The sequence below is a fragment of the Phocoena sinus genome, chromosome 21 (assembly GCF_008692025.1).
Source record: "Phocoena sinus isolate mPhoSin1 chromosome 21, mPhoSin1.pri, whole genome shotgun sequence".
Classification (NCBI taxonomy): domain Eukaryota; kingdom Metazoa; phylum Chordata; class Mammalia; order Artiodactyla; family Phocoenidae; genus Phocoena; species Phocoena sinus.
The window spans coordinates 29,890,011-30,012,354 of NC_045783.1; the positions used below are offsets into that span (position 1 = coordinate 29,890,011).

Below are 122,344 nucleotides of genomic sequence, written 5' to 3' on the forward strand. Positions count from 1 at the left end.
TGAGTATGACACGGAGCATCCCCTCCACTCATGGGAAGGATATGAGGACAGGCGGGGTGCGAGAGGGGAAGAGAAAATAGGATCCCCTGGTGACCTCATGTGTTTGGGTCTCTGTCAGACACAGATAAGCTCTGTGGTTAAAGAGGAAGTGAGAGGTTGGGGGAGGACAGGGCAGCCTCGCCACCTCAGAGAAGTCCCGGTCCATATCCTTCTCTCTAGACACTGGACACGGGCAGGGGTTAACTCAGAGGAGTGGGGCTCACCAGAGGCGGGAATGAGAAACTTGCCGGTGGAGAGATGCCAGGAGGTCCAGCACGGGGCGTGCTTGGGAGCTGGCTGATCGCCCTCCACACACCTCAGGGTGGCTTTTCCCCCTCCCCAGCTGGAGCACACTGTCCCTGAAGGCCTACCTACTGACCGCCCAGAGTCCAAGAGGCTGTCTTCTTCCAGCTTTGTAGACAGACCCTCAGGCCACGTGGGGCAGGGGGTGGACGGGTGGAGCAGGCCCAATGACGAGGGCAAGGCTGGCACTGGGCCCTCTGACCCCTGGCCGGCTCCCTGAATTCCGGGAGTGTTTGTAAACACCTCCCATGGCCAGGGTGCGGAGGGATGACTGCTCTCCCCTCTTAACCCGCCCCGCCTGGGGCTCTGACTGGCAGAGGAAGGAGTTTCAGCAGACAAGGCACCTGACAGGTTCGACTGGAAGGGTCAGCCACCTGTCCTCCTCCCAAAGCAGCAGGGCGGAGAGCACCTGGGCCCGGGCCTCTCGCCAGGCAGCACTGGGCCGCCTCGCCGTGGGGTCTCTAGCACAGATATGCTCTTAGGCTCATCCGGGAAGGTTTCCCCTCTAAGACATGGTGCAGAACCAGACTAGACGGGAGACAGGGCCTGTGGAGGGGGAGGCGTCACTGCCCCGCCAGCGGCCGACCTCCCTACGGCCCCTCGACATCCCCCAGCTGCAGGCACACGACCTCAGAGGTCATCCTGGCGACTCTGGAGGGGCCCACATGTTCCCCCGAGGGAGGAAGAGAAAGGGCCTGGTAGGGCTGCCTGTCAGCCTGTTCTCCTTCGCCCCAGTCTCTGGGGGGTAGCGACAGCCTTCCTCACACATGACTCATTCACTGGGGCTCTGCCTGAACAGCCCTCTGGCTGCTCCGGTCCAGCTGCCTCTGCCTCCTCCGGCCCACTCGGTTGACCAAGATTCCCTCCAAGGAGCAAGGACTTCCTGCTTCTTCACGGAGTCAGTGAGCACCAGGCTCTTTCCTGTGCCCCAGGGGCTGTGGCAGTGAAGAGGTTGAAAGCATGGCCCAGCGGACAGAGGAGGGTCTCAACAAGAGGATGGCTCAGCCATCTCCCTACAATCTTGGTGACAGTACTACTTTGTTTAATGAAGCTTGCCTCACGGATTACGCAAAGGTATTGCCTTTCCAACTTGTCAGGTCCCTTCAGAGAAGGCTCCTGAATCCCACAGCTGAAAAGCTCTAGGGAATGTGCAGCCCTCACCTTCCCACTTTCTGCCCAAAGCTTTCCCTCCCGCCGCTCCCATTCAGAACTGTTGCCTTTTCCTAGCTTTTTTTTTGGGGGGGGGGGGGGGCGGACACGGAGCGGGGTGGCCAGGTCACATGCAGGATCTTAGTTCCTCCACCAGGGATCGAACCCGTGCCCCCTGTAGTGGAAGCGCAAAGTCTTAAGCACTGGACCGCCAGGGAAGTCCCCCTAGCTTATTTCTTGTACTCGGAGTCAGCACTGGTTTTACTCACTTGCCAGCAGCTCGAAGGCAGGAAAAATGTGGTCCTCACCTTTGCCTTAACCATCTCCCGATTCCTTGCCAATGGAAGGCAGCTCAAGTTAGGTAGAAGAGACATAAAGGACTCTTGAACCTTCAACATTAGTCCATTTAATCCCTGCTACCGCCACCTCCAGCAGTGCCCTGTATTACTGTCTTTTTAAAATATAAGGTTTAGGACTTCCCTGGTGGTGCATTGGTTAAGAATCTGCCTGCCAATTCAGGAGATGTGGGTTCGAGCCCTAGTCCGGGAAGATCCCACATGCCGCAGAGCAACTAAGCCCGTCTGCCACAACTACTGAGCCTGCTGCACTCTAGAGCCCGCGACCCACAACTACTGAGCCCGTGTGTCACAACTCTGAAGCCCGGGTCCCTAGAGCCCGTGCTCCTCAACAAGAGAAGCCACCGCAATGAGAAGCCCACACATCACAACGAAGAGTAGCCCCCGCTCACCGCAACTAGAGAGAAAAGCCCACGCGCAGCAACAAAGACCCAACGCAGCCAAAAATAAATAAACTCATTAATTAAATAAATTATAAGGTTTATACTTTCTGAGTATAAAAAAATACATGTTCATCATAAGAGCCATTTTCCACCTTTCCAGAATCAACTTCATGGCACATAGGGGCAAAGTAGAAGTTTTGAGTGTTTACTCCTCCTTGAATTCTTGCATTGGAAGCTGCCCCTCAAGATGTTGTCTCTTCCTGGCATCTCTCAGAAAAGCCATGAGCCTCCACTTTCTCAACCGCCGCCCCCCCCTGGACCACTGGGGACCCCACCACAGCAGAGCCAGCCAAGAGGAGGATGTAAACAACCCCATCAACCTTTTACTCTGCTTCCCTTTTGAAGCCACGACACATGGCACAGGGCTGATGGCTATGTGGACTTTTGACACCCTAAGGAATCGTGATGTAGACCCGGAAGCTTCAAGCCAAGCCCAGCGCTTGATGCTTGGCAAGGTCGAAGGGAGAGCACCAGAATAAAGCCCTTCCACTGCAGGGAGAATGGGTTTGATCCCTGGTTGGGGAACTAAGATCCCACATGCTGAGCGTCACAGCCAAAACAAAAAAAAGGAAGAAAAGTGTTTATATAACATAGGAACAGATTTCTTTTTTTTTTTTTTTTTTTGGCTGTGTTGGGTCTTTGCCGCTGCTTGCGGGCTTTCTCTAGTTGCGGTGAGCAGGGGCTACTCTTCGTTGTGGTGCGCAGGCTTCTCATTGCAGTGGCTTCTCTTGTTGCAGAGCATGAGCTCTACGCATGCGGCCTTCAGTAGTTGTGGCTCACGAGCTCTAGAGTGCAGGCTCAGTAGTTGTGGCGCACGGGCTTAGTTGCTCTGCAGCATGTGGGATCTTCCCGGACCAGGGCTCGAACCCGTGTCCCCTGCATTGGCAGGCGGATTCTTAACCATTGCACCACCAGGGAAGCCCAGGAACAGATTTTTTAAAAGAATCTTTATTATAGCATTACAGCATGGCCATAATCAAGGAAAGGAAATTGTACTGTAAACATTATATGCAGAAAAGTGCACAAAAGTTTCCAGCCTGGTGAACTTTCACCACCCAGATCAAGAAATAGAACAGGACCAGCACCTGCAGAAATTTCCCCTTGGTTCACCGCCAGTCACTAGGCTCCCCTCCTTTCGAAAGGTAACCACTACCTTGACTTTTATCCCCAAAGATTAGTCTTGCTATTTTTGAACATTATGTAAATGAATCATATATTAAGTATTTGTTTGGGGTCTGGCATCTTTACTTTTTTTTTTTGGCCTCTCCCATTGTGGAGCACAGGCTGCGGACACACAGGCTTAGCGGCCATGGCTCACGGACCCAGCCACTCCACGGCATGTGGGATCTTCCCGGACCGGGGCACGAACCCGTGTCCCCTGCATCGGCAGGCAGGCTCTCAACCACTGCGCCACCAGGGAAGCCCTACTTTTTTTTTTTTTTTTTCTCAGCTGTGCTGAGCAGCACGCAGGATCTTAGTTCCCTGATCAGGGATCAAACCTGTGTCCCCTGCAAAGGAAGTGCAGAGTCCGAATCACTGGACCGCCAGGAAATTCCCCAGGGTCTGGCTTCTTTCACTCAGTATTATGTTTAGGAAATTCACCAGTGGTGTTCGCGCAGCAGTAATGTATTCATCTTTATTGTTTTGTAGTATTCCACAGTGTGACTCTACCACAACCTATTTTTCATTCTACAATTGAACTCCTGGCCTCCAGAACTGACAACGAGAGAATAAATTCCTGTTGCTTTAAACCACCAAGTACGGCAGCCACTGGAAACAGGCCTATTAGGAATAAATCTGCTGTACATTCTCATATGTCTTTGGGTACATATGCATAAACGTACACACACACCTAAGAATGGAATTGCTGGGTCACAGGGTGATTATATGTTTAGCACTGAGAGAGAGCACCAGATCATTTTCCGAAGTAGTGATACCAATTTATACTTCCATCCACAATGTCTGAGAGATCCTGTTTCTCCACATCTTTGTCAACCGTGGTATTGTCAGTCTTTCCTATTTTGTTCTTCTGGTGGCTGTGAAGTGGTTTTCATTTGTATTTCCCTGATAACTAAGGGGCTTGTGTGCTTGTTCATTGACCATTTGGATATGGTCTTTTGTGATATGCCTATTCATTTCTTTTCTCCGTTTTTATTTTCTGTTGTCTGTCTTATTGATTCATAGCACACATATAATATATTGCGTATATTATACCTTTGTCCAAAAAAATCTCAGGCAAATATCCTCTCCCACTCTGTGGCTTGCCTCTTCACTCTCTTAGTGGTGTTTTGGGGTGAAAAGAAATTCTTACATTTAATGAAATCTGAGTTATCAATTTTTTATGGTTAGTGCTTTTGTGTCCTGTTTAAGAAAACATTCCTGCCTCAAAGTCATAAATATAGTCTCCTTTATAATCCTCTAGCAGCTGTACTGCTTTACTTTCACATTTAGGCTAGCAATCCATCTGGGATTAACTTTATTGTGAAAAGATAATTCTCCAAAATATGATAAAACCATGACTCATATAGATATAAAAATGAACACATGTTAAATTTTTATTTAACTTATTAAGAAGGAAAGGTGGCAAGGTGTTTCAGCCTGTTCCAAGGTGAATCCGAAGAATAGACACATGTATAGATCAGGAATATTGAAATAGGGACTTCCCTGGTGGTGCAGTGGAGAAGACTACCTGCTCCTAATGCTGGGAGCCCAGGTTCCAGCCCTGGTCAGGGAACTAGATCTCATGTGCATGCCACAACTAAGAGTTCGGATGCCACAACTAAGAGTTCGGGTGCCACAACTAAGGAGTCTGCCTGCTGCAACTAAGACCCGGTGCAACTAAATAAATAAATTTTTTAAAAAAAGGAATATTGAAATAAATGTGCAAACTGAGGCAAAACTGGTTTTTCCACGGTTGGGGGTGTGTTCCTCCACCAGACAGAATTTATTTTTATGAGCTTGGCACTGCTATCAGTTATCTACAAGTTACAGAGGTTTTTTGGTTTTTTTGGGGGGGAGGGGGTTCTTTGGCTCCGCAGCATGGCATGCGGGATTGAACCTGGGCCACAGCAGTGAAAATACTGAGTCCTAAAAACTGGGCCTCCAAGGAACTCCCTACAAGTTGCAGAGTTATAAAATAGCTGCCATAAACTCAAAATCAGAGGAGATGCTACAGAAAATGCAGTTTTCCCCGAAGCAGAAAAATTTCCCTACCATATAGTAGCAGATAGAGGTCAAGATTCTTTTATTTTTCCATAAGTATATCCCATAGATCCAGTGCCATTTATTAAAAAACTCAGCTTTCCCCCACCGGCTCTACAGTGCCCCTGTGATGTGTGGATTTGCTTCTGAACTCTGTTCTGTTCCATTGGTTTATTAGTCTATTCTTTTTTTAAAAATATTTTTATTTATTTATTTTACTTTTTTATTGAATGAAAGATTCTTTAAATTCTACAGTGCTTTACAATTTTCAAAAGTTTCACACACGTGATTTCATACAATCTCATAATAACCCTTTTTTAAATCCCCTACCCTTACGTTGCCCCTCCCTGATTCCCTCTCCCCACTGGTAACTACTTTGCTCTATATCTGTAAGTCTGCTTATTTTTGTTTTATTCACTAGTTTGTTGTATTTTTTAGTTTCCACATATAAGTGATATCATACAGTATTTGTCTCTGTCTGACTTATTTCACTTAGCATAATGCTATTTGCAGCAACATGGATGGACTTAGAGGGCGTTATTAGTCTATTCTTGAATTAATGCCACACCATCTTAATTATCATAGCTTTATAATACATCTAGGTATCTAGTAATGTAAAGCCTTCAGCTTTGTCATCCCTTTGGTTAGATTTCTTGGTTATTCTTGAGCCTTTGCATTTTCACAACATTTTAGAATCCATGGTTCATTTCTTTATTTTTTTTTTTTTTTTTTTTTTTTTTGCCGTACGCAGGCCTCTCACTGCTGTGGCCCCTACCATTGCGGAGCACAGGCTCCGGACACGCAGGCTCGGCGGCCATGGCTCAGGGGCCCAGCCACTCCGCGGCATACGGGATCCTCCCGGACCGGGGCACGAACCCATGTGCCCTGCATCGGCAGGTGGACTCCCAACCACTGCGCCACCAGGGGAGCCCCCATGGTTCATTTCTTAAAAAAACAAACAACCTCAAATTTTGATTGAGATTGCATTGAGTTTGTAGATTAATTTTGGGGAAATTTGACATCTTTACAATATTGAATCTTCCAAACAATGAGCAGGCTGAACTGCACTTAAACCATCCTATAGAGCATTTATAAAGTAAGGAGGACCTCGAGGTCTATCATCATGAGATATTTTTATTAAGCATAATTAAACATTCATATTGTACTGGGAATGATCTTTATAACGGTTAATCCAAAAACAGTAAGATCTTCTTCTGAGAATTTACATCCAAGAGAAAATAAATGAATGCAGGTAAACATATTTGATGATACTTTCCAAAAATTCATAAAGAAAGAGAGAAATGGTTATATGTGTCAATGGTCCTTGGCTAGATCTTTCTTCTCATATAGGAAGACAAACAAAAACTTCTTACAAGTTGTGAAAAACTTTGTGTAGAAAATAATTTACAAACAAATGTAAAAATGAAACCACCATCAGTGCTGTGGAGATACCTCTTGTCAGCATTTTTCAAGTGGTTTTGACTATCACTTCTCCATCAAATACAGTCAGTCTCCTCAGGACCTACAGGACCTAATACTCTAAATTTCTCTGAGAGTAACATCTGGAGGATGAGTAGAAGTTAAGTGGGTGAAGAATGGTCCGAGCAGAGAAAGCAATACGTGCAAAGGCCCTGTGGCAGGAGAGAGCAAGTGATGGGAGGCATTGTAAAAAAGGCTAACTTGACTGGCTCTAAAGAGCAAGGCCAATCATGGTGTGAGAGGAGGCCAGAAGAGTGCTAGGATACACACCATACACAACCTCAGAGGCCATGGCAAGAACACTTTTCTTAGGGTCAGATTTGTGTTTTGAAAAGATCACTGGCTAGAGTGGAAGACAGATAAAGGTAGGGCTGAGCACGGGTCAAGGGAGGCTAGTTAGAAGGCTATTTCATTAGTGCCAGTGAGAAGTTATGGCAGGTGGACTGAGTAGTAATGGTGGAGAAGGAGGAAAGTGAATGCAGTCTAGAGACTGCAGACGGTAATTAAATACCTACTCTGTGCCGTGCACTGTTCTAGGGCTCGAAGATACAGCAGAAAACAAGACAGGCCAGGTGCCCTCCCTCAAGGAGACTATAACCTGGCTCTAGGTTCCTGGCTTGCATAACTGTGTGAACAATGATGCCATTAACTGAGCTAGGGAACACTGGAAGAAGGACTGGGTTCCATTTTGGACATGTTGAGCTCTCGGTACATTTGAGACACCCAAGAGGATGGTAAACAGACTGGTGGATATATGGGTCTGGAGCTCAGAGGAGAGGTCTGGACTGGAAATGTATTTCCTTCATCAGATGTAGAATCAAGCCAAGGGTTCCCTATGAGGCTATTGTGGAAAAAAATGACTTTAAAGTTCTTAAAAGCCCTGCTCTTTCACAGAAAGGATGAAAGTTGGCTTCATCTTTACCCTGAGGCTGCATTTTCATGACAGCACCATATATTTAATTCCCCCTCCCCAGGCCCTTTATAAATCTGAGAACACTTAGCTACCTGTAAACACTGTCATGAACGCTCTATACTTCCTTGAAATTCTACCCAAAATATATACCAATTGATATAATGAATACAATGTGATTATTTTTACTCTGTTAATATGATGGATTATCTTCATGGATTTTCAAATATTGAACAAGCCTTACACCACTGGAATAAACTCCATTTATTTGTAGTGTATACGTTAAAATATATATATTGCTGGAAAAAAAGCTGGAAGTAGTACAAGAATTCATCCCAAATAACATCATCCCTGTCTACTGGATACTTGGAATACAGTGGAAAAAATGGCATGTATGTGAATGGGCAGCTGCTTCATATCTATACACATGTATATACATACCCACTATATACCTGTATACAGGTAATTTGCTTGTATTTACTGATAACTTTCCTTATTTGTGTTACTATTATTTTTTCACACATAGTGATCCTGAACTCCTTTTTAAATTGTAACAATGTTGATCAAAGTCTGCTTTATATTAGAATTATTTAGCCATGTCTATCCTTCATGAACTTCTAAAGGGTAGGACCAGGAATTCCATAGCATCCGGTTAGGATTCGGTGCTTTCACTGCCGTGGCCTGGGTTCAATCCCTGGTTGGGGAAGTAAGAATCCACAAGCTGCACGGTGCAGCCAGAAAAAGAAATAGATAAATAAAGGGTAGGACCACATCTAAATTTCACTGTTTCCCCTAATTCTGCATTCAATGGATGGATGGACTTACATTTCTTCTCCCTTAAGACACATTCATTCATTCCATCTACTAGCGGTCAGATTTGCTTCCATACATACCTTAAGACACCCATGACGAACAGCTAAAATTGTATACATAACACAAAGAATCATTCTTCTATTACTTTAATTCCTAATTCTATTATCTTGTATGTGTATATATGTATTATGTGTCGGTACGTATATCTATATCATCTACTTCTGTAAAGAAAATTCCAGGTACAGTTACAGTTCTGTTAGACGTGAAAGAGGTCAATATGGGTGGTGAGGTGAGAAAAGGAGTGGTCTGGGAATCAACAGGCATCAATCTTAGTGTAGACACTTTAGCTCTGGGACCTTCAGCAAGTCATCTAATCACTTCCAGCCTCAGTACTCTGCAAGGATGGTGTTAAATGATCTCTATGATCTTACATCTCTAAAATTCTTTGAAATCCAGTTGGATGGTAAAAATGACTTCAACACTGAGAGGCCCCTGACCACAGGGCTTTGGGCGAAACACCTCAGAGAAAGCAGGGAACTACATCTAAGTATTTGGTATGGATACATTCATCTTTTAAGACTGGAAGGAAAAGTGTGGGTTAAAACTGAAAGCCAGGGTTGGTGCTGGAGGTTACAAAACATCAGTCGGTTTGAAAGTGATCCTAGGAAGGTAAGGACCACCTGTTGAGGAAGGAGATGGAAGGCCCGTAGGCCCTGCAGTTTGGGAATTGCTTAGGTTTGTCACTAGTATAAGAAAACAACTGCTGTCCTGATCGCCCTTGTATGAAAGTTGAGGCCATCGTGCGGTGCCTCGCTTTGACAGGAACAGCCCCGAAAGGGGGTCATTCCAAGTGTCAAGGGAAGCAGATGCTCAGATAGAAAATAGAACCAGGAGAGCGTTGGGGACAAGGAAATTCCCTCTTTCTGTCTAGACCTTGCTCTCTTAGCTTTAGACTCAGAAGAGGTGTGTGCATATATCCTAAGATGGTAGCACTGTCCTGAGGCAGACTAGAGAGTAGGGAAGAGGGACCCCACTAATGGAAAATGAAATAAAAATTCGTAGCCGTCACTAGTTTCCTGTAATTTTCTGCTTCCGTTTTGCTTATCCCATAGTCTTTTCAGAGGTCATTTCAAATGTTCCGACCTTCTGGGTTTAGAGCTTTAGAAGCTCTGCAGGGAGCTCTAAGGGAAAGGTCATGAGTCCACAGCAGCAAAATGGTTACAGGACGCAGCATCCCCAGGCTCCACCCTACCCTAACGCTTGACGGTAACTGCAGCAGCCCTAGAAAGATGCCAGGGAGAGGCCTCAGGAACGCCAGGGGTCATAGTCAAGGCTGTGCATTTCTATTGCCTTTTTTCATAAGGAGATCCTCTCTCTGCTGTCAGTCGTAGAAGATTCTGGATGTTATGGTGATTAAGGGACAGAGTCATTTTCTATTTTTTTTTTTAAGAATCTTTTTTTAAATTTATTTATGTTTTTTTTTTTGGCTGCCTTGGGTCTTCGTTGCTGCACGCAGGCTTTCTCTAGTTGCGGCGAGCAGGGGCTACTCTTCGTTGTGATGTGTGGGCTTCTCACTGCGGTGGCTTCTCTTGCTGTGGAACACGGGCTCTAGGTGCACAGGCTTCAGTAGTTGTGGCTCGCGGGCTCTAGAGCGCAGTCTCAGTAGTTGTGGCGTACGGGCTTAGTCGCTCCACAGCATGTGGGATCTTCCCGGACCAGGGCTTGAACCCGTGTCCCTTGCATTGGCAGGCGGATTCTTAACCACTGCGCCACCAGGGAAGCCCTGGAGTCATTTTCTTATATTAGCTCAAGGTTCAGCCAATATCAGAACATCTAACCTTTTAGAGCCGTGTTTTTCTATTTATTTGTACCCTGCCCTGTTTCCAAAAGGATTTAAGCCTGCTTACAAAACCACATAATGGAGTTAAAGAGCATAAATTAGAATAGCAGGGGAAAGGCGAGGCAGAGGAAAAACAAGGGTGAGGGCATGAAAGTGTGCTAAAAGTGAGCGGCAGCCCATGGAGCCCCAAAGGCACACTGGGCTCTGTCCTGTTGGGCTTTTTAAAACTTGCTGAAGCCCTCAAACCAGTGTTGTTTTCATTCCCCAGAATCCTGTCATTGTTGGGGACAAAGCCCAGTGAAACAATCAAATCCGGATTCCCAGGACAGAAGGAGACCTCTTACCTAATCCGATGCCCTAACCCACGTGGAAAGCACTGCAGTTCACCGACCAGTCCCTGTGCATGCGTTCTGGAACCTGCACTCGCTGGACCAAAGCCCGACATTTAAAAATACATTTAAGGAGGTGGCTTTCAAGTGTTTGCTCTGTTTTACTTCAGCGTTGCAGAATCCTCAGAGCAGTTTGAACTTCCTACGAAAAGGGGGGCTCCTAGGACCAGGGGGAGCAGGCAGGACCATCGAGGTCACCCCTAAGCTGGGTAGAGGGTGAGTCAGCCTGGCTGGTGGAGGGGTGTGTGAGAACACCTCTAAATTTCCTTGCCCCTCCCAGACAAGCTGCAGATGGCCACCACCCAGGACTTCACCTGAACCGCATTCCAAAGACATCTGCGATGCCTACACACGTGGGAAGTACACCTGAGAGCAGATCTCGGGCCTCTTTCTCCCTGGGGCCGGGTGAGGAGTTCTTTAGAGGTCGAAGAGGAAGAAGATTCCCATCTCCCCCACCCTCCTCTGTACTGGCAGATGGAAGGAGAGAGTTACCAGGCCAGAGCTGCCCAACTTCTCAAGTTTAAAATTCAGGGTTCTTCTTCCCTGCTCCCAAGTTTGCTAAACAGCACCACCTACTGTCTCAGACGTAAGGAAACGGGAAAGAGCGGTAGTGGGTGAGCCTTGCAACGTGCCGTTGATAGAGTAGAATGAGTTTCCCTCCCAGTGCGCCCCTGAGACCCTCGGGAAAAAGCAGAGGCAGAGAAGGACATCCCACAGGCCAGCTTTACACCCTCTCCTCCCTGCCTACCCCACTCCAACCTCCCCTCCACCCAAACCCACCAATTTCCCATAGCTTTATGCTAATTCCATCCCCAGCACCACATCGACAATCCCTCGGACACCAACATACCATTGATAAGACAGGTCCTAAACCCAAATTCCGTCATTGAGCTTCTGCACTTCCTGGTAGGAAGGGGAGGTTAGCGGCTCAGGGTCTGATAGGGTAGACCCCCTAAAAGTTCTCATGGATGTTGTGTTGTTGCCCAGTAACTTCTTTTTCGGTAGTGGTAAAACTCACATAGTATAAAATTTACATGTTTTAAAAAAATTTTTTATTGTAGTTGATTTACAATGTTGTGTTAGCTTCTGCTGTACAGGAAAGTGAATCAGTTATACATATACATTTATCCACTTGTTTTTATTTTCCCCTATAGGTCATTACAGAGTATTGAGAAGAGTTCCCTGTGCTATACCGTATAAAGTTTACATGGTTTGGGCTTCCCTGGTGGCGCAGTGGTTGAGAGTCCGCTTGCCGATGCAGGGGACACGGGTTCGTGCCCTGGTCCGGGAAGATCCCACGTGCCGCGGAGCGGCTGGGCCCGTGAGCCATGGCCGCTGAGCCTGCGCGTCCGGAGCCTGTGCTCCGCAACAGGAGAGGCCACAAGAGTGAGAGTCCCGCGTACCGGAAAAATAAATAAATAAATAAATGAAGTTTACATGGTTTAAGTTGTACCGTCCAGGAGCGCTAAGGACATTAGCTTCTCGTGCAACCAAACTCCAGAGCGCTTTTCATCTTGACCCCAGTACCATTTTCAACACCGTTCTCCCCCCAGTTCTAACCTTCTCTTCTCTGTCTCATAGCTCAAGTTCTTCTTGATTGCCATTCGCATTTTTTTCATTGACACCATAAAACCCTGTGTGAGGGCCCGGGAATCCTGCCCAGCAGAGGTACCTGTCTTTGGCTCTAAGGGAGGATTCAGGGAACAAAGATCACACTTAGATGCCAACCCTCTACCTTGACAGATTGGGGCTGCTGCAAGTAGCACAGATCTCTGCAGAACTGCCCTGTCCGGGAGGCGTATTCTGGTTCTAATGTTCTATGGAGCAAGGAGGCGATTAGTTCATAAAAATGCTATCACAGGGACTTCCCTGGTGGCGCAGTAGTTAAGAATCTGCCTGCCAATGCAGGGGACACGGGTTCGATCCCTGTTCGGGGAAGATCCCACATGCCACGGAGCAACTAAGCCCGTGCACCACAACTACGGAGCCCACGTGCCACAACTACTAAAGCCCGTGCGCCTAGAGCCCGTGCTTGGTGACAAGAGAAGCCACTGCAATGTGAAGCCCACGCACGGGCACAAAGAGTAGCCCCCGCCCACCTCAACTAGAGAAAGCCCACAACAACAAAGACCCAATGCAGCCAAAAATAAATAAATAAATTTATTTTTTTAAAAATGCTACCACAAATATTTGTGATATTTTTATGCGCCCACTTGACAAGACAAATATGTTCCTTGTGCTATTTTACATTAAACTGGCAAAGTCAGAGAATAAAGCAAAATAAATACAAAGTGCGGCAAGAAGCATAAAGGAAACAAGAAGGAAAGGAAATAAAATATATTTGTGGGGGAAGGGAGACCTTACTTTGTAGGATGGTTACATACAAGTCTTTGGCGGGGGCGGGGGCGACATTTAAGCTGAGATCTGCGACCCACACCATGAGAAAGAACTGACCTTGCAAAAAGCAGAGAGGGCGTTACTGGGCAGGAGAGACTGTGCAAAGGCCCTGAGACTGGAAGACCTGTTTATATTGGAGGAACTGGAAGAAGACCGGTGTGGCTGGAGTGTGGTGAGCAAGCGAGAGAAGGGCGCTTAACTCCCAAATCACGGTGCGGAGTGAGGGTCCCTGTTACAAGTCCACGGGAGAGGCGTAGGCGAGCACAAGAATTTAGCTTCCCGGGGAAGACCCTAGAGCCCGGGCAGGAGTGGAATCGCGAGCGAAGGCTAAGGCCTGCTGGGGGCGCTCAGGAGCAGTTCCGAGTCCATCCTCCACCACGGCCCCTACCCCGCATCCCACAGCGGGTCAGCCCTCGAGGCCTTGTCCAGGGACCAGAACCCCAGCCTTAGACCAGGGACTCAGGCCGACTCCTAGGTAAAGAATGCCTTTCTCCCACCTCTGGGTTCCCCTCTACCCGCTGGCCGGTGCTTGGCCAGGTGACCTCGCCGCCCGCCGTCGGATGCTCGGCCCCGGGTACCGCCCGGCTCTGCTAGGTCCGCTCCGTCCGGGAGGCTGCGCGCTTGCCCCACCGTGAAACCCCATTCTCGACTTTCCTCAGCTCGAGTTGGGCGTCCTCCCAACCCTGGGCCCCCCAACACGCGCGCGCGCGCGCGCGCGCACACACACACACACACACACACACACACACACACACACACACACACACGGGATTTGGAGCTGAGCCTGGGGCCATCTCTGCCTGCGGACAACGGGGTTTCCTGGAAGATGCGCCCAGGGCCCAGGCTTTTCCTTGTGCGTCTGCAGCCACTTGTCGACCAGGGAAAATCGGAAAAAACTCGCAAATTTTCTTTTACTACGAGGTCTTGCTGGAACTCACAGCCGATGGAAAAGGGGAGAAGGCAGCCCCAGAAAGCTCAGTGCGCGCACTACAAACTGCTGGGCTCGGCGCCCGCATCTGTGAGCAAAAACACGGGGACGCCTGTCCCCGGGATCCTCTGGAACCCTCTGGAATCCCAGCTTGCCCAGGCTTGGCTAACCTTGGAGTCGCGGGCCACCGACAGAGGCGGATTCACTTGAAGACCAAGATCCCCGACAGCAGGTCGGGGGGCGGAGCTGACTGCACTTCGGAAATACTGCCTCCCCGGCGCCTTCCTCCCCAACACGCACACATCAGATACTTGAAGAAGCCTGGACCAGCCAGGTCCCCAGCGGCGTCAGCGATGCCCGGGAGGAACCTGCCCGGCACCAGGAAAGGCGAGGCCGCAGTGTCGGTGCAGAATCTCCGGACCCGGGGCCTGGGACCTGGCCTCCCCGCAGCCTCGCCGGCCGCGACTGCTCTTGCGCGGCTGTCCTCGTGCAGGGCTTTCCGGTCCTAAGAAAGCCTGCGAACCAGTCCCTCCCTCCTACCCGTTCCTTCATCTCCATGTCCTCACCAGCCCCACGGTGAGCAAGCTTTCCCCTTTGCGCAGAGGACTGTCTGCTCGGAGGCGACGCAGTTCTGCAGCTCTTGATTCTCCGCAAGGCGCAGGCGGTACAGTTGGCTCCGGCCGCGCGAACCCTGGAGGCTCCTCTGGGCCCCAGCAGCCTCCCTCTGGGCCCCGCTCTGGGTGCTTATTACCTCCTCGGGGTTGGGAGCCAGAGCCCTTGGGGGACGAGAATGAAGGGGTGATTGGGAGCAGCCGGCATGGGGGAAGGCAGCGCCTGTAGCAGGAGTCAAGGCACCGACGGAGCACATGGACCCCTGCAGCCCTTTTCGGCTGTGTGCCCTGGGCTGGGCAGTTTACTGATGCTCACTGAGACTGTAAACGAAGGTGATGATGGTAATAAAAATAATATAAAACAAAATAAAATAGCTACCTTTTTGAATTGTTATGAAGATTAAATGACAAGGTAGACATAAGTGCTTCGCATAGTACAGTTCCAGGTAGCGTTCCACAACCATTAGCTATGATAGTAATGGTCATTGTTACAGTCTGGACTCCTTGGAAGAGCCAGATGCGTTTACTGACAACGTACTCAACCGAAGCCCCCGTGTCTCCAGGGTCCTAGGCAAAGGAAGACAGGCTCCTAGGAACAAAAAATGAAAAAGTATTCCTTCCCGTGTTATTGCCATCCCAGTGTGAAGAAATCCAAACGGAAAAATTGCCCACCTCCTACCATTCCTAAAAAATCACTATTTTCAGTCTTTCATGTTATCCCTGGCTTACATACATAGAATTTTGTGTTCTTTTATCACTTATTATATAAGTGTTTCCCTGGTTGCATACGTATACTACTTGGTATTGATAACAACCATTTTAATGGATCATAACATTCCACTAAATTGATATGATTCCCTTACTGTTGGACTCTTAAGTTGTTCACAAATTTTCATTAGATAATGCTGCTATGTAATCTTCGTTAATAAAACTTTTAAAATAAAAGTTAACCATGATTTATTTTAATATTTTTCTTTTAAAGTTTATTTCTCCAAAAGCTATACAGATCTGATCACTGAGAACCACCTAATACATATTCTTTAAATAAAAGTAGTTTTTTATATGAAAGTAATAAAAAGTTAAAATATACAAATAAAAAATGAATGTTATTTGTAATCCCATCACTCAGAGATGTCTTAGAAGCATATCCTTCCAGGCTTTTCTGAATATAAATATATATTAATTTTTAATGTAATTTGCTTAGAAAAATGGAGTCCTATGGTACGTACTGTTTTGTAACCTAATTTTCACTTAAGGCATCGTAAGTATTATAATAATAGCTAACTCTTAATATGGTGCTTACTATGTACCAAGCCCTATTCTAAAGTGTTTTACCTATGTTAACTCATTTAATCCTCATAATAGCTCAATGAGGTAACACTTGATTGATAGCCCATTTTACAGATGAGGAAGCTCAATCCCAGGAACGTTAAGCGACTTGCCAAAGGCCAGACATGTAAGAGGTGGCAGGGGCCACATACTTAACCCCACCTTATGCTTCTGCCTCACTTTACAGGTCATTAAACTGACGTTTATCTTCTCATTCTTAATGAGTGCATAGTATTCAGAAGAATAGATATAATTTATTGAACCAATCCTCTTGTTTAACACTTAGATATCAATCTTTGATCATAAGAAACTTTGATAATAAACATATTTGTACACACATTCTTGGGCACTTCTTTATTCCCTTAGAATAAACTCTGAGAAATGGAATTGCTGGATCACAGAGTAAATCTATTTAGGCAGGGTGGCAAGGAAAACCTCCCTTTTCCGGAACATAAAGCAAGACTTCTGCTTAAGAAGTGAGCGAATAGTCCTCCTGTACAGCAATATTCTCATTTCACCTGGCCACCCACTCACATGGTCACACCCACGTCATTGCATTACCAGAAAATGTACTGTGACCGAGACACTGACTTCACACTTCCTGCCCGCAGACCACCACCTTCTATACTTCTCTGATTTCAAGACCTCTAACTCACTAGCCCCCACGACTTTTTCATTCTCTGTCACTCCTTTCATATCTTTTTTAAAAACTGAGGTATAATTGACATAACAATGAACTGCACATATTTAAAATGTGCAACTTGAGAAGCTTTGACATCTGTATCCACCTGTGAAATCATCGCCACCATCAAGATGGTGAACATATCTACCACCTGCAAAAGTTTCCTTGTGACCCTTGGTAATCCCTCCCTCTCAGGCAACCACTGATCTTTTTGTCACTAAAGATTAGTTTGCATTTTCTAGCATATTATACAAATGGAATCATAGAGTATGTACTGTTTTGTCTAGCTTCTTTTACTCAGCGTAATTATTTTGAGATTCATTCATGTTGTGTATATTGGTAGTTCTTTTTTTTTTTTTTTAATTTTTTGGCCTCACTGAGCTGCATTTGGGATTTTAGTTCCCCCACCAGGGATGAAACTCGCGTACCCTGCAGTGGAAGTGCAGAGTCTTAACCACTGGACTGCCAGGGAAGTCCCTGTATATCACTAGTTCTTTCATTTTTATTGTTGAGTAGTGCTCCACGGTATAAATATATCACAATTTGTTAACCCATTCAAATCCATTCACCTGTTTATGAACATCTGGCTATTACAAATAAAACTACTATGAACATTCATGTATAAGATTCTGTAGGGACATATATTTCCTTTACTCTTGGGTAAATACCTAGTAATGGAATAGCTGGATGACATGATAATTATATGTTCCCAGCAGCAGTGTATGAGAGTTTCAGTTCCTCTACTTTCTCACCAACATTTTAGTATGGTCAGTCTTCTAATTTGTACTTCCTTTTTTTATATATTTTTTTATTTTTATTTTTGCAGTACGCGGGCCTCTCACTGTTGTGGCCTCTCCCGTTGCGGAGCACAGGCTCCGGACGCGCAGGCTCAGCGGCCATGGCTCACAGGCCCAGCCACTCCGCAGCATGTGGGATATTCCCGGACCAGGGCACGAACCCGTTTCCCCTGCATCGGCAGGAGGACTCTCAACCACTGCGCCACCAGGGAAGCCCTGTACTTCCTTTTTGACTACTGATGGTGAACATATTTTCATATGCTTTATTTGACATTCATATAGCTTTGGGGGTGTGTGTGAAGTACCTGTTCAAATCTTTTGAACATTTAAAAAATTGTTTGTTTTCTTGTTACTTTTTTAGAGCTATTTATATATTCTAGTTACCAGTCCTCTACCAGCTCTATGATTTGCAAATATTTTTCCCAGTTTGTGGCTTGATTTTCAGTTCTCTTAAAAATGACTTTAAATAGCAGAAATGTTTAATTTTAATTCGAATTCATCTGTTCTTTCCTTTATGGATCATGCTGTGATGTTGTATCTAAGAAAATTTTGCCTAACCCAAGGTCACAGAGATATTCTCCTTTGCTTCCTTCTAGAAGTTTTATGGTTTTAGGTTATACATGTAGGCCTATGATCCATTTTGAGTTAAATCTTTCACTCAATATATTTTAGTTTACTGAAAACACCTGGAAATAATGACTAATCAATATCAACGAGAACCTTAAGAGCGCAGATTGTGGTGTATAAATACTTTTATCTGCTAAAAATGATTAGGACTCCTTTGAGAAAAGACTGATTCCGGGTCTGCAGCAGAAAATGTTCAAATTTTCCTGGAATGTCTTGTCATGCCAGAAGCTCTCAAAAATCTTAAAGAAGATTTAAGATTAAGTCTTAAAGGAGCTCTCAAAAACTGCTAGGCTTCTATCAAAGATCTTGGAAACTAATTTGAATTGGCTCTGACAGGTCAAAGATGGGACATTTTTAACATCAATAAGGATGATGGTCACAGTAGACTACAACACAAATCATTTTAAATCCATAAATTCATAAAGATTAAAAACACACCTTATCAACCACCTTTGGGGATTGCTAGTACACCAATTCATTAATTTAATAACTAGTAAAGGAAGGGAAAGCATCAAAACTAATTCTGCCTTTCCTATAGGAAGTATACCTCACATTAAATCACAGTGAGGGGAAATTTCTATTCATAAAAGTATTCCAGCTAATGAATAAATGATGTTAGAATTAGAACACCTGTATCACCATTCTTCAACACTAATGAGTTAATGGAGCTCGGCAATGATCCTCTGTGACTGCTAACATCACAGTAAAACAACTAGCATCTCCTGCTTCCTGTTAAAACACAACATACCATCTGTGATGTGGCCTTGCCAAGACAAAAAAAAAAAATGCTGAATCTGATCAAGCCTCTAAATTTAAATTCTTATTTTCAAAAATACAGGGAGGGGGCTTCCCTGGTGGTGCGGTGGTTGAGAGTCCGCCTGCCGATGCGGGGGGCGCGGGTTTGTGCCCTGGTCCGGGAAGATCCCACATGCCGCGGAGCGGCTGGGCCCGTGAGCCATGGCCGCTGGGCCTGCGCCTCTGGAGCCTGTGCTCCACAACGGGAGAGGCCACAGCAGTGAGAGGCCTGCGTACCGCAAAAAAAAAAAGATAAATTCATCTCTAAGCATCAGGAAACCAAAGGAGATGGCCTCATTTGCTCCATGAGCTTGCTTGCAATCCTCCTCAATTATGAGACCTGTAGACAGAACCTTGGCTTCCTCTCATAAGAACTACAATCTATGGAAAAGGTATTATTTATTTTCCAGGAAGGAGCCACCAGCCTTGATAGACAGGTTTGGGTATCTTAAGCCCAAACCCATGAGGCTGCTCACTTGTCTGCACTCCCTGTAAGAACAATCTTCAGGGAACGCAAGGAAGCTGAGAATGGACTTGCCTAAATCCTTGTGCTATATGCAGCTCTGGGACTTCCCTGGTGGTCCAGTGGTTGAGAATCCGTCTTGCAATGCAGGGGACACTGGTTCGATCCCTGATGGCAGAACAAAGATCCCACATGCGGCAGGACAAGCAACTAGAGAGCCCGCATGCCACAACTAAGACCCAATGCAGCCGGAAAAAAAAAAAAAAAAATGCAGGTCTGCACCTAATTTAATGTGTGTTTCAGGAGTCCCCAAGGTTCAATGATTCATTAGAAGGACTCCCAGGACCCAGTACACCATGTTACATTCATGGTTACAGTTTATTACAGTGAAAGGACAGGACTGAAATCAGCAAAGGAAAAAGGCAGATAGGGTGGAGTGCAATAGACACCAAGCACGAGCTTCCAGTTTCCTGTCCAGTTGTCCTGTTGCAGTTGCACAGACAGTGCTCAATTTTCTCAGCACCAGTGTGTGACAACATGTGTGAGGTGTTGCCAACGAGGCACACCAAGACTTTGATATCCAAAGTTTTTATTGGGGGTTAATCACATAGGCATGCAGTGCCTGCATAACTCACCTTAACTACCCAGTCTCCAGCCCCTAGACATCAAACTGACACAGCATGACCCAAGGGTTCCATCATACAAACCACTCTTGTCAGGCAGGAAACTCCAAGGGCTCAGACTTCATTTCCCAGTAACTGGTCAAGGGCCAGTCCTGAAGCCCCTTGGAATGTATAGAGTTTGGGCAACTAAGTTCTGCTGTGTTAACCTTTTCCTGAAACTTACTTAGCACTTATTACGTGCCACCTTTTATGATTAACTTCTTTTTTACCAAGTGAGTTGTATTTCCCCAGCTGGGGTGGAGGACATCATAAGAGCAGCAACAGTGTCTTATACCTTTTAGTATCCTGGGGGCTTGCAGAGTTCCATGTATTAACAGACACCCAACAGTCACTTCTGTTTCATGTGATTAAGGCTCATCTTCTAACTAGGCTATAAACTTCCAGAGAAAAAGAACTGGACCGTGCCTGTTTTTTGCATACCTTTTGATGCCCAGATGTCATGGTCTGAATGTTTGTGTCCCCTCAACATGCATATGTTGGAACCTAATCACCAATGTGATGGTATTGGGATGTCATTAGGTCATGAACGTGGAGCCCTCATGGATGGGATTAGTGCCCTTATGAAAGATGACTCAGAGATCCCTCACTCCTTCTACCATGTGAGGTTACAGGCAGAGGTGCTGTTTATGAACCAGGAGGTGGGCTTTCACTAGGCACTGAACCTGTTGGTGACTTAATCTTGGACTTCCCAGCCTCCAGAACTCTAAGAATCTTAACGAATTTCTGTCGTTTATAAGACACCCAGTCTATGATATTTTGTTATAGCAGACCAAGTGCACTAAGACACCAGATCAGGCCCTTAACATGATAGATGCTCAACAAATATGAGATGGTCAATGAACGTAAACATTCCCTTTTTCTCTGGGTCTCTTTGCTGAGGCCAGACCAATGCTTCATCAATGGATGGAGAGAGAGACAGAGAGTGTTTTGCAGAGAAATGAATTGCAGCAATAAATAATCAGCACAGGACATTTTTAGAGACCAAAGGTTTTATTCCAATCAGGAGTCATTTACTTTTGGAAGCTATTTCTCTGAGTCCTTTGTGAAGAGGACAGCCTCAGTGATGCTCTCAGTGATGTAGTCTATGTTGTAGGAATTGATACAGGTGAAGTTGATCCGCCCATTCTTGGGGATATAGATATGCTTTTTCTTGACCAAGTAGTCCACCTGTTGGGCTGGTGATGACCATAGGGTCTCAGATCCTGAGGTGGCCACCTCTAGCTCCCCTCTAGCCTAGGGTGAATTATGGAGGAGAGGGAGTGTCAGCCTTTCTGGGGATTCAGAAGAATCTTGAAAGCAGCTCTACCTTCCTCAGGAAAGGATCAAAATCTGGGGTGAAGCTAGGGACTGGTCACCTAGCCCATGAAGTTTATGCTCAAATACAAGCCCAAATACAAGGTCAGAAAGTGGGGAGCTGTCCCTTCCTAGACACTTACGGTTGAGTCCAAGATAGCTATGGGACCCCTTCTGCTCAGTGATGTGATCCCAGGAGCCTGGGGTTCCCAGGAGCCGGAGCTTCTCCTTCACCTTTTCCTTGGTCATCATGACATTCTCTACAACCCCTTTCAGACTCTGTTTCCTGCCAAGGGAAAGACATCAGGAAATTAAGAGTATAAGGTCTCCCCGTGCTCGCAGCCTCCTCATTGCCTTTCCCCTCTTCTCCCTTCAAAAGTGGTGGAGCCAGGCATCCACCCGGGATGGTTATAAATGGGAGGGGGTTTCAGTCCATATTAATGTAAGCAAGGGAAGCAGACTCTCAGGCAGACTGCCAGAGTAGCAGGCCCTTGGTGCTTCCTCATCTCCTCCTGCAATCTGGGAATGTTCAAATAATTCAATAATAATTTGACCTGGGTCCAAAAAGAGCATCCTATTACCCACTGCCGCAGGCTGGGCAACCCTCAGCATAGCCGCTGCCATTGGTACACAGGGGCTCCTCAGTAAAGAGTAAAGAGGCAATGTGGGCAGGAAGAGAAGCAGCCACTGCATCCTGTGAGTCAGCAAGTCTGTGGGTATCCAGAAGCTCTGCCCACCCGTCCTGCCCCACCCCTCCCCCTTACCATTCTCCCTGCATAGCCGGGTTACAGAGGACAGAGGTGATAATGCGAGCACCCGTGGTAGGAGGGTTTAGCCACAGGGCCCGCACGAAGTCCATCAGCTGCGAGAGGACGCACAGCAGGAGCTCGTTACTGAGTGCCACCACCACGAGGATCCCCACTCCTTCGTCTGCAGCATTGGGACAGACAGCCTGTCTCAGCGCCCCCTCTGCCATTCCCGAGCCGTGCGCGCAGTCTCTGCCCCTTGCCTTGCTGAAGAGAGGGCTGGACCGCGGGGCTCGCCACCCAGCCCCACCAAGTTGGCATCCATGCCCCGGGAAGCTGCCACAGGCTCCTCTTGCAGGAAAAAGTAGCCACAGGTAAGAGCCTTAAAGGTGGAAGGGACTTGAAAGATCACTAACTTCCACCCCTCGTCTTATAGTGGAGGAAACAGAAGCCTGAGAGGCGTGAGATGGGTCAGCTAGAGTCAGTTTTAGCAGCTGAGCTAAGACCATACCACAGAACCTGACTGGTAGCTCAGTGCCCTTCCCTTCTGCCGCCGGTGCCCTCTCTGGAGGCCTGGGTTCTCTCCAGAGGGTAGGACATGTCAAACGTGTCGCTCGTGCCCAGGGTGGGGCACCACCAGGCCTTCCCTTCTCCTCCTGCCCACGTCATACCATAAATACCAAAGTTCTTGGACAGATACTGGCTGCAGAAGAACTCAAAGCCTCGAGACACAAAGTATTGTAAGAATCTAGCATCTTCTTCCAGGTCACCAGTCGCTAAACCTTGATAGGGAATGTCAAAAAATGGAAAGATCTGCTTGCTCTGTAGGAGAAAGGAGAATGAGAAAAGGAAGGGACTGATGGAGGCGCGGCAGGTGGTGAGAGGGAGGGGAGCCAGGCGGGAGGGTGGGCTCACCTTCATGAGGACCATCAACTGTGTCCACTGACCCTCTGTCAGCTTGCAGTTGCCGATGTTCCCAATCACGAAGATACAGCCATGCGGGGCCTGCTGCAGGTAGAGACTGTCTCGTCAGGCGCTTCCTTGACCACGTAGGTCGTGGCAACGGGACATTGGGAGGAGACGTGGTCCTCCATGTTGGCTCCTACTAAAGGGCTACGAATCCAAGCCTAGAAAAGGCCTTGATGATCGAAGGGGGCGGGAAAGGAAAGGGAAACTGTGAATCAAGTCTCGGGGGGTGCTTCTGAGCGAGCACATCTACCTCCACCACATCGAGGAGCATGCTGGGGTCCAAGCACAGCCGTGCAGAGTCCCAGAAGATGTGTTCATAAACTGTAAAGCCCATGTCCTGGAAGACGAGTCCATGCGGTTCTGTGGGGAGACATCCCCCACCAGCTGGTACCCGGCAGGTGGAAAGATGGAAGCAGCCACACCAGAGAGTGAGCCTGAGGCGGCAGGTCAGTGGCCGAAGGCAGGACGGTAACAGGAGAGGGACAAGCGTACCTCGGCTCGGCCACCATGTTTCTCATGACAGAGAGTGCAGAGGACAACAGTGGAGATTGCAAATGGGGTAGGAATCAGGAACACAGGATGGGGGTCTGCTGTCGCCCTCACTTGCCTAACACTCACCTTTTTGAGAAGAAATGATGTAAACTATTTGAGAATCCCGACGCCAAGTTTTGAGGAACTGGGCCCCCAGCTGGAAAGCACCGCTGTCACCTACAGTGTGCACGCCCCCTGCCTGCCAGCAAACAAGAAGCAGGAGTAGCACCTGCAAGCACTGATGTTTCCCAGAAAAAGTTGGGGAAGGAGGGTCACTTCCTCATGGAGGTCAAAGCAACATGCTCCAACACATACGCCTCCGTTGACTCATTCAACCAGATTTACTGAGCACCTACTATGTGCCAGACACTGTAGTAGGCACTTGGGATGCATAAGGGAACAAAAAGAACACCCTCCACCCCCGTGGTGCTCACGTCCATACCAGGCACGGGCAGCCTTTGTCTACAAAGGGCCAAGTAGTCAATGTTTTAGGCTTTCAGGCTGTATAACTACTCAAGTCTGCCTTTATAGCAGAAAACAGCTCTCGACAAAGCAAGCAAATGATCGTGACCATGCTCCAATAACATTTTCTGGACACTGGAATTTGAATTTCATATAATTTTCATGTGTCCCAAAATATTACCCCTCTTTGATTTTCAACCATTAAAAAAAAAATAAAAAAGAGTGATGGTGATACCAGCCCCACTTCAGATTCAGGTCATCCCCTTCTTAAAAGAGCTTGCACATGATCACGTGGGCTGGTGCGAGGGCCATGGTTTGGGGTCCTGATCCTGGCTCTGCCCTCCAGTGACCAAGCTGGGGACTCTTTGAGCTTCAAGGGGCCCCGCCAAAGTCTCTTTCAGGTTTATGATTGTACATCCCCGATCCCCGATCTCCACTCCTCGTGTCTCAGTGAGTATGGAAAGGGCCCTGCTTCTCACCCTGTTCTCCATAATGACTTGGCTGTCCTTCCCAAAGAGGAGGTTCAAGGAGGCCTGGATGAATGATTTCATGCCCATCACTGGCGTGTACTCATAGGTCAGTGAGGGATCCTGGGCGATCTGCATTCGGGTCTTGTGCACGACAGAGGACACCCAGGGCTGGCCTTGGCTGGTCATGCAGGCTGTGAGGGTAAGGGAAGAGGGGGCTCTTTTTTTTGCGGTACGCGGGCCTCTCACTGTTGTGGCCTCTCCCGCTGCGGAGCACAGGCTCTGGACGCGCAGGCTCAGCGGCCACGGCTCACGGGCCCAGCCGCTCCGCGGCATGTGGGATCTTCCCGGACCGGGGCACGAGCCCGTGTCCCCTGCATCGGCAGGCGGACTCTCAACCGCTGCGCCACCAGGGAAGCCCGAAGAGGGGGCTCTTAATGCCCACCTCAGCATCTGCGAGTTTGGGCTCTTCAGAAAGCCCACAGATCTGTCCTGCCTCTCTTGGGGCTTTGGGAAGTCATGTAGGAAAAGACAACTTTCCTTTTCTTTTTCCCCTTTTATCAAAACAATGTGTTGTTAGTGAATGTATCTAATTTTCATCATTTTAAAAAAGGCAACAGAAACCTATGCCACTTAAAGGGCAAAAATGATAGACAACATGAGAGTTGCAGGTACATGAGACTGAACAAAGGTGACACTGACTTTCACCATAACAAGGGCTGGCTGCATCCCTGAACAGTCCATTTTAGGAGCCATTCTCTGTACAGGAGCGGAGGAGGGAGGGGGTAGAATGAAGAGGCTGAGGAAAGTACAGTGTCCACGCAGGCCCCAAGCGTAGAGCTGGGGGAGAGGACACAGCTCTTATCAAATCCCGGGAAACCCGCAGAGAAGGGCAGAGGGCACAGAAGGACCCAGGAGGTTTTCTGCTCTTTTATTTACCCACTGGGCAATTCTGTTAACAGGAGCAGAGCTGTCCGTCTGGGGAGGCTTGGGTTCTCTCCCGATACGGCCCTCCTAGAGGCAATGATGGTAGACTAGGTCTCACACTCCAAAACTACGAGGCACCTACCTTTATAGGCCAGGAACGTCTTGTTAGGGTGGTCATCTTGTTTGTAGGTCTTCAGCAAGCTGCCTTCTAGCTTCTGGGCTAGGGGCACATCCGTGAACACAGACATCGTTGAGGGAAAGTAGAGCCAAGACTGCTTCCGCTCCCGAAGGCTGCTGCTCTGCAGCATTCCTCCAAGTCTGGACCCGACGGACCAGCCTCTTCCCAGAACCTTGGCAACTCCAACGCAGAGGCTCCGGACAACTGGTCACCAGAGCAACAGAACCCCACCACTCACTGTCTCCGCGGTGGCCATCCTCCAGGGCTACGGGAATACTGCAAGACAACTGGGGAGAACCCTCTGAGAGAGGGGGCCAGGGGAGGGCGTAGGGAGGACCTGGAATTCCCAGGCACCTCTCCCTAACTCACTGGCTCCTCTCGTCACCTAATCCAAAATAACAAGTCAGCCCCTTAGAAGATGGGGCCACGCAGGCAGCCATGAGCCCGGTGAGGACTCCTCCTGCAGATGGGAAAATCTCTGACCCAGCAGTAACGTGAGTCAAGGGATACATTTTAAAAGCTTCTACTTTCATTTTGCTCAGAGCTCCAGATTTTTTTTTTTAATAGAAAGAAATCACTGTTTTCTTCTACAGTTATTTTCATAAAGAGTCCTACGTTTAGAGCAGTATGACTTGCAACTCTCTCGGCCAATCCTATTTCTCTGTTATTTACAGACAAGACTTCTACATTTGCAAACTGTTTCAGTGGTGGCTGAGCAGCAAGTGTAGAAGGCAGAGATCAAAGGCAGAAAGTGTTGGCCTCTGCAGGATCAGTCTTGCATTTTGCTTTCTTTTTTTTTTCCAAATGACTTTGTGATCCTTGCAGACACTGTTGGTGTCTCACTCAAATACATTTTCCAGCACTGTTGATGGATAAGGCTTATCTTTCAGATCTACCTTCCAGATTGTCCTTGGCAACAGGAAACCACCTGGCAGGTTACACCCCCATTAGCATCACACTTACACCCCCAGGACTGCCTGATCCTGGCATACAAAAAGCCAGCCCTCTTGCCTTGGGGGATGCACGTGGCTCAATTTGCACCTTAGGGCCCATCCCCCAATCAGGCCAAGGCCCCATCCTTGCATGGCCCCCTCCCCTTCACAATCGTGCTTCCCTCACTTCCTTACAGGTTCCTCCTACAGGGCATTCCCTCTGAAAATCACGTGCCCCAAATCTCTGTCTCAGCCTGTGCTTCCAGGGAACCTGCCTTGAGACAATGACAGTGGAAGTTATCCTTATTATTGTAGAAAACTATAAAACTTCAAAAAACAATAACAAAGAGCACCGATGTCCTACTATCAATCCACAACCACAGTTAACATTTTGGTGTACACCCCTCTGGTTTCTTCTCTAAGATGTTTATATTTTAAGATGATGGTTATTGGGACTTCCCTGATGGCGCAGTGGTTAAGAATCCGCCTGCCAATGCAGGAAACACTGGTTCGATTCCTGGTCTGGGAAGATCCCACATGCTGTGGAGTAACTAAGCCCGTGCGCCACAACTACTGAGCCTTTGTGCCACAACTACTGAAACCTGCACACCTAGAGCCTGTGCTCCGCAACAAGAGCCTGTGCTCTGCACACCTAGAGCCTGTGCTCCGCACACCACGAGGAAGAGTAGCCCCTGCTCGATGCAACTACAGAAAGCCCGCGTGCAGCAACAAAGACCCAACACAGCCAGAAAAAAAAAAAGATTATGGAGATCAAAATTGCCGTGTCATTTTTCATCATTCTTGTTTTCACTACACATTTCAGTTGTGACAATTTTAACATCTGTGCCAATGAGAACTTTTCATGCAGCAGGTGATAAAAAACCCAACCTAAACTAGCTTGAGAAAGAGAAGGAATTTCTTGGCTCTATAACGGGGCAGCCCAGGGTACATCTGACCTCACTCATCGTTCAGGCCAGAGCGTAATGAGTCGTCAGGGTTCCAGCTCCCTTTTCTGTGGTTCCCTTGGCTCTGCTCTTCCGGATGTTTCTGCTCTGTTCTCGGGCTGACTCTGGGCACGGGAGCAAATGCCAATGTAGCACATGTGCAGAGGAAACGCATCTGAGGAATTTACATTGCAGCTCTATTTGCAAATAAACTAAATGCCAATTCCTGAAGGAATGTTTACATTAATAATGGGATATCCATATAATGGAATTCCAGGCAGGTGTTAAAGGCAGCCCTATGTGTACAAATGTATAAAAATATTCAAGATACATCATTAAGAACAAAGGAGGTACAAATAGATAGCAAAGTGGGGAATATTTGGGGGGATATATCAATAAAAGATGCATTTGCATGTATATGCCTAGAAAATCTCTGGAAGGGTGCATGAGAAGCAGGTAACTGTGATCACCTCTGCAAACTGGAACAGGCTGGCTGGTGGACAAGGACAGAGAATAACCCTGACTTGCTCTCCACTGGACACCACGTTGTGCCTTGGAAATGTTAGACCACCTGCATATGATTTCTCATTTAAAAAGTGTTTATGGGCTTCCCTGGTGGCGCAGTGGTTGAGAGTCCGCCTGCCGATGCAGGGAACACGGGTTCATGCCCCGGTCCGGGAAGATTCCACATGCCACGGAGCGGCTGGGCCTGTGAGCCATGGCCACTGGGCCTGTGCGTCCGGAACCTATGCTCCGCAACGGGAGAGGCCACAGCAGTGAGAGGCCCACGTACCGCAAAAAAAAAAGTGTTTATGTTTTCAAACAATGGCTGCAGCCTTTCCAGAAGTTACATCCTCACTATCCAGAAGAAGAGAAAGCGTCTCTCCTCTTGGCTCCTTGCAAGAACGAGGAAGCTTCCCTCCTCGAAGCCCCCGGCCTCCTTTCTCTGGCTGCAGTGGGTCACTGGCCCATCCCTGACCAAGGATGGGATACTCTGGTGAGTGCAAACCAATCACCTAGAGCTGAGGGAGGGTGTTCATCCCTCCCAAACTGCACAGCTAAGAATGGACAGAAGCATTCCCTAAAAGAGTTGCCAGGTGTTCTCAGAAATGGGAGAGCGGAGAAGGGTTGCTGGAAAGGCAGTCAGAGAGTGTTCACTGAATCATCCATTCCCAAGGCTTAAGAACCACCATGTTTTTTTTTTTTTTAATTTTGGCCGCATAGGCTCTTCTAGTTGCAACGCGGGCTTAGTTGCCCCACAGCATGTGGGATCTTAGTTCCCCGACCAGGGATCTAACTCACGTCCCCTGTGCTGGAAGGTGGATTCTTAACCACTGGACCACCAGGGAAGTCCCCAGGAACCACCATCTTTAATGGCTATTTTTACGTGTGTTGGCTTTGTGCTTCCCAAGGTGTTAAACATCCATGGTCCCCATTGCTGTCTCAGCAGCAGAGGGAAGGTTCCTTTCTGGTCTACCCCAGGCTACGGAGAGTGACAGCATGTGGGAAGTAACGGAGGGGGCGGTTGGCTTGTGCCTGCGGCTCTGCCTGGAAGCTGATCAGCCAATAACTGGGGATGGAGTGTTTGTGGCCCCAAGTTCTGATCATTCCTGGGGTGTTCCCTAGAACACCAGCCCACGCTCTAGGGGCCCGGGCTTCAGAGTTGTGACACACAGGCTCAGTAGTTGTGGCTCACGGGCTCTAGAGCGCAGGCTCAGTAGTTGTGGTGCATGGGCTTAGTTGCTCCGCGGCATGTGGGATCTTCCCAGACCAGGGCTTGAACCCATGTTCCCTGCATTGGCAGGCAGATTCTTAGCCGCTGCACCACCAGGGAAGTCCCACATACTTTGCTTCTAATAACCACTTCTTTTATCTTTTTCACAATCTTGGTCTCTTTGCTGAATTCTTTCTTCAAAGAAGACAAGGACTGAGGCCCTTCTTCCAGCTTTTCACTGCTGGAATCAATCTGTCAGACTTATTGTTGAGCTGCACCCACAGGTCTGCAAGCCATGTACTTGTCCAGGCTCAAGAGCTCAGAGTCAGCAACAGAGACGTCAATGGTGTAATGGATGAGAGGGACCTTACATGTCTGAAGCAAGGTCTTGGAGCGACACCCCACTGTGTGTGGCAGACGGCAGGCAGGACAAGGCAGTAGTCTTCACTCCTGGGGTAATAGAGAGATTACCAGTTATAGGGGACTTGACGTCAGAATGGCTCATCAGTTAACAGGGAAACCAGCAAAGGGGTGCATCCGTCATGGCATCATAGAACAATCACTAGCTAGGGCCAGGGTAAGTACATAGGCATTTACTGTAGGCTCTATGATTAAGAGGGAAGGTCAGTCAGGTGAGTAGGGTGTAGGTGAAGCAGGGACTGGCCCAGCAGGGGATGTACAGAGAGCAAGAGAACAGCCATCTTGGGTGGCCTGACCATACACTTATATATCTAACTCCAGCTTCTTTCCTAACTTCCGACTTGGGAATCCAAACGCCTACATAGTATTCCAATAAATCATTCATAGATGTTTCAAATTTCCTGTATCTAAAAACTAACTCATAGTTTCATATCCTCCCATCATTTCTCCCCATTTTAGTAAGTGGCAAGTCCCTTCTGCCAGATTCTCAGCCCAAAACTCTTGGTCTCATCCCGGACTTCTCTCTTTCTCATACACCCTACCTCCAAGCCATCAGCAAACCCTGTCAGTTTTACTTTGTAACATATTTAGAATCTGTTCACTTTAAAATTATTACTTATTGCTGGAAGGGATGGGTGAGTGGATGAGTGGAGGGTACAATCTGTGTTTGGATGGGCGACAGAGGGTACAGTCTGTGTGAAGGTACAAAGAAAAATTAGCTCTTTAGTGAATTTAAATGTCGTTGGGGGAATTCCCTGGTGGTCCAGTGGTAGGACTCTGCACGTTCAATGCCGAGGGCCCGGGTTCAATCCCTGGTTGGGGAACGAAGATCCCATAGGCTGTGCAGTGTGGCCAAAAGCTAAAAATGAAGTGTGGTTGGAAAAAAAGTGTATGGGGGAGACGAGTGGTGTGAAATCAGGTTAGGAGGGTAGACACTTGTCCATCTAATGCCAGGCCCTTGTGTTAAGGGGTCTGAATCCTACCCCAAACGCTTCAGAAAATCACTGAATGATTTTGAGAAAAGGAAGGACACAGATTTATACTTTAGAAAAATCCATCTGTGGGCTTGTGGGAGATGAACTGGAGGGAAGCCAGAGCTAGGCGAGAAGGCCCAGTGAAGACTATCTGAGTTAATTCGGTTAAGTGTTGAAGGCCTGAGATATGCTGTGGGTACCGGGTAAACTCACCAGATGTCCTCCATAAAAATACCAGGCACCACACCAAGCCTGGAGGGAGATGTCAGTTCTGCAAAATATCTGCTTAATTTAAACAATATCTTATGTATCATTAATAATATTCATTTACTTTTGTCCAACTTTTCTACCTTTTGTTTAAGAAACATCTTTTTCCTTACAACAACTTGCAAGAGATGTTAAAGGAAAGCAAGGCAAAGTTTTCAAAACTGTTTCATTCTACGGGGTCAGAAATGCAATACCAGAACGGGTCAAACCAGGTAGCCAGCGAGCCTACCAAGGGGACGGGCATGAGAGTTCGGGTTAGGGAGAAAGGACTAGTTTGCTCTTAAAATGTGCTCTCCCCTCTGCGTCTTCATGTAGCGGTGATGTTTGCCACCAGCCTCATATGTTTCTCCTTCCCCCCAAATGGTAAGCATTTCTTCATTGGGAAATGCCGCTGCCTGTGGCCCTGGGAGAGGGTTCCGACGTCAGTTAGATTCAGACTTGGGCCCAAGGGGAGCCCGCAGAGGAAGGGCTCAGTCACATGATCCAGTGATGGGGAGAGAAAACAGAGAAGCCGTGGGTGGCGCTGAGCTGCTGCAAAGCTCTCCTGTGACCAGCACTCTCTTCTCTGGGAAGAACTGACCCATCCACTCTTCCTTCTGGGAATACCAACAGCAGAAGCAATAAGACTTCATCTTGTTTCTTGCCGAAGAGGCTTTGGGAACTGTGTTTACTGTGTGTTATAAAGTGTGGTTCCTCACTAGCAACTCAGAAATGAAACCTGTAGTGAAATGGGTTCTTTAGCTCCTAATTTTCTTAAAAGGCTGGGGAGAAGGAGTCATAGAATGACTGGTCATTCCCTCAGGAGTGAAGGACGGAGGCTGAGAGATGCTCTTCCTGGACCAGTCAAGCAAGAGTTTCCCAGAGTCCTTTGGAGAAAAGCAGGCCATGGCAGATCATGGGACCTTCCTGAGCTTGGGGTCCCATTGTATTTTGGTTTCTGATAGGAAATCTTTAAAAACGGGACCAGAGAAGGACTGTTAGAAAGAGCAGCCTGGGACAGAATTGGGAAGTAAGTTTATATTTGTTTTTCTATTATTGGGCCAGAGATTACCACAAAGCAGCTCAGAACAACACACATTTATTATTTCACTTTCCATGGGTCAGGAGCCTGGGTCTTCTGCTCAGGGTCTCACCAGGCTGCAATGACCGTGTTGGCCAGGGCTGCAGCCTCACCTGGGGCTCAGGGTCCTCTTTCAGGTTCACACGGAACCCATTTCCTTGCAGCTATACAGAGCTCACCGTGGCTGGCTTCCTCAAGGCTAGTAGGTGCATCTCTCTTCTCTGCCCTCTGACCTTCTTTGAAAGGGCTCACCTGATTAAGTCAGGCCCACGTGAGGATAATCTCCCTTTCTGTTAACCTAAGTCAATGGATTAGGGACCTTAATTACATCTTCAAAATCCCTTCCCCTCTGCCACATAACAGGACATAATCACAAGAGTAGCATCCCATCACTTTCGGCATTTTCTATTTGTTAGAAGCAAATTACAGGCCCCACTCACGTTCAAGGGGAGGGGATTATATAAGGACATGGGTCCTTGGAGGTCATCTCAGAATTCTGCCTGCCACAGAGTCCAAGAGCTTCTGGAGAAAACAGCCCTTCCGTGAGGGGTGACTGGAGTGGATGACAATTTCATGAGGTCAGAACGATTCGTTAAAGAGTTCACATGGATCTCTCGCTGTAATGGGTTGCACAGTGCCACCTACCAAAAGGTATGTCAACCAGAACCTCAGAACGTGACCCGATTTGGAAGAAGGGTCTTCGCTGATATAATTAAGGCAAAGATCTTGAGACGAGATCATCCTGGATTAGAATAGGCCCCAAATCCAAATCCGATCTGTCTCTTACAAAGATCCATCTGTGCCTTTATAAGAGACAGGAAAGGAGAGGACACACAGGGACACCGGGGGAAAGTGAAGACAGAGGTAGACATCAAAGCTATGTGTCTTTAAGTCAATGAAAGCCAAGAATTGCCACAGCCATCAGAGGCTGGGAACGGGACCTGGAATGGACTCTCCTTCAGGGCCTCCAGAAGGAACCAGCCCTGTCAACACCTTGATTTCAGACTCCTGGCCTCCAGAACTGTGAGAGAATGAATTTCTGTTGTTTTAAGGCTCCAAGGCTGTGGTCACTTGTTGCGGCGGTCTTGGGAAACGAGCATACTCACTGTCCCCATGTGAATTAATGTCCAGGAGATGGGCTTGGTGGCCACAGGTACGACACGAACTCAGACTCTACAGAAATGCCAGTTCCCAGAGATGCCCTAGGGGAACCAAAGCAAGCTAGCCTTGTAAGCCAAGCCACATTCATTACAGAATGTAGGAGATGTCCATTCATTGTTATCCTTTTGTTGCCTCCCTTCACTGATGAATGTGTTTGATTCAGCAGCTATTAAAAAAAAAAAAAAGCGAAAACAACTGTAGCTTAACAGGATAGACATTTATTTCTCTTTCATTTAAGAGTTTTAAACATAAGCAGTTCAGGGCTAAAGAGATGACTTCACACCGTTGGACACCCAGGCTCCCCATGTCTGGTTCTTCTGCCATTGGCAACACATGGTTGCCATCTCATGACCAAATGTGGCTGCTTCAGTTCTTACCATCACATCTGCATTCCAGCCGGCTGGAAGTGGACAAGCGGACATGGGGGATACACCCTTTCCCTTTCAGACGTGGAAGCTGCACACTTCAGTCAGCTAGGACTTAAGTCACTTAGTCACACCTAGCTGCAGGTGAGGCCGCAATGTGTTTTTAGGGAGGCCACGTGCCCCAATAAAACTTAAGGGTTCTGTTACTCAAGGAAGAAGGGAAGAATGGAGAATGGACAGCAAATTCTGCCCACAGGAGACAACAAACACAAAGTCTGACTTGACGAATCGCCTCTCAAATCTGGGGCCCAGGGAGATGGGAGAAAAGGCTCGTAAATGGAAATCCAGGAGTGCATAGCACGCCCACTACCCTTCTGACTGATTATAGGATGAAACAGAGCCTGGGAAATGTGGCTTTGAGACAGCAGTAATAAGATGAGCATGGAGAGTTAAGAGTGTTCCTGCTTCCCCATCACACCCTCAGCTGTGGGTAGAATTGTGTCCTCCTAAAAGAGATGTTGAATCTTAAACTCTGGTACCCCAGAATGTGACCTTATTTGGAAATAGGGTCTTTGCATGTATAATCAAGTTAAAATGAAGTCTTACGGAATTATGCTGGGCCCTGATCCAATGGCTGGTGTCCTTATAAGAGGAGGGAAATTTAGACACAGACACATGGGGGAGAAAGCCAGACAAAGATGGAGGCAGAAGTTGCAGTGAGGCAGCTATGAGTCAGGCGACACCCAGGCTTGCTGGCAGCCACCAGAAGCTACAAGAGGCAAAAGGGGATTCTTCCCCCAGAGCCTTCAGAGGGAGCATGATCCTGCCAACACCTTGATTTTGGACTTCTAGCCTCTAGAACTGAATAATTTTCTGTTTGTGGTGAGTTGTTATGGAAGGTTTAGCAAACTAATATACCATCTCCCTCTTCCGGTTCCTTAGGGTACATTCTCACAAATGTACCATAAAGCACAGACATCTAAAAGTGCCCTCTCTCTTAAACCTTCTGTCCATCCTTAAAATTACCTCATTATAAATGCTGCACCGCAATGGTAGGGTGAGCCAAACCATGACCAAAAGGTCAGGCACAGGCCAGATCAGGGTCTGAACGTGAAAAGAGAGCTGGAGGGGGGGGTGTACAGTGACATGGAGGTGACACCAGTGGAATCAGCCTGAGGTAGGGATGAACCTGTGGAAGAAAGACCAGGCAGGACATGCCCACAGTGACCAAAGGCAAGTGGGTCCAAGATCCAGGCTGTCAACAGAAGCAGGACCAAACAAAGACCAAAGCCAGGAGACCTGGGACTAGTCCGAGCTCCATACTCCATGACACCCCTTACACTGGAGGAGCCCTTTCAGTTTCCAAGTCTTTTCACACACAGCCTCTCATCTGAGCTTCAAAACCAGTGTGCAGGAACCGAGTAGAGCAGTAATATAATCTGCGTTTGATTCACAGGCAAACAGAGATGTTAAATCACTTGCTCTGTGTGACCGATGGTGAGCAGTGAGTGCAGGGAAAAGAAAGTGAACTTGGGAGCCTGGTAGACTGGGTTAGAATCAGCACAGCAAGCTCTTTGATTTCTATGCAGCTGTATTTTTTCTTTGTTGTCACTACAACATAACATTTGGAGAGCACCTCTTAGAGTGTTGGCATATTTATCGATGGGTCATTCCCTTCCTTCCTTTTTTATTTGCTTTTTCCAGCTGCAAATTCCGTGCAGTGTTGCCTTTCATTGACTACACTAATCTTGGCTACTCACAATTCACCTCTCTAGAAGTCAGTTTCTTCATCCATTTTGTCAAAGGATTGGGCTAAACCATTCCTAGGGTCTCTTCAAGTTTTTGCAAGTCAGGGCAACTTGCAAACTCTGTCCACACCTGTTGTACCTTAAACCGCCGTCAGGGGGCGCCTCACACCGCTTACGCCTTGGATGGAGCACAAAAGCTCTGCATAAACGCTGAAGCTGCAAAGCTCTGCCTAGGGCTCCCCAGAGGTCGAAGAAAGCCAGCCGTCCCAGTCACCCTCATTCCCCTTCTAAAGGCAAGAGAGGAGAGAAAGGGTTATGCTCCGTTTATTTGATAGATGAGGAAACTGAGGAATGCATTCTGATTTTCCTTAATCGCGTAATAGGATGAGCTATGAAACAGTCGATGGCCTTATGGAGCTTCTGCTCATTAGACAGTTGAGCATCATACTTCAACTGCTCACTCATTGGCCTAAGGCAGACTGTCCGCAGGGCGTTTGGCAGGGGGCTGGGGCGGGCATTAGCAGATCTGTACCCCCATTGCCGGCTCCCATTTTTTCCCCGGGACAGACACACAAACGAAGACATACTCCCTCCGCCAAGGGGGTCTGAGAGGGAGCCTGGATCTCTGGCTTTTAGGATGGAACCATGAAGGACACTGTTTCCGTGGCCCCAGGACGACAGGGAGAAGCTGCTCAACTCTGTAAGGGTTGAAGAATGAAGCTGGTGTGGAATGATAGCCCCGTGACCCCCCACAAGGACCACAGCCTGCACTTACCATCACTCCCCAGAAGAATCTACCACGGGGAGAGTCCTAGGAAAGTCTGTTATCAAGCTCCCCCTCTCCCTAATTCTGCCTGCCCCTCAGCAGTCCCACCTGATGCAGAAGGAAGGTTCCCTCTGAAAAACCCAGTCACCCCTCATCCCCTGTCCTCCAGCTCAGCACTCTCCCCTCCCACCCCCTCACTTCTGCCCACGCCCAGGCAGGGCCAGCCCTTCCGCGGGCCCTTTTGTTCTCACTGGTCTGTAAGTCTTCACACCCCCAGGCTCAGAGGATGGTTGCTTGTCTTCCACAGTTCAAGTGCTCAGACCCCGTGCTAGCGCTAGCGAGAGCAGCCCGCTTGGCATCCAAGGATGTAAATCCCCCTCAGCCTGACACCTGGCCACAGGTTGCTGGAGAAATGACCAGAGCAGCTGGCTGCCTCTCCATCAGATGCACCGGTGACAATTCGCAGATGGAGTCCACAGCCCCGGTGCAAGTCTAAACACTCCAGAGGAGACTGACAGCTGGCACACGGGTGCCCGTCGAGCAAGACTCAAGCCTTATGAGCTCCTGGATAGCGTTCAAGGACAATTCTACACACCAGAGCGCCCTTCCTCCCCCAAGTCATTCTTCTCCCCTGCCTAGCACTGACTGGGCAACTTCCCTCGGCCATGCTGGGAAAATATCCACAGGTGGGGAGAGAGCAGAGGCCCTCTTATGTGTCCCCAGGCTAAAGCGAGATTTCCTTCTCCCCTAAGGGTTCCACAGTTGAGTCCTTGCCAAGAAACTTTCCATACCTCAGACACCAGAGATCTCACACTGCTCTGGGTTGAAAAGGAGAAAGTCATCTTTGGTATGCAAACATCCTAAGAAATAAAACCTGGACTCCTGGACAAAAGAAAGCAGCTGAGGCCAGGTCCAATTCACAGGGAACACCCATATGTGGAAACCCACCGAGCTTATCCTCAGGGCAGATCAGAGTTTCATATCCCTGGAGCCCCTGAATTTAGCCAATGCATTGTATGCTCTGTCATCCAGCACGTTAAACTTTTGACGATTTACTGGCTATCCTGTAAATCAACCCGGACAATGGTCTCTGCTCATGGAGTTTAAATAAGAACCCACAAAATGACCCAGGGATTTCCATTGCAATTTTCTTTCCATAGGAAACTGCCTGATAAAGTTCATAAAAATTGAAATAAGGGAAAAAAAACTATCAACGACCTCAAACTTGGAACTCCAGTTTTACTTCAAGAGGATAATATAGATTCCTGCCTCCCAGGAAAGGGAGTGGGAAGGTAGAGGTTATGGAAAGGAAGGGAAATGTCAGAATGTATTTATAACCCAAGACATCTGCCCAACACAAACAACGGTCTGCATGTCCAGACACACACACATACAGCACCAAACAAAACTGGTTCCTGAATCCACCACCGGCTTATAGCACAAGAGCTCCATATGCCCTGATCCCAGGCACAGCAGCCCCATCCTCCTGTGGACACACTGCTCAATCCCCTGGGTAGAATGTCTTCCAGGAATTTTGGAAAGGGTGGGGAGACAGGAGTGTCAAAGGCTCAAACTCCATCTCCTTCACCCAAACAGACTTCATTTTTCATTTCATGAGGATTAAGAAGAAAGGGGCAACGATTAGTCCAAATTTATTGCCTCGGTCAAAAGCCAGCTCTAAGAAGGGAGAAAGTGGATTATGCAAAGAAAACAAATGGAGAGAAAAGAGGACAATGGATACTTTGCATTCAGTAGTATTTATTAATTTGATTTTAAAAGGAAAAGAAGGAATCCATTCTAATGGTTCACCTTCCCATGAACCCAGGAGCCCCCCAAAACTCTAAAGAAGTCCTTCTGACCCTGCTGTGAGGTAGATCAGAGCCGTCCTGTGTCTAAAGTGAGGGAGGCTGGAGCTTAGAGGGCTGTAATGAGGGAGCCAGGAACCAAACCCCAAACCTTGACCTTTTCTAGCTGCTGCTTCTCAACCTGGGTCGCCAGGGCCTCCAGTACACTGATTGGTTCATCAGGGTCTGGGTGGCAGAAGGAATGGAACGAGGGTGCTCTCTTTGCCCTAAGCACACAGCACTCAAGTGAGCAAGGGGATGGGTGCCCAGCCAAAGCCAGCCCGGCTGCTGCAAGGACAGCCAGACACTCAAGCTGCTGAGGTAGTGGTGAAGTTCAGGGGTGGGGTTTAGAAAACATCTTTTGGAAGGAGAGAGAGAGAGAGAGAGAGAGAGAATGGTGAAAACCCACTTGGTAAGGGTTGCCCCTCCCAAGCCAGACCCCCTCCCCCTCTCACGGCCTAGTGGTCAGGTTCCCGAGGGCAGAATTTTCCAGCTGGGAAACTCCACAGGGCTCATTCCGAACAGGCCAGAGGCTCTCCAAAGGTTCTGGATCAATGGAGTTGTTTCTTCAAGGCCTAAGAAAGTCCCCAGGAAGCCCTGAAAAAAAATGGAGGTGAGGTATCTTGGGGTGAGGGGGCAGAGGGTGGGAACAGGAGAGGGAAATGGGTGAAGGTCAGGGACCTTGAGGGGCACGTGAGGTTACACAAAAGCCTTGGGGACCCACCCTGCCACAAAGCTCAACCCAGCTTCAACCCGGCCCGGTTCCTACCCGGGAAGAATTCGCACTCACACGTTCCAGAGCCTGTCTAGCCTTCATCCCAGAAGTGGATTCTCACCTTCATAGCTATCAAATCTTTCAAAGAAACCAAAGCTGAGCCCAAGGGCTTTGGGGGACCTCTAGTCTAGTCAAAGCCAGCCCAAGAGGTGGCAAGAAATCTGGGCAAAGAAACTGAGCTACAACACCAAAACTAGAGCTGACCAGGTGAGGGGGGCCCTCGGGCACAGCGGGACCCACCCCATCCCGGGCCCCCCCTTGCTCCTGGGGTGGAGAACAACCGGCCCGCCCTCCTTTGCTTCAACCCCAGGGCAGGGTGGGTTGGGAAGCGGGAAAAGAAAGGGCCCTGGGTTCCATTTCGGTTCCCTACTCCATGCCCCACTTCCCTCGATGCAGAGACCCCAGCCCCATCTTCTCCTACCTAACCCCAAGCTCAAAAAACTGAAGGGGCTGCCCTGGTGGCGCAGTGGTTGAGAGTCCGCCTGCCGAGGCAGAGGACACGGGTTCGTGTCCCGGTCCGGGAAGATCCCACATGCCGCGGAGCGGCTGGGCCCATGAGCCATGGCCGCTGAGCCTGCGCGTCCAGAGCCTGTGCTCCGCAACGGGAGAGGCCACAACAGTGAGAGGCCCGCATACCGCAAAAAAAAAAAAAAAAAAATCTGAGGTCTGGAGAGGAAACTGAGGTTGGACCATAATCTCACAGTGAAGGTTCCTTCCCAGCAGGAGTACAGGCATCTGAGGAGCCGGGTCCTCTTCCCAAGCGCCTCCTCCACACTCCCTGGCAGTCTGTGGCCGGTGCCACCTGCCAGCCTGTCCTCTGGAGGGGAGGCAGGGCTTGGAAAGGACCACTGCCCAGCCCCCAGAGCTGAAAAGAAGCCCCCAACCTAACACTTTCCTTGTCTTCTACAACATGCCATGGCTACTCTCCACACATCTGCTGTTTCCCAAGGCAAGGAGCTTGAAGGAGAGGCAGGGAAGGAGCCTCCATCTTCAGAAACCAAAAGGTCCTCTTGTGCCTAAGAGCTGGGCGGGGACAAGAGCCTTATTCAGGCAGAGACAGGGGTGGACGCTTAGGATTTTCTTGCAGTGCCTATTCTCTTGTTCCTGGTCATCCACGAAAGAGGGGATCAGAAATGTTTCTTTCCCTCCTGCAGTAGGGAGAGAAATCCATGTTCTAATCTCTTTGAATAGTGATTAAAATCCTTGACTATTAGAGAGGCTGCTCCCCAGGGACAGGGCAAGGTCACACAGCCCACCTGCAGCCCGGATAAGAGTTTCTTGGGGTTCAGGAAGGCACCCTCTCCCAGGGAGGTCGGGGAGCGATCAGGAGGGTGGGAGAGGGAGAGGGCAGGAGAGGGTGCTCACCAACCCTCAGATCATGCCTTCCGAGTCACCCCTGGATACTGCTTCCACTGATTTCTGTGCAGCCTGGAAGAGGGCAGATCCACCATGCTGCTTGCATCTGTGGTCTCTTCCCTCCCTCTCCCTGGGAAGGAAAGCTCCAACAAGGCTAGAGCCTGTCTGGCACTCAAGCTGCACAGTCTCTGGCCTTTCTCTCACATCAGCCCACAGTTTTCGCTGGGAACAAGTACTGAACAAGGAGTATCCGGTGCTTGGAAGAAAAGGGAGCAAAACAAGGGGACGGTTTCTCCTCCGATGGGGAGACCCACGCCTTGCATATGAGACCCTCCAGTTAAGATGGAGTGAGGAGCTTTCCCATCTGGAAAAAGGAAGGAAGCTGAGTCCCACAAACCCTTTTTTTTTAATAAATTTATTTATTTATATTTATTTTTGGTTGTGTTGGGTCTTCATTGCTGCACGCGGGCTTTCTCTAGTTGCAGCGAGAACTAGAGAAAACTAGTTTTCTGGTTGGGGGCTACGCTTTGTTGCAGTGCATGGCCTTCTCATTGCGGTGGCTTCTCTTGTTGCGGAGCATGGGCTCTAGGCACGTGGGCTTTAGCAGCTGCAGCACGCAGGCTCAGTAGTTGTGGCTCACGGGCTCTAGAGTGCAGGCTCAGTAGTTGTGGTGCACTGGCTTAGTTGCTCCACGGCATGTGGGATCCTCCCGGACCAGGGCTCGAACCCGTGTCCCCTGCATTGGCAGGCAGACCCTTAACCACTGCGCCACTAGGGAAGCCCAGGGCTCACTTCTTTTCTTTTTTTTTTTTTTTTTTTGCGGTACACGGGCCTCTCGCTGTCGTGGCCTCTCCCATCGCGGAGCACAGGCTCCAGACGCATGCAGGCTCAGCGGCCATGGCTCACGGGCCCAGCCGCTCTGCGACATGTGGGATCTTCCCGGACCGGGGCACGAACCCGTGTCCCCTGCATCGGCAGGAGGACTCTCAACCACTGCACCACCAGGGAAGCCCCCAGGGCTCACTTCTTACTTGAGTTTCTTTGCTTGGTTTGGCTTACTTTCCACTCACATGCCTAGACTCACATCTCCCCCCAGATTAGGAAGTGATTCCAATGTCATGATACTATTTAAGACCAAAGGCAGCAGCCCCAGGAGCCAGGAAGGCATTCCAGGATGGTGTGATGGGAATAAGGGATTCCTGGGCTTACAGGGAACAGAAAAAGCACTCAGACACCATCCGTGATCGCCAGGGAAACACCATGGGGCCCATGGAGGGATTATCTTTTTAACCACTTCTAGCATCTGGAATCCTCTCTATAGGCTACAGAAAGGAAGTCCCTGCAAAGTAGTCTTGCCATGACCTCCTCCACCTCCTCAATATAAAAATGAAATGCTGCCCCTTCCAAATGCTTCCAGCCTAGAAACCAAAGGGTCCACACTCCTGCCTTTCATTCCACTGTTCCCACTTCTCCTGGCCCCCAACCAAGCCCTCCACTCCTAATGAGCCATTGAGTACCAGAAGAGGAAATGTCAGCACGATGGGGGGCCTGGTGGCCTCAGGGGCTCCAGAGCAGAACTTGGCAGAGGGGGAAGGAGGGCTATCCTGATGTCATCACTTTTCAGGAGACCTCGGGCTTTTCCTGCCCAGCTGTGGGTAATGGGCTCAGCAGCTGGTGCTGGGAGGTGATGAAGCCTCTGAGGTCTTGAGCTGGGATCTTGGTTCCTGATATACAGTGGAGACAAGATGCTTGGTGGGGACCAGGAAGCCCTGAGAAGAGCAGGATGAGAATATTCATCTTAGTCTGTTCTTTCTGCAAAATAACTGAATACCCCAGGAACACCTTCCTGGGCCTGGTGAGAAATGCAAAAAGGTAGAAGCCACAATATTGCTCTCACCAAGCCCCATGTATTGTAGATTATTGAATACACAGCTGAAAAATAGGAATACTCACCAACTCTCATGTTAATGAAGGCAAAATAATTTAATACAATCCAAGTAGGGTATATGCAGGGGCTAGTTAAGTAAGTATAGGAGCTAATCCGGAAGACTTTCTGGAGGAGGTTCCATCTCTACTTTCAGGAAAGGGCTGGCCAGGATTTGATCCTCCTTTTATTTCATCCTGGTCTCCTACAGTATCTTATGTCCAATTTATTTATTTTTAAGATTGGTTTAGGCGTGTTAGGGCCTGTGCTTTCTCTTCTAAGTTTTAGAATAAGCTTATCTATGTCTACAGAATATCTTGCTGGGATTTTTTTTTTTTTTTTTTTTTTTTCTTGCTGGGATTTTGATAGGAATTACATTAAACCTATACATGAATTTGGGAAGAATTGGCATGTTTACTATGTTGAGTCATCCAGTCCATGGCCACAATGTATGTCTCCATTTATTTAGGTCTTCTTTGATTGACTTTATCAGCATTTAGTAATTTTCGGCCTACAGATCCTACACATATTTTGTTAAATTTGTAACTAGGTGTCTCATTTTCTTTGTAACAATTATACATGGTATAGCATTTACAGTTTCTGCCTGTTTGTTCTTAGTATGTAGAAATGTGATTGGTTTCATGCATCGATCTTGTATCCTGTGACATTGCAGAACTCACATAGCAGTTATAGGAGCTTTTTTGTAGAGTCTTTGGGATTTTCTGCATACACAATTATAACATCTGCAAATAAGGACAGTTTTCTTTCTTTCTTTCCACTCTGTATGCCTTTTTCTTTCTTTTTCTTTTTCTTTTTTTTTTTTTTTTTGCAGTGGCTAGAACTTCCAGTACTGTATTGAATAAGAGTAGTGAGAGGAAGCATCCTTGCCTTGTTCCCAGTCTTAGGGAGAAAGCATTTAGTCTTTCACCATCAACTATGATGTTAGCTGTAGACTTTTTGTAGATGTCTTTATCAAACTGAGGTAGTTCCACTCTCTTCCTAACTTGCTGAGAATTTTTAATCACAAATAGGTGTTGGATTTTGTCAGATGCCTTTTCTGTACTAGTTGATAAGATTATTCTAATTAACCTGTTGCTATGATGGACATTTAAAAAAATATTTATTTATTTATTTGGCTGCGCTGGGTCTTAGTTCCATGCGGGATCTCCGTTGCAGCATGCGGGATCTTTAGTTTCAGCACGCAGGTCTTTTAGTTGTGGCATGCAGGATCTTTTTTTTTTCTTTTTACTTGCGGCACGTGGGATCTTTTTTTAGTTATGGCAGGCATGCGAACTGTTAGCTATGGAATGTGGGATCTAGTTCCCTGACCAGGGATCAAACCCAGGCCCCTTGCATTGGGAGCGTGGAGTCTTAGCCACTGGACCACCAGGGAAGTCCCTGGACATTATTTTTAATCTAAACTTTATTGACCACTTGATATCGTGGAATTCTGAATATTGAATCAGACTATATATGTGGAATAAATCCTACTTGGTCATAGTATATAATTCTTCTGATATTTATAATTATTTTAGAACAATGGATTCAATTTGCTATATCTCATGAGAGATATTGGTTTATAGTTTTTTTTAGTACCGTCTTTATCTGGTTTTCATATCGAGATAATACTGGCCTAAAAATAAGTTGGGAAGTGTTCCCTCCTCTATTTCCTGGAAGAGTTTGTGCACAATTGCTGCTTATCCTTCTTTACGTGTTTGAAACTGGAGTGAAACCATCTGAGCCAGGAGATTACTTTTTGGGAAGGGAATCTGCTTTATCTTGATCATAACTTCTTTGTGCACTGGAGTCACAAGGGCGTTGGCCAAGTTACAAACTCTAGAATTTCAGCAGACCTTGGCAATCATCAAGTCCCACATCCCTCACTACATATGAAGACACTGAGGCTTGGGCTGAGAGAATAACTTGCCTGAAGTCGCAGAGCGCTTTAGCAGAAGAAATGAGAAGAGCCCGTGGACCAGGATGCTCAGTCCAGCTACCTCTGCTCCTAAGTTAATGGTAGTGGCTCAAGAAGTGGAGACTTTCAACTTTCAGACACCCTGGCATTCATTGCCCACTTGCTCTCTTGTAGGAGGAGATCAAAGTCTTCCCTGTGCACAAGCGCTTGATAAGAGGGTTCCCCAAGTCCCTTCTAGCCCATAATTAGAACAAGAAAGGGCAGAGGTCAAGAGCAGAGCTGGCAACCCAAGAACAAATGGGCAGAGAGACAAAGCTTTGGCAACTGAAGTCTCCCAACAAAGAAGCAACCACAGGGCTGATCAGCCTGGGAACCTGCTCCCTCTGTTGGTTTGATGTGCACTTGGACCAAAGAGGAACAGAGGAAATTCCCTGGCAATCCAGTGGTTAGGACTCAGCCCTTTCCCTGCAGTGGCAGGGGTTCAATCCTTGGTTGGGGAACTAAGATCCTGCAAGTGGTGCAGCGCAGACAAAAAAAAAATTTTTAATAAATAAATAAATTTTTTAAAAAAAAGGAGGAACAGAGAAGGTGGGCACATCTCCTAACTGGGTCAGCAAACAGTAGGAAGTTAAGTCTTCCAGCTCACACCCCTCTGGCTCCCTGCAGCCAGAGGCCACTGTCCAAACTGCAGGTAAGAAGACAGAAGGAAGGAGTGGAGAGATTACACCTTCACATTAACATAACTCGACATTCCTACAGCCGAATCCCCATCACTGTGACAGTGTTGTCCAGTGGAACCCTCCACAATGGAAATATTATATATTATATATCTGTGCTTTCCAACAAGATAGCCACCAGTCACATGTGGGTAGTAAACACTGGAAATGTGAACAGTGCAAGTAAGAAACTACATTTTTAATCTTATTAAATTGTAATTAATTTAATTTAAATAGTCATATGTGGATAGTGCCGATCTAGAGGAACCTCTCTTTGTAAATACACTCATGAACAAACATAAAAAGCAGGGGAAAACCAGAATCATAATCTATAACAAAGGAAGAAGCACTAAGATATGACAAGTCACTTAAAATTGAGCTAAAAACCTCACTCTTCAAATTTGCACCAATATTACACGATGCTCTGGTTTCATTTTATTTGGTGGTCTACGCATGCTAGTTTTTAAAAATTCACCTTTGGCAATACAAAAGAAGGAACAAATAACAGGCTTCAGGGATCCAGATGGAAGTTACTAACCGGCTATAGAGTTAGTTTAGAGAAAGAACACTGCAGGGGTTTGTTTTGTTTTGTTTACTGGTATATCTCCAATGCCTAGAATATTCCCCGGCAAAGAAGTCTCTCAGTAAAAATTTGCTGAGTGGCCTCAAGGACAGACTGTCAAAGGAACTGATCTAATTAAAAAGAAATGTTTGCAGCGGGAGGACCACTAGAGGGCGCGCCAGCCCAGCAGCCAAGAGGCTGGGGAACAAAGGCGGGGAGGCTCTTGGGGTTCCCCTAGCGCTTCCCACGCTCTGGGGTGGCTTCAGAAGAGTAAACCCCGCCACCCCCTCCCATCACCCCTTATGGCTTCCTTTCCTTTTTGTTCGTCTGAACGTTTTCTCGTGTGTACAAGCCAACCCACTGACCCCGAGGTCAGGATGGCCAGCCATCTATGGGCAGTGCAAGGCCCCCAGCCCCGGGACGCTGAATAAATGTCACATTTTGCGCCTCAAATAAAGGAAATGGAGAGTCACAGGCAGAAGCCCAGGCCGGGAAATCAGGAGGCGGGCTTCTAGACAGCTCTTTACACTCACCGGAAGCCCACCAGGTCCCAAAGTTTGTGCTACCCGTTTTAACCCAGGTAGATAGTGTTACCTCCATTTTACAGATGAGAAAATTGCATTTCAGAGTGATTGGCAAAGGTTATGTAGATAATAAGTGGATTGTGAACCCGGGACGTTTTCTTTACAAAACCCGTGGAATTAACACTGTGCCATCATCTTTGAGTTCAAAGATGTCGCTACTGAAGGCACTGCTTTCTGTGGGATCCAGTGAGGCTGGAGACTGAAAGCTGGGGTTCAGTTGGAGTCGGGGAGGGGAAAGAGAGGGAGTTACGTTGCAGCCCTTCCTGGGGAGCTGAAGAAAGGCATGGTCAGCACTCAGAAGGGCGGGGTGGACCCGCCCTTGGCAAAAATCTTCAAGGTTCCTTCTGCTATGGACTGAATGTTTGTGTCTAGCCCCAGATTCATGCATGTATGATGGTTACCCCCGCGATCGGATGGTTGAGGGTTTTACTGGGGGTTTTTTGGGGTTTTTTTGGCCACACTGCGGCATCTTAGTTGCTCAACCAGGGATCAAACCTGTGCCCCCTGTGGTGGAGTGCAGAATCTTAACTACTGGACCACCAGGGAGGTCCTGGGATGGTATTTAGAGATGGGGGCTTTTGGGAGGTTAGAGTTAGGTTTAGATGGGGTCACGAGGGTGGGCTCCCCTCCCATCATGGGATTGGTGTCCTTATGAAAAGAGAGGAGTGACCAGAGTTCTCTCTCCCCACCACCATGTGAGGACAGACTGAGAAGGCACTGTCTACAAACCAGGAAGAGGGGTCTCACCAGGAACCATATCTGCCAGCACCTTGATCGTGGACTCGCAAGTCTCCGGAACTGAGAAATCAATGTCTGTTGTTTACGTCGCCCAGTCTGTGGTGTTGGACACCACCCTTGCCTCCACTGTATCCTTTCTGTGCTTTGGGACGGCTTCCCCCTCTCCTCACATCAAGACCAGCTCCCAGATAAAGATCCCACCTATTTCACAAGCTTCTCTGCTCATCTGAAGCACTCTGAAGTTTGGGAATCACAGGAGTGGTGATGAAATGTATGGGCTTTGGACCAAGCAGGTTCTAAAAATATCTAAATGTGAGCTGTGGCATGGGCAGGCTAAACCCCTACCCCACCAAGCCCCATGTGTGAATTAGGAATACTTGTTATACTTGTCCTACAATGTCCTGGGGCCATTTATCGGTCTTGTCAGTGTCAGACCTCTCACATGTGGGTCAGGCACAGAGCAAGAACACAGGAAGTGTCCGTTTCCTTTCCTCCTTTCTTGTGGTGTCATGAATGTGAAGGTCACTTTACAGTTAGCGGAACCTTTAGCTCAGGACAGAAAGCTTTTTAAAAACAGGGGATTTCAGGCGTCAACCTGTGAGTGGAGGAGAACATTTGGGGACTGAGGATCTTGAGCGTAAGGGTGAAACCGTGCGATTCAGATTGGGACTTGAACCCATGCTCTTTTTTGTGTGTGTGTGATACGCGGGCCTCTCATTGTTGTGGCCTCTCCCGTTGCAGAGCACAGGCTCCGGACGCGTAGGCTCAGTGGCCATAGGCTCACGGGCCCAGCCGCTCCACGGCATGCGGGATCTTCCCGGACCGGGGCACGAACCCGCGTCCCCTGCATCGGCAGGTGGACTCTCAACCACTGCGCCACCAGGGAAGCCCGAACCCATGCTCTTTTAACTGAGATCACACACCTGGTCTCAGGACTTAATGAAGCTCAGGTTCTTGATGTCTCATTGCAGAAAGAATTCAGTGAGGGACAAAGTGATAGGTAAGGAGTGGATTTATTTAGAGAGAAACACACTCCACAGACAGAGTGTGGGCCACCTAGAAGGCCCCATGGTATGGGGTTGTCAGTTTTTATAGGAGTGAGTCATTTCGTAGGCCAATGAGTGGGAAGAGTATTCCAGCTATTTTGGGGAAGGGGCGGGGATTTCCAGAAATTGGGCCACAGCTCACTTTTTGACCTTTATGGGTGGCCTTGGAACTGTCATGGCGCCTGTGGGTGTGTCGTTTAGCACAATGATGTGTTACAGTGAGCAGAGACTGAGGCTCGAGGCTCGGACCTATTTGGTGCTGATCAGTTTATGCCATGTCCTCGAGCTATGTTATTGTTTCAAAGGTTGTGCCCTGCCCCCTTGCCTCCTGTTTCAAGGGGACTGGGGACACAGGTCACCGCTCTCACGCCAAAGCAAGAAGAGTGCGTTGTGAGGCTCAACACACATACACACACACAAACTCACGCACTTGCTCAGGACTGCTCCACACACACCCCTCCCAATTTCCCCTCTACTTGCTGTGCTGGAATCTTCTGTTGCCCCTGCTTGGCGCCCCAGGAGGTTGGCCCACAGGGCAGCATCAATGGGCCCCCTTGTCCTCTGTCTTCTGGCTGGACTGGGCCATCAAGGAGCCTGGCAGCAGAGCCGAGGGCAGGAGGCCAGCTCTTTCCCTGTGCCCAGCCAGGATGGCAGGTGACAGCTCCTGTGAGGCCTTTCCCTCTCTACCTCTCTCTGTCTCTCTGTCTCTCTGGATTCCAGTAAACACCTTCCTCACTCCTTCAGGCCCAATTCTGGCCCCAGGCACCACGATTTCCCTTTTGGTTTTCCAACCTCCTGCCCTCAACTTTGTAGATCATCCCTTTACTAAACTCTCCTCAAATTACCTGACTTAAGTGACCCTGACGGACACGTCCCTAAAGGCTGGTTAGGGTCAAGGATCTGGCCTCCCGCTGGCCCCTGGTGACCACAGTGCCACTCTTCCTCAGTTGCCACCAAAACCTCTCAGCTGTTCTGCTCTCCTGGCCAACACACAATACCTTCTAAGCCTGTGAGGCCCCATCTCAGGTGGACACACCCAGGGTCATCCGTAGGAGGGCCCCCCAGGCAAACCGCCCTACCTAGAGGTCAACACACCCACCCCCTCCAGCACCCTTGCATTGTTCCCACAGTGGGAAGGTGACGATTCCCAAGGAATTAAGCCCAACAGTCTGTTCTTGAAGTCCAGGTAAAGATTGTAGACCCTGCTCTGAGCCATTAAAGCTTTTCTTACGAACTCTAAGCCCCGAAACTACACTAAAAGTTTAAACTCATCATTGGGAATCCTTCACATCAGCTCACGTGTCCTGTCACCATGGCCCCGTGTTCCTTAGAGGCTCTTGTGCCCTCTTATACGACAAGTGATTCCTAACCTTCCTGCCCCAGATGGAGATTCAACCATTTACAAAAGAGCTGTTTAAAAACAAACAAGCTCATAGATACAGAGAGTACAGATTGGTGGTGTCAGAGGCAGGGGGTGGGGATTAGGGGAAATGGGTGAAGGAGGTCCAAAGGTACCAAAAAAAAAAAAAGACGTTAAAGAAAATAGGCAGGACTTCTGTGGCGGTCCCAGTGGTTAAGACTCCACGCTTCCACTGCAGGGGGCATGAGTTGGATCCCTGGTTGGGGAACTAAGATACTGCATGCCACACGGTGTGGCCAAAAAAAAAAAAAAAAAAAAAAGTATACAAAAGAAAACAGGGAGATTCTCCACTGACTAGAGGATAACAGAGGATCGTTGAAAAGAAAGAGCTCTTAGCGTAAGAAGTAGCCTTGCCATTGAGTTTATCAGAAGCAAAGCAGTGCTAAGAGTCACATGTACACAAAAGGGCTGAATGCTGGGGGGCCCGGAGACACGGCATGAAGGTGTGCGTCAGTCAGCCATCAGCTTGGGTTTGCAAGCAGGGCCATCCAAAAATGAAATAGGAGAGAGATAGTATGAGACAGATGGCCAGCCAGGATCAGGATGGACAAGGGCCACGGAACCACTCACAGAGTCCACTAGGCAATGATGCTACAGATGTATCTGGAATGGAAACCACAGCTCCATGAAGAAAGGCTGCATCTACATCTAGGGCGGTAAGTATAGAAGAGGAGCCCAGAATCCCTTATTGTACAAAAAAGCACAATAGCCTCCAAAGACCACTGGGGGATTGGCAACAGGACACGCCAGCTAATAGGAAGGAGTCCCAGTGGTGAACCAGGAGAATTTTCAGCATCAAATAACAGGAATGGATTCAAACAAACAAACACACCAGCTCACTTCTCTCTCACTGCCTCCCCTACACTCCCTGGCTTCCACTGGAGTGTGATTCCTCCCTGATTCTGGAAGCCTTTCTCCTCTTGTGGCCCCTGCTCCATCCTCTCCAGGCAGCCACTCCCAGGACCCTCTCCCAGCACTGGTCCAGCTCGGCACAGCCTTGTTGAGAAGGACTCCAGGGAGGACCGGTGCCCACTTAGGGCTGTTCTTAATTTCCCCTGATATTATCTATTAACCTCACAGAGCATTTCATAGTGCAAGGACTGGGCCTGTGTGCCTGCTTGCTACTCAAGAGAAATTCCACTTCCTTCAACTGATAAGATGGGACCCTTGCCCCTCCCCGTCTACAGGTCAAGTAGAGTAAAGGTGGGATGGAAACTGTCCTACCCCCCCATGTCCTCCTTAAACAATCCTTGGCTCACTCTGTTTTCTTTCTTTTGACCTTCCCTTGCTCGAAGGGAAGACAGAAATAAGTAAGTTTGGCTCTTAGTAGAAGCACCCAAAAGTATTCCAGTGGCCTTTGTCAAGAGTGAGAGTAAACCCACGGTCCCTGCCCGTAGGAGCCGATACTTGATTACAAGGCTTCCTATGAATGAGTCCCTGCTCCGTAAAGAGGCAGAAATCACCATAGGTGAAATGTCTGGGCAGGAAACAGAATTCAGCGGTTTGTCAAAGACATAAAATGTCAATGCTCAGCGTCCTCAGAGGTGTTCAAACACACCCCCCTCATCTGATAGACGCTGAAACAAAGATGCTGAGAAAAAGGCCCAGAGAAGGAAATAGCTCTTCAGTCTGGTCCAGGACTAAAGAGTTCTGTGGTGGCAGCACCAGGCCCAGGCTAGTATTCTTCCCATATCCACGGCCCCCGCCCCGTGGCTCCCCTGCAGTCCTCAGACTCCCCGCAGCAGCCTTTGGCAGCCCTCTTGCTCAGGTCATTGTGAGTGTGGAGTTTTCTAAGCAGGCCCCTTCCCTAGAAACTGCTCTAACCAAACATGCAGGTCTGATAAGGAACAAAACAAACCTTTTCAAAACAGTCCCACCCAAGGGAGGGGGATGGGCCACTTTGTTTTCTTGTGTGGTGAGAACCTGGCTGGCCTGGAAGGGAGGCAAGACTGGGTCCTGGTCCTGCCTCAGGCATTTCACAGCTGCGTGATCTTAAGCAAACCCTCCCCTTCCTCTCTAGGCCTTTGTTTTTTGTTTGTTGGTTGGTTTGTTTTGTTTTTTTAATAAGATGGAGATAACTATTGTCCTGGATGACCTCTAAAGTGCCTGGTCAGAGCTAACATTTGATGATTCCATAGTTTTCTGGGAGGACGGTTTTGAGATCTTTTGTATTGCTTTCATACCACCTCATTCTACAGCAGCACAGTCCAATAGAAACATACTAGGAGCCATATATATACGTGTGTGTGTATATACACATATACATTTCTTCTAGTCCCATCAAAAAAAATAAAAAGCAGGTGAAGTTAATTTTAATAATAGATTTTACTTAGCCCGATATATTCAAAATATTTCATCATGTAATTAGTACAAAACAAATTATTGAGATATATCACATTATTTTTTTTGTACTAAGTCTTTGAAATCCAGTGTGTATTTGTGATTGTGGACTAACCACACTCCAAGTGCTCAGTGGGCACTTGTGGCCACTGGCTACCATGCTGGACAGCATAGGCCTAGGGATTAGCTCAGCAGTGACCAAACCCAACCAGACTTCCTACCTCGGGCCTCACGCTCCTATAGTCCATTATAAAAAGAACATCGTGTCACTCCCCAGCTTAAAAGATGTCTGATATCTCCTGCTCTTGGAAGACAAGGTCTGCACACCCTGTCATGATTTAAAAGACCCTCTACGGCTTCCCTGGTGGCACAGTGGTTAAAAATCCGCCTGCCAATGCAGGGGACACGGGTTTGGGCCCTGGTCCGGGAAGATCCCACATGCCGCGGAGCAACTAAGCCCGTGCACCACAACTACTGAGCCCATGTGCCACAACTACTGAGCCCATGCACCACAACTACTGAAGCCCGTGCGCCTAGAACCCGTGCTCCACAGCAAGAGAAGCCACCGAAATGAGAAGCCCGCGCACCGCAACTAGAGAAAGCCCACGCGCAGCAACGAAGACCCAACGCAGCCAAAAATATAAAATATTTATTAAAAAAAGAGAAATGCATAATAAAAGACCCTTCACAATCCAGCCCTAATTTCCCTTTTAAACTTTTCTCTCTCCTCTTCCCTTCCAAGAGGTGGCCACCACAGGCTTTTCTGTCCTCCACTTGGGGATCTCCTTGAGGATTCGTTCCTTCCTTCGTTCATTCAAGAAGCACCTACTAAACGTCAGGCAGCGTCGGGGGAGACGGACCCAACTCAAAGGGTGTAAGGCACCTTCTCTGACCGACTCTTACCCCTCCCCACACGCCCGCCCCACCGAGGTCCAGTCTCTCGAAGCCCCACCTCGCTCCAGGTTTACCCCTCGTCGTCACGCAGCTGGATGGTTTGTCCCCATGTCCTTCTCCCACAGCCTCCAGGGCAAGGAATGTGCATTCTTGGCGCTTTCTTCCACGCCTGCCATATCACGAATGTTCAATAAACCGATGAATGACCAACCAACCAATCCCCACTTTCTCATCTGAGGAACTAGAGCACGAAACAGGTTGAGGGGACCTTCAGGCCTGATGTCCCAGTATTGAAACTAGCCTTCCCACAGGGGGCCGGATGGGCTAGGATCCCCGCACAGCCTGAGACGCGCCTCCAACCCAGCAAGGCATTAACGTAGGCAAGCTTCCCGACCACCAACCCCAACCGACCCGTCCCTGCCGGCGTGTCAGCTGGGGACCCGAAAGGAACAGGGGCGTGGCCACTGGGGACCGGAAAGGAATGGGGCGTGACCGCGAGGTACCCGAAAGGAACAGGGGCGGGGCGCAGGCTTCGGCGCGCTGGAGCGGGTGGGTAAGAGGTCTCCGACCCAGCGCGGGGGAGGAACAGCAGAGCACTCGGCCCGGGGGGGAGGTGGGCGTGGCGGCGGCGCGGGAGGAACTACAAATCCCAGGGGGCGTCACCCCGAGAGGCGGAAGGGGCGGTCTCGGGCGGGGCGGGCCCGAGCGAGACTGAACGAGGCCAGAGGGGTGTGAGGGCCCCGCTCCGGCTGCTGGCGGAGCGCTCTGGAGACCATGTCCAGCGGCAGCAGCTGCACCCAGACCCCAAGCCGGGCCATCCCCGCCACTCGCCGGGTGGTCCTCAGCGACGGCGTGCACCTGCCGCCCGGGGACTACAGCACCACCCCCGGCGGCACGCTCTTCAGTACCACCCCGGGAGGTAGGCACGGGCTCGGGGGTCGCCGCGCTCCCGCTCTGGGTGCGGGCGGTGTGGAGAACGGACTGGGCAGAGCTCGAGGGCTCGGTAACCTCCAGCTGGACGTGGCGACCTGGCTCCGGGGCGCGGCGACTGGGAAGAACGGATACGGGGCATCAGGGAGGCGGTGAGGGTCACGGAGGTGGCCACAGGGAGCGCACAGGGGGCCGCCTTCAATAGACCGCTCTCTGGGTGCGAAATCCAGAGCCGCGGCTGCAAATGCCACCACATTAGTTTCCTTCTTTCTGGGAGAGACAGCTGAGTCCTCTCACCCAAACAAACGCACGCTTCCAGGACTGGCACATGCTAAGGTGTGCTGCCCCTTGTGGGTGCTGGGGGCAGTTTTGAGGCGGAATAGGGTGGGGTCAGGGTGACCCACGAACCAAGAAGAGGCCGGGCCTGGGGTTTTTATGGAACAGGTTGTTGGCGTCACTGCCTCTTGCAGAGCCCTTTTTCCTTCCCGAGGCACCCCCAGCTTTGGGCTGAGGGTGCTCGCCTGCTCCAGCAGTGCCTCGACGACACGGGTGGCAGATCGCCCTTTTACGCGTGTGGTTCTCAGCGAAGGGACTTGGGGCCGCGGGCCGCGCTGTGCAGAAAAACACGTTCTTCTGCCCAGGGGGGAGGGGAGGGAACCGTGTGACCTCCCTGAGAATGGATGAGGAACAGGAAGCTGAGCTGGCGCGGGTGGGGGCCCGCCTTGGGCTGTCCTCGGGAGCCTTGGCGTTCCCTTCCAGTCCCGGAGTCCCGGCGCACGGGCGCTGATGAAACCTGCCCGCGCGTTTGCATGATGAAACCCTCGTGCTCACCACTTCCCTCTCGTCCTCGCGCTGTTTTCACCCGCTTCTGCCCTTCCCCCCTCCTCTTCCACCCTCTTCCACCGCTCCTTCCCAAACTACTCGAAAACCGCCGCAGATTCTGGCGCTCCGCTGAGACCCACGGGTGGGGACGGACGTGCGCGGGCGGGGCTGCAGCCTCGTCGCCTGCCAGCGTCGGGGCCACATGCTTATTTTCTCAGGCAGCTGTCCCGCCACCAGCGACCACTGCCAGATCCGAGGTCCGGAGCTGTTTGATCCAAAACATACAATGTTAGAGCTGTTAGCGATCTTAGACGTTCTGGTACAACGGTGCCGCCTTATTCTATGGAACGCGGTACTGAGGCCCCAAATACGTGCCCACTGTGCAGTGTCACACCGTTTCCACAGACTGAAGAAGAAATAGCAGCCAAGCATAGAGGGGAGAAATGCTGCCTCATCTATTAAAAACGATCCGAGGAAAAGTTCCCAGCAACCCTTGCTACCCCTCTTTGACTCAAGTTCTCTTTCCATGCTGGAACTTATATAGTCCATGCTGTTCTGCTTTTTCTGTGTCATGATGTGCCTACCGGGACTTTTCTGGACAGTTTTGGGGCTCCTTCAAGTGAGGGTGTGAACCTGTGCTTGATCTGTTCGGGGTGGGCACTGAGGCAGGCCTGAGGCTCAGGTGGCCCGATTTTGAAGCTTTGTTGCTAGATGGGGTGGGTCGGATTGGAGCAATAGCCAGGGGTGCCGTTGATAGGGAGCTCCCACTTCTCACTTTGCACTGGGAAATAGGGCTTTGGGGCAGACCTCAGCCAATCTTCCTCCTTTCGAAGGTCTTCAGTTGAGAGAGAGAAGAAGGGGCATCAGAGTGTAACTTCGTTTCTGAGGCCAACAGGAAGGAAGCTAGCAGTGCCCAGAGCCTAAAGCCAGGTCTTTCTTGTCTGGGGTGTCCAGCCGGGGAGGCACAGCTCACAGCCCATAACCTGGAGGATCCAGGCTTGCCTCTGCCTCAGCCAAGTCGTGGAGTCTTCCTCCAAAGCCCACTTCAGCCCAACCCTTTGCCGCCCCTTTGCCCAGGGCAGAGGAGCTTGACCTAATGGGAAAAGGTCATTCCTGGCCCCCTTCTGCTTCAGTCTGGAGTGCTGTTTCTCAGTCTTCGATGTGCGTACGAATTACCTGGGGACCTCATTTCAATGCAGATTATGATTCTGTAGGTTTGCGGTCGGGCCTAAGATTCTGCATTTCTTTTTTTTTTTTAAATCTTTATTGGAGTATAATTGCTTTACAATGGTGTGTTAGTTTCTGCTTTATAACAAAGTGAATCAGTTATACATATGTTTCCATATCTCTTCCCTCTTGCGTCTCCCTCCCTCCCACCCTCCCTATCCCACCCCTCCAGGCGGTCACAAAGCACCGAGCTGATCTCCCTGTGCTATGCGGCTGCTTCCCGCTAGCTATCTACCTTACGTTTGGTAGTGTATATATGTCCATGCCTCTCTCTCGCTTTGTCACAGCTTACCCTTCCCCCTCCCCATATCCTCAAGTCCGTTCTCCAGTAGGTCTGCGTCTTTATTCCTGTCTTACCCCTAGGTTCTTCATGACATTTTTTCCCTTAAATTCCATATATATGTGTTAGCTTACAGTATTTGTCTTTCTCCTTCTGACTTACTTCACTCTGTATGACAGACTCTAGGTCTATCCACCTCATTACAAATAGCTCAATTTCATTTCTTTTTATGGCTGAGTAATATTCCATTGTATATATGTGCCACAACTTCTTTATCCATTCATCTGTCGATGGACACTTAGGTTGCTTCCATGTCCTGGCTATTGTAAATAGAGCTGCAGTGAACATTTTGGTACATGACTCTTTTTGAATTATGGTTTTCTCAGGGTATATGCCCAGTAGTGGGATTGCTGGGTCATCTAACTAGCTCCCAGTGATTGGTGTAAGTACCACACTCCGAGTACCCAGGAATTAGTGGAATGTGACAGCCCTCACCGTTTCAGTCCTCTGCGGTCTGACCAAAAGTGATGCTTCTATCCAGGTAAACTTCTCTTGAGGTTGGGTTTGGCATCCATCTTTAAACCAGGGTCTGGAGAGCCAGGCTTTTTTTTTTTTTTTTTTTTTTTTTTGCGGTAAGCGGATCTCTCACTCTTGTGGCCTCTCCCGCTGCGGAGCACAGGCTCCGGACGTGCAGGCTCAGCGGCCATGGCTCACGGGCCCAGCCGCTCCGCGGCATGTGGGATCCTCCCAGACTGGGGCACGAACCCGCATCCCCTGCATCGGCAGGCGGACTCTCAACCACTGCGCCACCAGAGAAGCCCGAGCCAGGCTTTTGACAGAGTCTTCCTGGGTGGGAAGTGTCAGGAGCTACTGGAGTAAAGTGTCTGCCGGTCACTCTTGCTGGGAAGAGCACTGCAGTGTCTGTCCCTGGGGCAGAATGAAAGCAGGTGACCTGAGCCATCTCCATGCCTGTGACTCACTTTGCTTTCCATGGTCATTAACCCCACACAGGCTGAGTCACTGATCTGAAGTTAGGTATCTGGAGAACTTAAGAGAAATTTACTTCAGGAAGTGTCACAGATGAATATTTGAGTCTGTGGAGTCTTGTGGGTTTTTTTTTTTTAATTTTATTGAAGTATAGTTGATTTACAATGTGTTAATTTCACTGTACAGCAAAGTGATTCAGTTATACATATATATTCCTTTTCATATTCTTTTCCATTAGGGTTTTTTTTTTTTTTTTTTCTTTTTTGGCCACGCTCTGCGGCATGAGGGACCTTAGTTCCCTGACCAGGGATCGAACCTGTTGAACACCCTGACCAAGGATCGAACCTGTGCCCCCTGCCTTGGAAGCACAGAGCCTATTCACTGGACTGCCAGGGAAGTCCCTCCATTAGGGTTTATCACAGCATACTGAATATAGTTCCCTGTGCTATACAGTAGGACCTTGTAGTTTATCCATTCTATATATATTAGAATAGTTTGCATCTGCTAATCCCAAACTCCCAATCCTTCCCTTCCCCACCACCCCTTTCCCTTAGCAACAAGTCTGTTCTCTATATCTGTGAAGTCTTAAAAATCTCCAGTAACACCATAAACCAGCAGAACCTTTGAGTGGGTCAGATACCTTCATCCACCCTTCCCCCACCAACCTCTACGTTCCCAGTTCCTTATTGGATGTTTGACCCCAAAGCTATAGGGGTTGTTGCTTGGGTGGTAGTCATACCTAAGTCCCGGACCTGGATAAGGTTAATCAGAGGTACGCAGGTAGGACTACAGGTGTTACTGGCACCCTATTTGGTTAGACAAACAAAGTCTGTGCCCAGGAAGCTTACCTTAGGGCAGCTCCCAGGTCTGGCTGTGGAACAGACAGTGCCGGGAAGATGGGGAGGTGGGCTGGGCACTGAAGCTGGGGTACAGCCAGTGTCCCCAGACCTTAGTCACATTGTCTCTTTTTTTAAAAAATAAATAAATTTATTTTATTTATTTATTTTTGTCTGCGTTAGGTCTTCGTTGCTGTGCGCGGGCTTTCTCTAGTTGCGGTGAGCAGGGGCTACGCTTCGTTGTGGCGCGCTGGCTTTTCATTGCGGTGGCTTCTCTTGTTGCGGACCACGGACTCTAGGCATGTGGGCTTCAGTAGTTGTGGCAGGCGGGCTCAGTAGTTGTGGCTTGCGGGCTCTAGAGCACAGGCTCAGTAGTTGTGGCGCACGGGCTTAGTTGCTCCGTGGCATGTGGGATCTTCCTTGATCAGGGATCGAACCCGTGTCCCCTGCATTAGCAGGCGGATTCTTAACCACTGCGCCACCAGGGAAGTCCACATTATCTCTTTATTACAGGTTAAAAGAACTTGACATTAAGGCAAGGAGGGAACTGTAATGGGCCTCCTTTTACACTGACCTGAGCTTCCTTTTAAAGCGTTTGGAACATTCCACACTACGTGCCTCATTAAAGACTTTGACGAGGACCCTGGTGTAGAGCATCCCAGACTCCCTCCAATGCCCATGGCCTCCCTGTTCTTAAGGCCTTTATGGCATGGGAAGACAGTGTGACCTCGAGGGCTTGCGTTGCAAGTTAGAAAGATGAAGTCACACCTGAAATAGAATTATAAGCATCAGCGTTTTATCTATAGACTGAAGCAATTAGACAGACACCCCACGCCACCCCTGAGAACCTGTATGATATTAAGTGAGAATTGCCCGCTCTAAGTAGTCGGCCTGGTAGGCCTTACATTCTAACAATGCAGACACAGCTGTTGGATTTGAATTGCCTTCAGAAGCTTATGTATTTTTTTCCTCAAAGGTGGCAGGGCCTCATTATTTGAAAAAGGAGTTTTTTTGTTTTTTCCTGAAAGAGCAAAGAAGTCCTTCATTACCACGTTTGGTGAAAGGGCCAGCAGGATGGTACCATATTGTTCTCTTGGTATAAAGTAGTGAGGCGTTTGCTTGTCAGGTCGTTATTTGATGTCGTTCCTGGAAGAGGAATTAGGAAAGGGCAGCATTACTGAAAAAAGGATTGCTTCTTAAGGTGAAACGGACAAAAGGTATTCATTTGTGTGCATAGATCCTTGTGTGTTCAAACAAACAAAGGAAAAATCTGTTACTTTCTCATCTTACTGAGATCCATGCCAGCATTCTTCCTGCTTTATGATTCATAACAGTGAATCATGTGTATTTGTTTACGTGTTTGTTCCCTAAGTTAGATAGGAAGTTCTTTCAGAGACGGCTTATTTTGCAGTGCCACCAGCTACGTGTGATGTCTAGAAGGTGAAGGGTTGAAAAGACTCCTGCAGTGAAAGCATTCTCAGGGTAACCTAGTGTCTCTACCACCAGGCCTGGGTCTGAGCTGGCTTAGTAAGAATATTTAGAATTTTCTTTTCTGTCCTTTCAGTTACAGGTATAGTTATTTATCTTGGAAAGTCCCAGAGGCAGAAGCTAACTTTCTCTGAACTTTCCCACTTATCCCAGTATTATTCCCAATCATTATGGAGCAGAAAGTGGAAGGAAGTGACTTTTTATACTGAGCAAGTCAGTATTGGGGCCCAGGTCTTAGACACTAGGATTGCTGCTCTTTATTTACTTGTTTGCAGCCAGTATTGCTGACTAGGTGGAAATAGGTGACATCTATCCATGGCATTTGGATGCTCAAGACATGGGCCTTGTAACCCCATTGCTTATGCCCATGAAGGTTCATGGGGAGAGCTCAGATACTAGACCCAGAGATACTTGCCTTGATGAGAATGGCTGTATCAGTTAGCTACTGCTGTATAACAAGCCATCCCCAAACTTAGTAACTTCAACAACAACTACAATCTGTTATTTCTCTTCATTCTTTGGGCCAGTTGGGCATTTTTTGATCATCTTGCCTGAGCTACTTCTGCATACAGTTGGCAGCTGGATTGCCCTGGGCTGGAAGGTCCAAGATGGCCTTAGCCACCTGTCTGGGCATTGCTGGGGACAGCTGGAAAGTTGGGCTCTCTTTCTGTCCTCGTGGTCTCACATCATTCAGAATGTGGGCTTATTTACATGGCAGTTTGCAAGGCCTCTTAAGGCCTAGGCTCAGAAGTCACATAATGTCACTGACATGGTATTCTGTCAGTCAAGGCAAGCTGCAGGCTAGCCCAGATTCAACGAGAGGGGAAAATAACTCCTTTGAATGAGGGAAGCTGCATGTGCAAACAGGGATTGGAGGATTTATGCGGACCACACTTTTAGACGATGTTCCACAAGGGCCAAGCCTCAAAGAACAGTCCTTTAAGGAGACTTAACTGCCCGTCCTGCTGTGTAGTCAGCAGAGCCAGGGCCAGGTGTAGAAGCAGACAGGAATCACAAGCCTGTGTATTGACTGTTGGTTTAAGAACAGAGGACACCTTCCTGGTAATATTGAGTCATAGATCCCATGCCCCATTTTCAAGCCCTTCTGTCCAGCTCCAGAACGCAAACCATACAGATGGCCATGGTGCCAGGCCACTGGGCCATACATTCACTTGGTGTCATGCCTTCTCTTACTAACTGCCGCCCAGCCTACCTCTTTCCCTTTCAAGCAGCCGGGCTTTGGGTACACCCTTCAGAGGAGCCCGTGCTTGCCCAGCCCTGCTCAGCACTCGCATTTGAACATCCTTGACTTTCTGGAATACTGGCAAGAGGATGATGTCAGGTGTCTGAGCCCAGCAGTCCACAGGTGGGTGGGAGGGAGACTACTGGGGGTGCAGGCGGGTTCACAGTCAGCACACGCCTGGTGAGGCACACGGTGTGCAGGTGAAGAACTGGGTCTCTTGCCTTAAAGAGTGGGTGCGTATAAGTGGGCTTCTCTCTCTCTATTTTTTTTTTTTTAAAGGGCTCTGGGGAGTGGCAGGGAGACTTCACAAAGGAAGCAGACTTGGGTTTTATTTTATTTAACAATTTTTTTTAAATCTATTTTATTTTATTATTATTATTATTTTTGGCTGTGTTGGGTCTTTGTTGCTCCACGTTGGGCTTTCTCTGCCTGCGGTGCGGGAGCTACTGTTCGCTGAGGTGAGCGGGCTTCTCATTGTGGTGGCTTCTCCTGTTGCAGAGCACGGGCTCTAGACACGTGGGCTTCATTAGTTGCAGCATGGGGGCTCAGTAGTTGTGGCTCACGGGCTCTAGAGCACAGGCTCAGTAGTTGTGGCACACGGGCTTAGTTGCTCCGTGGCATGTGGGATCTTCCCAGACCAGGGCTCGAACCCGTGTCCCCTGCATTGGCAGGCGGATTCTTAACCACTGTGCCACCAGGGAAGCCCTGGGCTTCTCTCTTCTGCTCTTCTGAACAAAAGGGGAAAGTGGGCCTATATTAATTTGCTAGGGCTCCCGTAACAAAATCCACAGACTGGGTAGTTTAAACAACAAGTTTATTTTCTCCTTGGTCTGGAAGCTGGAAGTCCAAGATCAAAGTGCCGGCAGGCTTGGTTTCTCCTGAGGCCCTGTCCTTGGCTTGCAGACCGCAGCCCTCTTGCTGCCTCTGCACCTGGTGGGTGTCCTTCTTCTGTGGAATCTCTCTCTCCTCTTACAAGGACACCAGCATGTTGTTTTAGGGCCCCTACCCAATGGCCTCATTTTAACATAATGGCCTGTTTAAAAGACCTTCTCTCCAATTAGGGTTACACTGAGGTACTAGGGGTTGGGGCTTCTGCATGTGAATTTGGGGGGTGCCATTCACAAAAAACAGGGCCCCTCCCATTTCCAGCAACAACAGGGGTGGGGCATTTCAGACGGGCACTCCCCTGTTGGTAGTGAGTTTCAGAGGCAGCCTTACCTGGCTCTGCCAGGTGCACAGGGAACGGGGAGGAGCTGGGCCCGCCCAGAAGAATTCATTCAACTATTTTGTTCTGAATGTCCCTGTAAAAGCCTTGTCCCTTCTGCTTAATTTTCGAATCAACTGGCCTATTCCCTCATGGGGCCTGAAGGGGGGGCCCTTTGCCACTCGCTGGTGGCACCTTTGTTACTCCAGGACCTTCATAAGACCCCTTGACCCTTGAGAACATGGGCATCTTGGTTCTCTCTGCAGAGCTGGCGGGGCCAGACGTGAAGGGGAGGCTTGGAGGGAGCCTGCTCTTCTACTTCTCTACCAAGATTCTCTCCCAGACCGGTCGGCTTTGCTTGCCAAGCAGACTGCCCAGCAAGAACAGCCGCCCAGGCAAGGACAGGGAGGGAGAGCCCTGCGGGCCCGCGTGGCTGCAGCTGTGCCTCCCGGTCGTCGGGGCACCGCCGGTGAGCCGGCTGGAAGCTCATCCGAGTGCGTGGCTCCCGGGAGGCTGGCCCGCGTCCGAGCACAGGCGTCCGGCCCTCCGCCTGACCGTGTTGTGAAATGCTCTCCCGCCCCTGGAAGGGGAACAGCAGTTCTAGGAATTCCGCGCTTGTACTCTTGTTGGGCCTCACGTCCTGGGGAGGAGCGCTTCTGCCTGGGAGGCCCGGGGAGAGCGAGGGACCAGCGTCTCAACTTACAGGAGCCGCCGCTACCAGACGCGGCTTGGCCCCGAGGGGAGGGCGAGACCACAGGGGGGGCAGGGGATGAAGAAGGAATCTAGGAGGCCTCCCTCCCAGGGAATGTCCTGTTCTGGCCAAACAGGCGGGAAAGGAGGCAGAAATCTGGAGACCCTTGCGACTTCCCCAGTGGCCGGTGCGGTGGCCCCACTGCCCTGCTCGTTATAAACCGAGGCTGGTGTTTAGGGTCGGAGGCGACATGGACTGTGTCTGCCTCAGGATGGCTGCGAGGGGCCGGCCTTTCTGAGCCTCAGTTTCCTGTCTGCGAGTCGAGGACAATGTGTTTCCCTCCTGGGGGTCGAGGGGGCCGTGGAGACCTAGCAGGTCAGGCTCTGAGCGCCGCCCCTCTGCCCACAGGCAGACAGGGCTCACGTGGTGATGTGATCTTCAGGCCACTCCTGGGAGGTGCGGGTCTTGTTGGCACCGAGCTGTGGAATGAAGCTGGGACTGGGAGATGAGGGCTGGTGTGTGGCACACCCGGGTTTGAGCCCAGAACTGCTGTGTCCCCGGCCCCGAGCTAGTTACACTTGAAAAGCACCTGCCCACAAGGAGATCCTAAAAATAAACGGTTGGTGTCAGAGCTGAAACAGACCTGAGAGATTACCTCTAAATCCTGGCACGGGGTTGGTGCTTTAAAAATAGTTAGAATGAGCCCAGAACAAGCCCTTGTTTACCGGTGAGGAAACCAGACCCTAGGGAAGGTCTGCCTTGCTTTATATGTTCAAACAAGCTGTCCTCACCCCAAAACTTGCCTGGAGAAAAAATGCCATTCTTGCATTTGGTGCACATAAGGAGTTTAAAGTCCCAGATGACACCAGTTATCAAACATGCCATGGTTCTTTTTAATTTTTTGGCCACACTGTACAGCACATGGGATCTTAGTTCCCCCACCGGGGATCCAACCCACGGCCCCTGCAGTGGAAGCGCAGAGTCTTAACCACTGGACCGCCAGGGAAGTCCCCTTGTGGTGTTTTTTTTTTTGTTGTTTCTGTTGCTGTTTTTAAATTAAATTATTTATTTATTTATTTGGTTGTGCCGGGTCTTAGTTATGGCAGGCGGGCTCCTTGGTTGCGGCCCGTGGGCTCCTTAGTTGTGGCAGGTGGGCTCCTTAGTTGCGGCTTGCAAACTCTTAGTGGCGGCATGCATGTGGGATCTAGTTCCCTTACCAGGGATCGAACCCCAGCCGCCTGTGTTGGGAGCACGGAGTCTTACCCACTGCGCCCCCAGGGAAGTCACCTTGTGGTGGTTCTTGAAGCATGTTTCTGTGGACCAAAAAAGGATGGAGGACGCCTTTACCCTCCCCCATCTCCACCCTTGCCCTTTCCCCACAAGTCTCTTCGCAGGGTTGCTTGCCTTCCCTCTGATTTGTCCCAGTTCTTTGTGTTTCTTTGTTTTGGCCCCCATACAACTGATCCCTGGTGTGGATGGGACTGATTAAAGGGTAAAGTATGTCACCTGAAGCCACACTGGCCATGGTACTAGCTAGGGTTTGGTTTGTTTAGGGCTTACTTTGTGTCAGCCACTGTGCTGCCCCATGCAGTGACCCTGTGAAGTTGCACTGTCGTCACCACCATCATCCCCATTCTACAGAGGAAGAAATCGAGGCACAGAGACGTGGAGCAATAACGCCCAGAGTGGGTACAGCCAGCAAGTGGGAGAGCTGGGTCTCTGACCACCAGGCTGTAGGAAGAGCAGCGCTGTATTCTCTCCCACCAACCCCTACTCCAGTGTTGTTCCCACCCTTTCTCTCCATAGCTGGGAACTCTGGCAGCCCGCTGGACTTACGGCGATGCATTTGAATGGGCTTTCAGTTAGAAGGCAGCCTCAGTTATTCTCTATATGTAGTTCGAGACCCAACCTTGAACTCTCTCCCAGCACCCAACAGGATCCCAGCTACACAAACGGTTGGAAGTGTGATGGGGGTGGGGGTGGTCCGCCTCTCTTCTCCCCCCAGCCCTGCAGGGTGGCAGGTTCTGGATTCCCCTGCTCTGCACCTCCAGTACCTCCCATCTGAGTCGCCCATGGACCACCCCCCAGTTCGGGGCAGTGCAGAATTGGGGTGATTTGGATGATTCTCTGGCTCAGGGGGTTAGGGTCAGGGGGCTTGGATTCTCTGTCGCCAGCGGTACACACGGGGTAGGTCTCTCCCTGTCCCTCTGTGATCCCCACCTATGCCTCCATTTTTAGACTCCACACACTTGACAGTAATCGTTTGTTTCCAGGTCTTTTTCCTCCGACTAAGTGTGTGTCTGAGATCAGGGAGCTGTTCCTATATCTAACGGTCCCTTATATCCCTCACACCTGGCCTACTGTGGTCCAAAGGGGTTCAGTGAGGGACTTTTCCCTGGCGGTCCAGTGGTTAGGACTCAGCGCTTCCACTGCAGGGGGCACAGGTTTGATCCCTGGTCGGGGAACTAAGATCCCCGCAAGCCCCATGGCGCAGCCCAAAAACAAACAAACAAAGGGGTTCAGTGAGTGAATACACGACCGACCCAGCACACCTATTCTCAGGGCATGGGATTGAGCAAAGACCGGCAATTTTGTGGGTGAGTGTTAACACTTCTCCTGATCCTTGAATACAGTTCTGGAGTTAAAGTCTAGCGTGGACGGGGCTGGTACACATGGCCTGGAGGTGCTGGAGGAGTGAGCTTACCACTCCTTCCCCAGCCCAGCAGAGAGCCCCCTGGGCTTTCATGGGGTAGGGAGGCTATCTTGTTCCAGCCACGGCAGTTTTAACTTGACTTACTAGGAAAGGCGATTCTGACCTTATATCCTTATTTATTTGTTTGCTTAATATCCCTATATCCTTATTACATTTTGTATTAAAAAAAAAAAGTTCAGTGTAAAAGATGTTTTCTTTGCCTTAATCCTTATGTCACCCCCAGAGATAACCAAATACAAAATATAGTTCTGTGACGTTTTCATGAAATACTGTGGACAGTGTACACTTTTCTTATTCCAAATAGTACCTGCACAGCATTGCATTGTAGGTCTGATCCATAACTTATTTAACCTGTCCCTTAGTTTAAAAAAAAAAAATCAAAGTTGTATATATATAAAGTTATAGGACTTCCCTGGTGGCTCAGTGGTTAAGAATCCGCCTGCCAATGCAGGGGACACAGGTTCAAGCCCTGGTCCTGGAAGATCCCACATGCTGCAGAGCAACTAAGCCCGTGCGCCAGAACTATTGAGCCCGCGTGCCACAACTACTGAAGCCCGCGCGCTCAGAGCCCACGTTCCGTAACAAGAAGCCACCACAACGAGAAACCTGCACACTGGAAGGAAGAGTAGCCCCCGCTCGCTGCAACTAGAGAAAGCGTGCGTGCAGCAACGAAGACTCAATGTAGCCAAAAATAAGTAGATAGATAGATAAACAAGTAAATAAATAAATTTATTTTTAAAAAAGTAGACAGGGACTTCCCTGGTGGCGCAGTGATTAAGAATCGCCTGCCAAGGCATGGGACACGGGTTCGAGCCCTGGTCTGGGAAAATCCCACATGCCGCAGAGCAACTAAGCCCACAAGCCACAACTACTGAGCCTGTGCTGTAGAGCCCGCAAGCCACAACTACTGAGCCCGCACGCCACAGCTACTGAAGCCGGCGCGCCTAGAGTCCGTGCTCTGCAACAAAAGAAGCCACCACAATGAGAAGCCCACACACCTCAATGAAGAGTAGCTGCCACTCACTGCAACTAGAGAAAGCCCACACACAGCAACGAAGACCCAATGCAGCCAAAAAATAAATAAATAAAAATTTAAAAAATAAAAACAGTAAACTGATTTAAAAAAAAAAGAAAAAAGACATCTCTCAATTCAGGAAAAGTCTCTTTTCTTTTTTTCTATTTAAGTAAATTCTTTTGATCAAATTTTCTTTTCTCTCTTTCTTGACTTCCTATTATCCAGGATTTGGGTACTATCTCTAATTGGTTATCTTTTTGTCTTCTGCTCCCTTTATTATCTGTTTCCTCCTGTTGGTTTTGATTTGTTTTGTTTTGTTTTTGATTGCTGCGTGCAGGCTTTCTCTAGTTGCGGAGAGCAGGGGCTACTCTTCGTTGAGGTGCACAGGCTTCTCATTGCAGTGGCTTCTCTTGTAGCGGAGCATGGACCCTAGAGCACACGGGCTTCAGTAGTGGCGGCGTGTGGGCTCCATAGTTGTGGCTCGCAGGCTCTAGAGCACAGGCTCGGTATTTGTAGCTTGTGGGCTCTAGAGCGCAGGCTTAGTAGTTGTGGCACGTGGGCTTAGTTGCTCCGCGGCACGTGCAATCTTCCCGGACCAGGGCTCGAACCCGTGTCCCCTGCATTGACAGGCAGATTCTTTTTTTTTTTTTAATTTATTTATCTATTTATTTTGGCTGCATTGGGTCTTTGTTGCTGCGTGCGGGCTTTCTCTAGTTGTGTCGAGCAGGGGCTACTCTTCGTTGCGGTGCGCATGCTTATTGCAGTGGGTTCTCTTGTTGCGGAGCACGGGTTCTAGGCATGCGGGCTTCAGTAGTTGTGGCACGCGGGCTCAGTAGTTGTGGCTCGTGGGCTTTACAACACGGGCTCAGTAGTTGTGGCACACGGGCTTAGTTGCTCCTCGGCATGTGGGATCTTCCCAGACCAGGGCTTGAACCCATGTCCCCTGCATTGGCAGGCAGATTCTTAACCACTGCACCACCAGGGAAGTCCCTGTTGGTTTATTTGAATCTCTCATTAAATGTTGTGAGCTTTTTTCAGAAATGCAAGGAGACATTTGACTGTTTATATTTAAGAGTGAGGTGCTTAAGAGCTGACCGGAAGCCCCTTGTGAGTTGTGGAGACTAGTGGACTCAACCTAGTGGCTAGTTGGTTTTTTGCATTTGGGATACCCGCCTCCCAAAATCCGTTTCTCCAGATCTTTGTCTTTACTCTTGATTCTGAGGCAGGGCAGGGCTGGGGATTTGAGGCCACCGTTCAGGAGATCAGCTTTACTTATTTTCCCTGTCACCCCTCCTCCTGGGTGAGGAATGTGTGGCACCTCTCCCTGTTCTCAGTCCCCATCCCCATTTTCCTTGATGCCTCTAATTCCTGAACCTTCCTGGGTTCTGACCCCGCTTGCTTCCTGTTGTAACCTCCACTGCCACCTTCCTGCATTAAGTTGTCACCCTTTCCTTCTCTCTGTTAGAACCACAACTCCATTCACTTTCTGTCTTCATGTATCGTGATTTGGAGAACAGTTGGAGCCCCTTTTGCATCCAGGTGGGAGCATGTGCTTCTACTTGTTCTTGGTGTTTTGCACGACTTGTGAGAGAAGCAGCAGGGAACACTGTCTTGGCTCTACCAGCTGGAAGCTGCCTAGATCCTCAAAAGCTTTTGTTTATAGAAACCTAGTGGAGGTGGGTCATTTTCCCTTACATGGAGAGGAAGTAGGCCCTCAACTAAAGAGTGTTACGTGGGCACCGGCTAGTGTGACACCCACATGCGCCAGAGGATCACACTTGACCAGCACCTCGCTCAGCCTCGCAGGGACCGTGGCATCCCCTGCTGGTTCCCACTTCCCGTCCACGTAATGCAGGCCACGTCCCCAGTTCCGGGAGACAGCAGCAGCCTTGTCACCTAAGGTTTCCTGTTTTTGACAGTATGGGACTGTGTGTGTTTTGTAAAGTTTGCGTCCTCTGTGGGAGGCTTAGGGAATTTCCAGAAGATCACTGTTCACTGAAGCTGTGTGATGGTGGATCCCATGAAGGGTTGGAAGAAGAAAGGGTTAAAAAGCCAAAGCAGCTTCATGTCCAGCTCCTATCCTTCACCAGCCCCAAATTAGTCAGTGGTGGCTTTGTGGTCTCCTCCCCTCCCAGGCTCCATGCCTTGTCAGCTGATTTTCTGAACGCCCTGTTTACCATCCTACAGCCTCCATCCCTGGCTGAATTGTTCTGATGGTGGCTGTCTTGGGTGCCACCTCTGCTGGCATTTAGATTATGGTTTTTATTAACTGAAATGAGGATTTTTATTTTTAAATAAGTGCACTAGCCATAGGATAAAGGGCACATTGTTTATTTCTTTTTCTCTTTTAAGCGTAATTACTGACTTTTCAAATGCTGGGGGCTACTTCTGAGTATGTACCCTGAAGAATTGAAAGGAGGGTCTCAAGATATTTGCACACCCATGTTCCTAGTAGCATTATTCACAATAACCAAAAGGTAGATGCAACCCGAATGTCTGTGGATAAACAAAATTGGTATAGCCATACAATTGAATGTTACTCAGCCCTAAATGGAAGGAAATTCCCACATGGGGTCCAACCATGTAGATGAACCTTGAGGGCATTATGCTAAGTGAAACGAGCCAGTTGCAAAAAGACAAATACTGTATGATTCCACTTATATGAAGCACCTAGAGCAGTCCAGCTCAGAGAGACAGAAAGTGGAGTGGTGGTTGCCAGGGGCTGGGAGAGCGGGGAGTTGTTTCCTGGATAGAGTTTCAGTTTGGCAGGATGAAAACAGTCCTGGAGATGGGTTGTACAACCACACGGATGTACTTACACTACTCAGCTGTACATTTTAAAATTAGTTCAGATGGTAAGTTTTATGTTATTTCTATTTTACCACACTTGTTTAAAAAATTGCTGAGGGCTAGTGACCTTGAAAGAACCTCCCAGAAGCTGCTGACCTCCAAGTTCTTTTTTTTTTAAATTAATTTATTTTATCTGTTTATTTTTGTCTGCGTTGGGTCTTGGTTGCTGCACGCGCTTTCTCTAGTTGCGGCGAGCGGGGGCTACTCTTCGTTGTGATGTGCAGGCTTCTCATTGTGGTCGCTTCTCTTGTTGTGGAGCATGGGCCCTAGGCCCGCGGGGTTCAGTAGTTGTGGCACATGGGCTCAGTAGTTGTGGCTCATGGGCTCTAGAGTGCAGGCTCAGTAGTTGTGGCGTACGGGCTTAGTTGTTCCATGGCATGTGGGATCTTTCCCGGACCAGGGCTCAAACCCATGTCCCCTGCATTGGCAGGCAGATTCTTAACCACTGTGCCACCAGGGAAGCCCTCCAAGTTCTTTTTTGAGACGATTGAATCTCCAGCTCTTAGGTTCAACTCCAATGGGGTCAGTTCCCTACTCTGTGGTGAACAAACCAACAAAAAAAGCCAAGGTGGTATTAAGGAGTTTGGGATTAGCAGATATAAACTCTTATATATAAAATAGATTAAAAAGGTCCTACTGTATAGCACAAGGAACTGTATTCAATATCCTGTGATAAACCATAATGGAAAAGAATATATATATATGTATGTATGTATATGTGTGTGTGTATATATATATATGTGACTGAATCACTTTGCTGTACACCAGAAACTAACACACTATTGTAAATCAACTATACTTCAATAAAAATAAGGAAAAAAATGATGGACTTCCCTGGTGGTCCAATGGTTAAGATTCCACCCTTCCACTGCAGGGGGCACGGGTTCGATCCCTGGTCAGGGAAGTTCCACATGCCGTGCAGTAAAGTGCCAGGCCGTGAGAACTAAGAAAGAGAAAAATGGTCCCATCTCTGAAGCCAGGACGTCCTCCCTCAAGGAGAGGGCTCCGTTGTTCTCCATTTGTAGCCCACTGGGCTCATAGGCACACAGCCCTTCATGGTACAGGTGAGGCCCGAACGGCGGGGGGCCGGAGGCAGGCACAGAGGGTGAGGTGCACAGGGCCACCCGGCTGGTTGATAGCAGAGCCTAACGTACAGCGCCGTTCTGTGTGCTTTGCTGTCCACGCCTCCCCCTGGGAAACGTGAGCTCTGAGCTTTTGTCTTGCTGGTGATGAGGGGCAGGGCTGTCAGCCTCAGCAATACTGCCTCTCAGAAGAGGAGAGCAAGACTGGGCGGCTGCCTAGACAGGCCCGAGTCTGACTGGGACAACTCAGCAAGGAGGCAGAGTTCACCTTGGGTATCTCTCACCATCCTCTGCTCTCCAGCAGCCCGGGTCATCCTCAGCACTGGAGCCCGGTCTTATTAACTCACATCAGAGCTCAGATGCAAACCGGTCCCTCTCCTGGCTCCAAGGGTTAACAGAGAGGCACTGCTCAACATCGAGAAATGAATCTCAGCTCTTGGAATGTCACTCAGCAGAGCCATTAAGTGAGGGATGTATTTCAGGGCTGTTGATAAGGAAGGGCATTCCTGAAGTCCTTGCATCCTGGTTTCTAAACTGGGGCCATTCACCATCCATCTGCAGTCTTTATTTATTTATTTTTTCATTGGAATATAGCTGATTTACAATGTTGTGTTAGTTTCAAGTGTACAGCCCAGTGATTCAGTTATGTAATACATATATATATAAATCTATTCTTTTTCAGATTCTCTTCCATTACAGGTTATTACAAGACATTGAATATAGTTTCCTGTGCTGTACAGTAGGCCCTTGTTGGTTATGTATTTTATATATAGTAGTATGTATATGTTAATCCCAAACTCCTAACTTATCCCTCTCCCTCATCTGCAGTCTTTTATTTATTTATTTATTTATTTATTAAGGGCTGCATTCGGTCTTCGTTGCTGCACGCAGGCTTTTCTCTAGTTGTAGCGAGCGGGGGCTACTCTTCATTGCAGTTGTAGCGAGTGGGGGCTACTCTTCATTGCAGTGCGCGGGCTTCTCGTTGCGGTGGCTTCTCTTGTTGCAGAGCACGGGTTCTTCGTGCGTGGGCTTCAGTAGTTGTGGCACACGGGCCCAGTAGTTGTGGCTCGCGGGCTCTAGAGCGCAGGCTCAGTAGTTGTGACTCACAGGCTTAGCTGCTCCGTGGCATGTGGGATCTTCCCAGACCAGGGCTCGAACCCTTAAGTGGTCAAGCGGATTCTTAACCACTCCACCACAAGGGAAATCCCCCCTCTGCAGTCTTTATCATACTTTGCATTCTACTTGTACATATATTTAATATTTCTTTTTATATCACCTTCTCTTTTAAATTTAGTTTTTATTATTACATATATCATGTAATATATAACATGTACTATTACCATATTCAATTATATCCTATTGTATTTATTAAAAGGAAGCTTGATATCACAACTGTGTATGGAAAAACCAGACTCACTTGCTGTAAATAGAAGGTAGCTATAAAAAGAAACATAATGACAAGAAGACAGTTTTAAATTCTGGCTAGATTCCTCTGCCTGGTAATGGCTAGGAGCCTGGGGCCTGCTCCTGTTGAGAAGGGAGCCGTCAGCAAATGTTCAGGAGGTGTTATGTTACTAGGACCACACTGGTGCTTCTGAGATAATCAGGATTAAACAAGGGCCCAACGGGAGTAACCTTCTCAGTCTTCACTCTTGTTTGAGGAATCAGCTGGCCTCCCACCAGGCTCCTGGGTCCTCTGCTTGAGAAAACACTCCCTTTTTAAGGAGTCTCCCAGGCAGCTGCCCTCATAGGAGGGGTCCTGGGTGCTTTAAGGATAGTGAATCATAAGCCATGGTTCCTCACCCTAGGGTGACACTTGAGAAAGGAGAGTCACCCTCTCTCCTGTGTAGAAGCCCTGAAGTGCAGGGACGCATCGGAGCGGATAGGTAAAGGATGCTGGGGGTGGGGGTGTCTCAGGGGAGATGGGCTGAGTGAAGAGCGGCGTGGGGCGGGAGGGCTTGAGTCCAGACAGGAAGCGTTCTCATTTTTTACTGGTTGCGGGGATCACTTGATTTTTCTCTTTGCCCCTCTGTAAAATGGAGTTAAAAGATTCTGGATATCCCACGAGGGTGCTGTAAAGACAGAATTGAAAAATGCATAAAAAACGCACTTTCTCCGCTGTCGGATGTGATTGTCGTGAGTGGCGACACCGAGTACAGGGTCTGGGAGTGAGTTGGTGGGCTGTGAGCAGCAAGCACAGGGGAGGATGGATGCGGTCAGGTGGCCACAGGATCGTCCGCGGGACGGGGAGCCGGGGCAGTTTGGTAGCAGTAGGGTCCTGGGCTGCAGCCAGGCATGAGTAAGCCTCACTCCTCCGTCAGGGCTTTTGCAGGAAAACCTGCCACCTGCGCTGCAGCCACACCTCAAAGACATGGGGGAAAACAGCAGGCTGGCGGGGAGCAGGCGGTCCGCCATGGCGTTATCAATGTCCCCGCCCCCTGCCAGGTACCAGGATCATCTACGACCGGAAGTTCCTAATGGAGTGTCGGAACTCACCTGTGACCAAAACGCCCCCGCGGAACCTGCCCACCATTCCCGGGGTCACTAGCCCTGTGGGTCATGAGCCCCCTACAGAAGCCAGCCAGGACCACCTGAGCAGCAGCCCAGAGGACAAGCCGGCGGGCGGTGAGTGGCCGGGCTCGGCCAGGCTCTCCCTGGGGAAGGGAATGCGTGTGGTCCCATCCGCTCAGGGGGAGTTCCAGGAGGGGGAATGATACTCCTGCTTGGAACTGCCCAGAGTCCAGAGGGTGCGGGTAGGGACTGGAGTGTAGAGCTTTCATCGGAACCAGCTTTCCCAGGGAAAGGGGCCCAGGAACCGGAGGAAAGGCGATGTGGCCTCAGATAATCTCATTAGTGGGGAACTTGCCAGGGGATCACGCAGCCACTTTGATAAGCACTTTAATAACCTTTGTGTAATTGTCCCTGAAGTGTTGCCGTGTGTCTGTGATACTCGGAACCCACCCACGATATTTGTGGGCAGGAGGTGACATCAAAGTCACCGCGTCCTCACCCTCTAGGAAATTACATGTCTGTGGGATCAGAAAGGCAACCGGGATGCCTTCTGTTAGGGTGTCCATAGCGGATTCTGGAGACGGTAGAAACAGTGCAACCAGTTGTTTCTGCAGGTACCACATGGGGTAGCTGGGTCCTTCCTGGTGTCCGTTCCCCACACCCCCTGCCAAGCGATCAGAGCAGCCACCCCGACAGAGGCGTGTGAATGCCCTCTTTGTGGCATCGGGACCGGCTGGCCGGAGCATCTGTGCGCTCCCGCTACGTGGAGGACGCAGCATAAGCACTCGGAGACAACCTGAGTCAGCCTGGAGGCCGCTGACCCTTCACGCAGAGGCGGTACACCAAGCCCAGACAGGAAGCAGCTGGGACCTCAGGCTGGGCTGGCTCTGTGGACAGCAGCAGAGAACCCATCTCCCCAGAACTCATCGCCTGCAGGATGTGGTTCTTTATTAACTCGGGAACCCCACCTCCCAAGACAGGCCCCAGTTGCCTTGCCTTCAGACTTGGAGAGCCTTGGAGGGAAGGGAGGTGGACTCGGGCACAGAGAGCGCAGTTCCCTGCCCTTTGTTACAGGATGGAGAGAAGGAGGGATAGAGTCACGTGGTCGGTCCCCCTGCTTAAACCAAAGACTGGTAGTTGAGGATGGAGGTTGTCAACACCTGAAATGGTTGTGTCACCACTACCTGAAGGCTGTCTGTCGCCCGCACTTGCACACCCTCTTCCCTCCCAGTTTCTAGAACTGCTCTGGCCCATAACAAATGCAGGTTAGCCCAGCAGTGCCCCAGGCCGACAGCTCTGACCCCACAATAACAGCCTAGTGGTCTGCATGGTTGTTGGGATGGGGTGTAGTGGAGGAGGGGGATGTGATTTTCCATTTTGCTTAACTGGCTATGAGAAGCCAGGGCTCCTGCCCTTGGACCCACATATTTGTGGGTAGACGAGGGTAGTTGTTCCCCTCTGGGCGTCACAGCAGACATCCTGCCCTGTGGAACTTTGGAGCAGCCTTGGCCAGGAGACTGTGAAGGAGGCAGTTCCATTAAAAAGGAAAACAAGGGAATTCCCTGGCGCTCCAGTGGTTAAGACTCCACGCTCCCAGTGCAGGGGGCCCGGGTTCAATCCCTGGTCAGGGAACTAGATCCCGCAAGCCACAGCTAAAAGATCCCTCACACGGCAACGAAGATCCCGAGGGCCGCAACTAAGACCACGCACAGCCAAATAAATAAATTAATTTTTTAAAAAAAGAAAAAAACAAGCTGCCGCAGCATGAATTACTTGAAAATTTTAATGGTAAGAGTTGGACAAGGGCAGTGAGTGGCTGAATTACCCAAATAGCTTCTGTATCGCAGGGTCAGGCTGTTCTGTGGGGAATCGGATGCATGCCTAGTAGGTCAGGGTACCACTTTCTAAACCAGAAGTTGGGACATGTGCTCAGAAAGGACTTGCGTTTAAGAAACATTTGGGAAGTTGTATTTATTTCAAATCACAAGGAGCCATTCACTCTTATTACAAAATTCAGGGCTGTCACCTCTCCTGTGGGGAGACGTGGTCTCTGTGCTTCATTTGGGATTGGGGGAGGGAGCACAGCTGGACGTGTGTTTCCAGGAATTCCTGGTCCTGCCCTCTCTCCATTCTCCTTGGAAGCACAAACCTGGCCCTGCTCTCCTTGTGGGAACAGCAGAATGGGAAACCACGCCTCTTCTTGGCCTCTAGAATGTCAGCGCTACCACTTGCCTGTGGCTCACCTGGCCCTCTGTCTCTTCTCTCCCCAGGTGAAGAGTCACAGTTTGAGATGGACATTTAAAGGGCCAGCCGTCGGAGTGAGCAATGCCGCTTGGGCCCCAGAGGCCCGTCTCGGGAGAAGAGTCACACCAGCCAGGCTTTGTGAAAGTTACCATCCTGGGCAGCTGTCGGTGTGGAGCCTTCCAGCCCCGCCCGCTGCTCCCTCGCTCAGGGCACCTGCTCCCCTCCCCCTTCGTGGACACCAGCAGATACCTCCGTGTGCCTCCAGCCCTGCAGGAGCTGTCACCCCGAGGGCAGTGACCTCAGGCACACCCTGCAGCCCAGGGCCAGCTAGTGGACACGCTCCGGCTCTCCCAGCCCCCTCCTCCGGGGGGGGGGGGCGCACCCACCCCTTCCTCAGGTTGGTGTGTGGGAAAGCTCCCCTCCCTCTCCCTTCCCAGGAAAGGAAATAAAAGCCTTCGCCCTAGGGCCAAGAGTTGGCCCCTGTCTGAGCTCTTTTCACCTCCATGTGGATAGCTAATGCCGACTACTCTGTACCATGCTTGTCAGGCGCTTTCTATACAGCATCTCACTTGACCGTCACACGGATCCCGTGGGGTGAGTAGAGCACTTGATGGCCTCGCTGTCCAGCTCGGGAAGGTAACAGCGCGTGCGGGTCCAGGACAGATGTCATCGGGGCAGGGTTGGAGCTGTACTACTCTCCATCTCCTGTTTTGCGGTGCTAGGTGCTACCTCTTTTCTGGGCTGTGTCGCCCCCAAATGTGTCCAGTGGCTCAGTCACCTTAGCTCTGCAGGCCCTTCCCTGAAAGCATCAAAGGGAAGGAGAGCCTGACCCCCCGCTGACATCGACTTACTGATCCACGTGCCCCTGGTGTCTGTCAAGTGTCCCTTTGTATGAGCTGCCAGGGGAACACGGACGTGAGAAGCTCTCTGCCTTGGGGATTTCACTGAAATGTAAGATTTGCCCATGAGACAAGGTAGCGTAAAAGAGGTTGTATAGGGTTGGTAACCAGCGAGTGGTCCATGCAAGGGGAGGCTTCATGGAGGTGATGCTACTGCTGGGTCCTGAGAACGACTGGCTGGGGGGAGGCAGGGGCCCATGTTGCCAAGGGCAGGTGGTCTTGGGGAACCAGGCTGTACAAGGACAAGACATCAAGTTCCCCGCTTTGGCCAGAGCGGGCAATTTGTGAGGGTAGGGGTGGCTTTATGAATGACCAAAAAAGGGGGGCCAGATTTCTAAGGGCCCTGAATGCCAGGTAGAGGTCCCTGCTGAGAAGCAGCAGGTGTTTCTCATCACAGGGTATGCGGGGGGGGGGGGGGGGGGGGTGGATGGCCTTTGACCGCGAGGGCATGGCTGACCTGGACCTCACCAGCTCTGGACTCAGCACTTGTCAACCTGCCGTTTGGGGAGCAGAAGGCCTTAGTGGCCAGGTCCCTTGCCTGTTTTTTGTTTGTTTTTTTTTTTGCGGTACGCGGGCCTCTCACTGTTGTGGCCTCTCCCGTTGCGGAGCACAGGCTCCGGACACGCAGGCTCAGCGGCCATGGCTCACGGGCCCAGCCGCTCCGCGGCATGTGGGATCTTCCCGGACCGGGGCACGAACCCGCGTCCCCTGCATCGGCAGGCGGACTCCCAACCACTGCGCCACCAGGGAAGCCCCTTGCCTGGTTTTTTTCTATAGCTGAGTTGGAGTCTCCTCTCCTGGCACAGAATGTGACGGCAGCTGGAATCCCTGTGCCTGGTGACAGTGTGCAGAAGGACCCGGCCGTGGGGACATGTTGACTCCAGGCATGCAGCACATCCTTTTCCCATGGCTAGGGAGTAAGATGGTGGAGGGGCCACCACCTGAGCAAAGGCAGCAACTAAAGCCCCAACTAGGATCAAACTAGAGATTGGCCCAGTCTTCCCAATGCCTCAGCTTTTCCCCTAGAAGCGTCTCCCTCTCCCCTTCTGACATGCAACCAGAGGCCTTGCTCACAAGTCTACATGATCACAAGTGCATTCCCCTTCTTGGTCCCGCCTCTCAGGATCCAAGGGACAGAGTATAAAAGTTGGCCTCTCAGGGGCTTCCCTGGTGGCGCAGTGGTTGAGAGTCCGCCTGCCGATGCAGGGGACACGGGTTCGTGCCCCGGTCCGGAAGGATCCCACATGCCGCGGAGCGGCTGGGCCCGTGAGCCATGGCCGCTGAGGCTGCGCGTCCGGAGCCTGTGCTCCGCAACCGGAGAGGCCACAACAGTGAGAGGCCCTCGTACCTGAAAAAAAAAAAAGTTGGCCTCTCTGACAATAAGAACATTCTTCACAAGTTGTGAGCCTTTCCCACAGAACACAAGTATCTCTTCCAGAAAACCCAGGTATTTCTTGAGCATCATCCTGGCTGGGTGCTGTGGAGTGGCAAAGGTCTGTGACACAGTCCTTGTCCTCGAGGAAGTTAAAATCTTGTTGGGGAGATAAGGCCCCCGTGGTCCCATTTAACATCCACTGAGATATTCAAGGAAACCTTCATAGTTGGGCCTGCCCACCCTCGGGCATCGCCAAAAGCTCTGTTTTTGCATTCGGGGGACCCAGTGACAACTGTGGGGCAGGTGCCGCATGCTATGAACCAGGAAAATACAGCTATTAAGCTACACTGTGTGTTTCCCAACGAGCTTACAACCTGATCCAGAGATGAGGGGTACTGTGAGTGGTAGAAGGACACCAAGGGATGTCATAAAGCAATGCTGACGTGATTGTCCAATGCGCGGAGGCTGTGTCGATGCCATGGGTTAAGGGAACAGGAGAACCTTCACGGAGGAGAAGGGATTTTGTAGGACAGGTAGGGTTTTTTTTTTAATAAATTTATTTTTAAATTTTATTTTATCTTTGGCTGCGTTGGGTCTTCATTGCTGGGCGTGGGCTTTCTCTAGTCGCGGCGAGCGGGGGCTGCTCTTCGTTGCCGTGCATGGGCTTCTCATTGTGGTGGCTTCTCTTGTTGCGAGGCACGGGCTCTAGGTGCACAGGCTTCAGAAGTTGTGGCGCGTGGGCTCAGTAGTTGTGGCTCGCAGGCTCTAGAGTGCAGGCTCAGTGGCTGTGGCGCACGGCCTTAGTTGCTCCACGGCATGTGGAATCTTCCTGGACCAGGGCTCAAACCCCTGTCCCCTGCACTGGCAAGCGGATTCTTAACCACTGAGCCACCAGGGAAGCCCGACAGGTAGGGTTTTAATGTAGGGGGGGCCTTCCTGGATCATGGATGGCCTGAGGTACAGGGGCAGGAGAGCACAGTAGCTGGAGGAACGTCAAAGCTGGTGGGTTTTCTGAATGTGAATCAAGAGGCTACCCGAGGGTAGTGCAGATGGGAAGAGGTATAGCCTCTGACCACTTGGTGAGGTGGAGGAAATCATGGTCTGAGTGACCCAGAGAGGAATGCCAGTTTAGGGGTGGCACAGAGTAAGCAGTGAGAAGGCCAAAACAGAACCTTGGGGAATGTTTCTAGCAAGCACAAGCAGAGCGTAGGGCCTGATCAAATGATTTTTCTAATCTCCACTGCTGTTGGCACAGCTGTGGGCATACCTCCAACTCCCAGGTAGCCAGACTGAGGTTCCATCGTAGGCCATCTTTCTACTGGTACCCTCTAGTGTGATGGTCACCGCTAAAGGACTCAAAAAAAGGCCCAAGGGCACAGGGCCAAGCGCGAGGTCCCATGGTCTGAAACCAGTACTTCAGGAAGGGCGGGCTTCACCGACAGACCCAGCACGGGGTCTTTTCCAGCTGAGTCCACCCTCGTTCTGATTTAACGAGCCTTTGCTAAACGTCATGCACACGCGGCAGGATGCCAGGCCTTGAGGCGACGCAAGAGAATTTCAAGACAAACACCTGAGAAAGTATGAAGCGATCCCAGGAGGTGCGATGAAGTGCCAGTGACTGAGAGTGACAGGCCAGTGGGACAGGAGCAGGCGGAGCGTGCAGATGGCGTGGAGGCCGCAGAGGGGACCAGTGAGCGTGGGTGTGTCTGGGATGGACATGGTGTGTGTAAGGGTGTCGTGTGAGGCTGAAGAGTGCTGGGTAGCACCAGGTAAACTGAAGTAGTATAGGATTAGATTACTGAGGGGAAAAACTGGTCGAATGCCTTCGCTATGTCTGGAGATTTACTACAATCTTATTTATGGTCCCAATAACATAAGGTGAGTGTTTTTATTTCCATTTCACACATGTCCATGGCTAGTGTGTGTCAGAATTAGGATTCCAACTCTGTCCAGCTCCAAAACCCATGCTTTTTTAAAAATAAATTTATATTTATGTTTTGGCTGCAATGGGTCTTCCTTGCCGTGCATGGGCTTTCTCTAGTTGTGAGCGGGGGCTACTCTTCGTTGCAGTGCATGGGCTTCTCATTGCGGTGGCTTCTCTTGTTGCAGAGCATGGGCTCTAGGTGTGCGGGCTTCAGTAGTTGTGGCATGTGGGCTCAGTAGTTGTGGCTCGCGGGCTCTAGAGCGCAGGCTCAGTAGTTGTGGTGCACGGGCTTAGTTGCTCCGTGGCATGTGGGATCTTCCCAGACCAGGGCTCGAACCCGTGTCCCCTGCATTGGCAGGCGGATTCTTAACCACTGCGCCACCAGGGAAGCCCAAAACCCATGCCCTTTGTACCATATTGGTTGGAACTGAGGTCTGGGCTTTAGGAGATTGGTGGCATCTTCTCATTTGTGCAAAGGTTATTTATCGAGTACCTACCATGTGCCTATGTGCAGGCACTGTTTTAGGCACTGGAGAGCAAAGCAAAGCCTTGCTTTCCAGAGCCGACCTGGCGAGGCAACATGCCTTTAGCAATTGAGGCAAGTGTGATTCTTGCTCTGTGCATCCAGCTTTCATTGCTGAAATCACAAACCTGGCCTCCTCAAAATAAGCTTCAGGATTTAACGAGTCCAGGCCTCCCCGACCCCCCTCAGGGGACACGCGCCCCTTGCTTCAGGACAATTAATCCCGTGTGGAAGAGCCAGCACCCCAGCGATAGGCAACAGACGCCTCAGTTCCTGGAATTAACTAGAACAAAGCCTCTCTCCTCTCTGCAGCCGGTTGAAGGAGTGTGAGAAGGTAAGGAAGCTGCAGATTAATTGGAGAAAAGTGTGGCACTTAAAGATTAGGTTTTCTTGGGACTTCCCTGGTGGTCCAGTGGGCAAGACTCCACGCTCCCAGTGCAGGGAGCCCGGGTTGGATCCCTGGTCAGGGAACTAGATCCCACACGCATGCCGCAACTAAGGAGTGTGCCTGCCGCAACTGAGACCCGGTGCAGCCGACGTTTAAAAAAAAAAGAAAAAAAAGGATAGGTTTTCTTGAATGCACACATTCTGAAGAGTATGACTTGAACGTGTCCTGCAGGGAGAGTGGCAGAGAGGAGGCCCCATGACCAAAGTAGAGGTGCATCCCTCCTCCCCCAGCTGTTCAGAGGCCAGAGCACGGGGAGACAGTTGTAAAAGGAAGACTTTGAGCTGTCATTTTGTTCTGAAGAGGAAGGAAGGTTTTTAGTTTCCAGGTACGATATTCAACTCAGTGCTGCCTCCTGCTGGAAGACTCCGTTAAAACAAGGAAGGGAGCATCCCTCTCAAAGTGACTCAGTTCCATTCATTCCCTTAGGTGAAGAAAAGCTAAGGGTGGTGCCTGTGTTCAAACTTCTCCTAGTCCGTCCACCCCAACCTGGGAGAAGCAAGACTGCCCTCCAAAAGGACAGGCAGGACTTGGAACTGTTAAAAACTCCTGAGCCTCTGTAGGAGAGGTTCCGATTTGCATTGGAATCCTGGGTATAAGTGTACTTGTCACTCAGGCAATCCCCCAACTCCTGGGACAGTTTCTGCTTCTGAGCCCTCCGAGAATCACCGGAAGCCCACCCAGAGCTGTGTCTCCTGGCTCCCAAGCTGAGCCTCTAACAGACGAGGGACCTCTACAGCAAGCTAGAAAGCTCTGATGTCTGCCAAGAGGCGTGTTGACACCCAAATACTCTGCAACCTGATGAACTTGCTACGCTTTTACTCAATTCACTGACCAGTTATGCCACTGGACCTGGTCCGATCTGGGGAGAGAGAGTAGTATAACTTCTTCTCTCTCTGAACCTGTGTAGATGGCAGCCTAGATTGGCCTTTTCCGGGCAAGGGGCCATCCCGCTGCCCAGGGGCAAAAGAGATCTTTGTGTGCGGGCACTTTGTAGAGTGTGTGTCCTGTGGTTCATCCCCTCCACCTGTTCAGCCCTAGGTATGGAAGCGCTCCAACCGCAGAGGACACGATGGCAGCACCATTCTTCGCTGTAGTCAGGATTTAATTGGGGACTTCCTTGGCGGTTCAGTGGTTAAGACTCCACACTTCCACTGCAGGGGGCACAAGTTCGATCCCCAGTTGGGGAGCTAAGATCCCACAAACCGTGTGATGCAGCCCCCCAAAAAATTTATTGGAAGCACCACTCAACAGTGACAGAATGTTGACAGAATGTCCTATTTAGCACCTCCAACCAGAACCTCCAGCCACTGGCTCCTCTATGCCTCCTGGAGACTCCAGCTTCTTGCTCCAGACCTGCAGGGTTGAGGATGGGTCATTGGAAACAGGAGGGAGAGCTGTTGATCCTGACCCGTGAGACAGCTGGCCTGCGTGTGTGACACTCACATGTGGGTGCCACACACCGTGTATGTGACCAGAGGGGTAATTGGGTTCAGGGTGGAGGGGATAGCAGAGGACCCTGGCTCTTGGGCCTGCATCATGAACACTTAAATCCTGGAGTAACTGCGTGAAAGTTGGTGGTTCACTCAGAACCTTCCTTTTGTCGAGGAGGGGAAAGAAAGGAGGTCAAGATTTTGTCTCTTGGGACTTCCCTGGCGTTCCAGGGGTTAGGACTCCGCACTTCTGCCGGGGGCATGGGTTCGATCCCTGGTCTGGGAACAGATCCCGCAAGCCGTGTGGCCCAGCCAAAAAAAAAAAAGGATTAAAAAGGAATTCTCTGGTGGTCCAGTGGTTAGGATTCTGCACTTTCACTGCTGTGGCCCCGGTTTGATCCCTGTTCAGGGAACTAAAATCCTACAAGCCTTGCCAAAAAAAAAAAAAAATTTCGTCTCTTCCTACACCTGAATGAGGCAAGCTCACTCTCAGGTGTCCCCTACTTTGAGTCTCCTCAGATAACTGCTGTCCTCTTGACCTTCCCCAGATGGTTGGGGGTTCCTGTACCACACAGCTTCCTTTACACTCAGCTTCTCACTACAGCTCATGCCCCGCAATTCCAGCAGAACAACCACCTACCACAGCCTGGTTAGGACTTGATAGGACTAGAGCAAGGGAAAATCCCTCACTCTTTCCCTGCCCACCTTTCTGGCCTTCAACAAAAAGCTTTCCATGGGGACTCCCCGGAGAAACTCCCTAGGGCCTAACCCACGCATTCTAAACAGGCTCTATCACGAGCTCCCGGAAGAACTGGAGGAGGAGGGATGCATCTTGTTTGCATGCTGTGATTTAAATAAATACGGGGAGTTCCCTGGTGGTCCAGTGGTTAGGGCTTGGTGCCTTCACTGCCGAGGGCCTGGGTGTCCCTCAATCCACGCTGTGTGGCATAAATAAATAAATAATCTTCGTCCCAGTCCTAAAGCAGAGCTCCTAAGACCCTTGGAATTTCCTGTGATGAGAGTAATACAGGTGTCTACTGGTAAGTTAATGAGGTGACTTTGTGAAATCTAAAGATGCTGGGCACAGGTCACCAGGGGAGCCAATCACGTGATTAGAAGGTTGGAACTCTCGGTCCCACCCGTGACCTGAGGGGAGAGGGGCTGGAGACTGAACGCAATCACCAGTGGTCAGTGATTAATCGATCATGCCTGTGTAATGAAGCCTCCATAAAAACCCAGAAGGAGAGGGTTCAGAGAGCTTCCTTGCTCGTGAGGATGTGGGGAGATGTGGAGAGAGTGGGGTGCTGTGAGAGCACGGAAGCGCTGCACCCTCTCCCCACACCTTGCCCTATGCATCCCTGCCATCTGGAAGTAAACAGTTTCTCTGAGCTCTGTCAGCTGCTCTGGCAAATTAATGGAACCCGAGTGGGGTGCAGGGCGTGGGAACCTCTGATCTCTACCCAGTCGGTCAGAGGCACAGGTGACAACGTGGACTCGCTGTTGGTGTCTGAAGTGGGGGAGGAGGGACAGTCTTGTAGGACTGAGACCCTAACCTGTGGGAGCTGATGCCATCTCCAGGTAGACAGTGTCAGAATTAAATTGTAGGTCACCCTGAGAATTGCCTGGTGGTGTGGGGGAACCCTCTCCCCACGCACTGGAATTGGTACCAGCATCAGTAGGTCCATGCCCTCGTAGCGCTCAGGATGGGACCTGAGCTTCCAACGCTGTTCCTCCTTATCACCCTGCCACATCAGCGCTTCTCAAGTTTTTCTGGGCCACACCACACGGCCTGCGGGATCTTCCATTGCGGAGCACAGGCTCCGGACGCGCAGGCTCAGCGGCCATGGCTCATGGGCGCAGCCGCTCCGCGGCATGTGGGATCTTCCCGGACCGGGGCACGAACCCGCGTCCCCTGCATCGGCAGGCAGACTCTCAACCACTGCGCCACCAGGGAAGCCCGGCCTGCGGGATCTTAGTTCCCTGACCAGGTGACGAGCCTGCACCCCTTGCAGTGGAAGCGCAGAGTCTTAACCACTGGAGCACCAGGGAAGTCCCAGCGCTTCTCAACTTTAGAGGGTATCAGAATGACCTGGAGGGCTTGGTAAGACACAGGTCGCTGGGTGGAACCCCCTGAGTTTCTGATTCTAGGTCTTGCAGTGGAGCCTGAGAATTTTTATTTCTAATAAGTCCCCAGATGAGGCTGATGCTGCCAGTCCTGGGAATGCACTTTAAAAACTGCTGAGCTACGTAACTTGACAACATCAGCTCCGCTCATCCAAGCCTATCACAGCAAGCCTACATCCACGACAAGGGCCAGAGTGGAGAACCAGCCGGTCGGTGCCCCTGTGTCCTCGGATAGACAAAGACAACTTGTTTCCAAACTTCTCAGATGCCAGAGGAGCCCGTTACTGAACCCTCTGGGCTGCTTTCCCCAAGGATTGGTGACAACTTTGGCCTCACAGTGAGACAAGCCTCATTCATAGGAGAGAAATGCAATACCGTTCATCAACAAACATTTCTTGAGTGTCTTCTATGTGCCAGCCATTGGGCTAGGTGTCTGGGATACATCAGTGAACAAAATAGATAAAAATCCCTACCCACATGGAGAATTACCTCTTTCTAATAAAAGGAAGGATAGAACTCTTTTTAAATGTGTTGAGTAGGACCCAGATACCTGGTTACTGGAAGTAATCAGGAGTCTTTAGTCAACTCAATTTATAAACACTAGAGATTAAGGTCCAAGAGCTCCAGCAGAGACTAAAGGAATGCTCCAGTGAGATGAAACACCACAATAATTACCTTCATCTTTCGGACAATTACAAGGAACACAGAGTGCTTTGTTTTGCTTTATAGAGGATTAAAAAACCACTGGGGCATGGGGTGGGGCGGGGGAGAGCAGGGGGAACCCTAGGAATCTAGGGTTCTGGGCATCTAACCAACTGCACTTTTTAAGGAAAGTATCCAGAGACTTTTGGCAAAGGCTGGTACAGGGATGGGGCATGCTTGTTTCCGTACAAGTTCTCTCCGTAAGACACTGAAGCCTTTGGGAGTCCAGAATCCTCTCTATAAAGTACACATACAGTTCTTCTGGAGGGCAAACACTTTCATCTTTGCCAGTGTCATGGATGTAATTCTTGGTCCACAGCTCAAGATGGCAAGGAATATATCTTTTTATAACTGTCGACTGAAAAAAATGCACAACCTAAAAGTTGAGAAGTATGTTTTATTTTGCAGACGAAACTGAGGACTTAAGCTCAGAAGCCAGCCTCTCAGATAGTTCTGAGGGACTGCTCTGAAGAGGTAAGGGAAGAGCCAGGGTATGTAGGAGTTTTTGCAACAAAGACCCCGTAGTCGGAACATCAAAAGATTACTGTTGGGACTTCCCTGGCGGCACAGTGGTTAAGAATCCGCCTGCCAATGCAGGGGACACGGGTTCGAGCCCTGGTCCGGGAAGATCCCACGTGCCGCGGAGCAACTAAGCCCGTGTGCCACAACTACTGAGCCTGCGCTCTAGAGCCCGTGAGCCACAACTGCTGAGCCCACATGCCACAACTACTGAAGCCCAAGCACCTAGAGCCCGTGCTCCGCAACGAGAAGCCACCACAATGAGAAGCCCGTGCACCGCAACGAAGAGTAGCCCCCGCTCACCACTAGAGAAAAACACTTGTGCACAGCAACAAAGACCCAACGCAGCCAAAAATGAAAAAGTAAAAGATTATTGTTAATTAAAGAAAACCAGACATCTCGAGTTAATGAATTTAGTGTGCTTTTCTGTGCACGCGTGATGCAAGAGTCTGGGCTCACTGAAATCACTCCTTTGATATGCCCCTTAGCTTAGCTATCTAGGGCCAGCATCCTGCTTTCTCCATCCTAAAGCCCCTCAGGGTGCACAGCTGGGGCGGCTATAATTTGATGGCTGCAACATCCTTTGTCTACTGATGTGGCAGGTGACATTTTTCATCCACATAATCCAACCTAATTTCTCATTACAATCTCTTTACATTTCTTTGTATAATCCAACACAGAATTTCTTGTGAACTGTGTTCTGTTGCGGGTGGTACATCCAGGCTTCATTTGAGGCTCCTCTCTCTTCCTGGGGACAGGGTTGCAGGTGTCAGGGTCCGGGCAGCTGGTGCTTGATGCTATCTATGCATTTAGGCATCCACCGAGCCTTCCCTCGTCCCACCTGGTATCCAGTTATGGGCCCACGTGTGTCATTGAAGCCTTGGCCCTTCAGCTCCGGCTGCTCCCTCCGCTACGTATGGACCAGGTTAGAGGACACGGGAGTCTTCCTGCCTCCTCTGGGCCACACCAGGGCACCCACATCTCCGCAAGGCTGAGTCCCAGTCTATCTGGACTTACTACATAGTCATGGCCCACCCCTTTCTCATCTCCCGGGTAATCTCTTCGTGTGGGAGGAAAAAGCATTTACCCCAAACATCTTAGTTATGTGCAGCGTCCTTTCTGTTCTTCTAAGAACATGTGTTATAGGGGTTTATTTTTGCCGCACGGCTTGCGAGATCTTAGTTCCCCAATCGGGGATCAAACCAGCGCCGCCAGCAATGGAAGCGCAGAGTCCTAACCACTGGGCCACCACGGAAGTCCCTGTAAAGGCTATTTCTTTTTCATGCAGCGCTTTCTCCTGGAGGCACGTTAGAACCACGTGGGAAGCTTTTTTAACGCTCTCAGTTTCTGGATCCCTCTTTTACAGGGTTCAGTTATATTGTCCAAAGGGTATTGTCTTTTTTTTTAATAAGATGTTGGGAGTAGGAGTTTATTAATTAATTAATTAATTTTTGCTGTGTTGGGTCTTCGTTTCTGTGCGAGGGCTTTCTCTAGTTGTGGCAAGCGGGGACCACTCGTCATCGCGGTGCGCGGGCCTCTTACTACCACGGCTTCTCTTGTTGCGGAGCACAGGCTCCAGACGCGAAGGCTCAGTAGTTGTGGCTCACGGGCCTAGTTGATCCGCGGCATGTGGGATCCTCCCAGACCAGGGCTCAAACCCGTGTCCCCTGCATTAGCAGGCAGATTCTCAACCACTGCGCCACCAGGGAAGCCCACTGTCTTTTCTTTTTTTTTTTTTTTTTTTTTTTTTGGCGGTATGTGGGCCTCTCACTGTTGTGGTCTCTCCCGTTGCGGAGCACAGGCTCCGGACGCGCAGGCTCAGCGGCCATGGCTCACGGGCCCAGCCGCTCCGCGGCATGTGGCACCTTCCCAGACCGGGGCAGGAGCCCGTGTACCCTGCATTGGCAGGCGGACTCTCAACCACTGCGCCACCAGGGACGCCCATGTCTTTTTTGTTTTAAGCGCCCCAGGTGATTCTAATGCAAAGCCAGGGTTATACACTTTGTGGAAAGGGAGAGAGGGAAGGAGTGTGGCAAGAAGACTAAAGAGGGAAAAGAGGGGAAATTTACGATTTCAGAACTCTTCTGCTACATCAAGTAATAGCTAAGCAGGGTTAGTTATTGTGAGTTTTAAACAAAGCCCTGTTGTAACCAAGCAGGATGTTATGGGGCCTTCCCAGGACAGAACCCCTCCCCCATATCCTCTGCTTTAGCTCCTCTGTGAAGCACCTAGATAACAGTATCTGGCACACATTTCCTGAGTTGTTTTCCAGACGCTAAAACCACCACCAAATGGAAGAAATTAACTACTTGATGACCATGAGCACGTAGCCCCCAGCCCTGCTGGAGCCTAAGGATTGTTAACCCCTGTGACACCACCCTGGCCAATCAGAGAACTGTGCACCCTGGGACTTCCCCTTCCTCATCTTGCCTTTAAAAATGCTTTCCTGGGACTTCCCTGGTGGTTCAGTGACTAAGACTCTGTGCTCCCCATGCAGGCGGCCTGGGTTTGATCCCTGGTCAGGGAACTAGATCCCATATGCTGCAACTAAGACCTGGTACAACCAAATAAATAAATATTTTTTAAAAAATAAAAATGCTTTCCTGAAACCCATCTGGGAGTTCGATCTTTTGAGTACTAGCTGCCTTGGACTCCTTTCTTGGTGTCCTGCAGTAAATGCTACACTCCTTCACCACCACACCTTCCCTGAGTTCCAAAGTCTCAGGTGGAGGAGATGTCAGTAGATTGGCTTCACTTCGGACCCAAGTTTGGCTCAGTAACACTTTGGAAAAGGAGCACATTAGAGAAGCTCGTGGGGAGATGAAATAGAGCTAGAGACACTCTGCTCCCTGCTACTCCAAGCGTGATCCTCAGCCTAGCATCCTTGCCATCACCTGGGAGCTTGTTAGAAATCTCAGGTCCCATCCCCAGATGTCTGGCTTCTGTGAAGTACTGCTTGAGCCACTCCAGCTGGCCCTCCATATCAACAGGGTCTGCATCTGTGGATTCGACCAACTGCAAATCAAAAACACATACTTTTTAAAATTCCAGATAATTCTAAAGAGCAAAACTTGAATATCTCATACACCAGCAACTATATACATAGCTCTTACATTGTATTAGGTATTATGGGTAACATAGAGATGATTTAAAGTGTACAGGAGGATTTGTGTAGGTTGTATGCATTTTATATAAGGGACTTAAGCATCTGAAGACTTTGGTTTTCTCAGGGGCCCTGGAGCCAATCCCCCTGATTCCAAGGGATGACTATATTTTACTAAGGGCAGGCTCCTGGGAGGAGGCAGATCTAATAGTGGGTTGTTAAGTGGTAGGAATTTCTGGAAAGCTTCATTCATTTCTGAGGGAACAGCAAGAAAATATTCATGCAAGAGGTGAGTGTAGGTGCTGACACAGAGATGTAAAATGGACACAGATTTGGGTCAGTTTCTGCAGAATTAGAATCCAGTTCAGTTCACATGTATCTCTGTTTTCCTTTTAAATGAGAAGAAAATCCTCAGTTCCTTAAGGGTCTGGACCATTTTTTCTCTGCTCCAAAGGTGACAGAAATAGTGTTGTTGAACCCAAGTTCACGTACCCAACACACAGTGAGGCCATACAAACCAAAACCATCAGCGTTTGGAGCAGAGAAAGGCTTATTGCAGGGCCCAGCAGGAATGGGCAGCTTGTGCTCAGAAGACCCAAACTCCCAGATGGTTTTCAGGGAAGAGTTTTTAAAGGCAACGTCTGGGGTGATGGCTGCGGGGTGTGTCACTTTCTCCTAATTGGGTGGTGGTGAGGTAACAGTGGTGTTCCAGGAATGTCAATCATCAACTTCCTGGTTCCAACCAGTCTGGGGTCTCAGCAAGTAGTCACCATCCTCCACCTGGGTGGTGGGGTTGGGGGAGGTCTTAGTTCCTATAAAAACAACCCAAAGATCTGTGTCAGATTGTGATGTATATCCCTTGAGGAGGAACTAGGACTCTGTTTCATGGCTGAACTGTTGTTTTTGACTGCTTTTCCTTTGCTTCTGCATTCCTTCACTTCTCTAATTAATAACTGCTTGAATGTGGTCTTTGGAACTCAGGGAAGGTGGAGGAGACTAAAGCCTTTTCCTACAAAAAGAAGTGGGGGAGGGGAATTTCCTGGTGGTCCAGTGGTTAGGACCTTGCGCTTCCCCTTCCCCTGCAGGGGGCACGGGTTTGATCCCTGGTCGGGAATGAAAATCTTGCTAAGCCACGCAGCACAGCCAAAAAAAAAAAAAAAAAAGAAGCGGGGGGTGGGGGGAGGGAAAGGCTTTTGTACCCTGGCAGTTTCAATCCCCCTTTTCTGTGATGCTCCTCAATCTTTAGGGGAACAGGTACAGGACAAGAAAGGGAGGGAATAAAGTTTTGGATACAGAGGTTAACCATAAACTCGGCTGGGGAACTCGGTTTTGGGGGACTAGGTTTCAGTAGGTTAGTTCACTTTAATACCTGTCTCGGGAGTTCCCTTGTGGCCTAATGGTTAGGATTCCAGGTTTTCACTGCTGGGGCCCAGGTTCAATCCCTGGTTGGGGAACTGAGATCCCACAAGCCACGCGGCCAAAACAAAAACAAAAATAAAACAAAACAGGGCTTCCCTGGTGGCGCAGTGGTTGAGAGTCTGCCTGCCGATGCAGGGGACATGGGTTCGTGCCCCGGTCCGGGAGGATCCCACATGCTGTGGAGCGGCTGGGCCCGTGAGCCACGGCCGCTGAGCCTGTGCGTCCGGAGCCTGTGCTCCGCAACAGGAGAGGCCACAGCAGTGAGAGGCCCGCATACCGCCAAAAAATAAAAATAAAAATAAAATAAAACAAAACAAAAAAACCTGTCCTGGTGTTACCTGAAAACTGGGTCTCCTCTTGGTGGATGTCGAGCCGTAAGATATAACCAAGCCAAAGATAAGAAGAAGGAAGGACTTAGTACTTGTATCAAGTAAAGAGAACACCAGGGATCTTTCTCAAAGTAGTGTTTCCAAATAGCAAAACTGGGAAAGTTTTAACCTAAGGGTACGTGCATGTTCATGAAGGGGCTTGAGCAGTGGACAGTCCAAGCTTTAGTTGATTGAAGTCAGGAGGGTCAGAAAAGGTCAACATCATCACCCCTTAGGTTCCAGTTGATCTGGTGATTGAGCACTTGAAGAGGGATTTAAATTCTGCAAAACAGCTCAAGACAGTGCTTTAGGCTAGTCCTTACCATTGAAGTAGAACTGGGAGTCTTTACATCTGATTTGTTATCTTTGCCATTGTTAATTCTCTTGCCTGTTAAGTTTGTCCTTTTGTTCCCTTAAGATCATTATTACAGTAAGTCCCCTACATACGAACAAGTTCTGTTCCGAGGGTGCATTCGTAAGTCCAATTTGTTCATAAGTCCAACAAAGTTAGCCTAGGTACCCAACTAACACAATCATCCATATAGTGCTGTACTGTAATAGGTTTATACTACTTTTCACACAAATAATACATAAAAAACAAACAAAAAATAAAGAAAACATGTTTAATCTTCCAGTACAATACCTTGAAAAGTACAGTAGTCCAGTACAACAGCTGCCACACAGGGGCTGGCACTGAATGAACAGACAAGAAGAGTTACTGAGGGGCTTCCCTGGTGGCACACTGGTTAAGAATCTGCCTGCCGATGCAGGGGACATGGGTTCGAGCCCTGGTCCGGGAAGATCCCACATGCCACGGAGCAGCTAAGTCCGCGAGCCACAACTACTGAAGCCCGCGGGCCTAGAGCCCACGCTCGGCAACAAGAGAAGCCACCGCAGTGAGAAGCCCGCACACCGGAACAAAGAGCAGCCCCTGCTCAGTGCAACTAGAGAAAGCCTGCATGCAGCAACAAAAACCCAACACAGCCAAAAATAAATACATAAAATAAATAAATTTATTTAAAAAAAAAAGAAGAGTTACTGACTGGAGGAGGGAGTGGAGGTGAGAGATGGTAGAGCTGCAGGGTCATCAGCAATAGGAAACAGAGGGCAAGCTGCAATTTCACTCATGCCGGATGTTGATGGCACAGGTTCTGGTTCCTTGCTGGAACTGAAGCAGGAGAGAAGGGGGCAGGGCACAATCTTTAAAAGAATGACATAGCCCAGGGACACGACATAAACTAATTAGAACAGGTCCAAGATGGCGGTCCAAGATGGCGGACAAGTTGACTTCCACTAGACCTTGAGCTTCTGAATAGACTCATTGTAACACACCCACGGGTGCCATGACAGTTCCAAGGCCAACCATAAAGGTCAAAAAGGGGGCGGTGGCCCAATTCCTGGAAATATCCGCCCCTTCCCCAAAATACTTGGAATAGTCCTCCCTTTCATAAGCCTATGAAATTACCCACCCCTATAACAACTGACAACCCTGTACCCTAGGGGCTGCTCTCACCTTCTGACATGGCCCACATGGCCCTCTGTCTGTGGAGTGTGTTTCTCTCTAAATAAATCCACTTCTTACCTATCACTTTGTTTCTCACTGAATTCTTTCTGCCATGAGACATCAAGACATCATGCAACAGACTAGCAAATTTAGCAGGTGTTGACATTTTTCCCTATTGACTCAGGTTTTCTCTTTATAGAGGTAAAAGGAAAAGGTGGGAAGATTTGTCTACACAGCTATTTCTACTTCCAGCCCTCTATTCACTTCTCAATCCATTGCAATGTGAATTCTGCCCCCACCACTCTATTACTCCATTGAAATCATTTAGGACTTTTAAAATGAATGTTACCAAACTAAAGTTAGGTCTGCTGGCCAAACGTGAAGCAAATTCAATCTACCAACACCAGGATGTGGTGAAGGAAAATACAGCATTTATTGCAGGGCACCAAATGAGGGAGTGGGAGACAAGCTGCAGATCCACTCTCCAACTTGGTCTTTGAGTCTGGGGTGTTTTAAAGGGGAAGACCAAAGAGGCTGGGATTAAACACTGTCTTGTGACATTTCACATTTTGATTAAGAACACTGGTTCTGGGCTTCCCTGGTGGCGCAGTGGTTGAGAGTCCGCCTGCCGATGCAGGGGATGCGGGATCGTGCCCCGGCCCGGGAGGATCCCACATGCCGCAGAGCAGCTGGGCCCATGAGCCATGGCCGCTGAGCCTGCGCATCTGGGGCCACAACAGTGAAAGGCCCGCGTACCGCAAAAAAAAAAAAAAAAAAACAACACTGGTTCTTAATCATAGTTTCGAGAGTCAGAATGTCTCTGGTTTACATTCTGTGGCCAGGGTCTATTAGCTCATCTTGCCCTGGAGAAACAATCTGAGTTTGTACGTTAATGGTGATGTCTATAATAGCAATTTTAGTACATTAACGATGTTATTGACCACAGCAATTTTAATCATCTGACTCTGGTTGATTACTGTTCAGTAAACAAGGAATTGAGCTCAGAGGGGACAAGAAAGGGAATGAAGTTTTAGATAGAGAGATTAATCATAAATTGAGTAAGGGAACTCGGTTTTAGGGGGACTTGGTTTCAGATCATTCATGACTTTCATTTAAAATGCAGATGCTGTCCAGGGTTCAATCCCCAGACCACTGCCCTTTGAAAACAATGCTATACCAGTGTTTTTCAAATTTGGGTCATCAAATCGATTTAGTGTGTCACTACTGGCATTAAAAAAAAAAAAGATATAGGGAATTCCCTGGCAGTCCAGTGGTTAGGACTTGGCACTTCCATTGCCAGGGCCTGGGTTCAATCCCTGGTCAGGGAACTAAGATCCCACAAGCCATGCGGTACCGCCAAAAAAACCCCCAAAAACAGGGACTTCCTTGGAGGTCCAGTGTAAGACTTTGCCTTCCAATGCAGGGGGTGCGGGTTCAATCCCTGGTCCGGGACCTAAGATCCCACATGCCTTGCGGCCAGAAAACCAAAACCTAAAAAGAAGCAATATCGTAACAAATTCGATAAAGACTTAAAAAAAAAAATGGTCCACATTAAAAAAAAAACTTAAAAAGCAAAATAAAAACCACTGAAGAGTATACTTAAAAAAAACAAAAAATACATGAACAAGATTTCTTTAATAGCTGGAAATTTTACATCATCTTATTTCCGTTCTTCTTCCTTCATAAGATAAAATGGAACATATATATATGCACCCACATATAAAAATATATAGGTAATTAATACATATGTGTATATATCTTTTTTTACTAAAGGCTAAATACTTCTCTGCAATAAAAATATGTATAAAAGTTGAAATTAAATTTTTATATACTTTCTGTGACCATAAATCTCTAGTGTTAAAATATTTCTTCAGTCAATTATCAGTATACAACTGATCGAATAAACATAGTATACATTTTGATTACTAAACATAAAAATTAAAATTGTATTAGAGATGCAATTCTTAATGAGACTGAGGATTCGATTTTCAGTTAATCCATATATCCATGAATATCGCTACTGCTAGAATGAGACAGGTTCAGCATCAATTCTATTCCTATTTTTCGTGTTTATAGATATAAGAGCTGACAACCTCTGTTTACATAAACAAGCAGATTCCCATTTAGAAATCAGTTCAACTCAATTCTTTCAACGACTTCAAAGTTCTATGCCAAATCACATGGTGATCTCTTACCAATTACTTTTTTTGTTGTTATTTTGTTTTGGCCGTGTTGTGCGGCTTGCGGTATCTCAGTTCCCTGACCAGGGATTAAACCTGGGCCTCCACGGTGAAAGCGCCGAATCCTAACCACGGAATTCCCCAATTACTTTTTTGATTTAAATTTTCAATTAATTTTAAAGTCACAAAATTAAGCCGCCCATCTCCAGACGCCACTAGGAAACCTGCTCAAAGTGGCAGATCACGAGGGCAGTACAACAAACTACTTCTGGGCGGGAAGACGTTTCCCACGTCTAACGGTGAGGAAAGTCTGCAATGCACATCACAGCCTTCAAAGCCTCTAGGCTGCCAGCGCTCTCAAGGCGCCTCATCCGCGCGGTGATTTCGTCCCGGTCACGAAAATGCGCAGCGTCCACCCTGAAATGAAGTGAGTCCTAGAGGAAATCCAACGAGTAATCTCATCTCCTCCGCCTTCACGTGGCTCGGTCTGTAGCTACCCAGCCCCGAGGCCCCGCCCACCTCTGTCTGCCCTGCCGACCTTAAAGCGTCGGCTTAGAGCGCGCCTTCCCTTGGCAGGCCGTGTACTCACTGAGAATCTTTACTATTTGAAGGCTAGAGGGCCAGTGAGCGACTCGCGCGAGACGCAGACAGTATTCTCGCGAGAAGTCTGGGAGGCGGCAGTGATGGCGGCGGCGGGAACCGTACCCGGCCTGGGGGTGAATGCAGGACCCGGCCCGGCAGTGGCTGCAAATGCAACACCGGCAGAAGAAGGGGAAACGAAGCCGGTAGTAGCGGTAGCAGCCGCTCCGGCCGGGGAGGGGACGTCTGCTGCTCCAGCCGCGGAGCCTGGCTCTGGAGAGGCCGAAAGCGGGTGAGACGTCCTGCAGCCCAAGGACAGAGGGAGGGAGGGGGACGAGGGGGGAGGGGAGGGAGGCCCGCCCCTCTCGGAATCCCGCGGCTCCTGGGAGCCCTCCGGCCCGCCCCTTCCGAACCCAGGCCCTGCGGCCAGCCGCTCGCCCGGCTCCCTCCCGGACCTTATTCCCGCTCGCCGCTTGGCCTGTCCCCTCTGAACTGTATCTCAGGCTACGCCTCTTTCGCACCTTTTAGGCCAAGTTTCTCCTCCTACCTCCCGGCCCTTGCACACCAGCAGGGTGCTGATAGGTCACTTTCTAGCAGGAACCCTTCAAAAATCCCAGAGAGGAAACCACTTTGCGCTGCCAGACTGGTGGAAGTAATGGTCCCTCTGAAAACAGAGCGGAAAAGCTGCATCTCTTCGAACCTCCCCCAGGACCAGTTCCATCCCCTGTAGACTTGTCTGTAAGAGCCGATTAGGTTTCCTTGATGCGCCATGGGCTTGGGTTTATCTTGGCTGCATTCTTCCTAATGCTGGACATCCAGTCTGAGAACAGTCTTTGCTGAAAAAAGTAGGAGTGAAGTTCAGCTGTACTTTGATCATCATCTTTAGGAATAGGTGTTTTCAGGTGTGTTTCTCTTGAAAATTCTTCTTTCTGAGTGCTTTCTTTATTTTACAGGGATGCAAACTCAGTTGATGTAAGTGGTGGCTTGGAGACAGAATCCTCTAATGGAAAGGATATGCTAGTAAGTATTTCTTTTGGATGTTTGCAAAGCAAAATAGGGTTGGTTTTTAAAGTTTTTAAGCGAATCAAAAATACAGTCACGTCAACTAACTTGATTCTCTCATGGTTCTGTGGACACAGGAAGGTGCTGGGGATACTTCAGAGGTGATGGATACTCAGGCGGGCTCCGTGGATGAAGAGAATGGTCGCCAGTTGGGAGAGGTGGAGCTGCAGTGTGGAATATGTACCAAATGGTTCACAGCAGACACCTTTGGCATAGATACCTCGTGAGTATTTTTCGTAGACTTTGTAAGAATCACTTTGTAAGTGTTAGATCTCAACACGTCCAACAGTTGAATAGTCAGTGCGTAGGCAAACGTAAATGCGTAGTGTTTCCTGTGTCTCCTGATCCCTGTTCAGTGAGTAGTAGGCTTTGAATCAGGAATTGTTTTAATAGCCTGAGCATGTCTTCTCTCTACTAAGGGCAAGCCCTTAACAGGTATAATGATAGTTATTATCCCTGTGTTTGCACTTCGGGCCTGGACGGGAGACAAACCATGTAATTACAAAGCATTAAACAAACAAATTTGAGACAATGTCATTTAAACCTTGTATTGGGTATTGTGGATTTGGGGGAAAGGGTTGGTGTATGTAGTGGAAAAAGCCTGATGTCAAAAATTTGAGATGGCCAGTCCTCTTCATGCCTGAGCCATCCTTTTTTTCCTTTTGGTTTCTAATTCACTCCCTTTAAGTGTCCTGAATTCTCTCCTCAGCAAAACCAATTTCCAGTCTTTACACCTCTTCTAGTGAATTAAAATCATTTTATGAACGATTGAGAATGAAAGACGCCTTTACTTATTCTGAGTATTCGGTCAACAGCTAGCAAGGCAGCATTACTGACTCACTGTCTATGGAAATAACTATACTGCTGCCTCTGGGGTGTTCTTTATGGTCCGTATTATACAAATACATTTAGATAAGACTGTCTCAGAATAGGGTTGCGATGTCAATTCTGAAATTAATCCCCCTTGGATGGGTTTGTGAAGAAATAACCTTCCTTTATAATTTGATAACTGCTTTCTAGTTAAAAAGTTAAAGAAATACTAATGTTCTGATTAACATGTGACTGGTGAGCAAGGATAGAATGTTTAAAAAAGAAAGAAAGTTACTGAAGGATCAGGAAGAAGTGATCTCGGTAGAAAGACCTATAGGGAAAATATATAAGCTGGTCAGTTAGAAAAGACCTAAAATTGGGCCACTTTTGCCAAGGAGAATTTGGATAAACAGGGTCTAGGAAAGGAAATTTATCAGAGTGATAATGTGGAACAATCCATCAATGAATCAAACCACAGTTCAGAAGTTTGGTAGAGACCAGTTTGTACCTGAATTTGAGAAGTTATACCTAAAACCCAGCAGGTAGGACAGATTATTGTTTATGGCTGAGATGGAGGAAGTGAGTGAGCTAGCAGGGTATGAAAAAGGCTGCTCTAAACACCTGATTGTATTTGAATTAGGTAACTATATACCTGCCTATCTCTTCTGTAAGTGAGCTTATCACAATGGACTGTTTAATGGAAGGGGCTCTAGAGAGAGCTAAAGGTAAGGGAACTCGATCTTAACAGTCCTAAGGATATTTCTTAATTCCTTGAGTGGTGGCAGTAGACACACATTTGGGAACATCTCTTTAAGGATACCTTAAACCAGTTTCAGCAAAGTCCAAGATAAACCTGCCTTTATTTTGATTCCTTCTCTTCCAACTTAAACCAGTCTTTTGTTTTTCTTTTACTTTCTCCTTTTCAGGACCAAGCTCTCCCTATACTTTTCCAGTCACCCAGTACAGCCACCACACTTCTCTAATGCATGGTTCCTGTTAGCCCTCAGTCTCTCCCTCCACCAGTTTCTTCCTCTCTGCCTTCAAACAGGCCTTCTCTTGGCCCCAGCTCACCTCTTAGGAGATTTCCTCTATGATACAAGCAGTCTTAGTGGTTAGGACTCCTTTTATTTCATGCCCACCCCCATCAAATCAGCTACCAAGCTTGACCAGTTTTTTTTCTTCTTGTGCACTTGCTTGTCCTTTCCATTTTTATCGTTTCACTCGAGGTGAGGGCTTTTTTTTTTTTTAGCCTTCTGCTGGAACGGCTACAGAAGCTTCTTCCATATTCCTGTTTCTAATCTCTTCTTCCCTTCAGACCCATCCTATCACTAAACTTACTGCTTTCACAAGGTGGCTTCCCCTTCAAGCTGTTCCTGTTACCCACAGAGAAGATCCACTTCCACGGGCATGTAAGGCCTCTTGTACTTCTTACCTTTCAAGCCTTATCTTTTACCATACCCCCGACAACTCCCCTCCCCTGGCCAAACTTGTGTACACCAGTTTGCCCCTTGGCCTCCTAGTTTGCACTTTCTCATCTTTACACAAAACAGTTTGCCTGTAGCAAAGAAGACCAACTCATCTTTCCAAATCCTAATTTGTGTCCTCAAAAAATCTTCCCTAACTCTTAAATCTGAAGTTACTCCTTGGGTCCTTTAAACTCTTAAATAAGACTAACTGTCATCTGTAGGATTCATTTGGTAATGAGGCAAGTCATGTTTTGTGACTTCTGTGTTGTTCTTGAATAATTATTTACATTTTAAAATTAATCTTTTTATACCTGTCTGCCCTTTCCAACAATGGTATTGGCACTTTACAAAGATACTTGGATATAATATAAATACAGATATTTAAATGTAAAGATATTTAAAGAGACTACTTTGTCTTCTTCCACAAGTCGCCTGGTATACTCTTTTAGGTGCTTACAAACTATAATAAACTAGCTTGGATAGGGCTCAGGTCAGAACCTTGCAGATGCCGAATTATCAACTATAATGGATAATGTCTTACTAAATTTTTGTGACAGAAAAATCCAGGTATTTGTAAAAATATGAGCCCTGTTTTGGTGACCTTTTTTTTTTGACCCTGCTGCGCAGCATGTGGGATTTTAGTTCCCCGACCAGGGACTGAACCTGTGCCCCCTGCAATGGAAGCGTGGAACCCTAACCACTGGACCGCCAGGGAATTCCCTTGGTGACCTTTTTAAGTTTTAAGAGTATATTAATATATTAGCGTTATTATGTAACTTTCACTGAGGGAGAGGATCCCCGTTGATTTACTTCTCATAAGTGTGTGTTCAGAACTTCACTAATTTGCACAATTTGGCTGTTCTCCAGATCCTGTCTACCTTTCATGACCAACTACAGTTTCCACTGCAATGTATGCCATCATAGTGGGAATACCTACTTCCTCCGGAAGCAAGCAAGTAAGGACAAACTCCGGAGTACTGCAAAGTGACTGTCCTCTGGTTAGCTGGCAAAGAAAAGGGATTTGGGCTCAGGCGAATCAGGAAACCTTTGCTTGGTAGCTGGTAGAAGTTACCTTGGGGCTTAGCTCTGAATAATTGCTATTGTCCATTTCAGATCAAATGATGACTCTATTCTTTGCTGCTGTGGTTGTTAATCTGTGGACCACCTAGTTGAATATTCTTTTGGTAACAGGGATATATTACTACAGGTAACTTTTTCTTCCTTTTTGTTTTTATAGACTTGAAAGAAATGTGCCTTAGTGCTTTGGCCAACCTAACCTGGCAGTCCCGAACACAGGATGAACATCCGAAAACCATGTTCTCCAAAGATAAGGTAGAGATAGAATTATTGTAATTGCAATTATGCCAAAGAATCAGGAGGAACTTCTAAATACAGTGGACCCTTGAACAGCATGGGTTTGAACTTCACTGGTCCATTTATATGCAGGTTTTTTTCACTAAGTACATCCTACAGGACTACACATTTCAAGGTTGATTGAATCCTTGGATGTAGAACCACGAATACAGAGGGCTGACTGTAAACCTACGTGAGGATTTTTGACTGTGTAGACAGTCGGTGCCCCTAATCCCAGAGTTGTTCAAGGATCAACTGTACAGTCTAACAATAAGTTCTTTCCCCCCAATTTTTATGAATATATGACTAATTCAGTGGTTACTTTGTTCTCATTTCATGTGATTTACTAACTTCCTGGTGTGTGCTCATTGTGTCATTGGCTTAGCTATTAGAAGGATGAATCCTTATATTAAAAAAGAGTGTATTTAAAAAAAAAGAAAGATAAATCCTTAAATAGTTTTGATTGGCTTTATAGAAGCAAACAACTGTCTGTCCCACAGTTAATAATCAGACCTTGAGGTGAACCTTCTCAGCTTAGTTTGAGCTGTTTTTATGGATGCCAATCACAGATTTTGTCAGGGGAAAAGGCCAGTTTATTAAAAAGATTCATCCTTTATTGTTAAACTGGAAAACAGCATGACTAAAGTCAGGACTCAGAATTAGATGATCAGCCCGTCCGTGAGTCTTTCCTACTGTGACTCATGGTAACAAAATATGACTTAAGTAAATTTTATAACTTTGAAGTTTACGCTGTGACCTGGTATACACGCATATGTACCTGCTCTCATTTAAAACTGGGGCCCCCTCTGATCTTTTCCCTCTGCGTGCCGATATTTTCTATTCTAGTCAACGCTAGTATTCACCTACAAAATTGATTTTATAGCCTACTAATTGATTGCAGCCTTCAGTTTGAAAGACACTGGTTGGGGAATTCCCTGGCTGTCCAGTGGTTAGGACTTGGAGCTTCCGTTGCAGGGGCCACGCTTCTACTGCAGGGAGCACGGATTCGATCCCTGGTTGAGGAGTTAAGATCCTGCAAGCCGTGCGGCCAGGCCCAAAAAAAAAAAAAAGAAAAAGAAAAAGAAAGACACTGGTTGGTGTAGGGTATTTAGTGAGACGAATATCTTCAGGATCAGACTGACCAGGGCCTTTTCTACTAAACAGAGAGGTTAGACTTAATCCTGTAAGCCGGAGGAGTCAGCTGAGGGTCCCCTCCCCACGCCTCACCCCCCTCAACCTTTTTTCCTACATTAAAAAGAATGCATTTAAATAGAGGTGTGCTGTGATTAGGTTTGCCTCTTATTTTTTTCTCTAAATTGTTATTCTGAATTTTTCAAATATATAGAAAAATTCAAATAGTACAATGAACATCTGTTTATTCTTTCTCTAGATTTGCCAGCTGTTACCATTTTGCTGTGTTTGCTTTATCTCCCCATATCTATATATTCCCCCTAAGCTCATGTGAGACTAAATTGTAGGTATTACACTTTACCCAATATTCTCTCATAACCACAGTACGGTGATCATACTGAAAAACCTTAATGTTGGTGCAATACAACTATCTTATATATACAGATTATATTTTTGTGTATTGAGTGTATATTTTCTGAGTATTTTTATTGTCTAAATGATATCCGTCATAGCTTTTTCTTCTATCCAGGACCTGATCAAGGATCACACATTAAATTTAGTTGTAATGTCTCTTTTATCTCTAGAATAGTTCCTTTATTTTACTTTGTTATTTTAGTCTACTATAACATTTGAAATTTTGAAGAGCCTAGACCGTTACTTGCCATGATGCTCCTCAATTTGCATTTATCTGATTATTTCCTTATGATTAGGTTCGGGTTAAACATTTTTGGCAAGAATATTATGTAGATAGTGTGTGTTTGTCACATCAGGAGACATAAGATATTGCTTTGTTTTATTATTAGTGATCCTAAATTTGACCACTTGGGTAAAGAGGTTATTTATTAGTCGTCCTGAATTTAACTACTTGATGTTTCCATTGTAAAGAGACCCCTTTTTCTTTGTAATTATTAAGTAATTTATCCTTTGAAGCAGTGGTTGTAGCAGCCATTGACTGTCCTAGCCTGAAGCAGTTAATAGAATGGTCATTGTAAACAGAATACATTTACTGGTTTACAGTTCTTCTGTAAAGAAGAGTCCTCCCCCCCACCGTTGTTGTTGTTTTGAATTTTAAGAATCACTGATTTTTATAGTCCATTATGGGATTTCTGGATTTCTGATGCTCAGATTTGACCAGTGTAGACCCATCCCGGCTGACTCCTGACACTTTTTGATATGTCCCTCTTCAGTCTTTGAACTCTTCCTTACTTTCTGGAACAACAGAACATTGTGCTTTGCCTGATTCAGCCTCGTTCCTTTTAGTAAAGATTTGGTGTTCACGGAACTGATTCTGGCGGAAGGTGTTAGCGGCGGACAAACTCTGGTGGGCTGGGGGAGGTGGCCTAGGAGGGGGGGAAGTTGGTGCCAGAGGATCAAGCTCAGAGATTGTTGTAGTCATGCAAGCAGGGACTGGCGAGGACCACAGTCAAAGCAGTGGGGGTGGAAAGGAGCCCTGATTGGTGAAAAGTTTCTGAAATTTAAAAATTCATTTAGTGGGACTTCCCTGGTGGTCCAGTGGTTAAGAATCTGATGTTCCAGTTCAGGGAACACGGGTTTGATCCCTGGTTGGGGAACTAAGATCCCACATGCCGCTAGACTACTGAGCCCTCACACTCTTGAGCCTGCGCCAAAACTAGAGAGAAGCCCGCACGCGGCAACTAAGACCCGACACAGCCAAATAAATAAATTAATTAATATTTAAAAAAATTCACTTGGTGACCATTTAGATGTGCAGGTTGTGCGAGAAGAACAAGAGTGACTCCGTGTGTCAAGCCTGTGACTCTGGGTGACGGGCGATTCTGAGTGTTAAGAGCAGATTTATGAGGTGAGGTACAGAGTTCAGTCTCGGTCAGGAGAAGTCTGAGGTGCCTGCGGGGTTTCCAGATGGAGATGTCTCTGGTGGGAAGGAACGGGAGCTCAGGAGAGAGAGTACCTGGGAGTCATCTTACAGAGTCAGGGCAGGTCTTTTCCCTTTAACTGGATTATGAGCCCTATGTGACTAAGAGTTGTATATACTTGTTTGAATCAGAATCTTTTTTTTTTTTTTTTTTGGCTGCGCCTTGCTGCATGCCGGCTCTTAGTTCCCCGACCAGGGATCGAAGCCGTGCCCCCTGCAGTGGAAGCGCGGAGTCTTAACCACTGGACCACCAGGGAAGTCCTTGTATATGTATACTTGTTTGAAATTCCCCACAACCTATATGTTGTTCGCATGCAATTATGTATTTGTTCAGTTATTAAAAGGCAAAACATGAATTTGTCTTTTGATTCTGACAAGGTCTTTGAAAATGCTGGGGGGTTTTTTTTGTGAATATAATTTTGAAAGCAACTATAAAAGCTTTAGTATATTTTGTTTTAAAAATTAGGATATCATACCATTTATTGATAAATATTGGGAGTGCATGACGACCAGACAGAGACCTGGGAAAATGACCTGGCCAAATAACATTGTTAAAACGATGGTAAGTAGGCTAAAATTGACTAGACTCAACATTTAGAAAACCAGTGTTCCTTGTAAGAATTTATGTATATATATGTGTATATATATTTTTTTGGTCTCACTGAAATAATGTGATGACTGAGAAAATGAGAACAACCTAGTATTAAATCTTGGAGCGCAATTGTACATTTTAATAGTTTTCACACAAAATCAGTGAACTGCACATTGTGTCTTAAATGAAGACATGGTAGTTTTTTTTTTTTTTGCGGTACGCGGGCCTCTCACTGCTGTGGCCTCTCCCGTTGCGGAGCACAGGCTCCGGAAGCGCAGGCTCAGCGGCCATGGCTCACGGGCGCAGCTGCTCTGCGGCATGTGGGATCTTCCCGGACCAGGGCACGAACCTGTGTCCCCTGCCTCAGCAGGCGGACTCTCAACCACTGCGCCACCAGGGAAGCCCAAGACATGGTAGTTTTATGTATGATGCTGAAACCTTTGTCCAGTGCACTTTGGCAAGTATAATTTTTTATATTGAAATTGGAGACAATTGTTTTCTTTGATTAAAAAAAAAAAACTCTGAACATTATTGTCCTTAGAATTAGAGAGAGCACCTGGGGAGAAGTCAGCACAAGCTGTTAACAGTATGTATTTCTGTGAGATGCAGGGATGGGTGAGGGTTATGAAGGACGGTGGCTCTCATTTTTTTAAGTTTCTCTATTGTTTGAATTTTTTGATGGTCATGCATTAATTTTCTAATCAGGGAAAAACAATACTGTTGTGTGTTGGGTTTTTTTCTGGTGGGGGGCGGGCTTTGGGGTTTGGAGATTACACCTAGGGATTGGAGTTAATGGTTCATCATCCATTCATTTTAAGTATAAAATTTCCAGTAATACTAAAATGCTGTTTCCTTTTAGAGTAAAGAAAGAGATGTATTCTTAGTAAAGGAACACCCCGATCCTGGGAGTAAGGACCCAGAAGAAGATTACCCCAAATTTGGCCTTCTGGATCAGGTACATTAATATGCTTCATAATCCCCTTTTGATTTTTAAGCCATGGGGACAGAGAGAATCAGGCTTTGTTGACATTTGTATGTTTGCCACGTACAAATGCCCATAGCATGGTGGGTTCCAAATAAATGGTTCTTACTACACATGGAAAGAAAGAACACTCACCTTAAACCAGGAGACTGGTGTTTTAGTTCTGGCCCTTCCCTAAAATGTTATGACTCGATGCGTATCATTTTTATCTTTTTTAATTTCCATTTCCTCACTTGAAACACAAATATGCCGTTCCAAGTTATTTCTCCTTTTCTTTCCATCTCAAATTTTGCTCTAAAAACATTTGTTAGTGTGAAGAAAAATTTGCTGTGAAGAAGAATTTGTGTTGTGTATCTAGCATAATATGAGGAAAAAGAAAACTTCCCCTCTTTGTTTAAATGGCAGGTGTCACATTCAGCATCTCAGGAGGTCAAATCTTTCAGCTGTGCCTTAAAATGTTTGATTTGCCCACATTGAAAATTTAAGATTTCATATAGAAATTCAGATTTCTGCCTTTTCTTGTAAAATGCAAAGCTCTAAGAGAAAAAAATTCGAAGCTCTGACTACACTGGGTCTAGTTCCCACAGGGAGGTGCGCCCCCCAGCACGGGTTGGTTGCCACTCATCCTCATTCTTAAACCACTTGGAGCCTTACACTTGGCTGCGTCACGTGTGATACTGGCTGATCCCTGAAGCATCTAAGTTTGGGACCTCTGCAGGTTTCAGATCTAGGTTGTCATTCAATTAGAATTTCTCCTGTTCTTTTGAGCATTGCCAGGTTGGTTTGATTAGATAGCCTCCCTTTATAATTGAATATTTTTCCCTCTAGGATCTTAGTAACATTGGTCCTGCTTATGACAACCAAAAACAAAGCAGTGCCGTGTCTACCAGTGGGAATCTAAATGGTAAGTGTTTCAGTGTCTCATTGATGAAATACTTGTAAGCTGTTGAATTCAGATGTGCCTAGAATTGGGCAGTCTTTGGGTTGACTCTTAACTGGATATTTACTAAGATGCTTTAAAGTCCAAATCTCAATTTTTAGGAGCTAGCCAAGGTTTGACAGATGGTAGTAGGGGAGAACTTTTTTGTCACTTTACACTACAGTTTGGTCTTAAGTGAAACAGATTTAGCATAAGACAAGGTACAATTTTAAGGTCAGATTCGCTGTGTTTATATTAGACTCCCCATCTGTATCTTCATAACTAACACTTTAGATTCACTTGCTCTGCGCTCTTTTTCCTTAATTCAGCTGTTATATAATACACTTCCTGCCCATCTTCTCATTTTTCTTGCCCTTAATCTTCAGCTTATTCACGTGAGAGCATTTCTGTGTTATCACCCACTGTAGCATATTTTTCTCTCTAACCCATCTAAGAGCAGGAAAGCCCTTTGCTGCTAAGGGTAATCTAATGAGAGTGGGTAAAATGGGGAGGTAGCTAGTTATTCATCTGACACACGGTGTCATTACCTTGTCTTTTAGAGTGGTAGCATCTTAAATATGTAATCATTCCACTGTTACTAATATTCTGAGATGGGTGGGAAATAGCTAAGTGTATTGTTCATCTTTTTACATTATTTGTAAAAATTATGTAATTGTTAAAATTACATAATTGTAATTTTAATCTCCTTTTAATTGTTAACATTTGACAAATACATGGTGCCACTTCTGTTCTTACAGGTGGAGCCTCTTTTGGAGGTAAATTCCTCCTCTGTCTTCTTTCAGCCTCTCAGACTTAAGTATTTTGTGTTTTGGAAAATGCTTTTCGCTGAGTTGTGGTAGAAGCTAAACCTAAGTTAAATTTTTAAAGCATTGTGGAGATGGTGGCAGTAGCACTCGATATGAAACAGTAGTTCCGGTTTAATGTTAGTAATTGGAAGCTTGTACGTTGTCATATTCTGCCTAACATGGCCAGCAGTCCCCTTTGTGTTGCTTGTTTTGTTCAAGATGGATCTAAAACTTCTCTCAAAATAATTGAAATGCAGATGCCAATAAAAACTTAATAGTTTTTTGATTAAGGTAACTTGAACTAGAGATGTTAATGATGCAGCCGTTTAACATTAAGCCTTTTATGAGGACTAGGAATGACAACCCGGTATGTTCGTAAAAGGAAGTTCAGCATGAATCTGGTCCTGTCTACGCAGAATATGACCTGCCTTCAGTGTCTTGATCCTCTTTTTTTTTCTTCTTTTTTTTTATTTTTTTTGCGGTACGCGGGCCTCTCACTGTTGTGGCCTCTCCCGTTGCGGAGCACAGGCTCCGGACGTGCAGGCTCAGCGGCCATGGCTCACGGGCCCAGCCGCTCCGTGGCCTGTGGGATCTTCCCGGACCGGGGCACGAACCCGTGTCCCCTGCATCGGCAGGTGGACTCTCAACCACTGCGCCACCAGGGAAGCCCATTGATCCTCTTTTTATTGCAGCGGAACTGCTGATAATTTCCAAGCTTGCCCCAAATTAAGATACAGTACTTCATGCAGTTGTTTACATAAAGGTGTTTTCCTACAGTCCAGGGATATTTTCTGGAAGTTCGAAAAACAAACAGAGGAATGACAGAACTGGACAAATATTTGAGTACCTTTTTAGAAATATACAAGGTAGTATTCCTTGTGGCCCTTGTATGTAGCTCATTTTTTTAAAAATAAAATTTATAAATTCTCTATGGGTATTTTCTCTTAATTCCACAAGCCAGGTTAGTCTAACCTAAATTTGGGGCATTGGCACAATTTTAATAATTGGAAAGATCGCCTGCTAAATTTAAAGCCGCCTTTCCTGCTCGTGTCACAGACAGCCATACTGGATGCCTAGCGGCACTGGACAGAACCACCTTTTTAGTACCTCTGTTTTTGTTTTCCACGTTTGGTGTACTTTTGTCTTGTTGGAAATTCAAGTCCAGTGCTTTAGCAGATGCTGTGCCTCTCTTATGCTTATGGAGTGTGCGCCATGTGGAGTTCAAGCACGCGCGCACCCCCCTTGTAGTGGGGATATTCTCTCCTTATGGGTGTTTGTATTCATTTGGGTGGAAAAGGGTTTTATCAATGCACTTGTGTCTAGCTGTGGGTGTTTGGGATCTGAACGAGTGAAAATGCATTTGTGTCACATCCTCGGAAAGTGTACTAGTAGTTGCAGTTCATTTAAGAAGTGAAGGCCTAAACTATAACACAGGTATCGTTAGTGCTAGGTTCACTGGACTTACTGCCAGAACTCAGAGTCCTGGGGTGGGAGCCGCTCGGCAGACTCGTTCTGAACCAGGGTGAAGCGCAGTCTGCTTTCAGGCAGGAAATCCTCCTGTGGTGTTACACAAATGCACGCAGGGAGTGTTAGCATCCCCGTGGGGCATCTGGCACAGCTCATTGAAAGTGATCTGCCTTTTCTTTAAAGGGGGAATTGCAGCGGGAAGCAGTGGAAAAGGAAGAGGAGCTAAGCGCAAGCAGCAGGATGGCGGGGCCACAGGGACCACCAAGAAGGCCCGGAGGTGGGCAGAACACCAACCCCACTCACCACTGTTAGAGTGCCCTCTGCGGCTGGCAGAGTCCGTCAGCGGGGAAGGGCTCAGGTGTCTGAGGACGCAAGCCTGTCCCTTTTTCTCAAATCCTTAGCACTTTGAGGGGTAAATGAGCCCCAGACTAGGTGACCTGTTTTAGGAACTTGTTACTAAGTGAAACAGCCCTGGGGCAACCGCCCTGGGGCAGCACACCTGTGGTGATTTACCTGGGAGTAAAGTTCCATTAAGGCATCTTGAGGAAGAGTAGATGGACCAGAGAGAGTGAAACAGATACTGATTGTTAGCTCTTTTACATAAACTTTCTGCCTCTCCTCTCTGATGGCTGTTCCCTTCACTTTGTTCAGTACTGAGGTGGCGAGATCCAGGTCATTTCTTATTCAGCCTGGAAACAGGTAGTAAATGCTCATATCTTTTGAGTTTCTGTTCATTAGTTATAGTAATAAATATGCTAAAGGCAGCTGCCCTTGTTCCTCTGCACCGTTTCTCCCCTGTGGTCTACTGGCTCAGTTTCATAGGTATCCATACAGATTAAAGTAATTTTCATTTCCCCGTTTTGCCTGCAGAGGGCAGGATCATCTATTTGAATAATGAAAAGCATTTGAAGTTACATGTGTTCCAGCAGAACTCTAATAAATCAGAGGCCTTTCTTACAGAATTGAAGGCACTGGAGCTAGAGGGGGTTTTAGTTTCTTGATTTTATTTTTTCCTTTCTGCAGTGACCCTTTGTTTTCTGCTCAGCGCCTTCCCCCTCATGGCTACCCCTTGGAACACCCATTTAACAAAGATGGCTATCGGTATATTCTAGCTGAGCCCGATCCCCACGCCCCTGACCCTGAGAAGCTTGAACTCGACTGCTGGGCAGGAAAACCGATTCCTGGAGACCTCTACAGAGCCTGCTTGTATGAACGGGTTTTGTTAGCCCTACATGATCGAGGTAGGTAAGCTATTAATGTTCGTGTTGGACCCAGTGTTACTTTGAACATCTGTCGTCAGCTGTGTCCCGTCTAGAATTCGACGGACACGTCATTCTGCTACCGCTCCCTTACCCCCATCTCTGACTACACGCAGCCGGGATGTGCAAGAAATAATTTCTTCCTTTTCTCTTCTTATAAACTCTAGCCAATTATATATGGTATGTGGGGTTTTTTTTAACTTTCTATTTTGAACTAATTTTAAACTTACAGTACAGTTGCAAAAATAATAGAATTTCCATATATCCCTTATCAAGCTTCTCCTAATAATAAGATCTTACATAACCATAGTACAGTTATCAAAACCAGGAGATTAAATAACATCAGTAAATGGTATGAACGAAACTAAAGACTTTATTTCAATTTCACCAGTTTTTCCTCTAGTGCCTCTTTTCTAGGATCTCACATTGCATTTAGTTATTTCTCCTTAGTCTGTTGCAGTGTTAATCAGTTACTTTGTTGACTGTTCCTCAGTGAGGGTCTGTCTGACTTTTTTTCATGATTAGACTGAGGTGTTGCACTTTTGGAAGAACACCGCAGACATGAATCCTTCCCACTGCATCACCTCGTGAGCTGGTGATGTCGATGTATGTGTCTTATTATTGGTTGTGTTAAGGTGGTTTCTGCTGTCTCTATTGTCTTTCCCTTTGTAGTTCATAAATATCTTAGGGAAAGATACTGCGAGGCTATGCAAGTATCCCGTTTCTCTGTAAAGTTTTGCCCACTAATTTTAGCATCCATCAGTGGATCTTGTCGGCAACAGTTGTTAATGTGGTATTTGCCTGATCGTTTGCTATTCCTTTTCTTTATTATTTAATTGATTATTTTTATCAGTGTGCGTTTAACAGATATTTATTTTGTTGCTCAAATTACTCCAGCTTTGGCCATTAGGAGCTTCTTTAGGTTGGTTCCTTTTTTTTTTTTTAATTGAAGTATAGTTGACTTACAATATTGTATTACTTTCGGGTGTACAACATAGTGATTCAATATTTTTATAGATTATACTCCATTTAAAGTTATTATAAAATAATGGCTCTATTTCCTGATGCTGTGCAATATATCCTTAAAGCATCATTGTTTTTTTTTTAATTGGGGTATAGTTGCTTTATTTATTTTTTATGTTTTTATTGGGTGTTTGTTTTATGCATAGTGGTTTGTACCTCTTGATCCCCTAACCCTATCTCGCCCCTCTTCCCTTCCCTCTCCTCCTGGTAACCACTAGTCTGTTCTCTATATCTGTCAGTCTCTTTCTGTTTTGTCACGTACATTCATTTGGTTTTTTAGATTCCACATATAAATGATCACAGAGTATTTGGCTTTCTCTGATTTAGTTCACTGAGCATAATACCCTCCAGGTCCACCTGCGTTGTTGGGAATGGAATCTTGTGTCCTTTTGATAAGCCCCATCATTTTTTTTTCCTTACTTGCTGATGTCACAAGATGTTTTTGGTTCATCTCACATTTTCCGTGCTCCAGGCCAAGTATCGGCTCCGTCTCCAAGGAGCCCGGGTTCCTTTGATTGCAGAATGGTGTTTAGAAATGAAGATGTGAGTGTTCTGTGTGCTTACTGTTACAGGGTGTTGCTTCTAGGCTCCCTCCGTGGACCGAGGTGGGAAATGTATGTCGGTATCCTGAACGACACATATATACATGCCTATACTGAGTTTACTTTGCTACCTTGGATTTTAATCAAACACCACAAGGTTATTTCAGCCTTCCACCTTTCCATATTTGTAACTTCTTTCTTGAACAGTAAAACCTGACTCTAATTACCTCCAATACATTTTCTTACTCGTTCATGTCTAATATGCACATAAAGTGGTTTGAGAATTGCAAACCACTGTAGGAAACATTCCCTAACTAGATTACAGCATTTATGAACAGCTCTTTCTGTCTTAGCCTTGCATATCCCATCAGGATAATGCTTACTTAGGTTAGGTTAGTTCTTTCCTTCCCCGCCTCCTTCAGCGTGCTTGTTTTTCATTTGTGATACGGTAGGCTCAGTTGTTAGTGTTGGTATGCCATTTGGGGTTCTCCCACATCTTGGGGGCGTGTGCATCTGTGTCGGGAGAGTTTGAAGGGTATGTGCAACATTACTGCAGTTCTAGAGCTACTGTTGTTCACAAAGGTTTGCCCAGAGTGTCATCCCTCCCCACCCCTGCTGCCCCACTCTCATTTCCTCTTTTTCTCCCACTTTCCCACCCACCCTCTACTTGACCAGTCTCTCTGGTTTCCAGTTCATCCTTTATTCCTTCTGCACAGGTGAGCACACACGCGTGTATTTCCTTTATCTCCTTTTTTCGTACATGAAGGGCAGCATGCTGTAGATAGTCTTGCATTTTGCTGCATGCGGTTACTCCATGCCAGTTCAAAGAGCTCATCCTCAGTTTTTTCTTTTTTTAACTTTATGATATGGCATTATGTGGAGGTACATGGTTTATTCAACCACTCTGAATATGGGCATTTAGATTGTTTCCAGGGTTTTGGATTCATCAAAGAGGCAGTGAATAACCACGGGTGTGTGTGTTTTTGTATTGGTGGTGGTATACGTTCATGGTTGAATTCTAGAAGTGGAATTGCTGGACCAAACGGTAAGTACGTATATACCTAGTTTTTGTTAGATATTGCCAAATTCCCCTTCAAATGGCTGTGCCGGTTTGCATTCCCACCGCAACGTAGAGAATGTTTGTTTCCCCATAACCTCACAAACAGAAGGTGTTGTCCTAGATTTTAATTTTGGCCAGTCTGAGAGGTGAGAAATGGGAATCTCAGTGTTTCAATTTGTGTTTCTTTGAGTTTGAACATTTTCTTTCATGTTTAAGAGTCATTACCTTGTGAATTATGTTTGTGTGTTTTTATTTCCCATTTATCTGTTGGAATTTTGGTCTTTTGTCCCTTTATATGCTAGGGATGTTAGCCCTTTGTCTGTGGAATACGTTGTAAACATTTTCTCCCAGTTTGTCAGTTGTCTTTTAACTTTATGACTTTTTTGTCATGCAAAACTCTTTTTAATGTATAATAGTTCTTTTAATGGCATAATTTATTCAATTATTCAGAGAATAGCATTCATTATCTGTTAGAATGTGAAAGTGAATTTAAATAAACTACTTTTAGACAAGTGTACCTCATGGATTTCTTTGCTGTTTTTCTGAAGTATTAATGCAAATCCAGATAGCATATTATTTCACCCTGAGATATCTCAGTATTTATCTCCAACACGGCTTTTTTTTTTTTTTTTTTTTTGTGGTATGCGGGCCTCTCACTGCTGCAGCCTCCCCTGCTGTGGGGCACAGGCCCAGCGGCCATAGCTCACGGGCCCAGCCACTCCGCGGCATGTGGGATCTTCCCAGACTGGGGCACGAACCCTTGTCCTCTGCATCGGCAGGCGGACTCTCAACCACTGCGCCACCAGGGAAGCCCCTCCAACAAGGATTTTAAGAAACGTAACCACTGTGCCATTATCTTACCTGATAGAGGTGAATAATAATTTCTTAATTATTGAATACTCAGTCCATATTCACATTTCCACAGTTGTTTAAAATATGCCTCTTTCAGTTGTTTCTTTGAATTGAATCTAAACATGTCCATATAGTTATTCCATTGGGAAGCCCATTCATTGTTTCTTGAATTGATGCTAAAAGCTGTAACACTTGTACTGATGCTAGTCATTCAGAAGTGGAGTCAAGTGAAGTCACTTGGACGTAATCCCTCAGTTTAATGACCATTGTACATGGATCGGTTTGACTCCTGTGAGTGACAAGCATACTTTGATAATAAGGAAGGGCCAGATAAGTGACTTCAGGGTTTAAGAAGTGAGCCTTGTTGTGTTTCACTATACATAATAGCTATAGTTCTGGAGGGGAAAAAATGGGAGAACGCTGGCCCTTATTTAGCAGTAACATGTTAGAATTTAATACGTAGGATAGCAGTGCCTGCCTGCTGTTTATGCTGAGCCTTTTAAAAGTTAATAATAAATCTATATTGTATCTTTTAAACTTCTTATTTTGAGATAATCTCAGATTTATTTAAAAAAAAATTGTGAGAACAGTGCTAAACTTTTTTTTTTCCTGAACTACTTGAGAGTCAGTTGCCATGATGCTGTTTCACCTTTGAGAACTTTATTGTGTATTTCTTACAAACAAGGACATTCTCCTTGTGTTACCTAGTGCTGCATAATGAATTACCATAAAACTTAGCATTCTAAAACTACCAGTGTTTATCATCCCATAGTTTCTGAGAGTTGGGAATCTGGGAGCAGCTTAGCTGTGTGGTCTGGCTCAGGAAAACTCAGGAAGTGGCAGTCAAGCTCTTAGCTGGGGATGGCGGTCTGTTTCCAAGATGGCTCAGTCACGTGGCTTTGACGGGACACCCTCAGGTCCTCACTGTGTGGGCCTCTCCATAGACTGCTAATTTGTCCTCGTCTATGGAAGCTAACTTCTCCTAGAGCAAGTTCTCCAAGAGAGCTGTAAAGAGTTTGACCTGTCTTGAAGTGGGACAGTCACTTCAACTTCATTATATTTGTTAAAAGAAATTAGTTGCTAAATTCAGCCCACACTCAAGTGGAGGGAAATTAGGCTCCACCTCTTGAAAGGAAGAATATGAAAGAACTAGTGGATATTTTTTTAAACTTTCACATCTTACAGAGCTGACACAACGATCAAAATCAGGAAATTAGCATCTGATTACTACCATCTGGTGCTCATGTTCTATCCAAGCTTGCCCAGTTGATCCAGAACGTCCATTATAGCAGAAGGGTCCGGTTGAGAATCATTTGCTGCATTTAGTTGTCGTGACTCTTAAGTCTTCAGTCTGGAACAGCTTCCCCATCTTTCCTAGACTTTGACCTGGGGGCTTTTGAAAGTTAGAAGGCAGTTATTTTACAGAATATCCCTCAGTTTGGTTTCATCTTGTTCCTAATGATCCAAGTTCTGCATCCTCAACAGGAATATCACAGAAATAATCTCACATACTACATCCTGTAGGTGGTGCAGGACTTGAATGTGTCCCATTACTGGTGATGTCCGCTGATCATTTGGCTAAGGTGGTATCTGCCAGGTTTATCCACTGGAAAGTTACTCTTTTTTCCCTTTGTAATTAAAAAGTTTTGTGAGGAGGTAGACCCTTTAATATCCTGTTCTGTCACAGACACTTAACCTTGCTCAGCCCCACCTAATGGCTTTAGGACTGAATTGATCAGGAAGGAGTAAAGGAAGAAGTGTTTGTATTTGAGAAGGTAGAATTTGCCAAATACCTGAGAAAGTTCTGTTAAACAATGTGCATTTAATTTAGGGAGGTTATCATTGTATCTCCTGAATACAAGAGCCATTGCGGGGTCACGGAAAGAGTGCAGGGCCAGGGCTTCAATCAGGCTCTGCCAACTGCGGTGTGATCTTGAATAGCCACGTGGTCTGCTTCTCCACTGGAGGTGGGAGTTGTGAGGGGGAGTCCGTCTGGCCATCTGTCTACCTACTTACCTACCTACCTATGAAAGTACTTCATAAATCGTAAGCCTTTATAAAAGCTAATGAAACTACATTTTGTTCTTCCAGCAGAATTCAGACAACTTCTAGAGTCCCACAAATACTGTTTCAAATGCTTTTCCCTCAGTTAAGTCCTAATTGGGTTGGAGATGCTTCTACAACTATAAAATCAACCTACACAGCACAAAAATACTCTCCTGCCTTTTGTCATTTTTTGCTTCACTTCCAAGTCACAGTGTCCCTTCCAGTTGGTTTAGATTGTCCCCTTATGTTACATAATGGTCTCTTAGTAAAGTAAGATTCAAACTATATGCAAAGGTCGAAAGGTGAATACAATGAAGCTCCATAGAGTTTTCACCCAGATTTAACAGTTATTAAGGTTTTGCCGTATTTGTTTTATCCGCTCCTTTATTTCACTCTTTTTAAAAAATTTTTAAGAAGTAAGTCTCACCCTATGTACTCTTAAAAATATGTATCTCTAAAAAGTATGGAGTTTGCCTTTATAGCCACAAGCTCTTATTGCACTTAGCAAAACATATAATTCCTTGCTATCATCTGAATTCAGTCCAAATCAGATTTCCTTGATTGTCTCAAATATCGTTTTATCTTCCCACAAAATACTTATTAATTACAAAGGGGAAATAGTAATTTTATAGTGGAGAAACCTGGAAGGCACCACCTTAACCAAGTGATCAGAGTTTAACATCACCATTTGGACAGCAAGTGCTTCCTGACCTGACGTACTGAGAGGCCCAGCAGTACTGCAGTGGTGTCCCGGCAGAGGCATGACCTGGACCCAGACAGGAGGAAGCATGGGACAGACAAATGTTTGAGGGACATTTCTACAAACCAAGTGACCCAGTACCCTTCAGAATGTCAGGGTCATGAAAGACCTGAGGAGACGCAACAACTAGATGAAATGGGGGATCTTGGATTAGATTCTGGAACAAAAAAAGGATGTTATTTGGATAATTGGCTTAACTCAAAGGTGACCTATAGATTAGTGTAACAGTATTGTGTCAGTGTCAATTTTCTGGTTTTGATCCTTGTGTGATGGTCACAGATGGTGTTAGCACTTGGCAAGCCGAGTGAAGGACATGTGAGGACTCCACTATTTTTGAAACTTTGAAATTGTTTCAAATAAAAAGTCTTGTAAAGGGTGGTTTATTCACATCAGGATCCAAACACATTACAATTGGTTTGTTATATTAGGGAATAGACAAGTATAATTAGTTTTAACCTGCCATCTTAAATAATCACATTTAAGGGCTTCCCTGGTGGCGCAGTGGTTGAGAGTCCGCCTGCCGATGCAGGGGACACGGGCTCATGCCCCGGTCTGGGAAGATCCCACATGCCGCGGAGCGCCTGGGCCCGTGAGCCATGGCCGCTGAGCCTGCGCGTCCGGAGCCTGTGCTCCGCAACGCTAGAGGCCACAGCAGTGAGAGGCCCGCGTACCGCAAAAAAAAAAAAAAAAAAAAATCACATTTAGTAAAAACTGATTACTCGACAGCTTTCTTCCTTTTTCTTTCTTTCTCCTCCTTCATCTATATCTGGAGACTTTTAAACTCCTGAACTAATATTTCAAATTCCTGACTTGATATTTCTGATTTTTTATTTCGTTTTATTGGAGGGTAAGAGTTTGTGGCAGTTGTCTCCAAGTATTTCAAATAAGTTGCAGGCCTTTGTTTTAATCTCCATCACTGCAGCTCCCCAGTTAAAGATCTCCGATGACCGGCTGACTGTGGTTGGAGAGAAGGGCTACTCTATGGTTCGGGCTTCTCATGGGGTTCGGAAAGGTGCCTGGTACTTTGAAATCACGGTGGATGAGATGCCGCCAGACACCGCTGCCAGACTGGGCTGGTCCCAGCCGTTAGGTAAGCTGGGGCTATGATACGGACGTGGCAACTGGTGGAGAGGTATAGACCATCTGGCTAAGCTTCATGACTTGTATGCTTATTGGATTGTGGTCATAAAATTCAATTCCTGAGGGTTTAGGTGGTTTGCAGTTCCTAGGAATATTTTTATAATTCATTGCTTGTGAGAAATAGTTTGTTAGCCATTTTACAAAACTGGCAAAAAAGTAAAAAAAGAATATTTTCCTTTAGCAAACCAGAGTTGACTTGCAGTTCTGACTTCCTGTATATCTTTTTATTGGGACAGGTAACCTTCAAGCTCCCTTAGGTTATGATAAATTTAGCTATTCTTGGCGGAGCAAAAAGGGGACCAAATTCCACCAGTCCATTGGCAAACACTACTCTTCTGGCTATGGACAGGGAGATGTCCTGGGATTTTATATCAGTCTTCCTGAAGACACAGAGACAGCCAAGTCACTGCCCGATACCTATAAAGATAAGGTGAGTCTGTCCTCCCGAGAGATTCCTGGGTTGAAGACCCGTGGCAGCTGATGCCTTCAACTGTGTGTTCTCTTAATGATGCTTATCCATTTACGTCTTTCCCAACGTTTCATTTTGAAAATTTTAAGACATAACAAAATTGAAAGAACTTAAAAGTCAGTGTCCGAATACCCATCACCTAGATTCTGCCATTAACATGTTATGCATTCATTCCTCCACCCGCACACCCACCCACCCACACATTCATCCATGTTTTTTTAACCCCTGCCAAGTACTTAAGGGTGCATATCATTAGCTAGAGATTAACTTTTGTTTAGTTTTTTCTTTTGATATAAAATTTACAATATAAAATGAAATGTACAAATTTTAAGTGTACGTTCACTGAGTTTTGAGGTTGAGCCAATCCCCCGTGGAGACGTTGAATCTTACGCCTCAGGAAGTTCCCTCATACTCCATCCTAGTCAGTGCCAGCTCCTACCGGCACTGAGGCAACTACTGTTGTGAATTTTACCCGCATCACAATTCTGTTCCATTCGTTTTGCTTGTTCTTGGACTCATGTAAATGGAACCATGCAGTGTGTGATCTTTTGTGTCTGGCTTTTATTGTTTGTTATAATGCTTTTGAGGTTCTTCCATGCTGTTACAGGAATCTGTGGTTTGTTCCTTTTTACTGCAGGGTAGTTTCCATTGTGCGATACCACAGTGCTTACCCATATTCCTATTAATGGACACTGGGGCCATTTCAAGTTCAGGTTTATTATACATAAAGTTGCTATGCGTATTCTTGTACAGACCTTTTTTGTCAACATGTTTTTATTTCTTTTTAGTCAATGCCTAGAAATAGAATTACTGGGTCATTATACATTTAGTTTTATAGGAGATTGTCAGACTCTCCATTCCCACTAACAGTGTATGAGTATTTTAGTTGCACTACATCCTTGCTAGCATTTGTTGTTATCAAACAATTCTAGCCACTTTGGTGGGGTGTGTAGTAGTATCTCATTTGGTTTAAATTAGCATTTCTTTGGCGACTAATGATATTGGACATTTTTTCATGTGCTTACTGGCCATTCATCTGTCTTCTTTTGTGAAGTTTCTGTTCAAATATTTTGACTTTTTTAAAAAATTGGGTTGTTTGTCATCTTAATGAGTTGTAGAAGTTCTTCATATATTCTGGATTACAGTCTTTTGTTGGAAATGGCTTTTTAAAAAGTATTTTTCTCCTACTCTGACTCTTCTATTCATTTTCTTAATGGTGTCTTCTGATGAACTGAAGTTCTTAATTTTTATGAAGTGCATCTCAGGTTTTTCTTTACAATTATATTGCTTTCTATGAGTTAATAAATCTTTGCCTGCTCTCAGGAAGTCATGAAGGTATTCTTCCATGTTTTCTTTGAAAACATGGTTTTAGCTCTTAATCTAGGTTTCTGACCCACCTTGAATTCATTCTTGTGAATGACGTGGAGTAGAGGTCAAGGTTAGTTTTTTTTTTTTTATAAATTTATTTATTTATTTTTGGCTGTGTTGGGTCTTCGTTGCTGCACGTGGGCTTTCTCTAGTTGTGGCGAGCGGGAGCTACTCTTCGTTGGCGGTGCACGGGCTTCTTATTGTGGTGGCTTCTCTTGTTGCAGAGCACGGGCCGTAGGTGTGTGGGCTTCAGTAGGTGTGGCACGCAGGCTCAGTAGTTGTGGCGCACGGGCTTAGTTGCTCCGCGGCATGTGGGATCTTCCCAGACCAGGGCTTGAACCCGTGTCCCCTGCATTGGCAGGTGGATTCTTAACCACTTCACCACCAGGTAAGCCCCCAAGTTCAGGGTTTTTTTTTCTGTGTTGATACCCACTTATTCTAGCCCCATTTTTTGAAAACTCCTTTCCTCATTTCTTTGGTTCCTTTTGTGACAGTCCAGTGACTGTGGAGATCGATTCCTGGGCTCTCTGTTCCGCTGATCTATTTGTTGACCTTTATTTCTGCCAATGCCACACTGTCCTTATTATGGTAGCTTTAGAGTAAGTGCTTAAATTGGGTGGTGTCTCCTCCAAGGTTGTGCTGATAATAAGCAGTCAGAGCACATTGTATTGGTGGCATCACACTGCTGACTGTCGTCACTCCTGCCACCACCTAGAACCTTCAGCCATATGAGTGCTTGGTTCTACAGTGCACAGAGGTCTACGGTTACCACGAGGATACTATTGGAATCCTTAAAATTATTTACTGTTTCATTTCCATTATAAAAATTTGTTTTTAATTTGAATAAGCAATTACTAATATGTCCATAAAATGGAATACTGTGGAACTGTTCAGAAGAAAATGAATGTCAGAGAATTCCCTGGCGGTCCAGTGGCTAGGACTCCACGCTTTCACTACTGAGGGTGCAGGTTCAATCCCTGGTCAGGGAACTAAGATCCCACGAACCACCTGGTGCAGCCACAAAAACAAGTTAAAAAAAAATTAATGTCATATGTTTACCTGGGAGTGAATAGTTAAACAGAGTCTTAGGAACCAGTAAGAAAGGAGTGACCCAGAGACCACCTGTGGGAGAAACAGGTAGGGAACTAGGAGGGAAGGAAGTGACCCCCCCCAAATCTTAGTAAGGGCCTTTTGTGAAAATATTTAACAAGCATGTGCCATCTGGTAATTCTAAAGACACACATAGTTGTTCAAAATCTAACAAAGCTGACTCTGCAAAGATTTTAAATTTCTGTTCAGAACACAAGGACTCAGTGCTATTTGTGTGAATCTGGCTTTCCTCCCCCCATGATGATGTAGCTGATGCTTCATTTTTCCTTTTTTTTTTTTTTTTTCTTTCCTTCTCTCTTGGTTTTCAAGGCTTTGATAAAGTTCAAGAGTTATTTGTATTTTGAAGAAAAAGACTTTGTGGATAAAGCAGAGAAGAGCCTAAAGCAGACTCCCCATAGCGAGGTGAGTCATGGTCATCAAAATGTCAGAATTAGAAGAATTTGAACATTGGGTCCAACCCCCTTATTATGAAAGTGAGGGAATTGAGGCCCACAGCGGGGGATGAAGGGATTTCTGCTAACACAGCAGCAGCAGGGCCAGCACACTCTCCTGCCTGCCGTGTTTTGTTCTTTCTGGGCTACCTGCTGCTGCTATGAGAGCAATGACCTGGATTCTTAGAGAAAAGGGGGTATAAAACAGTGGCCAAATCAGAAAGCCTGAGGGCAATTGAGGAAGCAAGTCAGAGATACTTATACTTTGTCAGAGGAGGTAGCAAGTGCGGAAGGAGGAAACTGGAATAGGAGATTCAGGGTCTCGGTATGTGACCCGGGGGGCAGCAGGAGCTGTGATGGCTCATTCAGTGCCTTCTAGAACTTTCCTGCCTCCCTTCTCCAGGGTTGTTGGGAACATGTTTGCCCAAGGTCATGGCACAATCAAAGAAGGGCTGGTGCATCTGGACCAACCACAGGGGCCCAAAATAGAAGGGGAAGGGATGGAAGAAAGTTCTGAGCTGGAAACATTTTTCCATAAAAATGCTGTGAAGCCACATGCATCAGTAATAGAAGCAAATGTAGGAGAAATAAACTAGGATTCCGATTGTTTTTAGGGAAAAAGTAGTAAAGGGAAACAGTTAATTGAACTAAGGAGATAACACAGCCAGAAAATACAGCCAGGCAGAAGATAGCTGTCGCTGGGAAGAAGAGGTAGAGAAAGTTACTTCAGAAAAAGGAGCCTTTTCTGAAGTCCATCCATAGTGGTTAAGAGAATATTCCGGATAGTTTTGAGAGAGAAAGGACAAAGAAATAAGGATTCAGAGACTTTTTTTTTTTTTTTTTGCGGTACACGGGCCTCTCACTGCTGTGGCCTCTCCCGCCGTGGAGCACAGGCTCCGGACGCGCAGGCTCAGTGGCCATGGGTCATGGGCCCAGCCGCTCTGCGGCATGTGGGATCTTCCCGGACCGGGGCACGAACCCGCGTCCCCTGCATTGGCAGGCGGACTCTCAACCACTGCACCACCAGGGAAGCCCGGATTCAGAGACTTTGACAGAAGATCGTGCGAGATTTTCAAAGTAGAAATGCAGAAGTGAGGACCTGAGGCAAGGGAAGGGGACAGATAAATGAGCTCAGAAGGGTATAGTTCCAAGGGATCAGTGGATGACCAGTTACCTTTTATAAATATAATGCAATGAAAAACAGAAAGTGGAACTGTTTGATATAAGTAGCATAGGAATTCAGAAAGCAAATAAGCCTGAGGACCAAGGAAAAAAGAAAAAAAGGCACCATTGCACCTCAAAAAAACCCCCAAAACCTGAGGACCAGCTGGAATAGAGCATGTAGATAGGCTCTGAAAAATCTAAGGTATTACATAAGTGTCAGCTATTGCTATTACACAAGCTACATGCTATTCTTAGGATTTCTTCAGGTGCTGCCACCATATTGCTGATAAAGGGTTCTCCAACGGAGTTCGTTTTTAGTTTGTTCTTTTTTACAATTCTGAAGTAAAACCATGGTTTTTATTTCAGATAATTTTTTATAAAAATGGTGTCAATCAAGGTGTGGCTTACAAAGATATTTTTGAGGGGGTTTACTTTCCGGCCATCTCGCTGTACAAGAGCTGCACGGTACGTATCGTCTGTTCATCCTGTGAACACAACTTGAGGGAGATAGGTGGACGGTTGTGGTGAAAGAGCCACTGATGGGATTGTAGAAAGAAATGTGAAAGTCCTAGGAGTGGGATGGGAGCATATTCCTACTGTTACTGCTTGTTCCAAAAACATGTGGGTCCTCCACGAAGTATTTGCTTGGACAGGTAAAGATCATGCAGTTATGGTAAAGCCCCCATACCTTTCCTTTGGATGTACTGTGTGGCCACTGTTGTTCAGTATAAAGGATATAAAGTATTTACACGCATAAATCAATTTGGTGTTATGTGTCGTGATAACCTACCATCATTAGTAACTGTTGCTTATAGTGATTTTTAAAAAAATATGATCCAGCATGAAGGGACTATCATTAGAGCCTACCAGCTAAAGAAACCAAATTATTTGAAAAGGCAATGCCTGGAAGTTTCCATGTCTTCTTACTCTGTCAGTAGCCCCCATTGAAGTAATATAAGGAAATCTTTAGGTGATAAACAGAAATCAGCACAAGTTTATTTTATTTACCTAATTCTTGATGGCTATTATAGGATATTGACCACCTTTAGCAGTATTAATGTATATCATTTGTTTCAGTCATACCGTGAATATCACAGCTACATTTAAAGCGAGAAATTTCCCATGTCACATTAAGGTTTTCACTACTTTCTTCTTTTGTTTCTTCATGTCTGCTTGGATTGAATTTATCCCAGGTCTCCATTAACTTCGGACCGTGCTTCAAGTATCCTCCAAAGGATCTCATGTACCGCCCTGTGAGTAACGTTGAACATGTCTGCGTGCATCCTCAGTCTTCTTGCTGCAGTTACTCCAGTCTCACCTCACCTATCTGTTCCTTGTTCCTCCTGCAGATGAGTGACATGGGCTGGGGCGCCGTGGTGGAACACACTCTGGCTGACGTCTTGTATCACGTGGAAACAGAAGTGGATGGGAGGCGGAGTCCCCCGTGGGAACCCTGACCAAGTCCCTTTTTCTTTGCAGACACGGACTTCCTGGGCATAATATGAGCGGGTTTTGTTTTTGTTTTTTAACTGTGACAAATGTTTTCCTGAAGATACTGCAGAACATGGCCTCTGCTGTAGCAAATTAGAGGCCGGGTGGGTCTGAGAGAGACTCCTTGCCCTTCAGCACTGTCCCTTCTATCACGGCTTTTACTTCGTGTGCCATTCCCAACAGCTGCCGACCCTGGGATCCCATAAGCGCCCTGTGAACTGGGCCTGTGCCATGTACCCCACCAGCTGAGACTTGCTGCTTACTGTGTTTTCTAAGGAATGGGTAACCTTGCCCAAGTAGCTAACATGTTTAAAGACATGTCCTTCTGTGGGCATTGCCTCCATCCTGCCTGGTTCCCAAGGAAGTGGTGGGCCTGTTTCTGAGAACAGCTGAACTCCATGGCTGTACATTCCAAATCAGTCTAACAGCTCTTCCCTTTCACCGTGGGTGTGTTTTTGTTATTAATTTTGAGGTGTACCTTTGAACACTGGGATCTATAGTAGAACTATACTTGTGAAGGGAACTTGCTTGCAGCTTTAACAATTAGAAACTCTTCCCAAATAAAACTTGTCTTCGAGTGTGTGTGGCACTTTGCTTCCCTTTCAGGTTGGGGTCCATGTGGCGACAGTGTCGGAACAATAAGGCACTCTGAGGAAGGGGAGCCAGCCTTGGAGGAGAGACAGGTTTCTATCTCCACCCTCCCCTGTTGCTTCGTTCCCTCCAGCCAATTTGACCACCCCCTCTTATCCTGTGAAACCCCTCTCAAGAAGGTGAACAGGGGCACTTCCCTGGGGGTCCAATGGCTAAAGCTCCGTGCTTCCAATGTAGGAGGCCCAGATTCAATCCCTAGTCAGGGAACTAGATTCCTATATGCCGCAACTAAAGATCCTGTGTGCCACAGCTAAGACCCGGCACAGCCAAATAAATATTTTAAAATAAATTTATTTATTTTTGGCTGCATTGGGTCTTCGTTGCTGCACGTGGGCTTTCTCTAGTTGCGGCGAGCGGGGGCTACTCTTCGTTGCAGTGTGTGGGCTTCTCGTTGCGGTGGCTTCTCTTGTTTCGGAGCATAGGCTCTAGGTGCGCGGGCTCTAGACCGCAGGCTCAGTAGTGGCGCATGGGCTTAGTTGCTCCGAGGCATGTGGGATCTTCCTGGACCAGGGCTCGAACCCGTGTCCCCTGCATTGGCTGGAGGATTCTTAACCACTGCGCCACCAGGGAAGTCCTAAATAAATATTTTTTTTAAGAAAAGGTGAACAGGAACTTAAAAGGGTAAATGGTCTCCCTCCAGTTTTTCCCTTTGAACTTGTGTGTTGATCTGTGCGGGTTATGTTCCTGCCTTGCTTATCTTCCTTTGTAATACCTGATGATTAAAGGACAGTTTTCAGAAGACTAAAAACTGGAATGTAAGAATGAGCCTTCCCCGGGGGTCCCTAAGTGCTTCCTTGTCCTCCTTTTAATCAGTGGCAATGCAGTCCTCCCAGGATTGCTCCAGACTTCCCTGTGTGTAACTTCCTACCTAGGTTAATAGAGTGGTTCACCAAGAGTCCGGTAATATGTTGCCAAGGATCCCTATATATTATGCCTGTTTAATTTCCCAAATTTCAAGTGACTGTTGGTATCTTAACACAGAAGCTTTGACTAACGTATTTGTC

At 47.6% G+C, this 122,344-nt stretch overlaps 3 protein-coding genes and 1 long non-coding RNA gene across 11 annotated transcripts; 2 read left to right on the forward strand and 2 right to left on the reverse strand.

Annotated features, from left to right (window-relative positions):
- Positions 1–21,212: 21,212 nt before the first annotated feature.
- Positions 21,213–25,965, reverse strand: GOT1L1 (glutamic-oxaloacetic transaminase 1 like 1). Its single transcript, XM_032618571.1, has 9 exons — positions 25,772–25,965; positions 24,715–24,896; positions 23,861–23,972; positions 23,493–23,602; positions 23,189–23,281; positions 22,945–23,095; positions 22,292–22,457; positions 21,671–21,813; positions 21,213–21,409 (listed from the first exon to the last, which is right to left on the reverse strand). Exons 1-9 carry the CDS (start codon positions 25,935–25,937, stop codon positions 21,258–21,260), a joined length of 1,275 nt encoding a protein of 424 aa, XP_032474462.1. The 5' UTR covers positions 25,938–25,965; the 3' UTR covers positions 21,213–21,257.
- A 26,952-nt stretch (positions 25,966–52,917) lies between these two features.
- EIF4EBP1 (eukaryotic translation initiation factor 4E binding protein 1) lies at positions 52,918–74,867 on the forward strand. The gene is made up of 3 exons (XM_032618462.1): positions 52,918–53,191; positions 72,086–72,265; positions 74,422–74,867. Exons 1-3 carry the CDS (start codon positions 53,047–53,049, stop codon positions 74,451–74,453), a joined length of 357 nt encoding a protein of 118 aa, XP_032474353.1. The 5' UTR covers positions 52,918–53,046; the 3' UTR covers positions 74,454–74,867.
- Positions 74,868–90,224: 15,357 nt separating this feature from the next.
- Positions 90,225–93,392, reverse strand: LOC116746771. The gene is made up of 2 exons (XR_004347867.1): positions 92,929–93,392; positions 90,225–90,397 (listed from the first exon to the last, which is right to left on the reverse strand). It is a non-coding gene; the product is annotated as an uncharacterized LOC116746771 (long non-coding RNA).
- ASH2L (ASH2 like, histone lysine methyltransferase complex subunit) lies at positions 93,092–121,290 on the forward strand. Of its 8 annotated transcripts, none has more exons than XM_032618453.1 (17): positions 93,092–93,398; positions 93,525–93,784; positions 94,446–94,512; positions 94,623–94,777; positions 97,698–97,786; positions 98,068–98,162; positions 101,675–101,770; positions 102,660–102,755; positions 103,611–103,686; positions 106,158–106,251; positions 106,998–107,215; positions 114,439–114,606; positions 114,893–115,086; positions 117,913–118,005; positions 119,565–119,663; positions 120,392–120,451; positions 120,548–121,290. In XM_032618453.1, the coding sequence occupies exons 2-17, from the start codon at positions 93,597–93,599 to the stop codon at positions 120,653–120,655; spliced, it is 1,896 nt and encodes a 631-aa protein (XP_032474344.1). In that variant the 5' UTR covers positions 93,092–93,398; positions 93,525–93,596; the 3' UTR covers positions 120,656–121,290. The 8 variants fall into 8 exon arrangements, with proteins under 8 accessions (XP_032474344.1, XP_032474343.1, XP_032474342.1 ...); XM_032618452.1 differs by having other exon boundaries at positions 93,092–93,340; XM_032618451.1 differs by having other exon boundaries at positions 93,221–93,784.
- Positions 121,291–122,344: the final 1,054 nt, after the last annotated feature.

Bases quoted from the DNA above. Each gene is read 5' to 3' on its own strand.
- EIF4EBP1 (XM_032618462.1), top strand. From the start codon at position 53,047: ATGTCCAGCGGCAGCAGCTGCACCCAGACCCCAAGCCGGGCCATCCCC. The intron at 53,192-72,085 runs GTAGGCACGGGC...GCCCCCTGCCAG, and splicing joins CTTCAGTACCACCCCGGGAG to GTACCAGGATCATCTACGAC. The intron at 72,266-74,421 runs GTGAGTGGCCGG...TTCTCTCCCCAG, and splicing joins AGAGGACAAGCCGGCGGGCG to GTGAAGAGTCACAGTTTGAG.
- GOT1L1 (XM_032618571.1), bottom strand. From the start codon at position 25,937: ATGCTGCAGAGCAGCAGCCTTCGGGAGCGGAAGCAGTCTTGGCTCTAC. The intron at 22,458-22,944 runs GTATGACGTGGG...CCAATGCTGCAG, and splicing joins CAAGAACTTTGGTATTTATG to ACGAAGGAGTGGGGATCCTC. The intron at 21,410-21,670 runs GTAAGTGTCTAG...GGTCATCACCAG, and splicing joins TAGCTATCTTGGACTCAACC to CCCAACAGGTGGACTACTTG.
- ASH2L (XM_032618453.1), top strand. From the start codon at position 93,597: ATGGCGGCGGCGGGAACCGTACCCGGCCTGGGGGTGAATGCAGGACCC. The intron at 114,607-114,892 runs GTAAGCTGGGGC...TTATTGGGACAG, and splicing joins GGGCTGGTCCCAGCCGTTAG to GTAACCTTCAAGCTCCCTTA. The intron at 115,087-117,912 runs GTGAGTCTGTCC...TTGGTTTTCAAG, and splicing joins CCGATACCTATAAAGATAAG to GCTTTGATAAAGTTCAAGAG.